This window comes from Telopea speciosissima, chromosome 2 (assembly GCF_018873765.1).
Source record: "Telopea speciosissima isolate NSW1024214 ecotype Mountain lineage chromosome 2, Tspe_v1, whole genome shotgun sequence".
Taxonomy (NCBI): domain Eukaryota; kingdom Viridiplantae; phylum Streptophyta; class Magnoliopsida; order Proteales; family Proteaceae; genus Telopea; species Telopea speciosissima.
This window is the reverse complement of record NC_057917.1, coordinates 13,218,543-13,362,721: the sequence shown is the minus strand read 5'-3', so window position 1 is coordinate 13,362,721 and position 144,179 is coordinate 13,218,543. Positions and strand designations below refer to the sequence as shown.

At 38.7% G+C, this 144,179-nt stretch overlaps 2 protein-coding genes across 2 annotated transcripts; one reads left to right on the top strand and one right to left on the bottom strand.

Annotated features, from left to right (window-relative positions):
* The first annotated feature begins 82,822 nt into the window (after positions 1-82,822).
* On the top strand, positions 82,823-84,945 carry LOC122649904 (probable xyloglucan endotransglucosylase/hydrolase protein 32). Its single transcript, XM_043843162.1, has 4 exons — positions 82,823-83,181; positions 83,287-83,387; positions 83,542-83,759; positions 84,579-84,945. The coding sequence occupies exons 1-4, from the start codon at positions 82,986-82,988 to the stop codon at positions 84,940-84,942; spliced, it is 879 nt and encodes a 292-aa protein (XP_043699097.1). The 5' UTR covers positions 82,823-82,985; the 3' UTR covers positions 84,943-84,945.
* An 11,077-nt stretch (positions 84,946-96,022) lies between these two features.
* Positions 96,023-128,820, bottom strand: LOC122650470 (E3 ubiquitin-protein ligase RFWD3). Its single transcript, XM_043843884.1, has 12 exons — positions 128,378-128,820; positions 122,390-122,468; positions 122,204-122,293; positions 122,002-122,118; positions 121,676-121,775; positions 121,102-121,157; positions 120,497-120,607; positions 120,263-120,402; positions 120,118-120,157; positions 97,688-97,750; positions 96,648-96,841; positions 96,023-96,532 (listed from the first exon to the last, which is right to left on the bottom strand). Exons 1-12 carry the CDS (start codon positions 128,818-128,820, stop codon positions 96,043-96,045), a joined length of 1,923 nt encoding a protein of 640 aa, XP_043699819.1. The 3' UTR covers positions 96,023-96,042.
* Between the last annotated feature and the right edge of the window lie 15,359 nt (positions 128,821-144,179).

Here is a 144,179-nt window from a genome sequence, read left to right as displayed (position 1 = left end):
TGGAACTTATCTCTGTTTGACAAGGTTAAATGGGTGATTTTGGAGTTGGATTATGAATTTTGTATTGGCTATTGATATCAAGTACATCTCGGTCATTGGAAGTGGTTCCTCTTCAGGTAGATTGATAGCTTGAATATATATTGTAACTTCTACATTCAGATGTCATGTTTCAGAGTTGTCCAAGATTTTGAAAAAGCTGGCTTCCTTGGAAGTTCTGATTGGGTGTATTTTGCCTTGGTGGTTATCTCATATTTGTCCAGTTATTAATGTTCTGATGAAATACTTCCTGGTGTTGCTCCAAAATACATGGATATTTTTATTACAAAAAAATGGGTGTACCTTTGTTATGTCCCCCTAGTTCGCTTCCTCTCGTCCCCCTTACTTTGTGGAGGACTTTTCTAGTTACCGGATTTAGAGGTTTCTCAGTTTTTTGAAGGTTTGCTTGTACTGGGCACTATTTTCTAGTAACATCTCAACAAGGTGTTCAATTTTCTGTAGTATTGTGATGCAAGTGTGTCCCCCTAGTTCGCCTCCTCTCCTCCCCCTTACTTTGTGGGAGGACTTTTCTAGTTACTTTAGTAGTTTCTTTGTTTTTTGAAGGTTTGCTTGTACTGGGCAGTATTACCTTGTAACATCTCAACAAGGGGTTCCATTTTTTGTAGTAATGTGATGCAAGTGCGTTTGAGATGCAAGGCTGTATGTGTTCGAGATGCAATGCCCGAATCACTATGGGTTTCTATTTGAGGAGCTTGGTGAAAGGATTTTATTCTCTCTCTAATTTTATGTTCTCTAAGCTGCCTTTATTTTCAGATTTGGTTTAATTTTATCAGTAGTGTTATATAACTGAATATAATTTGATGGGGCCCTAATTTGTCAGTTGTCACTAAGGTTTTCATGTGTTCAAGACATCATTACTTTGTGGGATATGAAACTTATTTTTTCGTATATGATTCTTGGAGTGTACATTTTGATGAGTGTAGAGATCCGGTGTATGACACTCGATTAATGGTTACGTGGTTAATGAGATTGGCTGAGGGGACACTCTTTTGTAATATTTAAATTTAAATAGGTTTATGGGTTAAGGTTATATTCGATCCTGTGACATTAAAGATGAAGATGAACTATTGGATTTGTTTCCTCTTCAGGTTGGGACTTGGATCCCTGAATGCTTATTGTTGGGTTTTGCTGCAAGGAAGAGTTCCCGTCGGACGCATAACTTTCATGCTTTAAAATTGTACTAGAGTTTGGGAAATGAGGGCCCCCTTTGAAGTTAGTCTGTTGAATCATGGCATTTCCTGTTCTGTTCCCTTTAAATCAATGGATTTTGAAACCTACATTAACAGCTGTTTGCTAATGTTACAAAGAAGGCAAGTGACCTTTCTCCCTCTACCTTTTCCCTCCTTCCTTTCCCTTAATGGTAAGGAATTTGTTTTGAGGACTAATGCTCGTGATTGTGGAATCAGATACGGATTTGATTTTTCTTTCCACTTATTTATCCATTTTTTTAAAATTTAGTGATTGTTACAATTTCTTAGTTTAATGCCTTTCCAACTTCACTGTTCATCTTGACCCATATGTGAAGCTTGTTTGTTTTAACCCCTGATTGGTTACTTCATTTTTGCAATGCAATGTCTTGCTTTATGCGCTATGAGGTCTAATTGTGTGTGTTAAGAATGTATATCGAGCATCTTGAATAGTGTATCTCGATTAGAATATTCCTTGTTCTAATCGAGATTCCTCATGTTTACTTTTCTATTTGTAATTAGGCTTTAGTCCTAGTTAGTCTATGGTTGTTCTAGTCTTAGTTTTATGTCTTATTGTAACTATGTTTCTATTTTGTGATTCCTTGTAGGATTAGGAATCCTCCCTATATATTCTGATTTAATATAAATAAAGACATTGTTGGGTGGGTGGGCGCTGCTAGTTTGATCCAACAAAATATCTCTAGGCAGTCCTCCTTCCCCTCCATCATTTCTCTCTCCCATCACTCTCTGTTTTAATTGTTCTATTTTGTTACATGGTATTCTGATTTATAATATGAATAAAGACTTTGTGGCGTTAGTTTGATCCAACATCTGTAGGCAGGCCCCGGGCCTTTCCCTCCATCTTCTCTCTCTCCCATTACTCTTCTTTCTCTGGTTTTATTTTTCTAATTTGTTACAGTTTGATTTATGATGTAGTGATTTTTTAGTGATGCAGAAAAGAAAACTTTGCGGCTGACAAAGGATTGAGCAGTGAATGGCTAATGAGTCTAGTTGAGGTTGTCTTCTAGAAGACATCAAATTAATCCTTGTTTCCACATTTTAAGTAGATTTTTGGGGTGAGTTATGATTTCTTATTGATATAATGATCTTAAAGTTAGCGTTGAATATCTAAAATTGGACTATCCTACAAGGTCATGCAGATGTAATGCTTCAGAGTTTGAAAAAGGGGGTTTCTTTCAAATTTTGAATGGATGTACTTTTACCTTGTTTCGCTACAAACTAATTGTGGGATCTTTTTCTGAATCTATATTTTTTGGAATCTAATTGGTGCAGTATTGGATTCACTGCTTCTTTAGCGACAAATGGAATTGGGAACGAGATATTAATGGCCGTTGGCTCATGCCCCAGAATAATGAGTGACCTTTCTCCTGTCAACTTCCCCCCTTTCTTCTCCCCCCGTGTACTGTTCAATTTTGATTTATGAAATTATTGTTTTGTAGATTTAATGCTCGTGATGTGGCATGTGGCTACAATTTGATGTTTCTTAACTCGTATTTAATATTATTTGAATTTTGATAGTTTTGGTTTTGATTCCGTAGTTCATTGGTTTTTAGAGCCATCTTAAGTTAGTGAGTGTGCCTTGAATAAGTGGATATATACCCCGAGAAATATGTGACTTTTTTCATGTTTCCTTTTCTTAGTTCTCCTCCTTCCCCACCCCTCAGTTTTTTTTGTTTTAAAGAATTGTCTTGTCTAGTTATTGGGTCAAATGGTTTCTCAGTTCTTACAAGAACTGCTTGTACTGGGCAGAACTGTAACAACTCACTAGGGTGTTTCATTTCTGTAGAATTGTGAAGCAAGGCGGTGTGTGTATGTTCAAGATACGATGCCTGAATCACATTTGGTTTCTGTTTGAACAGCTTGGTGAGATGGATTTTATTTTCTCTCTAATTTTATGTTCTCAAAGTAGACTTTATTTTTGATGGTTCAATTTTATTGCTGATATATTTCTAAACATAATTTGTTGGGTGGTGTCCTTATTTGTTACTGAAGGTCTGATGTGTGTGGGCCATCATTACTTCGCGGGATAGTGAGGCCTAATTGTTTGTTATATGATACTCTCAGTGTACATTCTGATGAGTGTGGAGAACTGATGCATCATTTTTTTTCGTTAGGTTGGGTCTTGGATCCTGGAATACTTATTGTTGGATTTTGCTACAACGATAGCATTGGACACATAGTTGTCGTGCTTCAATATTGTTCTGAAGTTTGGAAAAAAGGGGTCTCCTTGGAAGTTTGGTGGTAGTATTTTGCTTTGATTATTGCTACACCAATCTGTTGTAGCATTGAGGTTGCAGTTCTGCTGCCTTGGGATGGATGGATTTTAAAATAGCATTAATAGCTGTTTGCAAGACTAGTGACCTTTCTCCCTCTTCCTTTCCCCATTATTTCCCTCAATTTTAATTATTGACTTAGAAATGGTTTTGCAGACTATGCTTGAGATTGTGCCATACGACACCGGTTTGATTTTTCTTTCTCCCTTTTTAATATCCATTATTTAATTACAATAATTTTTCGATATCTTAGTTTTATGTTTGTCAATTTACTTTATTATCTGTGCTTCTACAGGGATTTGTTGGTCTCCCTAACAAAAGAAGTCAACATATACTAGTAAAAATGACAGAGCCTTCTCTTATCCTATTAGTTCTATTCCCTTCCTTCCCTAGTTTGTAAGTGTCTTGTTTTTCTAAAACAGTATTTAGAATTGATTGTACCTCTTTTTAGTGGTCTTTATAAAGGTTTTAAGTTTTTTAGTATAGAGTCTATTCTATCGACGGAAAGCATCTATCGCAGTGCAAATCATGTGAGTACCACCAGAATGAGTTCCCGCTCGTAGGCTGGATTCAAGCCATGATTCCAAATCCCCCACCCTATCCGTTCCTAGCCCTTTTGGACTTGCAGACTAGCCTTTGGACCAACAGCAGGTAAAGCATCTGTCTGTCGCTTCGCACCTTTAGTTTTCAAATGAAGGATGCTTGGTGCAGCTTTAGCCAGTTCAAGGAAGTGGAGCGAAGTGACCCACCATGCGGAGGCCCCCAAGGAAGGGGGCCGCAGCGCGTCAGGTTGTTTACCGTAGCGCCTTACGTGATAGGGCGTTTGCGCTATCCTATAAAGGTTTTAAGTATTTTAGTATACTTTTTGTTCATGCTTGGTTGCGATTCCTAGACATAGTTATGGATGTAGGTGAGTGGCACAAAATGAGGATACCTTTCTATAGTTACCTATCTGTGAATCTTGTTTGGTTTTGACTTTTTGCCCTGATTTTGGTACTTCGTTATTCGCAATGCATTATGTCATTGCTTTGTTGGAGAGGAGGCCTAATTCTTTGATTTATGGATACATCAATTCTATGTAGTGGGATGTATGCAGATACAAACGTATGACGGAGTATTGAGGAGTTCTGGATGGTAAGTGAGACTAGCCGAGGTGTTTCATTTTCTGTATAATTGTGAAGCAAGGTCATATATGTTCAAGATGTAATGTCCAAAACACACGTGGTTTCTTTTCAGATTCAGTTCAATTATGTTGGTGTTATACTGCTGAATATAATTTGTTGGTACCCTTATTTGTTGTTGAGGTTTTGATGTGTGCAGAACGTCATTACTTTATTGGATATGAGACCTAATGGTTTGGCATATGATATTCAGTTTGTAAATTCTGATTAGTGGAGAGATCTGGTGGATGACAATTGATTGATGATTATGTGGGTCAATGAGATTGGCTGAGGACGACATTCTTTTCAAATGTTTAACCGGTTTGGGGGGTTGATTAAGATTTTTGTTCAATCTTGTGATACTAAATTTGGTGTTGAACTGTTGAATTTGTTTCATCTTTTGGTGTGATCTTGGATCTCAAAATGCTTATTGTTGGGTTTTTGTAGAAGGATGAGTTTTCTTCGAACATGTAGTTGTCATGCTTCAAAATTGTTCTTGGAAAAAAGTTTTTCTCGTCGAAATTTTTTCTGGGTGCCTTTCTTTATTATTGTTACACTGGTTTGTTGAGGCATTGAATTTTCTTATCTTTTCCCTTGGAAACAGATGGATTTTTTGTTGCCTTCTAACAAAATATTAGTGGATATATACCCTGAAGAATATTAAACTTTTTTCTCCTCCGCCACCCTCTTACAATATTAAGGACTAGTCTAGTTTGGATTAATTTTTTTTTTTGGTGAATAATAAATATATTACCAAAGCCCAGGGGGACGAAAGGAAAAAAAGGGGGGGGGGGGGGGAACCCAAGACCCTACCAAGAGTGGGGTCTCCTTTATTCCCCCTCTTCTAATATCCAGTTTTGTTTTATTTTATGGTTTTACATATTTAATGTTTGTCTTTCCTCATACGTATTTGATGGTTTTAGTTTTTATTTCAAAGTTCATTAGCTTTTAGAGCTTTATTATGTCATTTTGTGCCTCATGTATGGGGATTTTCTGTTGCCTCTTGACAAAATAAGTGGATTTATACCATAATGAATATGTCCTTTTTGTTTTCCATGTTTCTTGTTTTCTCACTTCTAGTTCCTTTCGTAGTTCATAATGCTCTATTTGGTTACTAGATTGGTAATATTAAGTAGAATATCAATTAGGTTTTAAAATAATGGTTTGAACTTGGCATATCTACAACATAACTTTACACCAGTGGATTTCTTGAAATGGTTCCTAGTGTTTTTATTTTTTTTTAAATTACAAATTTATTTCTGTTGATGTAGTAATATATTTCAGGTTGGGATGGCAAATTTGTATTTTTGTATTATCATTGAAGGGAACTTTCTTAGTTTCATAAGCGATTCCACTATTGATTTCCCTCTGCACTGCCCTTGATTCATTCTCTGTAGTTTTGTCGCCATAAGAAGGGACAAAGTTCATGGGTTGAAGTTTGATTCACCAATTATGCTCGTAACTGTTGATTTGTCTGTTTGAAGTGTTCAATTATAGGGTGGTTTCAATATGATTTTGATTTGATTAATCTCTGATTATTTTTTTGTCAATTATCAGTTTTTCTTTTGATTTCATCTGGTTTACTGGTGTTTAAGTCGGTGCTAAATTGATGAATTTTCTTCTATAGGGATGGTTGTGAATCCAGCACACTGCTACGGGTGGATATGAGCTGCATTGGAAAGAGTATAGCTTCCTATATTACCATTCTTCTTCACTAGTCTTTGATTTTGGTTTGTTGGTGCCTTGGCTGGTTACTGATGTTTTTGAAGCATGCCAATGATATTTCTTCTTGAGTTATTGTCGGCCCTTACTACCTGTGCGGATGCTTTAGAATTTTGTGCAAGATGTAATTGCTTTGTTGTACAATAAAACAATGGTTTGGTCTATGATGGGGCATATATTTTTAAGTTTATACATTTTGATGCGTGGCATTCAATCGATGATTGTGCAAGGTTGGCTGAGGGCTCTTTTTGAGGAGATTTGGAACTTATCTCTGTTTGACAAGGTTAAATGAGTGGTTTTGGAGTTGGATTATGAATTTTGTATTGTCTATTGATATTAAGTACATCTCGGTCATTGGAAGTGTTTCCTCTTCAGGTAGATTAATTTTGATTTGATTAATCTCTCATTATTTTTTAGTCAATTATCAGTTTTTCTTTTGATTTTCATCTAGTTTACTGGTATTTAAGTTGGTGCTAAATTGATGAATTTACTTCTTTAGGGATGGTTGTGAATCCAGCAGACTGCTTCGGGTGGATAACAGCTGCATTGGAAAGAGTATAGCTTTCTGTATTGCCATTCTTCTTCACTAGTCTTTGATTTTGGTTTGTTGGGCTGGTTACTGATGGTTTGAAGCATGCCAATGATATTTCTTCTTGTGTTATTGTCGGCTCTTACTCCCTGTACGGATGCTTTAGAATTTTATGCAAGATGTTATTACTTTCTTGTAAAATAAAAGAATGGTTTGGTCTATGATGGGGCATACGTTTTTAAGTTGATACATTACAATGCATGGCCAATGATATTTCTTCTTGTGTTATTGTCGGCTCTTACTCCCTGTGCGGATGCTTTAGAATTTTGTGCAAGATGTTATTGCTTTGTTGTAAAATAAAAGAATGGTTTGGTCTATGATGGGGCATATGTTTTTAAGTTGATACATTACAATGCATGGCATTCAATCGATGATTGTGTGAGGTTGGTTGAGCACTCTTTTTGAGATGGAACTTATTTCTGTTTGACAAGGTTAAATGGTTGGTTTTGGAGTTGGATTATGAATTTTGTATAGTCTATTGATATTAAGTACATCTCGGTTGTTGGAAGTGGTTCCTCTTCAGGTAGATTGATATCTTGAACATATATTGCAACTTCCACATTCAGATGTCATGTTTCAGAATTGTCCAAGATTTTGAAAAAGCTGGTTTCCTTGGAAGTTCTGAGCCTTGGTAGTTATCTCATATTTCTATAGTTATTGAATGTTCTGATAAAATACTTCCTGGTGTTTCTCTAAATTACATGGATATTTACTACAAAAAAATGGGTGTACCTTTGTTATGTCCCCATAGTTCGCTTCCTATCGTCCCCCTTACTTTGTGGAGGACTTCTCTAGTTACTGGATTTAATGGTTTCTAAGTTTTTTGAGGGTTTGCTTGTACTGGGCACTATTATCTAGTAACATCTCAACAAGTTGTTCCATTTTCTGTAGTATTGTGGTGCAAGTATTGTCCCCCTAGTTCGCCTGTTCTCCTCCCCCTTACTTTGTAGAGGACTTTTCTAGTTACTGGATTTAGTGGTTTCTCAGTTTTTTGAAGGTTTGCTTGTACTGGACAACTGGACAGTATTACCCTGTAACATCTCAATAAGGGGTTCCATTTTTTGTAGCATTGAAGTTGCAGTTCTGTTGCCTTGGGAATGGATGGATTTTAAAATAGCATTAATAGCTGTTTGCAAGACTAGTGACCTTTCTCCCTCTACCTTTCCCCATTATTTCCCTCAATTTTAATTATTGATTTAGAAATGATTTTGCAGACTAATGCTTGAGATTGTGCCATACGACACCGGTTTGATTTTTCTTTCTCCCTTTTTAATATCCATTATTTTATTACAATAATTTTTCGATATCTTAGTTTTATGGTTGTCAATTTACTTTATTATCTGTGCTTCCACAGGGATTTGTTGGTCTCCCTAACTAAAGAAGTCGGCATATACTAGAAAAAATGTTAGAGCCTTCTCTTATCCCCTTAGTTCTATTCCCTTCTTTCCCTAGTTTGTAAGTGTCTTGTTTTTCTAAAACAGTATGTAGAATTGATTGTACCTCTTTTTAGTGGTCTTTAAAAAGGTTTTAAGTTGTTTAGTATACTTTTTGTTCATGGTTGGTTGCGATTCCTAGACATAGCTATGGATGTAGGTGAGTGGCACAAAATGAGGATACCTTTCTATAGTGACCGATCTGTGAATCTTGTTTGTTTTTTCCCTGATTTTGGTACTTCTTTTTCGCAATGCATTATGCCATTGCTTTGTTGGAGAGGAGGCCTAATTTTTTGATTTATGATGCATGAATTCTATGTTGTGGGATGTATGTAGATACAAACGTATGACGGAGTATTGAGGAGTGCTGGATGGTAAGCAAGGCCATATGTGTTCAAGATGTAATGTCCAAAACACACGTGGTTTCTTTTCAGATTCAGTTCAATTATGTCGGTGTTATACTTCTGAATATAATTTGTTAGTACCCTTATTTGTTGTTGAGGTTTTGATGTGTGCAGAACGTCATTACTTTATTGGATATTAGACCTAATGGTTTGGCATATGATATTCAGTTTGTAAATTCTGATTAGTGGAGAGATCTGGTGGATGACACTTGATTGATGATTGTGTGGTCAAAGTTATTGGCTGAGGACGACATTCTTTTGAAATGTTTAACCGGTTTGGGGGGTTGATTAAGATTTTTGTTCAATCTTGTGATACTAAATTTGGTGTTGAATTGTTGAATTTGTTTCATCATTTGGTTTGATCTTGGATTCCGGAATGTTTATTGTTGGGTTTTTGTAGAAGGATGAGTTTTCTTTGAACATGTAGTTGTCATGTTTCAAAATTGTTCTTGGAAAAATGTGGTTCTCCTCGAAATTTTTTTCTGGGTGTGTTTTTCTTTATTGTTGTTACACCGGTCTGTTGAGGAATTGAATTTTCGTATCTTTTTCCTTGGAGAGAGATGGATTTTCTGTTGCCGTCTAACAAAATAATAGTGGATATATACCCTGAAAAATATTAGACTTTTTTCTCCTCCGGCACCCTCTTACAATGTTGAGGACTAGTCTAGTTTGGATTAATTTGGCTTCTCAGTTTTTAGAAGAACTGCTTGTACTGGGCAGAACAAGATTACATCTTACCGGGGAGTTTAATTTTGTGTAGAATTGTGAAGCAAGGTTTCTCACTCTAATTTTACTTTATCTAAGTAGATATTATTTTTTGATTCCATTCAATTTATCGGTGTTATATACGAACGGATATGAGACCTGATAGTTTGTTATATAATTCTCTAGAGTGTACAATCTGATGATTGTGAAGATCTGGGGCATGACACTTGATTGCTGCTTATATTGTTAATGAGATTGGCTGTGGCGGATGTTCTTTTGAAATATTTAAATAGATTTGTGGCTTGGTTTTTGTTCGATCTCGTGATGAAAGTTGTGTCGAACTATTAAAGTTTTTCCTCTTCTGGTTGGTTCTTTCATCCGGGATGCTTATTATTGGGTTTTTCTATGAGGATAAGTTTTTGTCAGCAACGTAGCTGTCATGCTTCAAAATTGTTGAAGATCCCATTCTTGGACATGAGCTGTCTTGCTTCAAATTCAGGAGTTTGAGGGGATTCTCCTAAAATATATTTTTGCTTTGTTTATTGGTACACTGGTCTGTTGAAGCATTGAATTTGCTGTTTGGTTCCCTTAGGAATAGGTGGAACGGTTTTAACAGCTGTTTGCTAATATTATGAAGGACAAGTGACATAGCTACCTTCCCTCCCCCCCCCCTTAGTAGGGACAATTTCATTGTGTGCCTCATGTATGGGGATTTTCTGACAGCCTCTTAACAAAATAAGTGGATTTATACCATAAGGAATATGTCCTTTTTGATTTCCATGTTTCTTGTTTTCTCACTTCTAGGTCCTTTCGTAGTTCATAATGCTCTGTTTGGTTACTAGATTGGTAATATTAAGTAGAATATCAATTAGGTTTTAAAATAATGGTTTGAACTTGCCATGTCTACAAGATAACTTTGCACCAGCGGATATCTTGAAATGGTTCCTAGTTTTTTTTTTTTTTTTTTTGTTTTTTAAATTAAAAATTTATTTCTGTTGATGTAGTAAAATATTTCAGGTTGGGATGGCAAGTTTGTACTTTGTATTTGCATTGAAGGGAACTTTCTTAGTCTCATAAATGATTCCACTATTGATTTCCCTTTGCACTGCCCTTCATTCATTCTCTGTAGTTTTGTCGCCATAAAAAGGGACACAGTTCATGGGTTGAAGTTTGATTCACCAATTATGCTTGTAATTGTTGATTTGTCTGTTTGAAGTGTTCAATTATAGGTTGGTTTCAATATGATTTTGATTTGATTAATCTCTGATTATTTTTTTGTCAATTATCAGTTTTTCTTTTGATTTCATCTGGTTTACTGGTATTTAAGTTGGTGCTAAATCGATGAATTTTCTTCTATAGGGATGGTTGTGAATCCAGCACACTGCTACGGGTGGATATGAGCTGCATTGGAAAGAGTATAGCTTCCTATATTACCATTCCTCTTCACTAGTCTTCGATTTTGGTTTGTTGGTGCCTTGGCTGGTTACTGATGTTTTTGAAGCATGCCAATGATATTTCTTCTTGAGTTATTGTCGGCCCTTACTCCCTCTGCGGATGCTTTAGAATTTTGTGCAAGATGTAATTGCTTTGTTGTACAATAAAACAATGGTTTGGTCTATGATGGGGCATATGTTTTTAAGTTGATACATTCTGATGCATGGCATTCAATCGATGATTATGCAAGGTTGGCTAAGGGTTCTTTTTGAGGAGATTTGGAACTTATCTCTGTTTGACAAGGTTAAATGAGTGGTTTTGGAGTTGGATTATGAATTTTGTGTGGTCTATTGATTTCAAGTACATCTCGGTCATTGGAATTGGTTCCTCTTCAGGTAGATTGCTTTTGATTTGATTAATCTCTGATTATTTTAGTCAATTATTAGTTTTTCTTTTGTTTTTTCATCTGGTTTACTAGCATTTAAGTTGGTGCTAAATCGATTAATTTACTTCTTTAGGGATGGTTGTGAACCCAGCACACTGCTACGGGTGGCTATGAGCTGCATTGCCATTCTTCCTATATTGCCATTCTTCTTCACTAGTCTTTGATTTTGGTTTGTTGGGCTGGTTACTCATGTTTTGAAGCATGCCAATGATATTTCTTCTTGAGTTATTGTCGGCCCTTACTCCCTGTGTGGATGCTTTAGAATTTTGTGCAAGATGTAATTGCTTTGTTGTATAATAAACAATGTTTTTGGTTTATGATGGTTCACATGTTTTTGAAGTTGATACATTCTGATGCATGGCATTCAATCGATGATTGTGTGAGGTTGGCTGAGGGCTCTTTTTGAGGAGATTTGGAACTTAACTCTGTTTGACAAGGTTAAATGGGTGGTTTTGGAGTTGGATTATGAATTTTGTATGTTCTATTAATATTAAGTATATCTCGGTCATTGGAAGTGGTTCCTCTTCAGGTAGATAGTTATCTTGAACATATATTGTAACTTCCACATTCAGATGTCATGTTTCAGAATTGTTCAAGATTTTCTAAAAGCTGGCTTCCTTGGAAGTTCTGATTGGGTGTATTTTGCCTTGATAGTTATCTCATCTTTCTCAAGTTATTGAATGTTCTGATGAAATACTTCCTGGTGTTGCTCCAAAATACGTGGATATTTACTACAAAAAAATGGGTGTACCTTTGTTGTGTCCCCCTAGTTCTCCTCCTCCTCCTCCTCAGTTTGTGGAGGACTTTTCTAGTTACTGGATTTAGTGGTGTCTCAGTTTTTTGAAGGTTTGCTTGTACTAGGCACTATTACTTGGTAGCATCTCAACATGGGGTTCCATTTTCTGTAGTATTGTGATGCAAGTGTTTTCAAGTTGCAAGGCTGTGTGTTCGAGATGCAATGCCCAAATCACTTGGGGGTTTCTGTTTAAAGAGCTTGGTGAAAGGATTTCATTTTCTCTCTAATTTTATGTTCTCTAAGTAGCCTTTATTTTCAGATTTGGTTTAATTTAACAGTGTTCTTTAACTGAATATAATTTGATGGTGCACTAATTTGTCAGTTTTCACCAAGGTTTTCATGTGTGCAAGACATCATTACATTGTGGGATATGAGACCTAGTTTTTCATATATGGTTCTTGGAGTGTACATTTTGATATGAGTAGAGATTCCAGGTTTGACACTCGATTAATGGTTACGTGGTTAATGAGATTGGCTGAGGGGACATTCTTTTGTAATATTTAAATAGGTTTAAGGGTTAAGATTGTATTCGATCTCGTGATATTAAAGATGAACTTGAACTATTGGATTTGTTTCCTCTTCAGGTTGGGTCTTGGATCCATGAATGCTTATTGTTGGGTTTTGCTAGAGGGTGAGGGCCCCCCTTTGAAGTTTATGGTGGTGTATTCTGCTTTGTTTATTGTTGCACTAGTCTGTTGAAGCATAGAATTTCATGTTCTGTTCCGTTGAAAAGAATGAATTTTGGTATCTACATTAACAGCTGTTTGCTAATATTACAAAGAAGGCAGGTGACCTTTCTCCCTCTACCTTTTTGCTTCCTTCCTTTATCCACTTTCTCTTAATGTTGAAGAAATTGTTTTGAAGACTGATGCCCGTGGTTGTGGAATGAGACACCGATTTGATTTTTCTTTCTACTTATTTATCCATTTTTTTTAATTGTTGTGATTTTGTGATTTTTACAATTTCTTAGTTTATGCCTTTCCAACTTCTTACCTCATTCTGTGCTTCTTCTACTTGGTCTTGCCAGTGTCCCTAACAAAATAAATGGGTATGTACCTGAAAATTGAGTGTGCCTTTTTCTGATCTCCTTTGTTCTATTCCTTTCTTTCCTAGTTCATAAATGTTTTGTTTGGTTAAAAGTCTTGTTTGGCTAAAATAGTGTTGAGAATGAGTGTACCTCATTATAGTGGTCTTTAAATAGGTGTTAAGTGGTTGAATATGCTTTTCTTAAGTGTCGGTTATGGTCTTATAGGTGTACTTAAGCAGGGCAAAAAAAAAAAGGAAACCTTTCTATAATACTGTTCATCTTAACCCATATTTGAATCTTGTTTGTTTCTACTCCTCCAGAATACCAAAATCCGCCCCTCTTTCTTCCATCATCTCTCACGGCAATTGGTCCCTCCCCTCTCCCTAATTTGGGCCTCCCTCCCCCCTTCCCCCCCCCCCCCCCCCGCGGTCTTGCGGACAAGGTCTGTTGGCTTCCCTCCAACAATGGCATCTTTAGCTTTAAATCAGCCTGGAACCTAGTTAGGCACCATGCCCCTTTTATCTTTTGGCACAAGTTTGTTTGTTTCAAAGGCCACATCCCCCGTCACAACTTCCTTGCCTAGAGAACCCTGAGCGGTTGCCTCCCAACTCGAGCCTTCCTATCCCACCGAAGAATTCCTGCCCCCTCCTCTTGTATTTTTTGTTGGAATGGCTCTGAGGACATTAACCACCTTTTTTTCGCTTGCCCTTTCACTTCCACTATCTGGAAAAAAGCCCTGTCGTTCATCTGGCCTCGCAGCAGGAGGATTCTTCCATTCGACCGAGAGTGGCTTTGGATGGTCATGACTATCACAGGAGGCACCACCTGCGACACCATCGGCAAGCTTGTGTTCGGCGCTACCCTCTACCACATTTGGATGGAGAGGACCCTTAGGAGATGGACTTCCAACTCTCGTTCTTTTGACCTGATTTGGAAAGCCATCTCTTGGGAGGTTTCCTCGAAGCTCAGTCTTCTAACCCCTCAAGGCCTTTTTGGACTCCCCAAGGAACAAACATATTGTTGTTTCCTGGGGCCTAGATGGCACTCTGCTGTGCCCCCGTTAGAGGGGCGCGGAGCTCTCCCCCCCCCCCCCCCCTTTTCTTTCCCCCTTGTATACTCCCCCTCCCCCGCTTTTCCCTTTCGCCCACCTTGGGCTTTGGTAATATATTTTTTATTCTCCAAAAAAAAAAAAATCTTGTTTGTTTCGGCCCTGATTGGTTACTTCATTTTTGCAATGCAATGTCTTGCTTTTTTCGCTATGAGGCCTAATTGTTTGTGTTAAGAATGTATACCGAGCATCTAGGACTAGTGTATCTCAATTAGAATATTCCCTATTCTAATCAAGATACCTCTTATGTTCACTTTTCTATATGTAATTAGGCTTAGTCCTAGCTAGTCTAGTCCTAGTTTTGTTTTCTATTGTAACTATGTTTCTATTTTGTGATTCCTTGTAGGAATAGGAATCCTATATGTATTTTGATTAAATATAAATAAAGATATTGTTGGGGTTTCTATTTTGTGATTCCTTGTAGGAATAGGAATCCTATATGTATTTTGATTAAATATAAATAAAGATATTGTTGGGGGGGGGGGGGGGCTGCTAGTTTGACCTAACAAAACATCTCTACGCAGTCCCCCTTCCCCCCTCCATCTTCTCTCTCTCCCATCACTCTCGGTTCTCTGTTTTTATTGTTCTAATCTGTTACATGGTATTCTGATTTCTTATAAATAAAGACATTGTTGGGGTGGGTGGCGCTAGTTCGATCCAACATCTCTAGGCAGTCCCCCCCCCCCCCCCTTTTCCCTCCATCTTCTACCTCTCTCCCCCATCACTTTCCTCTCTGGTTCTATTTTTCTAATCTGTTACAGTTTGATTTATGATACAGTGATTTCTTAGTGATGCACAAAAGAAAACTTTGCACATAACACAGGATTGAGCAGTGCATGGATAATGAGTCTAGTTGAGGTGGTCTTCTAGAGGACATCAATTCATCCTTTTCCAGCAGCATGTTTTGGATGACGAGAATGGAAATGGATTCATGGTCATCAACTAACACGGGGTCTGGGATCTGTCACTGGAAGATCCACTATTGCGGAATCCGTGGGGTAGACTCTGTTTTGACTTGCTCGGGCATTATTAGGGAATCATTCAATGATGATAGTGATGTTGCTGTAACCAGGTAAACTACTGGACTAATTAACGCGCTACACTAGGTGGTTAATGCTTAGGTGGCTCACTGTCACTGCTGCTTTCACTCATTAGCCCTAGTCCCGCACAATTAAGTAGATTTTAGGTTTGAGTTATGATTTGTTATTGATATAATAATTACCTTAGAGTTGGCGTTGAACCATTGAATCTGTTTCCTCTTTAGGTTCAGTTTGGAATCTTGAACATCTACAGTTGGAGTATCCTACAAGGACATGCAGATGTAATGCTTCAGAGTTCGAAAAAGGAGGTTTCTTATTGAGTGTACCTTGAATAAGTGGATATATACCCTGAGAAATATGCGACTTTTTTCATGTTTCCTCTTCTTAGTTCTCCTCCTTCCCTATCCCTCAGTTTTTTTTTACAGAATTGTCTTGTCTAGTTATTGGGTCAGATGGCTTCTCAGTTCTTACAAGAACTGCTTGTACTGGGCAGAAATGTAACAACTCACCAGGGTGTTTCATTTCTGTAGAATTGTGAAGCAAGGCGGGTGTGTGGTCAAGATGCGATGCCTGAATCTCATGTGGTTTCTGTTTGAACAGCTTGGTGAGATGGATTTCATTTTCTCGAAGTAGACTTTATTTCTGACGGTTCAATTTTATTGGTGATATGTTTCTAAAAATAATTTGTTGGGTGGTGTCCTTATTTGTTACTAAAGGTCTGGTGTGTGCGGGACATCCTGATGAGTATAGAGAACTGGTGCGTCCATGCGTGATCCATCATTGCTGTTGAACTATTAATTTTTTTTTTGTTAGGTTGGGTCTTGGATCCTGGAATACTTATTTTTGGATTTTGCTACAACGATAGTTTTCATTGGACACGTACTTGTCATGCTTCAATATTGTTCTGAAGTTTGGAAAAAGGGGTCTCCTTGGAAGTTTGGTTGGAGTATTTTGCTTTGATTTTGCTACACTGGTCTGTTGAAGCATTTAAGTTGTTGTTCTGTACCCTTGGGAATCGATGGATTTTAAAATAGCATTAACAGCTGTTTACAAGACTAGTGACCTTTCTCCCTCTACCTTTTCCCATTATTTCCCTCAATTTTAATTATTGACTTAGAAAAGGTTTTGCAGACTAATGCTTGAGATTGTGGCATAAGACACCGGTTTGGTTTTTCTTTCTCCCTATTTATTTTATCCATTATTTTAAAATAGCATTAACAGCTGTTTGCAAGGCAAGTGACCTTTCTCCCTCTACCTTTTGCCATTATTTCCCTCAATTTTAATTATTAACTTAGAAATGGTTTTGCAGACTAATGCTTGAGATTGTGGCATAAGGCACCGATTTGATTTTTCTTTCTCCCTATTTATATCCATTATTTAATTATAATAATTGTTTCGATATCTTAGTTTAATGATTTTCAATTTACGTTATTATCTGTGCTTGTACAGGGATTTGTTGGTCTCCCTAACAAAAGAAGTCAGCATGTACTAGTAAAAATGACAGAGCCTTCTCTTATCCCCTTGATTCTATTCCCTTCCTTCCCTAGTTTGTAAGTGTCATGTTTTTCTAAAACAGTATTTAGAATTGATTGTACCTCTTTTTAGTGGTCTTTAACAAGGTTTTAAGTTGTTTAGTATACTTTTTGTTCATGGTTGGTTGCAATTCCTAGACATAGTATGGATGTTGGTGAGGGGAACAAAATGGGAAAAACCTTTCTATGGTGACACATCTGTGAATCTTGTTTGTTTTTGCCCTGATTTTTGGTACTTAGTTTTTTCGCAATGCATTATGTCATTGCTTTGATGGAGAGGAAGCCTAATTTTTATTTATTTATGATACATGATGTTCATATATAGTGATGTATATATAAACAAACGCATGACGGAGGTTTGAGGAGTGCTGCATGGTAAGTGAGACTAGCCGAGGTCTTGAGGACATCAAACTCATTTTTTTAGTAGATTTGGATTTCTTATTGATATAGGAATGTTAAAGTTGGTGTTGAACCATTGAATATGTTTCCTCTTCAGGATGAGTTTGAAATCCTGAATATCTGATGTTGGACAACTATAAAAGGACATGTGGATATAATGGTTCAGAGATTGAAAAAGGCTGGTTCCTTGATCAACTCCAAACACTTTGTGGGATCTGTTTCTGATTCTGTATGTCGTCGAAACATACTGATGCAGTGGTGCTTTAGGAATTGATTGAATTGAGAACAGCATTGGTGGTTGTTGGCTTATACTTTGTAGAATGGGTGACCTTTCTTCAATTATATATTTTTTTCTTTTTTCCTTTCTCTTTTTTCCTACCCCAGTTCTACTGTCCAATTTGATTTCATGACTTTTAGTTCTGCAGATTTAATGCTAGTGATCTGACAGGTTGCTCCGATTTGATGTTTCTTTACTCGTTTTTAACAGTATTTGAACTTTGATAGTTTTTATTTTTTATTGGGTAAATTATACGTCAGGTGCCCAATTTTTATGAAAAGGTTGTTTTGGGTACCCAATTTTTGAAAACTGATGTTTGGGTGCCTTTTAAGTTGGTCTCTGTCTAAAATGATCTAGATTTCCAAATTTATCCCTCTCAAACCCCACCCCTTCACCTCCACCTGCCAACCACTGCCGTCATCACCATCGCCTCAACCCCTGCAACCCCACCCCGCGTTGTCCTCCCCTGCACTAAACCTCCACTAAATCCTTCTTTGATCGCTTCTCAGAAGCCATCCATCCAGGACAATCTGTATTGTTGTCTTCTCGTTTCCGACCCAGTATCCAAGGCTCGCCTGAAATCGGATCTGGAGAAGGTGTCCGTGTCCATTGCCGAGATTGAGAAACTTGTCTCTGAGAAGTCCTATATCTTGCCTTCTTATGAGAATTCGTTTGTCTCTTAAAACCATTTCTGAGCTGAAAGACGTTTAGAAAATGCAAATTCTAAGTTGTTGCCCAAAAAGAAATTTGCTTTCAGGAATAAGGGTACAAAGAGAGATCAGAACAACGTGACTTCCATAACTACCTCTAACCCACTGCTGCCTCCACCAGGACCACCGCCACCGTTACCACCTGCCGCCACAATCACCACCACCTGCAACATACTCCCTCTGCTGTCCTCCGCCCCCCACCCCCAATCAAAAACTAGAAACCCATTACCGTAAGTTCAGTTCTTGTTTCAAAGTCTAACGTAATACTCAAAAGCTGTAATGGCCACCACAACCCCCCACCTTCAATTGAGAAAAATAAGAAGACATCCCCATTTAATGTAAGTTGTGTAGCTAATCTCAACCAAAAGGGGCGTAAATCAGTAACAACTCACTACTTCTGAAATTTGGCTTATTCACTAGCAAAGAACTAAAAATGAAAATAAAAAATAATAACAAATAATCAAATACCCGCAACATAAAAATGTTCCAGTACACAATTTATAGAAGAATGTGAAGTTTGAACCACCAAACAGGGCAATAGTGGATATTTCAGAGGGAGAGGAAATTACACGGGTCCGGTGGTTGCAATAATTTTGGGAGCTTGGTCAGCGGAGAAGTGGTTGAGGAGCGTGTTGGGTTTTGCACGATAAAGGTCGATGAGGGCATATTGAAATGGATCCCTGCAATGTTCTTGCTCTACCACCGTCGCTGCCACTACGGCCAACGTTCTCTAGGAGCTTCTCCTCAGACACTCTCAACGATGATTGAGGCGATGGTGATGGTGGCAGTGGTTGAGAGGTGGAGCCGTGGAGGTGAAGGGGTAGGGGGGTTTGAGAGGGATAAATTTGGAAATTTAGATCATTTTAGAGAAAGACTAACTTAAAAGGCACCCCAAACATCAATTTTAAAAAATTGGGTACCCAAAACAACCTTTACCTAAAAATTGAGCACCTGAGGTGTAATTTACCCTTTTTTATTTCCAAGTTCATTGGTTTGTCGAGCTTGTTTATGTGATTGAGTGTGCATCGTGTTTGAGGATTTTTTGTTGCTGCTTAACAAAATATGTGGACATATATTATACCTCGAGGAATTTCATGTTACCTCTCCCTAGTTCTGTATCTCCTCCCCACCTTGTCTTGTTATTGGATTAAGTGGCTTCTTGGTTTTCGGATGATCTGCTTGTACTCGACAGAACTAAAAGATAAAATCTCACCGGGGAGTTTCATTTTCTGTGGAATTGTGAAGCAAGGCCATGTTTGTTCAAGATGTAATGCCCAAATCGCATGTGGTTTCCTTTCAGATTCAGTTCAATTATATCGGTGTTATACTTCCGAATATAATTTGTTGGTACCCTTATTTGTTGTTGAGGTTTTGATGTGTGCAAAACATCATTACTATGTTGGATATGAGACCTAATGGTTTGGTATATGATATTCAGTTTGTATATTTTGATAAGTGGAGAGATCTGGTGGGTTACAATTCATTGATGATTATGTGGGTCCATGAGATTGGCTGAGGACCACATTGTTTTGAAATATTTTAACTTGGGGGTTGATAAAATCTCGCCGGGGAGTTTCATTTTCTGTAGAATTGTGAAGCAAGGCCATGTGTGTTCTAGATGTAATGCCCAAATCACATGTGAAGGTCGTGCTTGGCGTGTTGGTCAAGTGCTCACTTGCTGAACCCTTGACACCCTTGGTCAAGGGTTCAAGTCCTGGAAACAGCCTCTCTGGAAACAGGGGGTAAGTCTGTGTATATCTGACCCTCCCCAGATTGTGGTAAACGCGGGAGCCTTGTGCACTGGGTACGACCTTTTTTATACTTCTGAAAATAATTGGTTGGTACCCTTATTTGTTGTTGACGTTTTGATGTGTGCAAAGCGTCATTACTTTATTGGATATGAGACCTAATGGTATGGGATCACAGAACGAACGCGCGATGTATTTTGCTTTGATTATTGTTACACCGCTCTGTTGAAGCATTGAATCTGCTGTTCTGAACCTTTAGGAATGTGGATGGATTTCGACATACGTGCTGTTTGCTAATGCTACAAAGGATGACTTGACTTTTCTCCCGCTACTTTCCCCCCTCTATTCTTCATCCCGTCCCTTGATTTTGATTCTCGACTTTGAATTTTACTAATTATGTTATGATTTTCATGTTTAATGGGTTTCCAAATTCTTTGATATATAAGTGTTTACATAGTGATGCACAAATAAACATAACAGCGATGCATATAGAAACATAACTTTTGACACCAGATTGAAGATTACATGGCTATAGAACAGTATTAATAGCCGAGGGGGTCTTTTTGAGGACTTCAAACACATCCTTGACTTCACGTTTTTAAATATATTTTGGGTTGAACTATGATTTCTTAATGATATAGTGATCTTCAATTGGCGAACCATTGAAATTGTTTCCTCTATTAATTACAGATGTTTTTTTAGTCCTATATCTGATTCTATACTTTGTGGACTCTTTACTAGTGCAGTATTGAATATGCTGCTCCTTTAGGAATGGATGAGAATATGAGATTGTGAACAATAATAATTGTTGTTGGCGTACTCCTATGATTTAGTGATCTTTCTCCTTTATTCCCCCTCTTCTAATATCCAGTTTTGTTTTATTTTATGGTTTTGCATATTTAATGCTTGTCTTTCCTCATATGTATTTGATGGTTTTAGTTTTGATTTCAAAAGTTCATTAGCTTTTAGAGCTTTATTATGTCATTGTGTGCCTCATTTATGGGGATTTTCTGTTGCCTCTTAACAAAATAAGTGGATTTATACCATAATGAATATGTCCTTTTTGTTTTCCATGCTTCTTGTTTTCTCACTTCTAGTTCCTTTCGTAGTTCATAATGCTCTATTTGGTTACTAGATTGGTAATATTAAGTAGAATATCAATTAGGTTTTAAAATAATGGTTTGAACTTGCCATGTCTACAAGATAACTTTGCACCAGCGGATATCTTGAAATGGTTCCTAGTTTTTTTTTTTTTTTTTTGTTTTTTAAATTAAAAATTTATTTCTGTTGATGTAGTAAAATATTTCAGGTTGGGATGGCAAGTTTGTACTTTGTATTTGCATTGAAGGGAACTTTCTTAGTCTCATAAATGATTCCACTATTGATTTCCCTCTGCACTGCCCTTCATTCATTCTCTGTAGTTTTGTCGCCATAAAAAGGGACACAGTTCATGGGTTGAAGTTTGATTCACCAATTATGCTTGTAATTGTTGATTTGTCTGTTTGAAGTGTTCAATTATAGGTTGGTTTCAATATGATTTTGATTTGATTAATCTCTGATTATTTTTTTGTCAATTATCAGTTTTTCTTTTGATTTCATCTGGTTTACTGGTATTTAAGTTGGTGCTAAATCGATGAATTTTCTTCTATAGGGATGGTTGTGAATCCAGCACACTGCTACGGGTGGATATGAGCTGCATTGGAAAGAGTATAGCTTCCTATATTACCATTCCTCTTCACTAGTCTTTGATTTTGGTTTGTTGGTGCCTTGGCTGGTTACTGATGTTTTTGAAGCATGCCAATGATATTTCTTCTTGAGTTATTGTCGGCCCTTACTCCCTCTGCGGATGCTTTAGAATTTTGTGCAAGATGTAATTGCTTTGTTGTACAATAAAACAATGGTTTGGTCTATGATGGGGCATATGTTTTTAAGTTGATACATTCTGATGCATGGCATTCAGTCGATGATTGTGGAAGGTTGGTTAAGGGCTCTTTTTGAGGAGATTTGGAACTTATCTCTGTTTGACAAGGTTAAATGAATGGTTTAGGAGTTGGATTATGAATTTTGTATTGTCTATTGTTATTAAGTACATCTCGGTCATTGGAAGTGGTTCCTCTTCAGGTAGATTAATTTTGATTTGATTAATCTCTGATTATTTTTTTGTCAATTGTCAGTTTTTCTTTTGATTTTCATCTGGTTTACTGGTATTTAAGTCGGTGCTAAATTGATGAATTTACTTCTTTAGGGATGGTTGTGAATCCAGCACACTGCTTCGGGTGGATATGAGCTGCATTGGAAAGAGTATAGCTTCCTTTATTGCCATTCTTCTTCACTAGTCTTTGATTTTTGTTTTATTGGGCTGGGTACTGATGGCTTGAAGCATGCCAATGATATTTCTTCTTGTGTTATTGTCGGCTCTTACTCCCTGTGCGGATGCTTTAGAAGTTTGTGCAAGATGTTATTGCTTTCTTGTAAAAGAAAACAATGGTTTGGTCTATAGTGGGGCATACGTTTTTAAGTTGATACATTACAATGCATGGCATTCAATCGATGATTGTGTGGGGTTGGCTGGGCACTCTTTTTGACGAGATAGAACTTATTTCTGTTTGACAAGGTTAAATGGTTGATTTTGGAGTTGGATTATGAATTTTTTATAGTCTATTGATATTAAGTACATCTCGGTTGTTGGAAGTGGTTCCTCTTCAGGTAGATTGATATCTTGAACATATATTGTAACTTCCACATTCAGATGTCATGTTTCAGAATTGTCCAAGATTTTGAAAAAGCTGGCTTCCTTGGAAGTTCTGGTTGGGTGTATTTTGCCTTGGTATTTTTCTCATATTTCTTCAGTTATTGAATGTTCCGATGGAATACTTCCTGGTGTTTCTCCAAATTACATGGATATTTACTACAAAAAAATGGGTGTACCTTTGTTATGTCCCCACTAGTTCGCTTCCTCTCGTCCCCCTTACTTTGTGGAGGACTTTTCTAGTTACTGGATTTAGTGGTTTCTTAGTTTTTTGAGGGTTTGCTTGTACTGGGCACTATTATCCAGTAACATCTTAACAGCTGTTTGCTAATGTTACAAAGAAGGCAAGTGACCTTTCTCCCTCTACCTTTCCCCCCCCTTCCTTTCCCTTAATGTTGAGGAATTTGTTTTGAAGACTAATGCTCCTGGTTGTGGAATGAGATACAGATTTGATTTTTCTTTCTACTTATTTATCCATTTTTTTAAATTTTAGTGATTATATTACAATTTCTTAGTTTAATGCACTTCACTGTTCATCTTGACCCATATGTGAATCTTGTTTGTTTTGACCCCTGATTGGTTACTTCATTTTTGCGATGCAATGTCTTGCTTTTGGTGCTATGAGGTCTAATTGTGTGTGTTAAGAATGTATATCGAGCTTCTAGGAATAGTGTATCTCGATTAGAATATTCCTAGTTCTAATCGAGATTCCTCTCATGTTCACTTTTCTAGTTGTAATTAGGCTTAGTCCTAGTTAGTCTATGGTTTTTCTAGTCCTAGTTTGATTTCCTATTGTAACTATGTTTCTATTTTGTGATTCCTTGTAGGATTTGTAATCCTCTCTATATATTCTGATTTAATATAAATCAAGACATTGTTTTGGGGGGGGGGGGGCGCTGCTAGTTTGATCCAACAAAACATCTCTAGGCAGTCCTCCTTCCCCACCATAATTTCGCTCTCCCATCACTCTCTGTTCTCTGTTTTTATTGTTCTATTCTGTTACATGGTATTCTGAATTAATATGAATAAAGACTTTGTGGCGCTAGTTTGATCCAACATCTCTAGGCAGTCCCCCCTTTCCCTCCATCTTCTCTCTCTCCCATTACTCTTCTTTCTCTGGTTTTGTTTTTCTAATGGGTTACAATTAGATTTATGATATAGTGATTTCTTAGTGATGCACAAAAGAAAACTTTGCGGCTGACACAGGATTGAGCAGTGAGTGAATGGCTTATGAGTCTAGTTGAGGTTGTCTTCTAGTGGACATCAAATTCATCCTTGTTTCCACATTTTAAGTAGATTTTTGGGGGTGAGTTGTGATTTCTTATTGATATAATGATCTTAAAGTTAGCGTTGAATATCTACAGTTGGACTATCCTACAAGGTCATGCAGATGTAATGCTTCAGAGTTCGAAAAAGGTGGTTTCTTTCAAATTTTGAATGGATGTACTTTTGCCTTGCTTAGCTACAAACTAATTGTGGGATCTCTTTCTGAATCTAAATTTTTTGGACTCTAATTGGTGCAGTATTGGATTCACTGCTCCTTTAGGAACAGATGGAATTGGGAACGCGATATTAATGGCCGTTGGCTCATGCCCCATAATAATGGGTGACCTTTCTCCTATCAACTTTTCCCCCCTTTCTTCTCCCCCCTTTTACTGTTCAATTTTGATTTATGAATTTATTGTTTTGTTGATTTAATGCTGGTGATGTGGCAAGTGGCTACGATTTGATGCTTCCTAACTCGTATTTAATATTATTTGAACTTTGATAGTTTTAGTTTTGATTCCGTAGTTTATTGGTTTTCATTATTTGAACTAATGAGTCTAGTTGAGGTTGTCTTCTAGAGGACATCAAATTCATCCTTGTTTCCACATTTTAAGTAGATTTTTGGGGTGAGTTATGATTTTTTATTGATATAATGATCTTAGTGTTAGCGTTGAATATCTACAGTTGGACTATCCTACAAGGTCATGCAGATGTAATGCTTCAGAGTTCGAAAAAGGAGGTTTCTTTCAAATTTTGAATGGATGTACTTTTGCCTTGTTTAGCTACAAACTAATTGTGGGATCTCTTTCTGAATCTATATTTTTTGGACTCTATTTGGTGCAGTATTGGATTCACTGCGCCTTTAGGAACAGATGGAATTGGGAACACGATATTAATGGCCGTTGGCTCATGCCCCAGAATATTGAGTGACCTTTCTCCTGTCAACTTCCCCCCCTTTCTCTTCCCCCCTTTTACTGTTCAATTTTGATTTATGAAATTATTGTTTTGTAGATTTAATGCTCGGTGATGTGGCCTGTGGCTACAATTTGATGCGTCTTAACTCATAAATAATATTATTTGAACTTTGATAGTTTTAGTTTTGATTCAATAGTTCATTGGGTTTCAGAGCCATATTAAGTTATTGAGTGTGCCTTGAATAAGTGGATATATACCCTGAGATATACGTGACTTTTTTCATGTTTCCTTTTCTTAGTTCTCCTCCTTCCCCACCCCTCAGTTTTTTTTGTTTTAAAGAAGTGTCTTGTCTAGTTATTGGGTCAAATGGCTTCTCAGTTCTTACAAGATCTGCTTGTACTGCGCAGAACTGTAACAATTCACCAGGGCGTTTCTTTTCTGTAGAATTGTGAAATAAGGTGATGTGTGTGTTCACGATACGATGCCTGAATCACATTTGGTTTCTGTTTGAACAGCTTGGTGAGATGAATTTCATTTTCTCTCTAATTTTATGTTCTCAAAGTAGACTTTATTTCTGAAGGTTCAATTTCATTGGTGATATTCTATACATAACTTGTTGGGTGGTGTCCTTATTTGTTACTGAAGGTCTGATGTGTGTGGGCCATCATTACTTCGTGGGATATTGAGGCCTAATTGTTTGTTATATGATACTCTCAGTGTACATTATGATCTGTGTAGAGAACTGATGCATCATTTTTTTTCGTTAGGTTGGGTCTTGGATCCTGGAATACTTATTGTTGGAATTTGCTACAACGATAACATTGGACACGCAATTGTCATGCTTCCATATTGTTTTGAAGTTTGGAAAAAAGGGGTCTCCTTTAAAGTTTGGTGGTAGTATTTTGCTTTGATTATTGCAACACCAATCTGTTGTAGCATGGAAGTTGCAGTTCTGTTGCCTTGGGAATGGATGGATTTTAAAATAGCATTAATAGCTGTTTGCAAGACTAGTCACCTTTCTCCCTCTTACCCTTCCCTATTATTTCCCTCAATTTAGTTATTGACTTAGAAATGATTTTGCAGACTAATGCTTGAGATTGTGCCATACGACACCGGTTTGATTTTTCTTTCTCCCTTTTTAATATCCATTATTTAATTACAATAATTTTTCAATATCTTAGTTTTATGGTTGTCAATTTACTTTATTATCTGTGCTTCTACAGGGATTTGTTGGTCTCCCTAACAAAAGAAGTCAGCATATACTAGTAAAAATGACACAGCCTTCTCTTATCCCCTTAGTTCTATTCCCTTCCTTCCGTAATTTGTAAGTGTTGTTTTTCTAAAACAGTATTTAGAATTAGTTGTACCTCTTTTAGTGGTCTTTAAAAAGGTTTTAAGTTGTTTAGTATACTTTTTGTTCATGGTTGGTTCATAGTTGTCATGGCATCGCCATATCGTCGCTGTGAAACCCGCAATAAATTTGAACTTTTTGGGACCTGTGTGGTTTCAGGTTCTGGTTCATTGCCCAAGTTAGTCTCTAAGTGTTGGGCTGTCTCGATTAAGATATTCCGACTAATCTCATGACTCGTCTGTAAGGGCATTTCGAACATCCAACTACCTCGCCCTTCTAAAGTTAGAGAACCCCAATGGAACCCCGCACTTAAGCTACCTGTGTCGGATCTACTGGCTGGACAGCATGTAGAACCTCTCCGACAATTAGACCCATTGTAGGGTATGATTTATTTGTATTTTATAGCGCATCGTACCAACCGTTTAGAGTTAATTGGGGCAGTTTGGTAAATGATCTCTGTGAGACCCACATCCCCAGTGGGGAATCTTGTTCCAGACAATTACTCGTATTTGGATTATCCCTGATGTCGTCCGACATCATTTTATGGTTAGAATAAAGCAATAAAAACAGGATTTTGGTTATAAATAGCTTTGAAAATCAGTTTTAGAAATGATTTATATCCAAATGACCAAGCTGCCCCTTAGTGCTCAAGTACCATATATATATATATATACTCTTCTCTTACTATTCACAAATCACATATTACAAACTAAGGGAAATGAATTCTGTCTTGGAGAACAAGAAAGAACAAGAAAGAAGAAAAGAGAAGAAAAAGAAGGGGCTGTACATAGAGCTGTACTCCTATACCTGAAATTGAGTATTTGGGACTGAAATTGGGTCATTCTTGCACACACCAAGGTTGTTGTCTACTGATTTCAGGTAAGCTCTGAGAATCCCTGCTGTTTCCATCTCCTCCTCTAAATTTGATCTAATTTCAGCATAGACTATGCCTAAATAGATTTCTGCTATTAAAGCTTTTAATCCAAGCTTAAACAGTGGAAGTTCCACCTAAGTTCTTACTGTTTAGAGTTGTTTGGGTTCAGCCATACCTGAACCTTCATGGCTGTCCCTCAATTGAGCTCAATTGCTGACTCTAATGGCCATTACATCAACCGTAGATATGAAATTTAGATTTAATTGATAAAAATCCCAACAATTGAGTTGATTATTCAAATTAATTAATAAGGTTAGTTGGACCCACCTTAATCTTGACTTAAAACACCAAATTAAGGCCATGCATGCCAAGATCTGGCCATTTCAGGCAAAACCCCCAATTTTGACCATTGAGCCGGATGCTGTTGCAGGCCCAGGGGCGGTCGAGCGGCTCCCTGGAAGTCTGAATCCGGCTTCTCTTTTTGGTACCCTTATGACCATGCCCCAATGGGATTTGACCTTGGGCCATCACTGAACCTAATGGATGCTGTTTTTGCATGCTGTATAGGTCTGTTTCTTCTGTTCTCTGTCAGTTTTACTGATTTCTTGGCGGGTTAATCGGGTTAGGCTAAGCTACACTACAGGTAAGGGAACTTTGAACTTAATTTGGGCGTGTTTGTCTTCTTAATTTGTTGTTATGTTGAATGCTATATCATGCATCATTGAAACTATTCTGATGCATATAGTTTCTTAGCTTGTGTTTTGATGCATTAGAATGCATATGATTTAGGCTGCACAGTAGCATATTGCATTGCATTGATGTTATTATTATTGTGAATTGTTGATGGTGGAATTCAGTACTCTAATTCAGCTGATCATACTTGTATCATCATGAATGGATTGCACTGGGCTAGGTTGTTATTCATTACCCAGTACTACGCCTCTTACCAACAGGGGGAGAGGTGTTGGATAACCCGTGATAGGTCCGATGTGTTAGTTCCGGGATGCCATCTTCTGTCCCATGTTAGCGTGTGTACTCCGCTGTGGGAATAAACAGACAGGGTTGGTCTTTGGGGGTTTGTCGGGGTCCGATGTGTTAGTTCTGGAACTAGCGGGTCCTCACCGTAGTAGAATGGTTTCGCTCGGGTTACCGAAGGGTTAGTTCCGGGACCGAGGTTAGTATCTACCACCAGTAGTACTTAAACCTTATGAGACTTAGCATCTGTGTTAGGAACATACTAGATTAGGTCATGCATCATGAATTTACTGCGTTGTATGTATGTATTCCCTTACTGGGCTCAGTGGAGAGCTCACCCCTGTGGATATCCTTATTTTTCAGGTGATTTAGTTATTGTTAATGATGAATTTGCGGCGCTGGAGTTTGAAGTGTACTGTTAATGATGGATTTGCGACGCTGGAGTTTGAAGTGCACGATACTTCGTGCGCACGTGATGATTGCGCAATCTCCTGATCTTGGCCTGACAGTCTAGGCTACTTCCCCACTTTTTTATACTTTATAAACACTTTATATAGTTATAGTATAGTTTCTTGTATACTCTTACTTTGTGGTAGTTTTGAGAACTGTATAATTGTATCACAAGCTTTATCCTTTATATATATGAAATATCACTTAGACTTCGCTTACTAATGATGTTACCTCTATTATTTAAATTGTTTCTGCTGCCTCTGATTCCTGTATTTGTGAGATAATAATTGTAAATAGGGTACTGCACTTGCGATCCTAGGGGGATTGGTTGGATGTCAGAGACATCCAGTCTCTCCTGGCTCTTAAGCATTGGGCCGGGGTGTGACAGTCGCCATGGCGCTGGAGAAATATGCATATCGACCTACGCCATGGCGTCCTGTCTCTCTTTCTCTCTTCGATTTCTTCTTCTTTAATTTTTTGTTTCTTCTCCAACCTTAGACCCATTGCCTGTTTAATCTCCTATTTTAGCCTTGGTTTCTGAGTTTTTTCTTTCTATCGTGATATTGCAAGGTTGAAGAAGACATGTTAAGTCTTTAAAATTGCAAATAAGGACAATTTATATTATTTAAATTAAACCCCCGATATTCTCTATTACTGTTCTGTTTAGCCCATGCAGTTTTCTCTTTAACTCCATTAATTACAGTTCTGCCACTCCTTTACAACTTCAGATTAATTAAAATTCTGCCATTGCTCTTATAAATCTTGATTTATCTACTAGTTTGCCATTCAACTTTGGATTTAATTACAATTCTGCCATAGTCGACATGATTGCCATGCCAACGCCATGGCGCGCGACGTGTCGATATATTGATCAGACACCCCTCTACCGACTTGGATCGCCGTGACGCCGTGACAACTATGGGTTGGTTGCGATAAAATGAGGATACCTTTCTATATTGACCCATCTGTGAATCTTGTTTGTTTTTGCCCTGATTTTGGTACTTCGTTTTTCGTAATGCATTATGTCATTGCTTTGTTGGAGAGGAGGCCCAATTTTTTTGATTTATGATTCATGAGTTCTATGTAGTGGGATGTATAGAGATACAAACGTATGACGGAGTATTGAGGAGTGCTGGATGGTAAGTGAGACTAGCCGGGTTGTTTCATTTTTTGTTGAATTGTGAAGCAAGGCCGTATGTGTTCAAGATGTAATGTCCAAAACACACGTTGTTTCTTTTCAGATTCAGTTCAATTATATCGGTGTTATACTTCTGAATATAATTTGTTGGTACCCTTATTTGTTGTTGAGGTTTTGATGTGTGTAGAACGTCATTACTTTATTGGATATGAGACCTAATGGTTTGGCATATGATATTCAGTTTGTAAATTCTGATTGGTGGAGAGATCTGGTGGGTGACACTTGATTGATGATTGTGTGGGTCAAAGAGATTGGCTGAGGACGACATTCTTTTGAAATGTTTAACAGGTTTGGGGGGTTGATTAAGATTTTTGTTCAATCTTGTGATACTAAATTTGGTGTTGAACTGTTGAATTTGTTTCATCATTTGGTTTGATCTTGGATCCCGGAATGCTTATTGTTGGGTTTTTGTAGAAGGATGAGTTTTCTTCGAACATCTAGTTGTCATGCTTCAAAATTGTTCTTGGAAAAATGTGGTTCTCCTCGAAATTTTTTTCTGGGTGTGTTTTTCTTTATTGTTGTTACACCGGTCTGTTGAGGCATTGAATTTTTGTATCTTTTTCCTTGGAAAGAGATGGATTTTCTGTTGCCTTCTAACAAAATATTAGTGGATATATACCCTGAAGAATATAAGACTTTTTTCTCCTCCGGCACCCTCTTACAATGTTGAGGACTAGTCTAGTTTGGATTAATTTGGCTTCTCAGTTTTTAGAAGAACTGCTTGTATTGGGCAGAACAAGATTAAATCTTACCAGGGAGTTTAATTTTGTGTGTTATTGTGAAGCAAGGTTTCTCTCTCTAATTTTACTTTATCCAAGTAGATTTTATTTTCTGATTCCATTCAATTTATCGGTGTTATATAATGAATAGAAAATAATAGAACCTGTACATTGGCGATGTGGGACTAAACCACACTCGTAAAACAATAAAATAACAAGGAAAAATGTCCAGAATACCCCCACGGTATTCTGGCCCATATATCAACAGTTTTTCGCAACGCAATATGTCATTGCTTTGTTGGAGAGGAGGCCTAATTTTTTGATTTATGATACATGAATTCTATGTAGTGGGATGTATGTAGATACAAACGTATGACGGAGTATTGAGGAGTGCTGGATGGTAAGTGAGACTAGCCGGGGTGTTTCATTTTCTGTAGAATTGTGAAGCAAGGCCATGTGTTCAAGATGTAATGTCCAAAACACACATGGTTACTTTTCAGATTTGTTGGTACCCTTATTTGTTGTTGAGGTTTTGATGTGTGCAGAACGTCATTACTTTATTGGATATGAGACCTAATGCTTTGGCATATGATTTTCAGTTTGTAAGTTCTGATTAGTGGGGAGATTTGGTGGATGACACTTGATTGATGATTATGTGGGTCAATGAGATTGGCTGAGGAGGACATTCTTTTGAAATGTTTAACAGGTTTGGGGGGGTTGATTAAGATTTTTGTTCAATCGTATGATACTAAATTTGGTGTTGAACTGTTGAATTTGTTTCATCTTTAGGTTTGATCTTGGATCCCAGAATGCTTATTGTTGGGTTTTTGTAGAATGATGAGTTTTTTTCGAACATGTAGTTGTCATGCTTCAAAATTGTTCATGGAAAAAAGAGGTTCTCCTCGAAATTTTTTTCTGGGTGTGTTTTTCTTTATTATTGTTACACCGGTCTGTTGAGGCATTGAATTTTCGTATCTTTTCCCTTGGAAACAGATGGATTTTTTGTTGCTTTCTAACAAAATATTAGTGGATATATATACCCTGAAGAATATTAGACTTTTTTCTCCTCCACCACCCTCTTACAATGTTAAGGACTAGTCTAGTTTGGATTAATTTTTTTTTTTTGGGAATAATAAATATATTACCAAAGCCCAGGGGGGCAAGAGGAAAAAAAGGGGGGAGGGGAATATACAACGAGGGAGAGAGAGGGTGGGGAACCTAAGACCCGACTAAGAGCGGGAATGGGAAAGCAAGAGCGTACTATCTAAACCCCAGGATACAACAATATGCCTGTTCCTTGGGGTATCCAAAAAAGCCTTTTGAGTAACAAAAGTAAGCTTAGAGGAGACATCCCAAAATATGGCTTTCCAAATCAAGTCAAAAGAGCGAGAGTTGGAAGTCTGTCTCCTCCGGTTCCTCTCCATCCAATTGTGATAGAGGGTAGCCCCAAACACAAGGGATTCAAAGTCTTCGGCAAGGAATTAAGTATCGGAGCGTATCGTATCGTCTCGGCTGATACGTTTGGGTATCGGTCGTGGCCAAGACGAGGCAGGTTGAGGCGTGTCATTTTTTTTTTTAAAATGTAAATGTCTCTAGTGTATTGGTATGTGTCGGTCGATACATATCGATACGATACGATCGATATGTATCGATACAGACGAGACATGATTTAAGCCATTATTTTATTATTTTTGAAATAACGATACGTATCGAGACGTCTCGGTATGTATCGATATGTATCGAACAGACGTCTCGATATGTATCGGCAACTTAAAAACCACATGGGTCCAAGTCTTCTCAGAACAGAAAACTCGAGCAGGAGCAGGCTGGCGAAAAAAAAACAGTTCTAGCTTTGAGAAACCCATCAAAAAACATTTTTAAACTTGAATTTTGCCAAAGATTTGTTGAGGGCTTTGATTCCTTTGCCAAAAACGATCCTAAAGGAGGTGAAATCTCATCATTTGCTGCATCTAACAGCCCACATTCGAAATCAAAACGTGTTCTTGAAGGAAAAGGTAGGTTTTTTGAAAAAAACTTGATTCTTTTGTTTAAATCTTTGATTTTTGGTATTTTTTTTTGCTATGATTCAAAGGGAATATGTTAAACTAACTTAGTATTGCATTCTTTGTATACATTTACAAATGCTAATGTATATAATATATGTACTACATTATATATAGATCTATCTCATTCCAAGAAGATTATATATTTACCCTAAAATCTATCACAATAGTCGCTCCTATTGTTGAAGACCCTTACAGACATGACTTTGATCCACCTTGACGTTCTTCATGGCAATAGAGTGACTCTACATGTAAGAAATTTCATCTTTTAATCTTTTATAACAATTTCAATGTGCTGCACTTGTCTTTTATAACATATGCATGATATATGACACAAATTGCTTGTTTATATTGTTTTTATTGTCCAAAAGTGTATTTCCATGTGTATTTTGATTATTTTCATGCGTTTCTGCACCAGTCGATACGTATCTCCGATACGATACGATACGTCTCTTAAAATCGCCCGACCGATACGATACCCGATACTTAAATCCTTGGTTTTCAGTACCATTCTAACAGAAAATGCAGGAAGGGGGGACTGGGATTTTTCGTAGAGCGAGGAAAGCTTGGGTAGGGAGGTAGTGGGTAAGGGTTCTCCACGCAAGGAAGCTGTGGCGGGGGATGTGGCCTTTGAACCTGACTAGCTTGTGCCAAGGGATAGAGGGGGCATGGTGTCTAGCAAGGTTCTAGGCATATCTAAAGCTAAAGAGGTCGTTTGAGGAGGGGAGCCAAGTAACTTTGTCCGCTAGAGCTTGGGAAGGGGGGAGGGGGAGGGGGAGGGGGAGGGGGGGAGGGAATTCCATATCAGTGAAAGGGAGATGGGGGAAGAAGGGGGGGGGGACCAGGAACCATTTGAGATGATGGAGGAAAGAGGAGCCAACTTGGGAATGCCAGAGGAGTAAATTGTTCTCGGGCCAAAGAAGTTGTAGAGGATACTGATGGGATGCCAGGGATCAAGCCAGAGGGAGGTGGAGGACCCATCAACAATGGAAGAAGAAATGGCTCTAAGGGCTAGAGGGCAAAAGAGAAGGATCTTACACCAGACCCAGCAGGAGTCAACAGGAATGGAGACAGTCTAAATGGAATCATTCTTTAGGAGATGGGAGTAGACCCATTGGACCCAAATGGAGTCTTGATTAGAGGAAAATTTTCAGATAAGCTTCAGGATTCCTGCAGTGTTGGAGTCCCGGATCTGACGATTTCCAAGGCCTCCTTCAGATTTTGGGAGGCAAATAGCTTTCCAGCTGACAGGGTGAAGGAATTTGGAGGTTTCCTTTTCTTTCCAAAGGAAGGCATAGAAGATGGATTCCATAGCTTTGGTGGTGGCTTTAGGAAGGGCAAAAATGCCGCACCAGTAGATGTAGGAAGATTGGAGAACCGATTTGATACATTCGAGCCTACCAGCATAAGATAGGAGTCTACCTTTCTAGAGTTGGGGACACTTGCGAATGTTGTCAAGAATAGGGTTGTAATGGTGGCTGGAGAGTCTAGCAAGGATAAGGAGAAGGCCTAGGTATTTCACTGGGAGGGAGCCCAGAGAAAAGCCAATGAGGAGGAGGAGGTGGTCTCTGTTGGAGGTAGAGACACCAGAGAGGAAGAGTTTGGATTTAAGGAGGTTAATGCGGAGGCCAGAGAGACTCTCAAAGAGGTGAAGGGAGGACATGATGGTGGAGATGGAAGTGGGGGAAGCTTTGGAGAAGATCATAAGATCGTTTGCAAAAGCCAGGTGGGAGAGGTTGAGGCTCTTGCATTTGGGGATCAGGGAGATAAGGTGAAGGTCGGTTTTGGCTTGGATGCTTCTTGAAAGAACTTCCAGGCCCAAAGAGAAGAGAAAGGGGGACAGAGGGCATACTTGACTGATTCCAACTTTGGAGTGGAAGAAGCTAGCGGGGGAACCGTTGACTATAACCGAGAAGGTGGGGGAGGAGATACAAGCCAAAATCTAACGGATGAAAGCGGGAGGAAAGCCCATCTCAGAGAGCACATTGCAGATGAAGTCCCATCTTAAGGGAATCAAAAGCTTTGTGGAGGTCAATCTTCATGAGAGCGGTGGGAGAGTGGGATTTTTCAGTCAAAGCCACGCATAATTTCAGAACAAAGGATAATGTTATCTGCTATGCTTCTGCCAACTTTGGAGTGGAAGAAGCCAGCGGGGGAACCGTTGACTATAACCGAGAAGGTGGGGGAGGAGATACAAGCCAGTATCTAACGGATGAAAGCGGGAGGAAAGCCCATCTCAGAGAGCACATTGCAGATGAAGTCCCATCTTAAGGGAATCAAAAGCTTTGTGGAGGTCAATCTTCATGAGAGCGGTGGGAGAGTGAAGCCACGCACAATTTCAGAACAAAGGATAATGTTATCTACTATGCTTCTGCCAGCAATCATAGTTCAAAAACTCATTTCGTTTCATTTCGGTGTTTCGGTAGGTCATTTCGGTGGGTTTTAAGTCAAGTTAAGGCCTGAAACTTCATGGAAACCCTATTTTAGGCTATATAAACACATTTAAATGTTCAAATTGAAAAAATAGTCACCCAAAGTGGTGTTTTGGATTTGCACAATTAATTGGCAATGTATGGTCAAATCCTAATGTATAACTTAATTAATTACACATACACATTGTTTAAGACTTTAAGTACTAGAGGACATAATAAATTAATGATTAATAGGCAATTTAAACAAGTAAATTGACTTGGAAGTTGGAAACATAAAGTGAATGACTCATAAGTCATAACTTGAAGTCATAATATTAAGTACAATAAGGAAATAACAACTTAAGAAGATGATATCAATATGACAATATCCCCAATAGTCCAATACAAGTCAAGTAGTCATCTAGTGACTCAAATGTTTACAAATATTCTAATAATAATTACTCCAATGTCCAAGATTGACCCCACTCATAGTCCAGTGGAGCCGACGTGCATTGTTCTCTGATTGTAGGACAAATGAATGCCACGTCATAGTATGGGAGAAGAAACGACCGAGACTAACGAGGAGAAAAAAACCCAAAAAAATCATTGCTTGTTAAGTCTTGGTCGCAATTTCGACCGAGACTAACGAGTTTGGTATTTATAAAGCTAATTTTGAAAAATGAATCTTGATATCTCGTGAGATTTTGATTTTGTCTCGAGATATCGCGAGATGGTCGAAATTTCGACTAAGTTTTTGCATATTTTTTATTCGAGCTGCTGTTTCGTTTCGGTCAGGTCGAGATATCACGAGATTTAGTACTATACCAGCTATGAAGGCAAATTGGTTGGGGGTGACCAGGGAAGGGATGACATGCTGGATTCAAGTTTGGATTAATTGCTTCTCAGTTTTTAGAAGAACTACTTGTACTAGGCAGAACAAGATAACATCTTACCAGGGGGTTTCATTTTGTGTAGAATTGTGAAGCAAGGTATTTTTTTCTCTCTCTAATTTTACTTTACCTAAGTAGATTTTATTTTCTGATTCCGTTCAATTTATCAGTGTTATATACGGACGGTTATGAGACCGGTATATGGGTATTATTGTAACATGGGTCGACCCATGGGGGAGTTTGTGTTCTATTTATGTTCTAATTGTTTTACCCTATCCTATTGGGGTATTATTGTAATTTGTATATTCTGGAATTCTCTCCAGAATTATTATAAATAAATCGTGGAGGGCTGTGTCATATCGACAAGCCATTCCATTCAATTGTTTCTTCATGGTATCAGAGCTACTATCGATTCAATTGTTTCTTCATGGTATCAGAGCTACTATCGATACCTGAGAAATAAGTTCCTAAATTCAAATCGATCTCTGCCTTCTCCCTCCTTTTCCCATCTCTGCCTTCTTAAAGATCGATCTCTTAGATCGATTAACCTAGTCCTCTTAAAACCCTAAACCGAGACTCTCTTCTCCTATGGTCTCTTCTCTCCCATGAGGGCGGTACTTGGAGGTGATCTAATATGATCTAGTACCTGCCCTAGCCTTTACCTCCTTTTCTTTTCCAATTTTTTATGATCTCCATACAAACTGAGATCAGTTTGTTGGAAGTTTGAAGATCTGCAGACTCAGTTTTTACAGATTAAACATCTGCAGAATTATTTTTTGGACATCTGCAGGATTTTTTTTTGGACTCGATACTCAACAGTTCAACAGTTATGCCTTTTTTTTGGACTCGATATTCAACAGTTCCAGTTTGTTTTTGGTTCTCGGCACTCCAGGTCTTTTCTGGTCTTCATCTTAAATTTTTTCCCATCAGATTTCAGAACTTTAAGATCGACACCACAAGGGATTAGGTTTTCTTCAACAGCATCGAGACTATTTTTGAAGATTTCATATCTGAAATTTTTTGGAACATCATCTCTGTATTTTTTGGACTCTTAATTGTTGGTTGATAGCCATCAGTATGCCTGATTCAGAGGATTCTACTGTGGTATCCACTGCCCATCTATCACACAAGGGAATCATCACGATTATCCCTCCTTTCCTGTCAGCCCTGTGAAGCTCGATGGTACAAATTATTTTCTCTGGTCTACATCAGTATTTCTCTCCATTGATTCAAGGGGCTATAAGGGCTATATATATGGGACTACTGTTAAGCCACGTGATGCTGGTCCATTACAAGATAAATGGAGTTCCAATAACTCCCTGGTTATGTCCTTTCTCCTCAGTGCTAAGACTCCATCCATTGCCCGTGGCTATGTACTGCTTGATATAGCAGCAAAAATCTGGAAGGCTGCTAAAGATACATATTCCCAGGTAGGGAATGATGCACAGGTTTATGATATTCAAAGAAAACTCCATGCAACCAAACAGGGTGAACTTACTTTGTCCCAATACTACTCTGAACTCCGTAGTCTATGGTAAGAGCTTGATTACTATGACAACTTTCAACTTGATTGCCCTTCCGATATTACCAAATTTCAGCGAAGGGAGGATAAATTCAGTGTTTATACTTTTTTGACTAGACTTAATGTGGAGTATGATCAGCTTCGGTCTCAAGTTTTGAATCGTTCCCTTTTCCCAATTTGGAGCAAGCCTACTCTATGATTCAGCTGGAGGATACTCGTCGTTCCACTATGTTACCACCTACCCAGCCAGAGAGATCAGCTTTAACAACTTCTGGGGGTGGTTCTTCTAATACTGGTACCCGTTCCTCGTCTGAGAAGGAACCTCTTAAATGTACCCATTGTGGAAAAGAACGACATACTGTGGATTTTTGCTGGAAATTGCATGGTCGGCCATCTGATTCTTCTGATGGTTGTGGTGGTGGCCGTGGTCGTGATAAACGTGGTGGTGCACAAGCCAACATTTTTGAAGCTACTGAACCAGCCCCTAATGCCACTCTTTCTGCAGAGGAGCTTGCTGTATTTCGTCGTATGATGACCAATCTTGGGTCTCTCACATCTCCATCTACATTTGCCTCTAACTCGAATGTGGTTCCCTCTTTTGAAGCCAACCTTGTTTTCTCCCAACCAGGTATTTCTTTTGCCGGTCAGTGTGCTTCGACATTATCTCATCCTTGGATAATCGATTCCGGAGTCACTGATCACATGACTGGTACATCAAATTTATTTTTTCGTTATTCTCCTTCTTCAGGTAAAGATAAAATCAAAATTGCAGATGGCTCTCTTTTCTCCGTCTCTGGAAAGGGAGCTGTCCATTGTTCTCCTTCTTTATCTTTGTCTTGCATGTTCCTAAATTAACTTCCAATTTGCTTTCTATCAGTAGTTTAACATCTAACCTCAATTGTAAAGCTGTTTTTTATTCTTCTCATTGTGTCTTTTAGGACTTGGGGACAGGGAGAACGATTGGAGCTGGTAGAATGCGTAGTGCACTTTATTTGCTCGATGATGATCTTATCTCTAGTACTGATGCTGCCAAGTCTAGACAGGCTCTTACTGCTACTTTCGCTGATCATCATCTCTCTGAATTACATCGTTGGCATCGCCGATTGGGCCATCCACCTTTAGGAACATTAGCTAAGATTTTTCCTAGTTTATTTTAGCATTGTAATCCTCAATCTTTATTATGTGAGGCCTATGTTTTTGCAAAACAAACTCGTTCTATTTATTCTAGTTCAAATAAAAGATGTTCTAAACCTTTTTCTATAATTCATTCTGATGTTTGGGGTCCCTCACGCACCTCTTCTATTTTTGGTTTTAAGTGGTTTGTCACGTTTATTGATTGTCACACACGCACCACTTGGGTTTATTTAATGAGGCACAAAAGTGAAGTGTTTTCTTGCTTTAAGGTCTTTTATAGCATGGTTAAAACTCAATTTCAGGCCACCATTCAAACTCTTCGGAGTGACAATGGTCGTGAATATTTAGATGAGGCATTCCAATTATTTCTTGCAACTCAAGGTATTATTCATCAGATTAGTTGCGTCGACAGTCCACCTCAAAATGGAGTGGTTGAACGCAAGAATAGGCATCTTCTTGATGTTGCTCACTCCATTATGTTTGACATGCATGTTCCCTCTCATTTTTGGGGTGAGGCTCTTTTAACAGCAGCTTATCTTATCAATAGAATGCCCTCTCGGATCCTTGACTATAAATCTCCTCTTGATCTTTTAAGGGGTTCTTCTTTTGACATCATTCCTCCTAAGGTTTTTGGCTGTGTGTGTTTTGTGCGTAACCACTATGCCCATGGTAAGCTTGATCCTCGCGGTCTCCGTTTTATTTTTCTTGGTTATTCCCCTACCCAAAAAGGTTATAAATGTTATCATCCCTCCTCTCGTCGTTTTTTCGTTTCTATGGATGTTGTTTTTCATGAGGTTGTGGCTTTCTTTCCCTCTTCGGCACCTCTTCAGGGGGAGTCTACACCACCTCTAGAAGATGTGCCGATCCATATTCCTCCTTCCTTCCATGAGCCCATTGATGATTATCATGTACCTTTAGAAGATGATGCTGTCCAGGGGTAGCAGCAGCAGGTTCAACCAAAGAAAGACTTTAAGTAGCAATATTATCGAAAGAAAAAGGGGTAAATACAGCCCACCACTGCAGCATTACTGAACCAAGAGTTGTCCTTTGAACCAGGACTGAATGAGATTTCCTCTGGTAATATTTCTGATCCTCCACATTCACATTTTGCTCCTATTATTTCTGATCCATCACTTGATTTACCCATTGCCCTTAGGAAGGGAAAAAGATCTTGTACGCAACATCTAATCTCTCAGGTTGTTTCGTATGAATCTTTGTCCCCCTCATTTCATGCTTTTGTTTCCTCTTTATCTTCTGTTTCCATACCACAGACTTGGCAGGAGGCATTTGTAGATGTTAGGTGGAAAGAGGCCATGGTCGAAGAAATGCAAGCTCTTAAGAAGAATGGTACATGGGATCTGGTTACTCTTCCACCACAAAAGAAGACTGTGGGCTGCAAGTGGGTATTTGTGATTGAACAAAAAGCTGATGGCACTGTTGGCTGCTTTAAAGCAAAGCTGGTTGCTCGCAGGTTTACACAAACATATGGGATAGACTATTTGGAGACTTTTGCGCCGGTTGCAAAAATGAACACTATCAAGGTTATCCTCTCTTGTGCTGTGAACCTGGGATGGAGTCTACAACAACTTGATGTTAAAAATGCTTTCCTCCATGGTGAATTAGAGGAAGAAATATATATGGATATTCCTCCTGGATTCTCATCTGCTGCGACTCAAGGCAAGGTGTGTAAACTTAAACGGGCTTTATATGGTCTAAAACAATCACCACGTGCATGGTTTGGTCGCTTTCAGAAGGCCATGGTAACTTTTGGGTATAAACAAAGCAATGTAGATCACACCTTGTTTATCAAGAAGACTATATGTTGATGATATAGTTGTCACTGGAAATAACCCTGCTGAAATTTCCAAGTTGAAGACTTATTTGACTAAGGAATTTGAGATTAAGGATCTAGGGATACTTCGCTATTTTCTAGGGATTGAAGTAGCCCATTCTTCCCAAGGGCTATTTTTATCTCAACGCAAGTATACTCTAGATCTTCTTTCAGAAACCGGCATGCTAGGTTGTTCTCCTGTGGATTCTCCTATAGAGCATAATGCTCGTTTTCGAGACATTGATGGGGAACCAGTGGACAAGGGGAGATATCAGCGGTTAGTCGGGCGTCTCATTTATTTATCTCACACTAGGCCTGACGTTGCCTATGCGGTGAGCCTTATTAGTCAATTTATGGATGACCCTCGGTCTATAACCATCTGGAAGCAGTGTTCCAAATTTTGAGATACTTGAAGTTTGCCCCGAGTAAAGGAGTTTTATTATCTTGTCATAACCATCTCCAGATTGAGGCCTACACTGACTCAGATTGGGCTGGCTCTCATGATCCAAAATCCTCCACGGGTTACTGTATATTTGTGGGTGGAAATTGTGTTACATGGCGCAACAAGAAGCAAACTGTGGTTGCCCGTTCTAGTGCAGAGGCTGAATTTAGAGCTATGGCTCTTGGCATTTGTGAGCTGCTGTGGTTTAAAACCTTGTTACAAGATTTGAGCATTCCTATTACTTTGCCTATACGACTCTACTGCGACAGTAAATCAGCAGTCAGTATTGCCCATAATCCAGTGCAGCATGATAGGACGAAACATATTGAAATTGATCGTCATTTTTTCAAGGAGAATCTGGATAATAGGACTGTTTGTGTTCCCTATGTTCAATCTGGTGACCAGTTGGCTGATGTGTTCACCAAAGGGTTGAGTGGAAAGGTGTTTCAACCTCTAGTGTGCAAGTTGGGCATGACTGATATCTATGCACCAACTTGAGGGGGAGTGTTGGAATATGGGTATTATTGTAACATGGGTCGACCCATGGGGGAGTTTGTGTTCTATTTATGTTCTAATTGTTTTACCCTATCCTATTGGGGTATTATTTTAATTTGTATATTCTGGAATTCTCTCCAGAATTATTATAAATAAATCGTGGAGGGCTGTGTCATATCAACACGCCATTCCATTCATTCCATTCAATTGTTTCTTCAGACCTGATAGTTTGTTATATAATTCTCTCGAGTGTACAATCTGATGAGTGTGAAGATGAATGACACATGATTGATGCTTATGTGGTTAATGAGATCAACTGTGGCGGATGTTCTTTTGAAATATTTAAATAGATTTGTGGCTTGGTTTTTGTTCGATCTCGTGATGCAAGTTGGTGTTGAACTATTAAAGTTTTTCCTCTTCAGGTTGGTTCTTTCATCCCGGGATGCTTATTATTGGGTTTTTCTATGAGGATAAGTTTTTGTCAGCCACGTAGCTGGCGTGCTACAAAATTGTTGAAGATCCCATTCTTGGACACGAGCTGTCTTGCTTCAAATTCAGGAGTTTGAGGGGATTCTCCTGAAATATATTTTTGCTTTGTTTATTTGTACACTGGTCTGTTGAAGCATCGAATTTGCTGTTCGGTTCCCTTAGGAATAGGTGGAACGGTTTTAACAGCTCTTTGCTAATATTACAAAGGACAAGGGACATAGCTACCTTCCCTCCCCCCCTTAGTAGGGACAATTTCATTGTGTGCCTCATGTATCGGGATTTTCTGACAGCCTCTTAACAAAATAAGTGGATTTATACCATAAGGATTATGTCCTTTTTGATTTCCATGTTTCTTGTTTTCTCACTTCTAGATCCTTTCGTAGTTCATAATTGCTCTGTTGTATAATAAAACAATGATTTGGTCTATGATGGGCAAACGTTTTTAAGTTGATACATTTTGATGCATGGCATTCAATCGATGATTGTGTGAGGTTTGCTGAGGACTCTTTTTGAGGAGATGAGACTTATCTCTGTTTGATAAAGTTAAATGGGTGGTTTTGGATTATGAGTTTTGTATCATCTATTGATATTAAGTACATCTCAGTCATTGGAAGTGGTTCCTCTACAGGTCTGTAGATTTCTTGAACATATATTGTAACTTCCACATTCAGATGTCATGTTTCAGAATTGTTCAAGAATTAAAAAAAGCTGACTTTCTTGGAAGTTCTAATTGGGTGTATTTTGCCTTGATAGTTTTCTCATATTTCTCCAGTTATTGAATGTTCTGATGAAACACTTCCTGGTGTTGCTCCAAAATACGTGGGTATTTACTACAAAAAATGGGTGTAGCTTTGTTATGTCCTCCTAGTTCTCCTCCTCTCCTCCCCCTTACTTTGTGGAGGATTTCTCTAGTTACTGGATTTAGTGGTTTCTCAGTTTATGCAAGGCTGGATGTGTTCGAGATGCAATGCCCGAATCACGTTTGGGTTTCAGTTTAAAGAGTTTGGTGAAAGGATTTCATTCTCTCTAATTTTATGGTCTCTATGTAGCCTTTATTTTCAGATTCGGTTTAATTTTATCAGTGTTATATAACTGAATATAATTTGATGGTGCCCTTATTTGTCAGTTGTCACTGAGGTTTTCATGTGTGCAAGACTATCATTACTTTGTGGGAATATGAGACCTAATTTTTCATATATGATTCTTGAAGTGTATATTTTGATGAGTGTAGAAATCCGGTGTATTACACTCAATTAATGGTTACGTGGTTAATGAGATTGGCTGAGGGGACATTCTTTTGTAATATTTAAATAGGTTTAAGGGTTAAGATTATATTCGATCTTGTGATATTAAAGTTGAAGTTGAACTATTGGATGTGTTTCTTCTTCAGGTTGGGTCTTGGATCCCTAAATGTTTATTGTTGGATGGAAGAGTTCCTGTCGGATGCATTGCTGTCCTGCTTTAAAATTGTACTAGAGTTGGGGAAATGAGGGCCCTCTTAGAAGTTTTTGCTGGTGTATTCTGCTTTGATTATTGTTACAACAGTCTTTTGAAGCATGAAAGTTCCTATTCTGTCCGCTTGAAATGAATGGATTTTAGTACCTACATTAACAGTTGTTTGCTAATGTTACAAAGAAGGCAAGTGACCTTTCTACCTCTTACCTTTTTTTCCGCCTTCCTTTCCTTCACCCCCTTTTTCTTAATGTTGAAGAAATTGTTTTGAAGGCTAATGCTCGTGGTTGTGGATTGAGACACCGATTTGATTTTTCTTTCTACTTATTATCCATTTTTTTTATTTTAGTGATTATGTTACAATTTCTTAGTTTAATGCCTTTCCAACTTCTTATCTTATTCTGTGCTTCTTCTACTTGGTTTTGCCAGTGTCACTAACAAAATAAGTGGGTATGCACCCGAGTATTGAGTGTGCTTTTTTCTGATCTCCTTAGTTCTACTCCTTTCTTTCCTAGTTCATAAATGTCTTGTTCGGCTAAAAGTCTTGTTTGGCTAAAACAGTGTTGAGAATGAGTGTACCTACTTATAGTGGTCTTTAAAGAGGTGTTAAGTAGTTGAATATGCATTTTCTTCAGTGTCGTTTGCATCTAGGACATGGTTATGGACTCATTGGTGTACTTAAGTGGTGCAAAAAATGGGGATACCTTTTTATAATACTGTTCATCTTGACCCATCTGTGAATCTTGTTTGTTTCGACCCTGATTGGTTACTTCATTTTTGCAATGCAATGTCTTGCTTCTTTCGCTATGAGGCCTAATTGTTTGTATTAAGAATGTATATCGAGCATCTAGGATTAGTGTATTCTATCTCTATTAGAATATGGCCTATTCTAATCAAGATACCTCTTATTTTCCCTTTTCTATTTGTAATTAGAGTTAGTCCTAGTTAGTCTAGTCCTAGTTTGATTTCCTATCATAACAATGTTTCTATTTTGTGATTCCTTGTAGGATTAGGAATCCTCTATATGTATTCTGGTTTAATATAAATAAAGACATTGTTGGGGGGTGGGTGATGCTAGTTTGATCCAACAAAACATCTCTAGGAAGTCCCCCTTCCCCTCCATCTTCTCTCTCTCCCATCACTCTCGGTTCTCTGTTTTTATTGTTCTAATATGTTACATGGTATTCTGATTAATATAAACAAAGACATTGTTGGGGGGGGGGTGGGCTAGTTCGATCCAGCATTTCCTAGGCAGTCCCCCCTTTCCCTCCATCCTCTCTCTCTCTCCCCCCATCATTCTCCTTTCTCTTGTTTTATTTTTCTAATAATCTGTTACAGTTTGATTTATGATACAGTGGTTTCTTAGTGGTGCGCAAAGTGCATGGTTAACGAGTCTAGTTGTGGTGGTCTTCCAGAGGACATCAAATTCATCATTGTTTCCACATTTTAAGTACATTTTGGGGGTTGAGTTATGATTTCTATTGATATAATGATCTTAAAGTTGGCGTTGAACCATTGAATCTGTTTCCTCTTAAGCTTCAGTTTGGAATCTTAAATATCTACAGTTGGACTATCATATAATGCTTCAGAGTTCGAAAAAGGAGGTTTCTTTCAAATTTTTAATGTATTTACTTTTGCATTGTTTAGCTACAAATTAATTGTGGGATCTCTTTCTGAATCTATATTTTGTGGACTCTTATTGGTGCAGTATGGATTCTCTGCTCCTTTAGGAACAGATGGAATTGGGAATGAGATATTAATGCCCGTTGGCTCATGCCCCAAAATAATGTGTGACCTTTCTCTTCCCCTTCTTCTATTGTTCAATTTTGATTTATCAATTTATGGTTTTGTAGATTTGATGCTCGATGAACCATTGAATCTGTTTCCCCCTTAAGGTTTAGTTTGGAATCTTAAATATCTACAGTTGGACTATCATATAATGCTTCAGAGTTCGAAAAAAGGAGGTTGCTTTCAAATTTTGAATGGATGTACTTTTGCCTTGTTTAGCTACAAATTAATTGGGGTATCTCTTTCTGAATCTATATTTTATGAACTCTTATTGGTGCAGTATTGGATTCACTGCTCCTTTAGGAACAGATGGAATTGGGAACGAGATATTAATGGCCGTTGGCTCATGCCCCAAAATAATGTGTGATCTTTTTCCTCCCCTTCTTCTATTGTTCAATTTTGATTTATCAATTTATGGTTTTGTAGATTTGGTGCTCGTGATGTGGCATGTGGTTTTGATTTTATGCTTCTTTACTCGTATTTAATATTATTTGAACTTTGATAGTTTTAGTTTTGACTTTTGATTCCAAAGTTCATTGGGTTTTAGAGCCTTCTTAAGGTATTGAGTAAAGTTCATTGGTTTTTAGAGCCATCTTAAGGTATTGAGTGTGCCTTGAATAAGTTGGATATATACCCTGAGAAATATGTGACTTTTTTCATGTTTCCTCTTCTTAGTTCTCCTCCTTCCCCACCCTGTTTTTTTAAAGAATCGTCACCTAGTTATTGGGTCAAATGGCTTCTCAGTTCTTACAAGAACTATAACAACTCACCAGGGTGTTTCATTTCTGTAGAATTGTGTTGCAAGGCTGTGTGTGTTCAAGATGCGATGCCTGAATCACATGTGGTTTCTGTTTGAACAGCTTGGTGTGATGGATTTCATTTTCTCAAAGTAAACTTTATTTCTGACGGTTCAATTTTATTGGTGATATATAGAAAAATAATTTGTTGGGTGGTGTCCTTATTTGTTACTGAAGATCTGATGTGTGCGGGACATAATTACTTCGTGGGATATTGAGACCCAATTGTTTGGTATATGATACTGTGTACATTCTGATGACTGTAGACAACTGGTGCATGTGACACATCATTGCTGTTGGACTATTTAATTTCTTTTTTCGTTAGGTTGAGTCTTGGATCCTGGAATAGTTATTGTTTGATTTTGCTACAATGATAGTTTTCATTGGACATGTAGTTGTTATGCTTCAATATTGTTCTGAAGTTTGGGAAAAAGGGGTCTCCTTGGAATTTTGGTGGGAGCATTTTACTTTGATTGTTGCTACACTGGTCTGTTGAAGCATTGAAGTTGCTGTTCTGTTCCCTTGGGAACAGATGGATTTTAAAATAGCATTAACAGTTGTTTGCAAGACAAGTGAACTTTCTCCCTCAACCTTTCTCCATTCGTTCCCTCAATTTTAATTATTGACTTAGATATGGTTTTGCAGACTAATGCTTGAGATTGTGTCGTAAGACACCGGTTTGATTTTTCTTTCTCCCTATTTGTATCCATTATTTTATTATAATAATTGTTTTGATATCATAGTTTGATGGTTGTCAATTTACTTTATTATCTGTGCTTCTTCTATAGGGGTTTGTTGGTCTCCCTAACAAAAGCAGTCAGTATTTACTAGTAAAAATGATGGTGCCTTTTCTAAACCCTTTAGTTCTACTCCCTTCCTTCCCTAATTTGTAAGTGTTGTTTTTCTAAAGCAATATTTAGAATTGATTATACCTCTTTTTAGTGGTCTTTAAAAAGGTGTTAAGTTGTTAACTATACTTGTTGTTCATGGTTTTGGTTGCGAGTCCTAGACATAGCTATGGATGTAGGTGAGTGGCACAAAATGAAGATACCTTTCTATAGTGACCCATCTGTGAATCTTGTTTGTTTTTGCCCTGACCTAATTTTTTGATTTATGATACATGATGTTTATTCAGTGATGTTCATAGAAACAAATGCATGACGGAGGATTGAGGAGTGCTGCATGGTAAGTGAGACTAGCCGAGGTCTTGAGGACATCAAACTCATCCTTGTTTCCACATTTTTTTAATAGATTTTGGGGTTAAGTTATAATTTCTTATTGATAGGGATGTTAAAGTTGGCGTTGAACCATTGATTATGTTTCCTTTTCAGGATGAGTTTGAAATCCTGACTATCTAAAGTTGGACTATCATAAAAAGGACATGTGGATATAATGTTTCGGAGATAGAAAAAGGTGGTTTCTTTCAAATTTTGATTGGATGTACTTCTGCTTGATTAATTCCAAACACTTTGTGGGATCTGTTTCTGATTCTATACATTGTAGAATCATACTGATGCAGTATTGAATTTGCTGCTCCTTTAGGAATCGATTGAATTGAGAACAATATTAGTGGTTGTTGGCTTATCCTCCTAGCCCACTTCTACTGTCCTAATTTGATTTCATGACTTTTAGTTTTGCAGATTTAATGCTAGTGATGTGACAGGTGACTTCGATTTGATGTTTCTTAACCCATTTTTAACAGTATTTGAACTTTGAATAGTTTTTATTTTTTTATTTCAAAGTTCATTGGTTTGTAGAGCTTTTTTATGTCATTGAATGTGCCTCATGTTTGAGGATTTTCTGTTGCCTTTTAACAAAATATGTGGGTATATATTATATCCCTAGGAATTTCATGTTTCCTCTCCCTAGTTCTCCATCTCCTCCCCACCTTGTCTAGTTATTGGATTAAGTGGCTTCTTAGTTTTCAGAAGATCTGCTTGTACTCGACAGAACTACAAGATAAAATCTCGCAGGGAAGTTTCATTTTCTGTAGAATTGTGAAGCAAGGCCATATGTGTTCAAGATGTAATGCCCAAATCACATGTGGTTTCTTTTCAGATTCAGTTCAATTTTATCGGTGTTATACTTCTGACTATAATTTGGTGGTACCCTTATTTGTTGTTGAGGTTTTTATGTGTGCAAAATGTCATTACTTTATTGGATATGAGACCTAATGGGTTGGTATATGATATTCAGCTTGTACATTCTGATGAGTGGAGAGGTCTGGTGGATGACACTTAAGTGATGATTATGTGGGTTAATGAGATTGGCTTGGGACGATATTCTTTTGAAATATTTTTACAGGTTTTGGGGGTTGATTAAGATTTTTGTTCAATCTTGTGATACTAAATTTGGTGTTGAACTGTTGAATTTGTCTCATCTTATGATTTGATCTTTTTTCCCGGAATGCTTATTGTTGGGTTTTTGTAGAAGGATGAGTTTTCTTAACATGAAGTTATCATGCTGCAAAATTGTTCTTGGGAAAAAGGGCTTCTCCTCGAAATTTTTGCTGGGTGTGTTTTTCTTTATTATTGTTACACCGGTCTGTTGAGGCATTGAAGTTTTGTATCTTTTCCCTTGGAAACAGATGGATTTTCTGTTGCCTTCTAAGTTTCTAACAAAATATTAGTGGATATATATATACCCTGAAGAATAGTGGACTTTTTCTTTTTCATGTTTCCTCTATCTAGTTCTCCCCCACCCCTCTTACTATGTTAAGGAGTAGTCTATTTTGGATCAAGTGGCTTCTCAGTTTTAAGAAGAACTGCTTGTATTGGGCAGAACAAGATAACATCTCACCAGGGGGTTTAATTTTCTGTAGAATTGTGAAGCAAGGGATTTTTTTCCCTCTAATTTTACTTTACCTAAGTAGACTTCATTTTCTGATTCCGTTCAATTTATCGGTGTTATACATGTATTTTTTATATAAATTTTTTGTACCCTTATTTGTTACTGAGTTTTTGAGGTGTGCAAGATGTCGTTACTTTGTGGGATATGAGACCTCATGGTTTGGTATATAATTCTCTCGAGTGTAGATTCTGATGAGTGTGAAGATCTGGTGCACGACACTTGATTGATGCTTATGTGTTTAATGAGATTGCCTATGGCTTATGTTCTTTTGAAATATTTAAATTAAATAGGTTTATGGGTTGATTTTTGTTCTCTCTTGTGATGAAAGTTGGTGTTGAACTGTTGAAGTTTTTCCTCTTCAGGTTGGTTCTTTGATCCCGGGATGCTTATTATTGGGTTTTTCTATGAGCATGAGTTTTTGTTGGCCATGTAGCTGTTATGCTTCAAAATTGTTCAAGATCACATTCTCGGACACGAGCTGTCTTGCTTTAAAATTATTCAAGAGTTTGAGAGGGTTCTCCTGAAATATATTTGTGCTTTGTTTATTGGTACACTGGTGTATTGAAGCATCAAATTCTCTGTTCGGTTCCCCTAGGAATAGGTGGATTTTGGAACGGTGTTAACAGCTGTTTGCTAATATTACATAGGACGAGTGATGTTGCTACCTTCCCTCCCCCTCCCCTTTCCCTTAATAGGGACAATTTCCTAGATCTACTAGATAAGAAAAAGTATTACAAAACAAGTAGGTTGACTTTATTTTATACTTAGTGAAAGTTAACGTCTCTCAGAAGTTCTTCTCCTAGGGTCATGCCCAACTCGAAACGTCCCTCTTGCTGCGTTAGTGGACATTGATTGATTGGCGAATTCTGCGAAAGAAAGACAAGTTAGGCCAGCCAGGAACAGTCAGATTCATGCCTACTTGGGCATCGTGACCCTTTTCCCCATTTTTTGTAAAAAGGGGTATTCACCGACTAGCATTTATAGCCATCGCAACCAAATAAGGGGGTATGTACTTTACCTGTATTGGTACCCTATCACCATAAAATGGTTGGTTGGCTATTTAAAAATTGCCAATGGCCCCAGAGAAAGGCCCATTTTATAGCTGGGTTTTCCGTGCAATACAAAAGGGAGAGCTTTCTTGTAAACCTATTTGTTTTGTACTATTTTTTATCGAGTGGATCTACGTAATTTTCCCTAAATTTTATTCTTTACTTTGAAATGTTTTTGCAGACTAATGCCTGAGATTCTGGCATGTGACACCAATTTTTATTTTTTATTTTTATTATTGTTTCTCAATTTTTTTAGAACCCTGCTAGCGTTTGCTAGAGGGTTGGTGTGTTAGGTTGGCCGCTGGCATCAGAAGAAACCTTACCTAAGCCCCCTTTTACATGGATTCTAGAATCTTACAGACCCCATTTTGTTGGGATATGGCTGAGTACTTCTTCTTGTTGTTATTTGTCAAATTTTTTATTTTATTAATTATTTTTCGATTTCTTTGTTTAATGGTTTTTCAACTTCTCATGTTAGTGTGTGCTTCTTCTGCAGGGATTTTTGTGTGTCCCTAACAAAAGAAGTGGTTATATACTCAATTTATTTACTAGTTCATCAGTGTCTTAGCTAAAACAGTATTTAATTGAATATACCTGATGTTGAGGCGGCGGTCCAGGACTTTTTTACTGGTGGAGAGTTGCCTAGGAGCTTCACTTCCGCCAACCTAGTGCTCATTCCCAAAAAGGAGAATCCCGAGGTAATGTTTGATCTTTGTCCCATTAGTCTCTGCAATTTTGCCTATAAGATTATTACAAAGATCTTTGCAACTAGGCTGGCAGGTATCCTTACTTCTATCATAGCGGAAGAGCAGGGGGCGTTTGTACAGGGCAGGAACATTCATGATTCTATCTCCATTGTCCAAGAGATAGCCCAGGATATCAACAGAAAAACTAAGGGGGGAAATGTCATACTGAAGCTAGACATGGCTAAGGCCTATGACCGGTTAGAATGGGTATTCCTTTGGCAGGTGCTCACCAGGTTTGGTTTTTGTGAGGCTTGGATCAGCCTAGTTAGGAAAATGGTGGTGAATTGCTGGTTCTCAACAGTGATAGGGGGTAAGCATTTTGGCTTTTTCAAGTCTTCTAGAGGGGTGAGGCAAGGAGACCCTCTTTCACTGGCCCTTTTCATTATAGCTGAAAAGGTTTTAAGCAGGGGCATAAAGATTTTGTTTTCGGAGGGGCATGTTGATTTCTACAAGCTCTCGAGGGGCTGCCCAGGGGTTTCTCATTGCTTGTTTGCAGATGACACAATTATATTTACTAGGGCGCAGAAGGGTTCCCTTAAGCAGATTATGGGGTTCCTCAGAAGATACGAAGGATACTCGGGTTAGCTTGTAAATAGGCAGAAGAGTGGTTTTGCTTCGAGTGGTTTGGCATCCCCGGCTAGGGCCCGCCTAGTAGGGGAAATCACAGGTTTCCCAAGGAAGGCTCTCCCAATCACTTACTTGGGTTCACCGCTCCACTCGGGAAGACTAAAAATTTGCCTGTTTGATGGACTGATTGATAAAATTAGAAGCAAAGTAGCAGTCTGGCAAGGAAGGTTGCTATCCACAGGAGGTAGAATCACTCTGTTAAAGCATGTGCTATCTTCGATCCCTATACATGTTCTTGTTACTCTGTCACCACCTAAAACTGTTACTCGGCGAATTTATGGTGTTTTTGTTGATTTCCTTTGGGGAAGCTCGGAATGGGGGAAGAGAAAGCACTGGGTTGGTTGGCAGAAGGTCTGCAGGCCTCTAGGGGAAGGAGGTTTGGGGATTAGACTGTTGGAGGAGGTAGGCCTTTCTCTCAGGCTTAAAGGTCTGTGGAGAGTCCTAACGGAGCGGTCACTTTGGAGTGATTTCTTTAAGGCAAGGTTCTTAAAAAACCAGCATATAACACTATCTGAGGTGGCCGGGACGGGGTCTAGGTTATGGCGGAACACCTTGAAGCACAAAGATATTCTGTTGCACAATTCTAGATGGCTACTAGGAGCTGGGGACATTTTCTTTTGGCTAGCTAACTGGTCGGGGAATGGGCCGCTCATTGACACAGTGGATAATAAGTTAGTGGTGGATTTGGAGCTGCGAGTGAAGGATGCTATTGGGGAGGATGGGGTCTGGAGGCAGGAGGTGCTAGACAGTATAGACTCTAATGCCATTAGAGAGAACATCATGGCAGATGATTTTTTCCTATCAGACAGAGAGGATGTGTTGGCCTGGACCTTGTCAAGCAACGGTCGGTTCTCTACCAAGGCGGTTTGGCAGGAAGTGCGAGATGGGGCAACAGCGGAGCCATATGTGAAGTGGATTTAGAATCAAGCTCTACTAGTGAAAGTGGGTTTCTTCTCATGGCAGCTGTTGAATGGGAAGATTCCAACTGATGACTCATTGATGTCGTTAGGCATCCCTTTGGCATCCAAATGTGTCTGTTGTGGGCACCCTCAAAGGGAGATGACCGACCATTGCCTTGTTGCAGGAGGAACGGCGACTAGAGTGTGGCGCTATTTTTCTCAAATTTTTGACATTGCCTTACCCATTACCGAAGATGCAAGAAGTAGGGTTCTACTTTGGCAGGGTTTGGCAAGCGGCCAATGCCTTAGTGCCTATGTTACAGGGATTTTGCCATCTTTGGTCATCTGGGAGCTGTAGAAGGAAAGGAACAATAGGAGACATGGGGAGAAGAAGAGGACAGCTAGCAGCATTATAGAATGCATCAAAGCTTGGGTGAGGGAGCTTCACTATCCGCCCAAGATAGGCAATCAGGGTTCTACCAGAGATGGTCTCATTTTACAGTGTCCACCTGTCCTCAGGCGGAAGCGACTGATTCCGGTGTATTGGTGCCCCCCGTTTATCTCTTTTAAACTGAATGTAGATGGTGCTTGTCGTGGAAACCCGGGCATGGGCGGTGGGGGAGGGATTATCAGGAACCGGCAAGGGGAGGTTCTGACTGCTTTCTCTAACTTTTATGGCCCGTGCACTAATTCCATGGCGGAGTTGAGGGCATTAAGGGATGGGCTTAAGGTGTGCCAGGAGATTGGAATTTTGGATGTGGTGGTCAATTGCGACTCTGAGGCTACTGTCAAAGTGGTAAATTCGAGGAGGTGTAGTATGTGGAGAGGATGGTATCTTTTCAAGGAGATTCTAGGCTTAATGGTAGAAACCAGGGCTTGTGTTTCCGTTGCCTATCGGGAAAGCAATAGAGCAGCGGACTGGTTGGCCAGTCATTCTTGTGATACTGAGGCATCGACCAGATTTCAGCCTGGTAGCATCCCTTTGGGACCTCTACAGGCGATTCTTCGGGAAGACAGCTGGATTTCCAGTTTTAAGGAATTAATTCTCTTCTTTATTTCTTTGTAGGGAAGGGATAGTTATTTCTCGAGTGGTGAGCACTCTATTTGTGTTGGGCTGGGGTAAGGCGGTATGTCCCCCCCCTATATTCTTTATTACTTTATTTGTTTTTAATAAAAGCGTAGGGGCCAGCCCGGGTCCCAAGTAATATTCGGGATAAAAAAAAGAAAAAAAAAATTGAATATACCTGATGTAGATCTTGGCCAAAAGAAGCAGAAGAACCAGACCCAGCTGGCCCTTCAAACCAGGTCCTTTCGGGCCAGAACTGGACCAGCTCGAGCCAGCCCAGAAGGGCTCCTAGAAGCTGCCCAAAGATGCTCCACGATTTTGATAGCCTTTTCCCTTTACCAGTCAACTAAGATTGCTGCACCTTTAGTTACTAAATTTACTAGTTTCTAATTCTGTTCCTTGCATGTTGGCTGAATTAAAAAGCCTTAGTAGTTTCTAATTTTAGTTGGCTTTAGTAGTTTCCTATTTCCCATTTTCTGTTTTTGGATTAGTTTCTAATTTTACTGTAAGTTTGCCTAAGCTTTTAATAGGCCCCATATTGCAAGGAACAGATTCTGAAGAATAAAATTTCATGCCATGTTAGCCATTGATTGTGGGAGAATACCTTGTTTCAACAGTTGGGATAGCTATGGGTGAGAGATCCATGCTGAGAAAGGCATTCCCCTACCCTCTTCTACACCAACTGAGCCTCCATCTGCTGTATTTTGTGAGTACAACTGCTGCAATTGATCACTGCTGAAGTCCAGAAGTTGTTCTCCAATCAAGTTCTTGACTGCTGCTGCTGTTCATCATCAAAATAAGGTTCGAAGTACACCTCTGCAGATGTGTGTGTGTGCCCTACTTACTGCAACAATTGAACCTGCTCTTCTCTTTTACCTAAGTCCTGTTCCAGCAGAGCTTTTGAGGATTGAACCAGAACAACAGGAAGCCTTGTGGCTGGCTAGATTGTATTGCAGTTTTAACCTTCTAATTTCATTACCAACTCAGATCTCTTCTGTTGTCCATCAGAATTGAACCAAACTTGCAGCAAGTCTTCACCCCATCAATGCCTGCTCTCGATCCTCAGTGGAGCCCGAACACTTGTACTGGTTTGTGAGAAGTCCCCTGACCTTCTATTTTGGTGTCACCTTAATATCTCAGTCTCTAACCATCAGAATTGGCTGAAATTTTGAGGAAGGTTCTTCTCACTTGCATCTACATTTGACCTGAATTTGACACAATTCTACAGGCTGGCTTGGTTTGAAAACCCTAACCTTTTAACTCTGTCCTAGTTGTTATTTTGATTTTTTTTTGTGGGTTATGGGGGACTAGGTAATCTAGTCTTCATTAATACCTCTTTTTAGTAGTCTTGCTGTAGTACTATTCTTCTTGATCAATATGTAATTTTTCTTTTGTTTCTATCTTGGTTGGTTACTTTGGTTGTGCAATGCAAGATGTCATTGCTGTGTTGGATGAAAGGCCTAATTGTTTGATTTTTCATCCACATAGAAACGTAAGGCACGACACAGGATTGAGGAGTGCATGGTTGAAGAGACTAGCCAAGGGGGTTGAGTTATGGATTCTTATTTATATAATGATCTTAGAATTGGCGTTGAACCACTGAATCTGTTTTCTCTTCAGGTTGAGTTTGGAATCTTGAATATCTAAAGTTGGACTATGCTCCGAAGACATGCACATATATTTTGTGGACTTTTACTGGTGCGGTATTGAATGTACTCTTCCTCCAGGAAAGTATGAAATCGAGACCAATATTAACTGTTGTTTATTTAAGTGAATATATAACCTGAATCAAGGATTAAGTATAGGTATCGGAGGGTTTATTTTAAGAGAGATATTGTACCGTATCGTATCGTATGAGAGAGGCAAGACACACTTAAGATATTTGTATGGAAATGGTCAAGAAATACATGTATGTGCTTATGATACATATAAAATATAGATTTGAATAGTAGCACACTTTATTATGAAATATGCAAATGTATATCAGCTTGATGTATGGATTTGAGTCGTTTTTACCTATCTAGTTATGCTTAACCCCCAAAAAAAAAAAATAGTGTACGAAGAACAGAGATTTGGGCACAAAAAAAAGAGGAATTTTGCAACTTGACCACTTTTCCCCCCAAGTCTATTTTCATTCATGATTTGAACACCAAGTCTCCAAAACTTGTTGAAATGGTGTAGATTAGAGTTGTTTTTTTATGTTAGATGATTTCTTCCAACACATAGAAAAGGGTGTTTTGATAGACCTGCTCTGATACCATGTTGGAAGAATCGTAGGTTAGAAAAGAGAGAATGAGGGAAAATAATGACTTTATGTTCATTGATAGGTAAGCCCCTCTATTTATATTAGAGAGAAAAATACAAAGGGACTGAAATAGGCGATGTGGGACTAAAACCCACATAGCCGACTGTAGACATAATTACCCCTAACTAACTATCTGTATAAGAGCAGTGACTTAAACCTAATAACATAGGAATTAAACTATCCCAAAGGACCAGAATACCCCCACGGTATTCTGGATTACATATTCCAACAGAAACATAACACACAACATAAGATTGAGTGGTGCATGATTAATGAGACTAGTTGAGGGGTCTTCTTTAGGACGCATCAAACTCATCCTTGTTTCCACATTTTGTAAATAGATAGATTTTGCAGTTGAGCTATGATTTCTTATTAATATAGTGATCGTAAAGTTGGCCATTGCATCTGTGTCCTCCTCTGGTTGAGTTTGGAATATTGAATCTTTTTTTTTTTGTTCTTTTTTGTTTTTTTTGGAATATTGAATCTCAAGGTGGACTTATCCCATAAGGACATGCAGATATAATGCTTCAGAGTAAAAAGAGGGTGTTACCTTCAAGTTTTGATTTGATGTACTCTTGCCTTGACCAACTACAAACTTGTCTTTGGGATCCATTTTTTATTCCATTCTTTGTCGAATCTTACTGGTGCAATATTGAGTTTGCTGCGGAAGGAAAGAATTTAGAACAATATTAATGGCTCCTAGTGCTCCAAAGATTTTAGTGACCTTTCTCAGGTACCTTATTTTTTGGTTTCTCCTCCCACTCTTCTACAGTTAAATGTTGTTTTAATTTTTATGGTTTTGCACATTTAATGCTCGGGATGTAGCATGTTGTTTCGATTTGACGTTTCTACTTGGGATGTGGCATGTTGTTTTGATTTGATGTTTCTTTACTTGCATTTAACACTATTTGAACTTCTATAGTTTTTAGTTTTGAACTCTGCCAGTGTTTGCTGCCTGTCCCAAGCCCGGATAAAGGAGGAGGGTTGGTGCATCAGATTGGTAGCGGGCATCGTAAAAAACGTTGGCCAAACCCTTTTACATGGATTCTAGAAACTTACCGACCCCATTTAGTTGGGATAAGGTTGAGTTGTTGTATAGTTTTTAGTTTTGATTTCAAAGTTCATTGGGTTTTGGAGCTTTCTTATGTCGTTGATGTAACTGGGATTTTCTGTTGCCTTTTAATGGTATAAGTGGATTTACACCCCAAGGAATATGGGACATTTTTTCATGTTTCGTCTCCCTAATTGTCCTCACCCCCCTACTCTTAATATGTCTAGGAGTTGTGTAGTTGTTGGATTAAGTGGCTTTTCAGTTTTTATATGAACTGCTTGTATTGGGCAGAAAAAGATAATATCTCACCAGGGGATTCATTTTCTGTTGAATTGTGAAGCAAGGCTGTATGTGTTCTGTCCGAATCACGTGTGGTTTCTGTTTTCTGGTTGAAGAGCTTGGTGAAAGGGATTTTTTTTCTCTCTGATTGTATGTTACCCAATTAGATTTTTTTTTTTTCTAATTTGGTTCAATTTTATCGGTGTTATTTTTTTTCCATATAATTTGTTTTACCCTTATTTTTATTGAGGTCTTGATGTGTGCAAGATATAATTACTTTATGGGATATGAGAAATAATGGTTTGGTATACTGAGCATACATTCTGATGAGTATGGAGATCAGGTGCATGACACTTAATTGATAATTATGTGGTTAATGAGATTGGCTGAGAGGGATGTTCTTTTGAAATGTTTAGATAGGTTTAGGGGTTTAGAGTTTTGTTCAATCTTGTTCTATTAAATTTGTTTCCTCTTCAAGTTGGGTCTTTGATCGCGGAATGCTTATTGTTGGGTTTTTCTGAGGTTGAGTTATTCTTGGGGACACAGCTGTCATGCTTCAAAATTGTTCAAGTATTTGGGGGGTCTCCTTGAAATTTATAATTGCTTTGATTATTAGTATACAGGTCTGTTGAAGCATTGAATTTGTTCAGTTCCCTCAGGAATGGATGGATTTTGGAACGGCATTAACAGCTGTTTGCAAATACTGCAAAGGATGATTGACCCTTCTCCAACTACCTTTTTTCATTCATCCCGTCCTTTAATTTTGATTGTTGACTTTGTAATGGTTTTGCAGACTAATGCTGAAGATTGTGGCATTAGAAACCAATTTGATTTTTATTCTCCTTATTTATCCATTTTTTTATTTTAATAATTAAGTTTTGATTTCTTGGTTTAATGGTTTTTCATTTTCTTTCTTACATTATTGTTTGCCCTTCTTCTACAGGGATTTGTTGGTGCCCTTAACAAAAGAAGTGGGTATATACCAGAAAAAATAAATTTGCACTTTTTTTTCTTAAAAAAAAAAATTTAATCTCCCTAGTTCTACTCCCTCCTTTACTAGTCCATCAGTGTCTTTTTCACTAAAATAATATTGAGAATGAGCTCCTCTTTTTGGGTATGACCTGTGAGTCTAGGAGATGGGTATGGGTGTACTTAAGCCGGCAGTGTGGACATAATGAGGATAGCTTTCTATAGTATTATTTATCTTGTCCAATCTTTAATTTTTTTCCCAGTCTCTGCTTTTTCGGATGAGTGGCATTCTATTTTTATTTATGATACATTGTGATTCGCATAGGAACATTATACATGACACAAGATTGAGGAGTGCATGGCTAATGAGACTGGCTGAGAGGTCTTTAGGACATATCAAACTCATCCTTGTTTCTACATTTTTAAACAGATTTTTGGGTTGAGTTATGATTTCTTATTGATGTATGATCTTAAAGTTGGTGTTGAACCATTGAATTTGTTTCCTCTTCAGGTTGAGTTTGGAATTTTGAATATTTGAAGTTGGATTATGCTACAAGGACATGTGGATATAATGCTTCAGAGTTTGAAGGGTTTTTTTTTTTTTTTTGGGGGGGGGGGGGGTGGGGTGGGGGTTTGGTTTGTTCTTTCAAATTTAAGTTGAGATGCATTTTTCATTGATTCAAGTACAAACTTCTTGTGGGATCAATTTCTGATTCTATATTGTGGACTCATAATGTTCATATTTCAAAACTCGTATTTCGGAACAACATGATTGAATTTTTGACTAAAACAGTGTTTTGCTTGGTCATTTAGGGGGGTGGGGGCAAATGACAAATTTTCAACAGAAATGATTGAATTGTGATGAAACTGTGCGTTTCTGTGACCGAAAATAGCAAAATTTTGACTGATATTATGCTGTTTCTGGATTTTGCCACCTCATTCGTATTGGGCATGTTGAAACTGGTAAAATTTTGAACTATGTTAATGGTGCAGTTTGAATTTGTTATTGAATCTGTTCATCTTGACCCATATGTGAATCTTGTTTGTTTCTGTCCTGATTGATTACTTCATTTTTGTGATGCAAAATGTCATTGCTTTGTTTAATACGCTTAATTGTTTGATTTATGATACACAATGTTTGCATAGATAGCAAATAGAAACATGACGCATGACACACGGAGCAGTGCATGGTTAATGAAACTAGCCAGGGGGTTGTTCTTTAGGACATCAAACTCATTCAAGTTTCCAAAGTTTTAAATAGATTTGGGTTTTGAGTTATGAATTTTTATTGATATAGTGACCTAAAAGTTGGAGTTGAACCTTGAATATGTTTCCTCTTCAGGGTGTTGGAATCTTCAGTATCTAAAGTTGGACTATCCTACAAGGACATGTGGATAAAATGCTTGAAAGTTTGAATGAGGGGTTTTCTTTCAATTTTTGATTGGATGTACTTTTGCAGGTTTGCCTTGATTAACTACCAACTTCTTGCGGGATCTATTATGTTTCGTTACATTTTAGACTTTTATTACTGTTGTGGTATTGAATGTGCTGTCATTTAAGAAATGATGGAATTCAGAACAATATTATGCTCCGGATGATTTGATGTTTCTTAACTCGTATTTAATAGTAATTTTGATAGTTTTCAGTTTTGATTTGAAAGTTCATTGGATTTTGGAGCTTTCTTATGTCATTAGGTGCCTCATGCACGGGGATTTCTGTTGCCTCTTGACAAAATAAGTGGATGTTTACCCTTCGGAATATGTGACTCTTTTTTCCATGTTCTTCGTATACGTTGCTTCTCAGTTTTTAGGAACTGCTTGTGCCGGGCAAAACTATTAGATTACATCTCCCAGGTGTTTCATTTTCTATAGAATAGTGAAGCAAGGCTGTATGTGTTCATGATGCAATGCAAGGATAACATATGGTTTCATTCTCTAATTAGACTTTATTTTCAGATTGGCTTCAAGTTTACTGGGTTTTATTTCTGAATTTAATTTGTTGGTTCCTTTATTTGTCACTTCTTTTTTTTTGTTTTGGTACAAAAGAAAATAATGGAAACCACTTTGTTGGTGCCTTTATTTGTCACTCTTTTTGTTTGGTAGAAAAGAAAATAACGGAAATCACTAACCCTAAATGTCCTAGTCTTATTTCTCCTAGTTATCACATACATTAATAAATGGCTATGTCCAGTGTCCAGTAAAATAGTAAATACTAACCATGGCCACTAATAAGACCTCTCAGTCATGCCTCACAATTGGTCTAAATTAGGGGTGTCAATTCCAGGCCCGGCCCGGCAGAATCTACCAGGCCCCCCTAGCTAAAGCTTGTCCCGGCCTGGCCCGTTTATTAAACATGTTGGTCCTGATGTGGGGTTTTAGTCCGTCGAGCACCCGAATGGACTAATCGATTCCAGACCTGACCTAGCTTGCCTGGTTGCAACCCGACCTAGCCTAACCCTGTAACTTTAAAATTCCCCCTCCCCCCCTTCCCTCTCTGAGTCTCCCCTATGCGGTTGTGTCTGATCTTATTGTGTGTTGTTTTCTTCTCATCATATTTTGTAAAATGAAAATTGCTGGAGTAATAAGCCCATAGTCCACAAATGAAAATTGCTCGAGTATAAAATGATCTTGTTATATGTTGTTTCCTACTTCATAGTACACCCATTGTATGTTATTTTAATAATCTTATTATATTTAAAATTGACTTGATTAAGATGAAATGGGTCAAAGTGGAGAGTTTGAATGGGGCTTCTTAATTTTGGATTTTTTCTTCAGCCCTCCGTTTTTGCACCGTTTACAGCTCTATTAAGACCCGTTTAGAGGTACACATGACCACAGATCGGTTATGGCCCGATTATAGCAGCCCGAAGCCTGATCAAGCCCAACCAGGCCTGGCCCAAAAACTTAAACGGGCGGTCACGGTGCGGGCTTTTGGCACCTTGAGGTCTGGTTAGGCTCGACAGAACCCGATCGGTTGACACCCCTACTATTCATGGATCATCCTTAATAAAAAGTAGAGTAAATTACTCCCCCCTCCCCTCGATTATGCTCGAATGACAAACCCCTCTCTTGGGTATTGAGTAATAACTTTCCTCTCCCTTGCATTGACAAGATTCTATCAATCGTACCTATTCTGCTAAAAATGATTGTTAAGTGATGACATCACCCTAAATATATTCGTTTAAATCCCAAAATGGCCCTTATTTGTATGATATTCCAACGAACCAGCTTCTTCCCTTCTCTTTCTTCATACGAAACTGAAATCCAAGGCTTCTTCTCCATCTCCGATCTTCTTCAACCCAGTCGAAGTTCATATCTCCTCATCTGATTGTTTTTTATTTTTATTTCTTATACATTGCAACCCAGTCCCAAATCCCAAATCCATCGATTCTATTCTCTATTCTCCATTTTTCATTTATTTATACTCGTTCTCAGTTTCTCTTTTTCTATTTGCCTCTCTCCCTCATCTGCCGAAGGATTCTCAGCTCGAAAAACCATCGCAAGAATAGGGTTCGATTCCAATTCCAAAGAAATCTGCAGGGTCTTTCCCACTTGAAATGGAATTTCAGATTAGCGTGGGCTTTTGTCTCAATATATAATGTACGAAATGAAATCCTACTATCGAATCATTTATTTGACAATCTAACTGATTTTGTATAGTGAACAAGGAGATCAATGGAAGTAGCACTGTTACAAATTCATAACCTTATACTTGATGATTTGTAACAATTCCCTTTACAATCCAAAATTTGCTCACTAATATTAAAATCGATAGATAATCAATTCACCTATTCATAATCTTATACTCAATTTTTATCAGTTTAATTTGGTTAGATTTTGGGTTTGGAAATTGATCAGTTCAATGCGATGGGGTTTTTAACCGATACTGTCATACCATAGTCCCAAACAAATTCGATAAGAATCGGATTAGTTCGTTTCGATATGGGTTTTTTCAGTTGGTTTCAATAGCTCTCAACGGTTCGTGCTAGGTTTTGACACCCACAATGAATAGCCACTAAAGTGACTACACAAATAAGATTTTTCTGTACCTTCCTCCACTCGTACATATGAGTTGTTTACATCATCCATAACCCCATAAAAATGTACTTAGAAAGGGGGAAAAAAATTACCCACATAACATATTAAGTATGCTTATAGTATAATGGATTATGTTTTCTATCCTTGTAGAGAATAGAGAATCTCTTCTCTATTGGTGATGTGATATTGTGATTGGACTCCTCTGTCCTCAATAATTTTCATAGTTTATTGTACTGGTTCCAAATGTTAAAAAAAATGAAACATAACACATGCAGAAAAGAATGGAAATTGCAAACAACAATCACAAAATAAACACAAGGATTTACATGGTTCAGCAAGATTGTCTATGTATACGTTGAGATGAGATGTGTTTCACTATCAATGAAGAATATGGTTATAGTCGCTCATCCTCACACCTCTCTTAGGTTGCGTTATAGAGAAAGAGCTTTTGCTACATACTTGCAGCGAAACCCTATAAAGATAACTTGTGAATACCTTCATCTCCATACCTCCATAGAGGAACAAACCAACACTCGTCTGGTACGTCCCTCTCCTTCAACAAGAAGTAATATTGATCAAGTCTAAACAAGACTTGAACTTCTCTGGTGCGTCCCTCTCCTCAAGTGAATATTGTCTTTTGACACAAGCTCCCTGATCTTGTGAAACCTCACATCGATATGCTTTGTCTTTGCATGAAACACCTGATTCTTTGCAAGGTGTATAGACACTCTGACTATCAGAGTGTAGCTCTGTACCTCCTTGCTTCAACCTTAACTCACGAACCAATCTAGTCAACCAAATTCCTTCTTTGGCTGCCTCAACCACCGCCATGTACTCTGGCTCTGTAGTGGACCATGCAACTATGGACTGAAGCATTGCCCTCCACAAGATGGGTCCACCAGTTAATGTAAACACATAACTTGCAGTAGACCTCCTCTTATCTAAGTCATCGACATAAACAGAATCAACAAATCTCGTCAGCTCTTTGGAACTTCCTTTACCACAGAACATAATACCCAAATCTGTAGTTTTGCTCAGATATCTGAAGATCCACTGAATTTTATTCCAATGATCCTTCCCTACATTACTTATGTATCGGCTAACAACGTTGACTGCATGAGACAAATCCGGCCTGCTACATACCATTGCATACATGAGACTCCCAACTGTGCTAGTATAGGGAACTAGAGACATCTGATTCACCTCCTCATGTGTTGTAGGGCATTGCTTTTCAAATAACTTGAAGTGGTCAACTAATGAAGTGCTAACTAATTTAACCTTTTTCATGTTGAAATGCTCTAATACCTTTTAAACATACATCTTCTGAGTTACCCAAAGTTTACCTGCACTTCTTACTCTTAAAGATTTTCATGCCAAAGATCTTTTTTGCAGTACCAAGATCCTTCATGTCAAATTCAACATTCAATAAAGACTTTAGAGAGATAAATTCATGTTTATTCGTGGCAGGAATGAGCATGTCATCAATATAAAGCATCAAAAGAATGATAGAATTATCATCCGACACTAGTACACACAACAGTCATACTTCTTGTGTAGCCAATCTGCACCATGTAGGAGGCAAAGCGTTTGTACCACTGCCTAGCAGATTGCTTAAGACCTTAAAACAACCTCTTAAGCAGACAAACATGATTTTCTTTTCCCTGCACCTTGAAACCTTCAGGCTGCTCTATGTAAATCTGTTCCTCCAAGTCTCCATAAAGAAACGTTGTCTTTACATCTAGCTGTTCAAATTCAAAATCAAACATATCTACCAAAACAAATAGTACCCGAATAGAAGGATGCTTCATCACCGGAGAGAATATTTCATTGTAATCCATCCCCTCCTTCTGTGTGTAGCCATTGGCTAAGTCTGGCCTTAAATCCTTCACGCTCTTTTTTCGACATTGCGTCTTTTAAATGAAAGACCCATTTACACCCAATGATTTTTCTTCCCTTGGGTTTTTCAACGATCTCCCAAGTCTTGTCCTTCTATGAAGACTCTATTTCCTCCATCATAGTTGTCATCCATTTATCACTTTGGTCATCATTTATAGCATCTTGGTAGGAAGATGGATCACCTATAACTACAGTGAGGGCATAAGCAACAATGTCCTCAAACCCGTATATCACAAGTGCTTTGTGAGTAGGTTTCCCTTTACCCTTTGCCACGGTATAGGGATCATCTATTGTTTCCTGTTGTTCTGGTAAGCCACTGGATGACTATTTGTCTCATGTTGTTTCTAACTCATCTAACTCCACCTGCACAACAAATCTTTCTTTCTTTTTGTCATCTTCTTCTGACTTAACTGTGTGATATTCATCAAACATAACGTCCCTGCTGATTATAATTTTCTGTGAACTAGGATCTCATAGCTTGAATCCCTTTACACTTCTTAAACCCAAGAAAAGTACACTGCTTAGACTTCGAGTCTAACTTGGAACGTTTCTCACTCAGCACATGAACATAGGTTGGACAACCAAATATTTTCAAAATAAAATAATCTACTGGTTTTTCTGTCCATACCTTTTCGGACATTTTGCAATCAATTGCTTTTGATGGAGACCTATTGATGAGAAAACATGCCATTTTCACTATTTTTATCAAAAAATCTTGCTCAGTCATGCATTCAGCCTCAAACTTTGAGCTTTTTCCTATTCATTCTCTAAGCTACACCATTTTGTTGTGGTGTATCTGACATTGTGAAGTGATGTGTAATCCCTTCATCCTTGCATAATTCTAGAAACGGCTTGTACCTGTACTCTCCCATTGTCTGTTTTCAAGTACTTAATTTTCTTTATTGTCTTCCTTTCTACCTCAGCCTTCCATTCTTTAAATTTAGTGAACGCCTCACTTTTATGCTTCATGAAGTAGACCCGGACTTTCCTTGAGTAATCATCAACAAAGGTCACAAAATATTCTACCCCCCACCTTAAGAAAAAGAGAACATAGTATTACCAGTTACAATAAAAATAGCATTAACAGTTATAGTAAATATCAAGAAAAAAACATAGCATTAACAGTGCTTAAAAGCACACTAACATCCTTCAGGTATAGGTGAATCAAGAGTCAAGATAAATAATCATTACTAAAAGCACACTAATAACATCCTTTCCACAAAAAAAGAACTGAAATATTATATCTCAAGAAATCATCAAACTCTAATGAAATAATTAGAAGATTTCATATTAAAGGTAAAAAAGATAATGGTATTTGGTATAGAAAGATTAAAAGAAAGAAAATACGAAAAAAAGAAAAGAAAAAAGAGAGAGAATCAAGATAAGCAAAATTTGCTATAAACAGAATTAAAAACAAAAAGATGAAAATCTTACCACAATTTGAAGGCTCCAAAAGATGAAAATCTTACTACAATTTGAAGGCTCCATGTGCACAAGATTTTTTTTCGAAATTCACCTTCACAACTCTTCAATCTCTTGCTACTAAATTCGTGTAATATTTTTTTTCTCCTAATTCTTAGTTTGTACTTTGTACCCTTATAAAGTGACACTGTAGGAATCGTTGGTTTCCTGTTATGATAAGGATCCCGTTTGAATAGGGTCTCCCTATCATCTATTTTTACTTGAACTCTCTACTCCCAAGTCACGGTTCTAAACCCATTCTTCACCTTTGGGAATGTTCCCTCCAGGCTCTCCTCCTGCCGCTCTGATCTCTCTCTGATCCAAGTCAAGCTCCAGTCCGACCCTCTTAACCCGTCTCTCGCCACGGATGGGAACCGTCTCTCCGATGAGCTTTCCTCCCTCGCCCTCTCTGAGGATAGTTTCCTTCGCCAGAAATATCGTCCCAAATGGCTAGAACTTGGTGACTCGAACTCTACTTACTTCCACCGCTCCCTTAAAGTTAGGCAGAATTCGAACTCCATCACCCTCCTCCTTGCCTCTGATGGGACCTCTCTCACCTCGCCCTTCGCCATCAAAGAAGCTGCCTCCTCCTTCTTCTCCTCTCTCTTCAATCCCTCCCTCCCTCCCCCCTCCCCATAATCTCATCGATAAGGTTATCCCCCCATCCCTCTCCACTTCCCTCATTGCCATCCCTTCTGATGATGAAATTTCTTAGGCTATCCTTTCCCATAAGTCCAACAAGGCCCCGGGCCCGGATGGCTTCAGTTTGGGCTTTTTCCTCAGCTGCTGGGACTCCTTTAAAGGAGAGGTCTTCAAAGCCATCCGTAGTTTCTTTTTCCAGCCTAGTCAGCTAGCTCAGATCAACCAAACCTCCATCTGCCTCATCCCCAAAAAGGAAGAGGCTACTTCCCTGTCTGACTTCCGACCCATCTCCCTCTGCAACCTCATCTATAAATTCATTGCCAAGATCCTTGCCAATCGCATCAAGGCGGTCATCCCCTCTCTTGTTACTCCTAACCAGTCGGCCTTCATCTCTGGGCGGAGCATTGCAGACAGCATCATCCTCTGCTCTGAGATCGTCAGAGGCTTTGATTGCAAATCTCACTCCCCGGCAGCTCTCCTAAAAATCGATCTCCACAAAGCATTTGACTCCATCCGATGGGACTTTATTTGTGATGCCCTCTCTCTCATGGGCTTCCCTCCTGTCTTCATTCGTTGGATCTATGCATGCATTTCCACCTCTTCCTTCTCTGTTCTGGGTAATGGCTCTCCTGCTGGCTTTTTTCGATCCAAAGTCGGTATTCGCCAAGGTTGCCCCCTTTCCCCCTTCCTCTTCTCCCTTGCCCTGGAAGTCCTCTCCAGAAGCCTCCAAACCAAAACCGATCTCCATCTCATCTCCCCTCTCCCTAAATGCAAGCACAGCAATCTCTCCCATCTGGCCTTTGCGGATGACCTGATGATTTTCTCTAAGGCTGATCATTCCTCCATCTCGGCTATTATGGACTCGTTTCACCTTTTTTAGTCCTTCTCTGGCCTCTGTGTCAATCTCCTCAAGTCCAAAATCTTTCTCTCTGGTGTCTCAGACTCTTCTCGAGAATCCTTCCGCCTCTTAACCGGCTTCTCCATTGGCACTCTTTCGGTCATCTACCTCGGTCTTCCCTTAATATTAGCTAGACTCTCGAGTCACCATTGTACTCCTATGCTTGACAACATTCGCAAGTGTCTCCAGCTATGGAAAGGCAAGCTTCTTTCTTACGCTGGCAGACTCGAATGTATCCATTCGGTCCTCCAAGCTACCTACATCTACTGGACCGGCATCTTCCACATTCCTAATTCCACCATCAAGGCGATTGAGCGTATCTTCTGCGCTTTCCTTTGGAAGGGTAGTGACACTCCTAGATTTCTCCACCCTGTTAGCTGGAAGTCTATCTGCTTCCCCAAATCTGAGGGTGGTCTTGGCATTCGCCGCATTCGGGACTCCAACACGGCGGGTATCCTTAAGCTCCTCTGGAGAATCTGCTCTCATCAGGATTCTATCTGGGTGTCCTAGGTCTACGCTCACCTCCTCAAATCTGACTCCATCTGGACTGTCCCCATCCATGCCAATTCCTCTTGGATCTGGCGCAAGATCATCCACCTCCGCCCGTTGGCCCTCCAAGCCATCTCCTCCTCCATCGCTGATGGCATCTCCACCTCTCTTTGGCTCGATCCCTCGCATCCTTTAGGTATTCTCTATAATCTTCTTGGCCCTAGAGCCATATACTCCTCTAGACTCCCTAAGGATGCCCTAGTCTCCTCCCTCATTTCCTCTGGTTCTTGGTCTCCCAACCTCTCCCTCAACCCAACCATCAACTCTCAAATCTGGGAAACCCTTCCCCCGCTGCTGTAATACTCCCCCCCCCCCCCCGTGCGGATAAGGTCATCTGGCTCCCCTCTCCATCTGGTATTTTCTCTTCCTCTTTAGCTTGGAACTTCTTCAGAGAATCTAGCCCCTCTTATCCCCTGGCACAACCTAGTCTGGTTCAAAGGCCACATTCCCCGACATAGCCTAACTGTTTGGAGAGCCCTCAGACTTTGTTTGCCTACCCAAGCCTTCCTTATTCACCGCACCATCCTTGTGCCCCCTTCTTGCAACCTTTGTTGGATTGGCCGTGAAGACATACCTCACCTCTTCTTTGATTGCCCCTTCACCTCCACCATTTGGAAAAAGGCCCTTTCTTCCATTTGGTCGCGTAGCAGAAGGATCAGGTGCTTTGACCGGGAATGGCTTTGGCTCCTCAAAAGTTTTGTAGGGAACTCCATTTGTGACATTACATGGAAGTTAGTCTTCAGTGCCGCTATTCACCATATCTGGATGGAGAGGAATCTTAGGAGATGGACTTCCAAATCTAGATCCTTTGATGTGATTTGGAAAGCCATCTCCTTCGATGTCTCCTCCAAGCTCAGCTGTATCTGTCAGAGGCCCATTTTGAACACCCCGAGGAACATACATGTTTTGACTTTTTGGGGCCTTGATACTGCCCTGTTACGGTCCTCCTCCTCTACGTAGGTTGGAGGATCATCCCCCCTCCCCCTGTTTTTTCATTCTTTTCTCTCTCTCCCCCTTTTCTTCCACTTGTGTACATTGCTTCTTTGGTTCTTTCCCTACCCCCCCCCCCTTGGGGCTTGGTAATATATTCATTTACTGGAAAAAAAAAGGATTGTGGTGCATCTGGGAGATTAACTTGGTAAGAATTATTTTTATAGATAATGGTTGATTTTACAACCCATGTATCTAAATTGTTGAAATGCTTCCCTCTTGTTCTAATCGAGACAGACTATGTCACAATTAGGCACACACTTGCTCGTGTGTTTTATAGCTCTGAAACAAACTTTGCACTGTTTCTCAAATACACAATATTTGTAGAAATTCAATTTGCAAGTTTTTACCCCGTCCCTTCAACAGTTTCCTTTTGTGAAGCTTCATCATACCTCATATGCCCTACCCGCATATGCCACAAATAAGTGTCATCTATATCAGACTCTGCATTTGTAGTCACAGATGCTCCACCTATCATTGTAGACCCTATAAGTCTATAAAGGTTTCCTGTTATCTGCACTTTCGTGACAACCATAGCTCCCTTAATAACTTTGAGAACTCCACCTGTCGTTGTATACTTGCAGCCATTGGAGTCTATTGCCCCCATAAATACTAAGTTCTTCTTTAATTCTGAAACATATCTCACATCTGATAGAGTTTTTACTATCCCATTAAACATCTTAATTTTGATAGTACTTATCCCAATGGTCTTGCACACCACATCATTCCCTAATAGAACAGACCCACCACTATATGATTTGTATGTATCAAACCAATTCCTTAAATGCCTTATCTACGCCTTTCTTCTTCAAGTCCACCTTCCTCTTCATACAGTCTCTCTTCAGATGGTCATCCTTCTTGCAGTAGTAACAAGACAAGTTTGTTTTTCCTCCTTTTGATTTCGATCAACCTCTGTTCCTTGATCCCTTCTAATATGATCTCCCTCTTTCCTGCTCCTTGACATTCCCAAAGAGACCCTTCTAATTGGGATTTAGTATCACTGGCCCTTTACCTTATTTCATTAGACATAAGCGCAATCGTGACTTCATCCATTTCAAGGGTCTCTTTCCCGTACAAGAGAGTCATTAATAGGTTATCATATGATGCTGGAAGTGATGCTAACAACAATAGTGCTTTGTCTTCATCCTTAATCGAAACCTCCAGAGTTATAAGTTGGCTTATGATCTAATTGAACGTGTTGAGATGTTTTAACAAATTTGTACCTTCCTCCATCTGTAGAGAATACAACTACTTCTTCACGAATAACTTGTTCGTTAAGGACTTCGTCATGTGAATGCTTTCAAGTTTCGCCCATACCTCTGGTGTAGATTTGAGATCCACCGCATATTGTAGGGCATCATCTGATAGATTCATAGGGATTGCACTTACTTCCTTCTCCTCCATCTCTTCCCAGTCTTCATCACTCACTTTCTCTGGTTTCTTTGACTTCCCCAATAAAGTCTTCGCCAAACCCTATTGTTAGGGATGTAAATGGATATTCGTAAATCCGTATTTGATCCGCGTTCGTATCTATTTAGGAGAATCCGAATCCGTTCGAAACTAATCGGATACGAATATGATAATCCCCCTATCCGACCGATTATTATCCGATTCATTTAGCAGTCCGATGGTAATAAAATATCTGAAATATAACTCTGTGTTTGTCTATCCTTTTAAGTTACCTTATTGGAATTTGTTATCTTATTTTTATAAATTTATAAGTTAAGATAATGTGATTTTTTTTCTAGATTTGCTATTGGTTTATATATATTGTTTTATGCAATGTGATACATGGAATTACATATCTATTAAAAAATCAAAAGTAAAAAACGTAAGAGAATAAAAGACTAAGAAGAGTAGAAGAAAGGGTAGTTACTGAACTCTCAAGTCTCAACCATAACCCTCATCGTAAAAATGGTAAATATGTCAATGGATAGTCGAAAAATCATATTCGATCCGTATTCATATCCATTTAGGAGAACCTGTGTTTAAAAAATCACTATCCGGAAATTATCAGAATCCGTTCGAAAATCGATAGGATATTATCCAAATCCGTGCGAATATAATCGGATACGAATGTGATAATGCCACTATTCGATCGAATTCGATCCGTTTACATCCCTACCTATTGTATTAGAATATCCTTCATCCTTCGCCGCCAGGGGTGAAGTTGTTTTTCCCATTGAACTTCTCGATGTCATAATTGACACTCGATCCCTTCCCTCCCATCGTGATAGCAAACCCCAGAAAACAAAAAACCTGGAGACTCTGATACCAATGTTGAAAAAAATAAAACCTAACACGATGCAGAAAAAAATGGAAATCGGAAACAACAATCACACAATGAACACAAGGATTTACGTGGTTCGACAAGATTGCCTACGTCCACGATGAGATAAGATCTATTTCACTATCAATGGAGAATAGGGTTACAATCGTTTGTCCTCACACCTCTCTCAGATTGCATTACAGAGAAAGAACCCTCGCTACATACTTATAGTGAAACACTATCAAGAATTTTACTAAAATACCCATATAGTCCTAAAAAAATTTTCTCGGGGGCTATCGCCTCCAAACCCCCACATGGACCCCCTTAGGAATCAACCCGCAAACCAAGCAACGAAATACAAGACATTGTATCCCCAACACAAAACGCTAATCAAAGATCATGGGTAAAGAGAAATTGAGTCCTGTGGACAGATCCATAGATCTCTTTCATTCTTGGTCACTGTCTGCCACAGACAGGCCTTTGGTAATTCTAATTCTGAAGATCGAGTCAATAACCTCATTTCCAATAATAATTGGTGTTTAGACTCTCTCCCATTGTTTCTTCCTCCTATTTTTCACTTATTCTATTTCTATTGTTCCTATTACTATGGCTGAGGACAACTGGAGATGTTTAATTTCAAAGCATGGTAAATTCTTTATAAAATTAGTAGTGGATTATTTATTCAATTCTAAGCATCTCGCTAAATCAAATAGAAACTTTTTTGTGGCGTTTCTTCTATAAGCTGTTTATTCATCCTAAAGTTAAAAAAAAATTTTGGCATGTCTTACATGTAGGAATCCCAATCAAAGCTACTCTCTCGAAATGAATACCAATCGACATCCATTATGTATTATGTGGATCTAAATTTTTGTTTTTTTTTTTTTACGTGTCTTACATGTAGGAATCCTAGTCAAAGTTACTCTCTCGAAATGGATACCAGTCGGCATCTATTGTGTATTATGTGGATCTAATGTTGAATCGATCTAGCACCTTTTTCTTTCATATGACTGGTCTAAGCATATTTAGGTTGTAGGTCCTCTGGGATTGAGAACTGAAGTTCTTTCCCACCCTTCACTGGAACATCTTTGCATTGCCTTTCTTTCTAATAGACATATTGATAATCTTTCCTTGAAATGGTTATTTTTCCGTGTTTATCATCACCTGCTATTTTTTCCGGTATGCTAAGAACAAGGTACTTCATGATTAAGCAAGATCCATTTGAGGTCTTAAATAACATTCTAAGATGGTGGACTGATTTGAACATTCACCCCCACCCTTCCTCTTCCTTGTGATGTAACTAAACAAGAACTATATATTGTGTAGGTGACTAAGCAAGATCCATTATGGTTTCTATGCCCATATTACCCTATCCTATTTTGATTTGTGCAGGGTCTTCTAACTCTTTATTGAATAGATCAAGATGGTTTTACGACATTTTGTTTTGATAGCTTCTGAATTTTTGGATACAGGTCAATCCTTAGTTGCGGAGGTTCATAGCATTGCTAGAGGACTACAACATGCTTTTATTTTGGGTCATCAAGTGCAGGAGCTTTGGTGCTGCGACAAGGTCATACTCAATCTCCTTCCAAAGCCTTCTAATGCAGTTTGGCCATAGAACCTCATCCTAGATCTTCTTATAATCTCAAAGATCCTTTTGAAGCATCTTGTTCCCATAAATTGTAAACAGTCTATCTCAACGACAAAATTTGTAATGGTTGGAAACGATGTAGATCTATCCATGTTTTATTAATTTATATATTTTTTATTTTCTATTAAAAAAAAAAAAACAGAAAGAGAAAGGTGGGTCCTAGTACAATTATATATACTTTGATACCCTCAAGGTATGAAATTGCCTTGTTTGCTCGTAAATAGTTTAATTGACCGAGTTTAGTGAAAGGGAATCCTTGACCACATCTTTCAGATGAGTAGAGACACTCCAACAAAAAATTGCATTAGCGACGTTTTTTAGAGATGGAAAAAATTTTCCGTCTTATAATGATCAATAGCAACGATAATTTCCTTAGAGGGTATCGTGCATTATGAAGATATTATCGACTTCGTCCAACATGGGTATTTTAGGACCCTAGGTTGGTGGCTGGATCCTACACTACAGGTGTAAGAAAACTTTTTCCTAATTGTTTAAGGGGGAAAAGGCATGCACTGCACACCTATGCAACTTACGCCCCCTCATAGTTTCTCTCTACTTCTTCATTAATGATGTGGGCCCTCTGTCGACAAACTAACATCCATCGGCACGGAGAGGTGTTCGTATCTTATGCCATGGAGCTAGTCAATCCCAACTTTGATTCATGTTGATTCTTATAACCTGGTTTAGTGTTGGTTTGACATGTTCTTTGATCTTCATTTTTAGTTATTTTTCATTCTTATATTCAGTAAAATAGCAAAAAATTAAAAAAAAAATCAATGAAACTTATCTCTTGTAGAATGATCTACAAGTCTTTTGAATAAAAAAAAACGATGAATTTATGGAAACATCTGCTTCTTCCCAACTTAAATTTCCAAGATTCCAACTTAAAAAAAATTGGTGCAAAAGCTGCCAAGACCCTTGAGTGCAGGGAATGTTCACGTACGTGAGCATACATGAACAAGCCCAATGCCTAGAGAGTACATCCAGCCGTTGGGCTGTACCGCACACATCCTGATGGTTGATTAGACATGCACCGAGATGTGTGCGGCACAACCCAGTCCTTGGATGCCCCTTGGGCGTTGGGTTCCCTGGAGAGGAACCGGATTGCTCTCAAAGAGAGGAAAAGGAAGAGGGAATTTATTGAAGCCATAGATGCAATGGAGGGTAAAAACCACTCTACAATATGAAAAAGTTCTTCAAAAAAACAAGACAACCAAAACACTTGCATAGCGTAATCGATAGTCCATTAGGGCTAAAAGCCTAAAAAATCTGAATTTTAGCACCTGTGATTTTTCTGTCCGGTACAATTCCCTAGTGCCTCTAATAAAGAGGGGGTGGAATCCACCCACGCGGTGTGTTTGGTCAAGGAGTGGAATGATCATTTCAACCCCCTATAAGAGAAACTACATAACCGTACCAATCAACCAACCTCATGGGATAAAGGTCCAAAAAACCTTTGAAATATAATTGAGATTTTGTTACATTAATAAAGGATAAGGAGTAAGGACTAAGGACTATTGACTAAGGACTAAGGACTAAGGACTGTATTTATTAGGGACACGTAAGTTGTCGGTAGGGTAGTACTATATTTTGAAAAAGAGATCGGATAACCTTCTAGATTATAGTGTGACCAACTACCCATTAGATTCCTTTTATAAGGGAGTGGTTGGATAGCTCTGTCACTCTCTCTATGTCTCATTTGAATAGGGTTTTTCTTTCACATTCACATTTCTTATTCAGTCATTTCAAAGGTTTGGAACGTCGCAAGGCCAACGTATGGAGAGAATCCAATTCAAAGATAGCCTTAAAGCTCCACTTAAGCAACCGACAAGTCCCATTACATCTCCCCCCCCCCCCCCCCTTGCTAGTTCTCTCTCCAATTCTTTTCATCTTTCATTCTAGTTGCATTCTTTACCCTGATTTTCCTCAATTTATAGTAAATTTTAATCTATAATTATTTCTAGCATCTTTTCTCTATATCTCTCTCCTTCTAACATGAAATGACCTTGCCCTTTGCCGTTCACAATTTTAGGAATTGATATCGAAGTGGGCATATTAGCCAATTTGTATCGATATCAATGAATCAGCTTGAAGCCTAGATTTTTTATGCAAAAAATAGCTTTTTGATCTGGTATCAGACTGATATGTATTGATATTGCCGGCTAGTTGCTGATACCGTGAACTACATCTCTGATGCCACTTCTAGAGAAATCTCTCCTTATATATATGTAGGAAAAACGATGCTACATGATTGCGTGGTTCCTATGCCCAGAAATAGGAGTATGTGAAATTACTATTCTACCCCCCTATGAAATTAAAAAATCTATTCATGTTGATGCCTCTGCATGCATTCTTATTGGCCCCTACACTGGTGTAAGGACTACACGATCGGATAGCGATCTCTTGCCTTATATATATAATTTGAAAATATATTTTAAGACCATTCATTCATTTGGCTAATAATAAATAGGCTAAATGTTCTTGGTGCCAAGGCCACAGGTTGTGTCTGGACGTATGACGGGTGGGTGAAATGACCACCTCACCCCTTGAATCGGAGAAATACAGCCCCCCATGTGTTTGGATGCAGCTTTCACTGTGGCACAAAAAAAATCGACCCTAATAAATATATAAAAAATAAAATAAAATAAATTAGAGAAAATGAACTCTGCCTGAGTCTATTTCTTTCATCTCCTAATAAGATGATATATCTACCCCTCTATTATGGGAGGAGAGAGAGCCTCATAGGCTAAGCTCCGGGACAAAAAAATTACTTCCCCAAAAAATAGATACTATAGTCATGTATGGTTTTAATCAGTCACTAGATATGCTTTATTTTGTTTACCCAAAAAAGATAAGTTTTTTTCCCTTTTCTTTCCTATCTTTTCCTTTTGTGTTCTCATTGGTGCCTTGGAAATCTCAAATCTTAATATAATTCATGATTCTGTTAGCACCTAAATGGGTTTATTAAAACATCATTTGTCCCTACTCCCTACAATTTATTTATTTTTTTTATGTTTTGGGTGATGGGTTGAAGGAGATATATTCATATTTTTGTCTTTATAAGGACATTTAATAAGTGCTACAGGAGGATTCCTTACAATAATTCATAAAGGCAGGAACTTTTTATTGAGTATTTCCTTCTCTCTCTTTTTCTTTAGTTAGATCATTCAATTATATAATCATATATCGTATCTTTTCAATGGTTACATAACTTTGGAGTTTTGTGGTCATCACCCAAATCATTTTCCCTTTTGCATTACAAATTCTATGTCACATTTTGTGGAGGAGCTAGAGTTTCTAGTTCAATGGCAGGCGGCTAGACAATTGGGTCTCGTATAAATTTAAGAAAAGTCAAGAGTTCGACATTCGTATTCTGTGTAATAATATGTGTGACCCAATAAAGATCCCTTTTGGATCCCTATTTAAACCCGATATACGGCTTAGCAAAAAATAAATAAATAAATAAATAAAATTTATGACACATTCTTCTTTGCCAAGACTAAGTAAAGATTCAAGTTTGATGCCCTTTCTTTCACACCTCCATCACATAAACCACCAAGGAAAATGTCAGCATTCAGCAGCAGATAGAGTTAATAAGGACAATTTTTTATAAACTCTTGATTTGAAGTGTTGTCGCCATCTTGTCTAGCCCGTATTTCCCCTTTTTCATTAGGGTTTTGTTTGTTTCCATGTGAAAAGGTGAAAAAGGAAAAAGTTTTATGAAATTCACAAGATATTATACTGTTTGCTTTAGAAGTAATTAAAATGAATGAAACAAACAAAGTTAGAGATATTTTTTTGCATTTTTAAATTTGAAAATGAATGAAACAAACAGAGTTATAGATCTTTCTTGTATTAACTAAGACCATGGTTTGATACTGTATCAGTATCAGATTGCCCGTATTGGTTTGCCAGTATTGCATGATACCGGTGAAACGGTTCAGACAAATAATAAAATAGTAAAACAAATTTTTTTTAAGGAAATTAGAGGCAATTTGTCTGATATGACCAATCTGTATCGATATTGTATCAATTTTGCAAGTGATCGATACCTAATCTGTTATCATGCACTAAAACCATGATTAAGACTACGTACATAACGACCCTCAATCTCCAGACCCCGCAGTGGGGAACCTAAATGGACTTTGTTAAAATGTGGGCGTGGGGCCTGAGCAGCCGTGGCCATAAAAATACTGGCTAAGAAACCCCAAAACCCTACATTGACTTTTGTTAAAGTGTCTCTAAACTTAGTAGGCAACGTAAACAATATAGACGAGAGTTCTCTTTGATTTGTTGGCCAAACCGGGTCCATAACAATTCAGATCCTCTACGATGCACTGCCCATAGTAGTCATAGCAGCCCAAAAACATTGTCGTGCATAATGTCCACCTTACCCCTGCTCGGGCAAAGCACTCAGGCAGGGGTAAGGCAGACATTGCTCGAGGTGATGTGTCTAGACCGCTATGATTGCTACGGGCAGCGCACCATAGATGATCACAATCAGGTCCATAATGCATTCTCTCTGTCACGTAATGAAATCTGTACGTCAGGTGCTTCATGACCCACACATTCTTTTGTCCAAACCCGATCGATAATCTCAATACTTATCATGTTACCGTTGGCAATTTTTGAAAGAGAGAGAGAATTATTTTTTGGTGAGGGAGAGAGAGAGAGAGAGAGAAAAAGAGAGAATTGACTACATTGCTTTCCTGAGATAGAGAGATGAATTTAAAGGCTAATAGCGATGGACTTCTCACTCATGGCCTTCTAAATTGGCATTTGTGATGGATTTAGTTTTATTTTATCAGAGAGAATCTCTTCTTTGATGGTGATTTGATATTATGATTGGATTTGAAAAGAATGATGTCATCGTTAATTTTTTTTATTTTTGCCCATTATTGTTGAAGGTCGAAAACCCCATAGATGATGAGATTTTCTCTTCATCATGGGCTAAGAGAAATTAGATCTCTAATCGGGAGCAGAAGGTACACCAGCACCTTCCGCCCTCTATCTCTCTCCTCTAGATAATGAGGTCATTTCATGTCCAGAGGAGAGAGATAGATAGCGAGAGGTGCTGGCACATCCTCTGTTCTTGGACAGAAAACATTATTCCTTATGAGATACGTTTTGTGGAGGCTCTCCCATCGTGTAGGGATTAGGGAATTTCCAATGACAAGCCAATGAGTTTTCCTCCTAATTAATTTGGTAGAGTTTATATATGACTTTCTGAGAAAATTTAAGATATGCCAACAAGGATATAGAGATGGAATTTGGAATTAAGGCAGAAACAAATTTGAAGCTTCAAAGCTACATTTGGTTACAAGTAAAGGGAAGGGAAAGGAAGTAAAGTGCAATCAGTTTTAAAAAGAAAATGAAAACCTTTGTAATCAAGATTTTTTTTTTATTTGCCTTAAAACCCTTAGGAAATATGGTATTCAATATTAGCAAATGTATTTTTAATTTTCTTTCTTAAAACCAAGTAATTTGGTTGCAAAATATAATAAAATTTAAATCGTAAATATATTTCTTAACTGCTTTTATTTCCAATGTCGCATGGCTATTACCGTGAGTATGAATCATCTACACGTATACAGATGAACATACATGTGAGAGGTAACCACTTGTACGTGCAGAGGAACTAGACTCGCCTGCCATTGCTACCTTGGAGGTTAAAGCATCATTTTCATTTGGATTAATTGTATGTAAAAATCATGTTTCAGTGGTATTAACATAATTCCCTCTTTGTCATTACCCTCTATACATGTCGTTGACAATCTTTGCACAACAGCCATCAGAATCCCTCATTGTGCGCTCTCAATGGACCCTCACCACAAGCATCACCTTTTGTACCATTGTTCGTCTTCGCCCACCTGCGCCCTTTTTTCTAGTTAGTTCCTATGGTAAAAAGAAGGGACGGTTCTACTTAATGATTTTGTGGTTGGTTTCTCTTATAGCGAAGTTATTGCCAATGCCTGGAATGAGTTCAAGTTGAATATGAAGCATAAAAGAAAGGACCGAATACTTGACCAAATAAAATCATCAAATCAATTTAACAATGATTTGAGCCTTTTTTTTTTTTTTCCTTCTCAAAAGAAAAAACAAAAAAATCTATTCTTCTCATAACTCAAGTTGGATAATTCTCAAAGAGCTGAAAGAAAAATCCTTAAGCATTTCATTTATTGAGCCGTCTCTAAACCCCTTCTTTATCTCGTTTCGAATCTATTTTGATTCCTCGAAGGAGAACAATGAATTTTATTTCCATACATCCTAGAATTGCCTCCATCGAACGATCATATAGAGGGGTGCACTTTCCTTTTGAATGAGTAGATCTTCCTACCCCCATGCCACCCTTTACTCAATGCTCTTGAAGTCTAGAAAGGGGACCAAGTAGACATGGGATTTCAATGAGTTAGGTCCATAAGAACTGTGAAGTCTTAGTCTTTCAATCCAAAAAGAATTACTTAAAGACTCGGATTTTTAGGTCATTCTAGTATATTGATCATAAAATATCTTTTGTTTCCGTGTTTTTTAAGAATATGAATGTGTGACTCGTTATAATTGATCCTATTGATAATATAGAGAATGAGTATGTCATCTTAGAGAGATGATTCTACCTCGTTAGATATTAATTTGAGTATCTACAACACAACACATTTGGGTCATGATCAAGTAGAAGAACTAGGAGATGGACAAGGTGGAAAGAGGCAAGGAGTCTAAATCCAAGGTCAACCTTGTTGAGTCCTATAAAGGCAAGCAGTTTAAGAAATTCCTCCATACTAGAAGGTGATGAGTTTTAAGAAGAAAATGGGAAATTGCTTCATGTGGCAAGCATGGGCACTTCAAGAGCGAGTGTCGTCAGCTCTCTCCTCAACAAGGAAGAACAGTAATTTTGTTTTGAGGCTGATGAGGCCTTATAGTCTTAAAGGGAGTTGTTTGTGGGAAAGAGATATGTTTCAATTGGTTTATTTGTACTGAGTGTTGCAACACTCTTTTGATTTATGGCATTGGTATATTAGAACATTATAATACACCATACATTAAAAGGTATCTAAGTTAGGCCTCATAGAAGTAATGATGAACCATTAATGCACAAGTGTCCTACTTGTGGGAGGCTAAATTCATTGTGAAGCCTCATAAATCAGTTAAAAAGTAAAGTGACCTCTTAATGGAGGCGCAGTGTAGGCCAAGATTCCGATTGATCTATCTTTTATTTATTTATTTTTTTTGGGTTTATGCTTTGGCAATTTGATTTCTAGAAATATTTTTGCTCTTTTTGAGGCTTGTTTTAGGCCCTATGCTTTGTTTCTCGTAATATTTTTTTTCTCTTAATATACATGATCTTTTAGCAAAAAAATTAAAATTAAAATTAAAAGGCAAAGTGCCTTATTGGACTTAGTACATAGTGACCTCAGTGACTTTAAGTAACATGAGTCAATGGGTGATAAGAGGTACTTTGTGTTACCTTCATTAGTGACTACTCTAAGTAACCAAGGTTTATCTTCTAAGGACCAAGTATGAAACAGAAAATGCTTCCAAGTCCTACAAATTAGAGGCAGAAAATTAAACAGATAAAAAAAATAAAGAGATTAAGGACTGATAGAGGGACCAAATATGGTACTCATTCATGAAACCACAATCCTAAATCAACTCGAATCCAATGGAGTTGCTGAAAGGAAACCATCTCCACCCCACCCCACCTCACCTCAAGGAGGTGAAGAACTCCATATTATCATTATCAAAAATAAATAAAAAAAAGAGTTCCATATTTTAAAGTTTAGGTTTTACCGCTGAACTTCCAAGGGAAAGCTCTATTGCACACGGGGAAAGCTCTATTGTCAGATTCACACATCACTATTCATGTGAGGGGGTGATATGACATAAATGCCCCTACCCATATTGTCAGATTCCAAAGGGGATTTTCCTTATTCGCCCAAAACTGCACTCGACAGTGTAGGGAACCCTTATATATATCATCTTGCCAGTGTGGCTCCTGTGCCTAGACACAAAACCGTCTTGACTCCATGGAAAGTACTACCCTACCCCCATGGAAATGTGAAAATCCCACCAGGTCGATGCTTGCGCATGCGTTCCCATTGTCCAACGCGTATAATGTCCTTAATATGACACCACATAAAAGGTTAGACCTACACACCACAAACTAGCAAGCACACAAAAGTATCATCTTATCCCAAAAAAATAAAAAATCACATCTATGTTGATTCCTATACATCCACTCTCATTGGCCCCATGCTGATGCATGCACTACACAACCACACAATGATCTCTTGCCCACATATATATCCAACAAGTTGTGAAATGGAAGGCATACACGTCACTTTGCACATTTACCAAAAAAAAATACGTCACTTTGCACCAATGACATCATTACACCTGTCCATTTTCTGCCACACACAGCTCTATGATTAGGATAAAATAGATGGGAACCTGGAGAAGAAAATAAAATTCACATTTCCCAATTGGATTGTGTAAACTCATATATCATTTTCAATGTATCTGTGGGGAAGACATGATATCATTCCACGCAAACCAAAACCCAAATACTTTCTCTCAAGAACCGTACAAAAGGAGGAAACCCAACGTCCCAATTTAAGCTTTAATACACTAATCAATCAATCAAACAACAATCTACCAAACAGTTCTTATATTATTAAAATGAATGAGAAGGAGCCAACAGTAATTCTATCTGTAATGTGCATGGATGGGGTCACAGGAATCTTACCCACAACAGCAGCTTGGTCGGTCAGTTGTCTGTCTCTCTGATACAGTAAAGAGGAAGTTTAATTTGATCATGAAAGGAGGAAAACCCAGTTGATGTAAACGTAATAGAGTCATACATATATGTTGCTTTAATTGTGTATACAGTAACCCATGTAGGCCTCATGTTCAACTCTCTCTTTCAGTGCCCAACCCATGAGCCAACCCAACTCCAAGTTCCTGTAGGGTCACAGAACAAACATTAAAAACCCAACCATTTATCATCTACCCACCTTTCCATCCCGCATGTTAGAAAAAACTCTATTTGAATAAAGAAACTTCAAACTGCTTTGAACACAACCTTGCTATCTTAAAGAAGATATTTGCCCCACACGATAAATTCACCTTCAGGAATCAACAAAGCAATAAAAAATAAAACACATAACTCCTTTTAGAGATACTGAATTGCAAGAAAGAGAGATATTTCATTTGAACAGAGTACTTCTATTTTATAGAAGTGGTGGAGCACCTCTTCTGAATAGACATATCTATTCATTTTATATTTAGACCATTAGATCGATTGCCTTCCGATCTAACAGTCCAGATTAAACCAGAGATGAACATATTCACAACAGTCATATCCTATCAAACGCGACCGTAGGATCTTCTAATCCGACGGATCTGATCATTTCAAAAAATCAACGTTCCAGATCCGATGCTAAGTGCTAAGTGCTAAGTGCTAAGTGCTAAGTGCGTACGTACGCCACTAAAGCCTCTACAGCCCACTGCCCACGCCGCACGTGCGCGTGTGCGTGTGAGAACGGCTACATAGACACCATAGAATGTCTCCCTTTTCTGGTTTAATTCAAGAGATAAAGAAGGTAATATAATAAATATCATTTATAATTCTTGTAGTTTTTCGATGTGGGACTAAAGCACTTTTCCCAAAATAACAAAGTATTTATTTAATCTCTCATTTTATTACAATCTAACACCACACACTTTCTTCTGTAAGTATCTATAATATTTCTCCATCTTCTCTGATTCCTTTCCCAACCAAGCAACCTTAGGTGCTTCCCTTCCTTTCGAATCGTCAGAATTGTTATTGGAAATATATCATCCAAATCATACATGAAAATACATGTAACAAGGGATTTAGACTACTTATCTGTTTTGTATACAAATCAAGGTTGACGTCGGCAACTCAAGTACCAAATATAACGTCACAAACTTGAAATTATGTTAAGAAACTTAAGTAGCTAAGTCGTGCCAATGGACACTGTCCTTAAGACTATAAACGCCCTCTTGGTGTTATTGGTGAAGCCTGATTTCGATCCAGAATGTGCGGTTGAGATCTTCGGAGGGCCATTTCGATCTCGAAACGATCTCGGATTGCTGAAAAATGACGTACATTTCTGCCAGAGGCGGTGTGTTGTGTTGGGCTCATCGAGATCTTCGAAACGGTATATTTTGGGATATATGTTATGTTTTGGTCCGACCCTGTCCGATTTAACAATTTCTGGATCCAGGGGTATGTCTATATTTCCTCGGGTTAGGGCTTCTCTATATAATGTTCTTATCTCTGAGAGGGTTGTAAGAGAGGTTTTGTAACATTTCCAAAGAATAGTGAAATTCATTCTGTTGCTCGGCCGTGGATGTAGCTTCCATTTTGGGGGTGAACCACGTAAATCCTGTGTGTTTGTGTGTGCTTGTTCTTCTCTGTTTTTCGTATTTCTTCTACAAATCGTCATTTCTAGGCGTTGTTTTCTTAACATTTGACCCCTTCAGTAGTCGTTGCACTCGCTTACTGGGTCCCGTCGAGATAAAACCAGAAACACATAGAGATATTTTGAAACTTCATTTTATAAAATACAACAACTTATGGTAATGAGAATTTGAGTTTGTAAACCCTTAGAATTGTTTTCTTTACCCACATTTAAAACCAAACGTTTTTGCCTTTTGGTTCTTGTCTGAATGTGCAACTCTCCATCAGCCTCCTTATCAACACATTTGTCTGGTGGGTCCTCTGATTTCCATATTTATATCAACTGTACTCCCCTACTCTTTCCCATGTACAATACCTCTTGGTGCCTGCATTTAAGGCTTTAGAGCAAATTAAAGTTCCTCCTTCCTCCTTCAATCTCTTCTTTCTTCTGAAGTCATGGCTTTCTTTTCTCTCTTTCTCATCCTTCTAATGGTCCCTTTTAGCAATGCCGACTGGCCACCTTCACCTGGTTACTACCCAAGTTCCAAATTTAGGTCTATAGGCTTTTACCAAGGCTATAGAAATCTCTGGGGTGCTCAACACCAGAGTCTAGATCAGAACACATTGACAATCTGGCTTGATAGTACCTCAGGTCACTTATAAAGTTCATAATTCATGTTTTCTTAGTTGTATCTCTTGAAATTCTTGGTGGGTTTCTGATAGTTTTTTCTTCTCCTTTGCTTGAATTCTTGAACAGGAAGTGGGTTCAAGTCGATTCACCCATTTCGTTCTGGGTACTTTGGTGCTGCTATTAAGCTTCAATCTGGTTATACTGCTGGAGTTATTACATCTTTATATGTGAGAATTAAACTGTTTAATTTCCTCTCTCTCTCTCTCTCTCTCTCTCTCTCTCTCTTCCATTATTTGAATAATGTTTGATGATATAATCTTATATATATGTCTTTAATTAAACAATCCCATTTGTGGTTTTTTGTGAATTGGGAAATGGCAGCTTTCCAACAATGAAGCTTATCCAGGGTACCATGATGAAATTGACATCGAATTCCTTGGAACAACACCAGGAAAGCCTTACACATTACAGACTAATGTGTACATTAAAGGAAGTGGAGATGGGAATATTATTGGAAGAGAGATGAAATTTCATCTTTGGTTTGATCCAACAAGTGATTTTCACAACTATGGTGTACTTTGGACCCCAAAAGAGATCATGTAAGCCCTCTATTTAATTTCAGTTACTCTTTAACTCATAATGCTATTACTATTAACTTTTGCTAATTATATCCTAGTTTTTTTCTTTTTTCTTTTTTTTTTTTGGGAAGGGGGCACTAATTACAATAAGATGATTAAAACATGTATTTTTCTTTCAAAAAGAAAAACCAAATTAATTAATTAGTTATCAATTCTCATATATATGTTACGACTTTTGAATAAGTGTAATTCTTGTTAGATTCTCACTAGTTGTCACGTTCTAACTTTGATACCTCTTGTTAGGAACTTGGACCAGAAGATATCATTAAAAGCTAATCTTTAAGGAGAGAGAGTGTACAACTACCTATATGTTTGGATCTTTATCCCTTTTCCTGTCGGGTCCAGTTCGTTAGTGCCCCTAACAAGGGCGTGGGGCATAATGACCACCATACCCATGCCCAAACATTCTGCCTAAGTGGGGTCCACCCCCCCCCCTCCCCTACTAGAGGCACTGGGGAACTGGGCCGGACAAGGAACTGGAGGAGATAATTTTTTCTATAAATCTCTACATTGAGTTACTCATATTCAACGTAAAGTTACGGTTTTCGTGTATAAACCCATTATTTTCTCCTCACAAAGTAAGGTTACTCACCTCTATAATTAAAAGAAAAAAAACCTGCTTGTCTTTTGCTCTTGGAGACTTGGGAGTGCATTAATAGTAATATTGGATAACACTAAAACATAAAAGCAAGTATAATTAAATGTCTGATTAATTAAAGTGACTTGAGTTTAATGTTGTTTTGGATTTTGATTAATGAGTGTATCTATGTGGGGTTTCAGATTCTTTGTGGACGATATACCCATAAGAAGGTATCCAAAGAAAAGTGATGCCACCTTCCCATTAAGGCCAATGTGGGTATATGGATCAATATGGGATGCCTCATCGTGGGCCACAGAAGATGGAAAATACAAGGCCAATTATAACTACCAACCCTTTGTCGGCAGATACAACAATTTTAAGCTCAGTGGATGCTCAGCCTACGCACCAGCTTGGTGCCACCCAGTGTCGGCCTCACCGTATCATTCTGGTGGTCTGTCTCGTCAACAGTTCTATGCCATGCTATGGGTACGGAGGAGTTACTTGGTCTATGATTACTGCACTGACTATAAGAGAGACCGTTCCCTTACCCCCGAGTGTTTCTGATTTTTTTTTACTTTTAAATCTTTTCAAAAAACTGTTACTTTTATTCTCTTTTTAGTTTTTACTGCAAAACCATTGGAGTATATTGAGATGGGTCGTCCCCTTTGCCAAGGATTGAAGCAAGTGCAACTCTGCATCCAAGCCTCCAAGATTTCAAAGATTTTATTATTGTTTTTGTTCTCTTTTTTTTTTGATGAATTTATTTTGCGTAAGACATGTATTTTATTGGGCTTGTAAGTTATTTTATGAATTTTTTATCTAAAACGGTTCTCGACTAAAGACAAGAGTACTGAACATCCTTCATTCATATGATCGTCACATTATCTTTGTTGCCCTTTTTGGTATAGTGTGGTTGTGGGGTTTTTTTTTTTTGTTTTTTTATTGATGGAAGAAAGATGAGAAAGAGAAAGAGATATGGAAGATGCAAGTGTTGATGCAATAAGCAATAAAGAAAGGCCCATTTATTTTTACATGTCAGTTCTTCCCTCATTCACCTTTTCCATTTCTATATTCTGATTGTGTTTGTGTTTATGTTTGTGTGGTTGTGGATGTCATAGAAGTTGGTGCAATTATTGGGGTTGTAATGGCTTTATATTGGGAGATTTGTAAATGTAAATGTAAAGGGAAGGCCATTAAAGATGTAGCAGTAAAAAAAGTCATAAGTTCCATTTATGGTTTAAAAACTATTAAAATTATTAATTCCTGAAAATGAATAATGGATTCATATAGTATATAACCTTCAATGAGTGAGAGAGAGAGAAAAGTTATATAAGATTTATAAGATAATCGGAGAGGGACAGGGACACTGTCCATGTGCAGTAACACCAATGGGGGTACGGGATGGAGTATCATAAAGGAACGGCAAGGTCATTTCAAATGGGAAAAAGAGAGAAAGATAAAGAGGGTACTAGCTTATGGTACTCCAGCGGTTTGCCTAGCATTTTCCTAAAAAATATGTAATAACTTCAGAGGCGGTTACTTGTTTTGATGGTGAAAAATGTCAATGACATTCGTGTCACCTGTGAAGGGTACACTTTTTTTTTTTCTCTCTCTCTCTCTCTCTCTCTCTCTCTCATGAAATGACTCTTTGCTCTTCAATGTACGAAATTGTTACGTCACTCAATCCTTATTAGTGTGCTCCCTATCCTGCTTGCTCAAAGAACCCTATGTTAAAAGTAAAACTGAAACCAAATAGATATAAAGTTGCCAATGAATTCAATTGGTGAGGTCTATTATACTAAGTGTAGCATAGGATTGAATGGCTGTGGGCGAGTTCAATATTGTTTTTGGTAAATTGGGGGAGTTCAATATGCGAGATCTATTACTAAAGCTATCTTTGGTATCAATTATGGTTTTATCGGACACATTTTCACTTTTGTAGGTGTTTTGGTATTGTTTATAGATCATAGTTCTATTTAAAATAAATCAGAATAACACAAAAAAATATAATAGGCTCAAGAGCTAATTATGTATTATGATTAAAAATCGATTTTTTTGCCACTTATGCTCAACGTTAATGAACACATGTTCATACAACCTAAAATCGAGGAAAAAACTTCATTTGCTACTGTTATATATAAGAAAAGCACACAAACTAGTACCTACATCTTGCGAAATATTTATATTCAAAAAAAAATTTGTTACACCTTTAAGTTTAAGATTTGGGAAAGAAGATGGGTGAATGGGGCATCTCTTCACCCACCACTTAAACTTTGTATAGATAGACTTTGTTGGTTTAGGCCCCATTTCTCATAAAAACATAGGCATATCAAAACAATTTATTTTTATTCTATAATCCATATTATATTTAGTGGTTATCAAACGATTTTTATGTTTACATTGATTTTCATTAATGAATTTTTATAAATAGGTCATAAACAAAAACGTAAAATGATACCAAAGATAGTCTAAGTGTAACATAAATGTAGGACTGAATCCCGCTTCAAGGCCAAACTTGCACCTCTATTCAGTCTTATATATATCTAGTGGTTAAAACGCTCCGTTTATTTTGGCGTAAAACTTTATTTGAAAACTTTCACTTCAAAAAATTTGACAAATAAAATTTTACATGTTGAAAAGTGTTTTAATGTTTGTTTTTTTTTTTTTTTATGAAAAAAAAAACATTGAAAAATAACATATAAAATTTTACGTCGAAACAGACTGAGTCAGGAAATGAATTTCCCTTCACCCTTGTTAAAAGAAGGATTTCTTCGTCCAAGTCTCTTGTCTCTTGTCCCTTGATAGGGGTGCAAGTTTGGCTGGCTCAAGCCCGCCCTAATCAGCCACTGTTTGGTTGGCGGAAAACTATCGCCTTTAAGCCTTTTTTGAAAAAGAAAATATCTCATAAATGACGGTGATAAAGTTGGAATCGTCCACTGAAATTGACTTTGTAACCTGAGGTTTTCGTTTTTCCATCTAACCAGTTATCTGAGTCTTCTATCTAATGGTTCATGTGGGGAGATATAAAGCATATGTTTTCTAGCCAGCCTAGGTTAGAAGAAGATGAAAAGAATGATTGAAGGTTTGTTGGCAAAAGGAGATGCAATGGCAAAAGGAGATGCAAGAAAAAGCAAAGTAGTAATTTTATTTTTTTTATAGGAAAAGCAAAGATATACTAATAAAAAGAAACTAGAGTTTGTACAATATTATCCGTAAGTCTCAAAGGTTTCATATGAATAGCTAGATATATATAAGTAGCAATTAATAGTGCACAAATTAAGTAATACTGGTAACATATAGATGCAGATGAAGAAAAACCATCGAAAGTAATCACATCATCTAATAATTTTATGGGAGGAGGTCACTACCAGGCTGCGTGGCCCCTGCATCAATGTGGGGCCAATAAGAATGCATGCCGATGAATCTATTCGGCTCCTCTCCTACGAGCCCATCATCGCCCAAGGAGTGCACAGTTAGGCATCCAATGTGTTGGGTCCCCATGCACGCCCAGCCCAGCAGCCCAGCCGTTGGATGCCTCACTGGACACTCATTGAGCGCTGGACTCGCAGGGGAGGAGCCTGATCCAGAATTCAGCAGGGGTAGGATTTTTCATTTCATGTGTCTGTGCAAGTGTTATACAGTTTGGCAGCCTTCTTTATCCCTAATTTTATTTAATAAAAAGTATTCATTTACGTATGAGACTATCTAAATGTCAATAACACCTCTATATGTGTACTTAGAATTTGACATCTTCTTATAGTTACCCCTTGTTTTATTCTCAAAAGTTCTTTAATTTAGGGGTATAAAAGGGTTTTCAAAATAATTAAAAGTGACATGTCATTATGTCATTAGGAAAACTGTTATGGACATGCATATTATTTGAATACATAAGTGAAAAGACAGTATTTACCTTAATTGAGAAAAATAAAGTGTCTTATACTAAAAAAGTGAAAATTTAAAGTTACAAATTATTTGACACCTTAGGAAGAGGTGGTAATAAAAAAGAAATTAAAGGTGAATTAATCTATGGTAGTATAAATGGCCTAATTAAGCACCAACAGGATTACAACTTATTGTGTTGCAGGCTTCCTTGATACTCACATATATTGTATGCTAAATAGTAGGCTATTCATAATTGATTAATTGATTGATGAGAACATTTGATTTGATTAAGCTCCCTCTCTTCTAATAAATAGTTACTCATAAAAACAATTTTTTTTTAAAAATGATTTGATGCATGTATTATTGTCCAGTATGATTGGATGCTTCGAATCCCAACATATTCATAATAAACTCTAATGTTAACCTTAACGATGGAAAAAATTCCTCTGCAGTTCGGGCATCTTGTGGTGTTTTGCATTTTGGGTCTGAGAGCTTGACACGTGGACTATGTTTCAACCAACAATGCGAGCTCGATAGACCTTGTTTTTTCTTTCTATTTTTATTTTCTTTTTCTTTCTTCTCAAGCTCGGCACCATTGGATGCCGCATCTTTCATGTGTCGAGCCCTCAGACCATAACTATAAGACACTACTGCAAGATGCCTGAACTGTAGAGGATTTTATTCCCCTAATCAAGGACACATCTTCATAATGGACATATGGGCACTATTCTTGTCATTTCACATGTTTACTTGAAAATGTGCAGAGCTTTTAATAATGTCAACAAATCACATTCAAATTATTTTCAAAATCTTTTTTTAATCTTATATAAAATAACTTTTGAGAATAGGATAAAGGGTAATCAAAAGAAGGTTACAATTTTTCACTTCACCATTTGACAACAAGATGCATCCAAAATTGTTTGTCTAGAACTTAATGTAATTCAATTTAGTCCATTAATGGAGTTTTAGCTACTAGATGCAGACTGACTCAGATAGCTCAAAACACATTTTAGATTCGTAAGGTATTGTTCCAAACAAGGCTAATCTAGGGTACGAGTTGATCCGGCCAGGTTGAATTGTACCAGACAGGCTCAGTGTTCAAGCCATAACATTACTGATTCTGCAAAACCTTATGCTAATGTTGTTAGATATTTTTCAACGACGATGTGTGGGCTTGATTAATTATCGGATCGATCATTGATGGAAATCAAAAAATACAAGGGCTGACGTGACTTGCTACTTATTTTATTGAGATGAACAGAACCGGTCTAGCCCATTGTGGAAATGGGTTAGGGTTTGGGGAGTATTATAAATACTAATGATGAGGGGTCCCTGCAGTCACTATTCTCTTTTTTCTTTTCTCCACAAGAAAAGGAGCTCTGTGAGAGTCTAAGAGATTGTGGAAGATCCCCATCTCGGTTATTCAAGATTATTCGAGGATTCGCAACCATACTTTATCGGATCATTATTTCTCTTCTGGGTATTCTTATTTGTTCTTCATCAGCATACGTGGTGAAAGGTACACATCTCCCTCATGTTTATTTATTTGCATCACTGTGTTCTAGTTATCCATACAGAGATCTGGGATTGGGATTTTGATGAAACCCAACGTATTTCTAACAAATGTTTTCTACAGGAGAGTTATTACTAACCCATCTGACAGGTCCAACCTCAATTTTGACCTAGTTTGATCAGCTCAAACTGGTCTGACCCATTAACTCACCATGGAAGAACCAACTAGGTCATCAATAATTCACAAGTTAATATTGTTCTTATTAAATGAATGGGAAAATGTTCTCCGCACCGAGGGCACAAGCTGCACCTATACCCATGGGGGTGAGTGAAATGATAGCCTCGACCCCCACCCCCATTGGTGTTGCCCGCTAACTTTCCACACGCGGGTTGTTGTGTGTCTATCCCTCTCCCATGAATTTAAAACCAAAAAATTTTCAATATACATTTTTTTTTTGTGTTTTACTTGTTTTTTCTCCCACAAGAATGAACCCAAGACCATCCCAATGTTGCTTTTTGCAAAGCATATGAGTGAGAAAACTTTAGTTCCACATTGAAAATGAAAGAAAATATAGTAAGGTTCATAAATTATAATGGAATCTACAAGGGTATGGTTCCATGAAAATAAATGCTCAATTTGCTCATTTGTCTCTCTACGGTCGAGAATTGAGTCGAGCTGGGCCAAGCAATGGAGAGGCAAGCGCGTGCTAATATGTATGTAATTTTCTTTTTTGCTAGCAGTCGGATTTAGCAAAGGAAGTTCTATTACTGATTTCGGAATTTGATTATTGAACGTCGTTGGGCAGAGCACATTCGGTTATGATGAATTGATGTTGTCGGTGATTTACGTTGTACATTGTTCATATTTCATTAGATGTCGATAATGCTAGTTTTCCGTGTTTTTTCTCTCCGAAAGCACTTCTCTTGAACTTTTTAGGACAATGTTTGCTAAGGGTATCTCTCCTCTATAAATAGAAGACGTCTCTAACTACCACTTTAGAGACAATATTCTAAGTGTCTTATTAGTCTCTTCTCTCTCTTTTCTCTTTTGCGTATATTTAACCAACACATAGTTATTCTTCTTCTGTATGTAGTATTTGTTTTACCGATTCTCCTTTGATTAGAGTCTGAACAAAACCTTATGCTAATGTTGTTAGATATTTTTCAACGACGATGTGTGGGCTTGATTAATTATCGGGTCGATCATTGATGGGAATCAAAAAATACAAGGGCTGACGTGACTTGCTACTTATTTTATTGAGATGGACCGGACCGGTCTAGCCCATTGTGGAAATGGATTAGGGTTTGAGGAGTATTATAAATACTAATGATGAGGGGTCCCTGCAGTCACTATTCTCTTTTCTCTTTTCTCCACAAGAAAAGGAGCTCTGTGAGAGTCTAAGAGATTGTGGAAGATCCCCATCGCGGTTATTCAAGATTATTCGAGGATTCGCAACCATACTTTATCGGATCATTATTTCTCTTCGGGGTATTCTTATTTGTTCTTCATCAGCATACGTGGTGAAAGGTACACATCTCCCTCATGTTTATTTTTTGCATCACTGTGTTCTAGTTATCCATACAGAGATCTGGGATTGGGATTTTGATGAAACCCAACGTATTTCTAACAAATGTTTTCTACAGGAGAGTTATTTCTAACCCATCTGACAGGTCCAACCTCAATTTTGATCTAGTTTGATCAGCTCAAACTGGTCTGACCCATTAATTCACCATGGAAGAACCAACTAGGTCATCAATAATTCACAAGTTAATATTGTTCTTATTAAATGAATGGGAAAATGTTCTCCGCACCGAGGGCACAAGCTGCACCTATACCCATGGGGGTGAGCGAAATGATCGCCTCGACCCCCACCCCCAAACCCCACCCCTATTGATGCTGCCCGCTAACTTTCCACACGCGGGTTGTTGTGTGTCTATCCCTCTCCCATGAATTTAAAACCAAAAAATTTTCAATATACATTTTTTTTTGTGTTTTTCTTGTTTTTTCTCCCTCAAGAATGAACCCAAGACCATCCCAATGTTGCTTTTTGCAAAGCATATGAGTGAGAAAACTTTAGTTCCACATTGAAAATGAGAGAAAATATAGTAAGGTTCATAAATTATAATGGAATCTACAAGGGTATGGTTCCATGAAAATAAATGCTCAATTTGCTCATTTGTCCCTCTACGGTCGAGAATTGAATCGAGCTGGGCCAAGCAATGGAGAGGCAAGCGCGCGCTAATATGTATGTAATTTTCTTTTTTGCTAGCAGTCGGATTTAGCAAAGGAAGTTCTATTACTGATTTCGGAATTTGATTATTGAACGTCGTCGGGCAGAGCACATTCGGTTATGATGAATTGATGCTGTCGGTGATTTACGTTGTACATTGTTCATATTTCATTGGATGTCGATAATGCTAATTTTCCGTGTTTTTTCTCTCCGAAAGCACTTCTCTTGAACTTTTTAGGACAATGTTTGCTAAGGGTATCTCTCCTCTATAAATAGAAGACGTCCCTAACTAACACTTTAGAGACAATATTCTAAGTGTCTTATTAGTCTCTTCTCTCTCTTTTCTCTTTTGCGTATATTTAACCAACACATAGGTATTCTTCTTCTGTATGTAGTATTTGTTTTACCGATTCTCCTTTGATTCGAGTCTGAACAAAACTTTGTAGAACTCGAAAGAGTGCAGTGTAGAAGAGTGAACTTATGCAGGCCAATAGCTGTTTTGTCTTAGAGACTAGTTTGCATTTGTCCCGACTGCACCATTGGGTGTGTTTATAGACAATGTCAAGTGACGTGACTCAATCGTATTGGACTCCTTTGTAGCATGACAGGGAGCGTGTAGCGCACATCCAATGGCCCACAGTATTTGGGCACGTAGCCCAACACCCCACGTGTACGTTGGGTTGTATGCCCAAGCACTGCAGGCCGTCAGATGGTACACTACAAACCATGTCGCTCTACAGAAGACCCAAATCCGACTCAATGCTCATTGACAGCCAAGAATATCTCATTCAAAACATCATTAAATTTGTTGTTGGAAATCTCCTACCAAGGCATAGAACTGGTTGTTTGATTACCGTTACAAATAAGTTTTGGTTCTCTCTTACATGCGATTATATATCATTCCCTTTAAAACAAATATTAATGGGAAAAATATATTTTCTTCCCAATCAACGATTGAAATGGCATTTATTGGAAGTGACAACAGATGCTTCTAGGATTAAGCAACTAATAATGCAAATTAAGATTAGTGAACTGAGAGGGCCATGAGGCCCAAATGGATAGAAACTAGCTAACTACTTCTATGTGTCATAAGAAAAAGATGCAACGGACACAGGAATGTTTCCAAAAGCAAATAGATAGGGATGGTTCATGTCATGATCTCTCATTTTCCTCTTAGTTTTGGCATCTCATGGAAACTATATCATTTTAAGATTTGAGCACTTAAAGTTGGTTATGTTAAATTAAATTCTTGGGGCACAAGCCCGATCGCAAACCATACAGAGAAACCTAGAACACAATGTTACACGATATAATGAAACATAAAGAAGAGATTCCTGTGTACTTTGCACCGTGCACAACCTTTCATAACTCCATGAGTCTCTTCTTTATATGGGAGAAAGAGGGGAAATTTATGATAAAGGCTGTAGGGACCTAAGAAAAGTATATATAATATTGCCCTAACCCCTAAACTCAATTCCACACTGAATTGGATTGGTCTATCTCAGCGTGTGATGAATCGAACTGGTTCATGCGTAGACTCCCACTAAGTAACTAACCCGTAATTACTTAAGCCCATAATTAGAAACTTATAACAGGTTACACTGTGATTGTAAGCATATCGAATTTGCCCTCCTTTGTACAAACCGGGCTAGGCAATTATCTTTATCCTATAGGAGGGCAATAATATTGAAGGGTTTTGTTCTGCCTTACTCCAATCTCTCACTTTCTTCTCTTGTGTGTATCTAAGTAGCACATTGTTGTTCTTTTTCTTTCGATGTTCTTTGTTTTATCAATTCTCCTCTAAAAATCTTATTTCGAGTCTTAGCATAACTTTATAGAATTCGAAGGAGTGTGATAAGAGAGTGCACTACTGCTTTCAGAAGCCAAGGCCTGTTTTGTCTTGGAGACCAATTCGTATTTGTTCTACTTACACCATTGGGTGCATCTATGGTCCTTAGGATAATGTCAAATTACATGATTCGCCCACATCAAAGTTTCCTACCAAGGCATAGGACTGCTTGTTTAGCTAGCAATACAAATAAGTTCCGGTTCTCTCTTATATGTCATTATCTTTTAAAACAAATACCAATGGGAAAAATATTTTCTTCCTCCTTATGAACAATTAAAGTGGATTTTGACATGACAAAGATGTTTTTAATTAGGCTTAACCAACCAATAATGCAAAGATTAGTGAGTTGAGAAGGCCTTGAGCCCAAATGGATAGACTATGATTGTAACCATATTGAATTCTAACTCTCTCTCTCTCTCTCTCTCTCTCTCTCTCTCTCAATAACACACTATTCTTCGTCTTCTTTTAAGTGTTCTTTGTTATACTGATTCTCCTTTGAAAATTTTATTTCGAATCGGAGCACAATTTTGTAGAAGTTGAAAGAGTGCATGCACTACTACTTGTGGAAGCCAATTGCTATATTATTTTGGAGACCAATTCGCATTTGTCCTGATTGTACCATTGGGGGCATCTATGGTCTTTAAGACAATATCAAATGACATGACATGACCTACATCCATGCACTATCGCGAAGACTATCATTTGAAGAATTATTAAGTTCGTTGTTGGAAATCTCCTACCAAGGCATTGGACCACTTGTTTGGCTGGCATTACAAATAAGTTTCGTAAATATTTTGTTCCTCCCAATCAACTATTTAAGTGACATTTCGATGTGACAAAAGATGCTTTTAGGGTTAAGTAACCAATAATGCAAAGATTAGTGAGTTGAGAGGGCCTTGAGGCCCAAATAGATAGAACCTAGCTAATTTCTATGTGTCATAAGGAAAAAATTAAAATGCAAATGCAATGGACATAGGAGAATGTTTCCAAAAGCAAATAGATAGGGTTGGCTCATGTCTTGATCTCTACTTTTCCTCTTATTTTTGACATCTGATGGAGATTAGATTCATTTTAAGATGTTGAAAAGATCCTTCCAACCAAGTAATGACCAGCATAGGATGATATGAACATAATACAACTTCATTACAGTTGCCGATCACCTCAGGAGTGCCCTACATTTACTTGTGCTTAAAAATAAGGGTTTTGTTCTGTGTAACCACGGATGGTTACCCTATGATTGTAACCATATCTTCTTCTTCTTCTTCTTTGGGTAGAAAAAGACTACAGCTCCTGGACATGGTAGATAGATATTGAATATCTCTAACAATGGTAGAATGATATCTGTCTGTTAGATATGTTAACAACTAAAATTTGTTGCAGCATCGACATACTTTCCTTGTTAATCACGCAACCTTGCAACCTCTTTCTATTCTTGTCACTGATCAACAACCCAATCTCCAACAATGATGCATGAAGAACAGATCAGAACTGACCATCATTGATCCCAATTTTGACTGATTCAATATGGGCGACTCAGAACCTCTAAAAATTTTCTTCATTTTGGATCTGATGACTGATAGGATTTTGGATCTGATGATTGATTCTAGGATTCTTGGAGACCAATTCCAATCCGATCCAAATTTGAATCGGCACTAAGCGATTCCATACCCGATTCCACATTTTAAAACCCTTTTGAAGACGAAGGTACTGTCTTTTCTCATCTAGTAAACTTAATGGATGAAATCCCACCTTCAGTTGCGCATATGCTCTCCTCACTCCTCTTCTCTGCTGTAGCATTAGTAAAAAATATTGGAGATTGATATGAAAATTTCTCTTCCCCTCACCCCCCCCCCTCCTCCCCCTCTCCCCCTTTCCTCCTTTCCTCCTCAATTTTTATGGAAGCTACTCTGGAATATATTGCTCACTAAAGACACTTGTTGGTCTTAGAGCTTCCACCATATTTGGTGTTTGCCACCAATAGATGGAGCTCATGTTCTTGCATGCATAAGCAAAGGATCACAACAACAAACTCCATAAAGAACAACATTGGTAAGTGAAGCTGAAGCAATTTATGCCAGGCTTTTTGCCTATATACAGAGATGTCCTCTAGACTTTGCCTATAATATAATTTAACGGAATTATAATATTTTTTACACTATTTGCGAGTCAAAAATACAGGAAAGGCTTGTTTCAAGACAGCCTTGTCGAGAAGAGCTCCAGTTTGTCTTCACTTATATAACCAAGTAAACCTGTGCCCCAAGATGCGTACTTCACATCAATAATGGGATGCTGATGCTGCTCAAGAGTCTGAATAACCCTTAAACTAGACAAATCCCAGATCTTCATTGAACGGGTTGCTTCATCCCCATATGCTAAAAGAGGATTGCAATTCTCTAGATTTATAATTACGGACTTGGACAATCGCACACCATTTACATAGGTTAACGTAGAACCCAAGCTTTGGTAACAGCTGCTCCCTATTCGCTTAACATGGACATGGGAACCTTGTACCCCTTGTCCAAGAGCTGAAGGAGAAGGAGAAAACGATGGCTGAGTACCGATGGTATCATTGAATGTCTCAACTTTAGGACGAAATGTAGCTATAATGTCATCACTCATGGGTGAATAGGCAAGTGATATACAGACTCCTTGGTTCTCCATTCCGGGAATCAGAGATGGCCTATAATGAGTAAAATTTAACTAAATGTTAGAACAAGCCATCACTCAAAACACATTGAAACGAGAGTAGCATAAACATCATCAATGTAATGTATACCAAGTGCTCATAGACCAACCTTTGTCCAACGACGCCTGTGTTCCATACGCATGGACCAACTGAAGAAGCACTTAGGAGTGTACTGCCACCATAAAGAACGGCTGAATCATGCACAAGAGACTGTATGGTATGAACAGGATGGTAACTCAGTCCGTTAAAGGATTTAATAGGCCCTATGGTTTGTCGCATATCAAACACCTGAATCATGCCATTCTGCAGAAGAGAAGATCATTAGTTCCCTTTCTCTATGATTGACTGCCTCATTAGAGTTTATTAGAGCATAATTGAATTCTTAGAATGTGTAGTTGATGTTGATGTTGTGTTCATTTTCTTTACTTTCAAAATGATTCATGTTATGTAGCCGACCCCGTTCAGTTGGGATAAGGCTGAGTTGTTGTTGTTGTTGTTGTTGTTGTTTTGAATTGCTAGAATGAATTGTTATGGACCGGTGCATAAGATGTATATTTGTCTATTTAGTGCTATCTATTTTCCCATCCTAAGGTTTAATATTAGTAACCAAGGTTCCTGGATTTGGTTTCGACCAGGCTCGAAACCAAAATACTTTGTGAAACTGCATAATTTTGGTACGTTTCAGTGGATAATCTTGAGGCCCAAATGGCCAAATTAAATCCTGAAACTTCTAGGAAACCCTATTTTAGGCCCTATAAACATAGTGGAACCCTCAGATTGTAAAAAAAAAAAAACACTGAAAATCAAAATGGTAATTTGACTTTATATTCAGGTTTCCACAAACCTCAAAGTCAAAACCAACGAAATGGGTCAAACGAAATTCGTTCTATGCGATCCAAGAAGAGAAAGAGAGATGACCAAAGAGAATTACAAAAATTGAAACTATTTGATAAATAAGAGGGCCCTAGTGTTCACAATGCATGGGGAATGCCAACAGTTGAACACCTGACACATGGTGGTACTGTTACATGAGTTGGTCCATATGATAGAGGACTCCACACCCACCTCAATGGTAACATTTCAGCCTAATTTTGGTCCAATACAATTCCTAGTGAGAAAAACAGAAATGGAGAAGAGAGTTACAGATACCTGTAGTCCAGCATATATGTGATGTGAACAGTTGAGATCCCATGAACATGACCAAGCAGGCGCCTGAAAATATATTACGTTAATTCTTAGGGTTTCCCTGATAATGAAATAATATTTTAAAGATAGAACTGTGGTGTTTTTTTGGGGGGGTGGGCTTGGGGTTGAGAAAGCTAGAATTGATATATTATTATTATATTACTACTTTGCAATTACTCCTAATTTAGTAAAGGGAGAATGTTCTTTGTGCCGCAGCGCAGCCTGCGCCCAGGCACATGGGCAGCCTGTGCAGAGGGCAGGGTGGTCATTGCACCCACCCCCATGTGCCTGGGCGCAGGCTGCGCTGCGGCACAGAGAATAGCGCCCCTTTAGTAAAATATCCCATGATTCCATTTTAAAGATAAAATACAAAGACTTGACAAGATAGACGTGATAAAGGGACCCTAGAATCTTGCAAAACATAGAAAGAATAAAAAGCAGGCTAAGGAACAAATGAAAAAAAGAATTACAATTTCAAGAGTATCAAGTCAAAATGAGTAGCTAACTAGCAATGGAGAGAATCAGCAAATGTCCTGTGTTTGGAATCCCTTGATTCCTAGAGTCCTATAAAATTTAATGCAAATAATCACTACAAAAAATAAGGAAGTGACCCTAATATCAAAAAAAAAAAAAAAAAAAACCCAAAAAATCCAACATGATTATGGTCGGAATTACTCTGGATAACCAAAAAACCGTAAGACTCCCCCACTTCGACAAGATCAGTAACTGGACATTTATCTTTGTCTAGATTAAAGATTTTGTTTCTGCAGTTTAAATCTTTAGATAGGTTAGAGTATGAGGGCTGCAAGTTGGGTAAGCATCATCGTGCTACTTATCTATCTCGTTCTATGCCCCGTAGTCCGTCTTCATTTTCCTTGGTACATTCAGATGTGTGGGGTCCTTGTCGTGCAAGTAATAGACATGGTTTTTGGTATTGTGTCACATTTGTGGACGACCATTCCAGAATTACATGGTTGTATCTTTTAAAGGATCGGTCTGAATTTTTGCATGTATTTCAAAGTTTTTGCAATGAAATAAAGACCCAATTTAATGCTTCTATTAAAGTTTTTCGGTCTGATAATGCTTTGGAATTTGTTCAAAATGAGATCTCTTCCTTTTGTGTTGCTAATGGAATGATTCACCAAACTAATTGTTCTTATACCCCTCAACAAAATGGGGTAGCGGAACGGAAGAAAAGGCATTTACTTGAGGTCGCCCGGGCTCTCATGCTACATATGCAGGTGCCCAAAAATTTTTGGTGTGATGCAGTCCTTACTGCTTATTTTTTTATTAACTGAATGCCTTCATCGGTGTTTGCAGATAAATCTCCTTTTCTATTTTATTTCCTGACTTATCGATTTTTAGCTTGCCTCCTTGGGTTTTTGGGTGTGTCTGCTTTGTTCATAACCTTCATCTCCCTGGTGATAAGTTAGACCCTAGGTCACCAAATGCATTTTCATGGGTTACTCGCAGGCCCAAAAGGGGTATAGGTGTTATGACCCTCTAACTCGAAGGCAATTTGTTAGTATGGATGTCACATTGTCACCTTCTTTGAAGATACATCCTACTTTTCTGGTCACCCACCTTGTTAGGTGATCCGTTAGCTATGTCTGACCCTCCTCCCATTCCGGTTGTTGTTCCTATATCTACCTCTCCACTACAGGTGTATCGGCGCAAGAGGCATATTGAGCAACTCAGTACAGATAATATTGGTCCATCTACTTCGCTTTTGGTACTGTCCTCAGCCTCTAGTGGAGATCCTAGCTTACCTGCTCTCCCTGACTTACCAGCTGATCCGGACCCTGATGACTTACTAATTGCCTTTTGGAAAGGTAAACGTCAATGCACTCAGAAAATTTTAGTTGCATATCCAATTGATAAGTTTGTTTCACTGTCTCATCTTCCATCATGCCATCATAGTCTTCCTACTTCCCTGTATACTCCACTCCTCACACCCCTACTGAGGCTCTTGCTATCCATGCTTGGAAGAAAGCCATGGATGTGGAAATGGATGCCTTACTGACTCAGCATACATGGGAGTTGGTGGATTTACCTCCTTGCAAAGACCTAGATACAAGAGGCATCCATGCCTCTTGTTGGTATCCGTAGAGCTCTGATACCACTTAATGTAGTTCTAGATAGGGTAAAGCCCTACTAGAAGCCAATTAAACCAGGACCAATAACAAAGAACTAAGGGGCTGCTGGTTCTGCAGTTACAATAGGACAGAAGTGTAGTTTTAGATCAAAATCCTAGGGTTAGGCTGGGGTAATGGGAATACAGTTTATATGATTAAACTAGGCAGGTTTTAGGGAGTGTAATGAACTAGGTTTGATTAAGTTTAGATAAGAATTTAAAATCTCAGAAATTAGGGTTAGGGTTTAGGGTTTTAGAAATTAGATTGAATTTAGGGTTTCTAATGGAAGTTTAGGACTGGGGTTGAGGTCGAGTTTAGGGGACAGTAGGAGGGAAGTTCAACCAGATTTTGGGCTGGTTCTGATGGTTAGATTAGGCTGTGGGAATTTTAAGGCTTGTGGAGCTTTAATGGAGGTGAGGGGATTTAGGGTTTTGAACTAGGAATGGGGGCAGCAATCTGAATCGCGTGGAGGAGTTAATGTAATGATGTTAAGTCTGAAATTTGAGGGGATTTGAATGATAGGAATTGGCAGGACAGAATTTAGAACACTAGGGTTTATGGAATTCAATCAAAAAAAAAGGGGGAATCGATTGGGGAAGGAAAAGGAATGGAAACAGGATTTAAAATTCAAACTTACAGCATAACTCCACTTACAGCAAGCTTAAGCAATGAAGGATGGAATCACCTTCAGAGAGAGATCCTCCCAGCCGTCACGACGTAAAGAGTCGACTAGATTCCACCAATCCCTTTCCGCCTTGATAGAACCACAAGGATGCACAAACTCACAAGCAAGGTTTAAAATCTCGTCTCGTCTCGCCATTTCGGGCTGGTCAAGATTTCCAAAATATACCGAAATTTCGCTGAAATATGGTATTTTTTCTGCCATATTTCGGCACTCCATCTCAGTGGGTTTTTGGCCATATTAAGGCCTGATATTTCATGTACACCCTTGTTTAAGCTAAATAAACACATTTAAACCTTCATATTGCAAAAAAATCAACTCGAAGTGGTGCTTTGGGTTTGCACCCATGATTGACAGTATACGGTCGAACCCTGATGTATAAATAGTTAAGTACACATTGTTTAACGAAATATACCAAAATTTCACAAAATTTTGACAAAATATACCGAAATTTGAACATTTTTTATTTCGGAAGCCCATCTCGTCTCGGTAGTGTCGAAATTACCGAAATATACCAAAATTTCGGCGATATGTCACAAAATTTTGAACCATGCTCACAAGGAGCAAAGGAGACGCAACAATGGCAGCCAAGCAAACACGATTTTTTTTTCATAAACTTGTGGGGGAGCCTCCCACGATTTGAATATTTATAACATAGGCTAACAGCCAAATCCTATTACAATCTAACCTCTTCCATCATAAATCGTGGAAGGGAATGACTACTATCTAAAATTAATAACTTAAAATACTGAAAAGATCTAATTAACCCTACTAACTTAAGTTAAAAGACACTTAGCTAAATAAATTAAATTGAACCAATTGAACGCAACCAATTTGAACCGGTTCAATTGAAAAACAGAAAAGGGATGCAACCAATTTGAACCGGTTCAATTGAAAAACAGAAAAATAAACTAAGTATGGAATGAAAAAAAAAAAACTAGAATGCAATCCTAAAGCTATGGCTCCAAACTAAGCCCTAATTCAGGACTTTTTCTTCTCCTTCTTCCTACTCGGTGCTGCATCAACTCTTCCCGACTTAAAAGCATTCATCTCTAATGAATGGCTGGAGATCATGGAATAGTCATTCAAATCAGGGTCAAGTTTCTTAAGATCATACTCAGCAGTAGGTACGAGGAGGGTAATGATACAAGAGGGATTCATGTGCTGCTTCAAGAGGCTGCTACCCAGCCAGAATTCCAACCTTCCCCTCTCTCAAAAGAGCTGCTGTCTGCCTACAAATTTGGAAGAACAGAGAGTCCCTCCATTCAGGCTAGTTTGGCTCTGACTAGTCTGAATGGAGGCATTCATGTGCTGCTTCAAGAGTTGCTGCCCCTATCAGGAGGGACTCTCTGTTCTTCCAATTGTTGCAATCTAGTCTGAATGGAGCTAGTACCTGTCTTTGGAGTGTTTTTTTTTCAAACACTCCAAAGAGCAGTGCATTTATGCTGCCACTGTGACCCTATCCTGGGTTTATAGGGTCTTCATCATCATCGTGGACTTCCTCTTTCTCAGCCACATTGATGTTCTTCCTTTTGTTTGGGCAGTCTCTAGCAATATGCCCCTTGTCTTGACAATAGAAACAAGTAAAAGGGTCATTACGTCCCATAAGAGCTTTGCCCTTATCGTCAACACGTGGGGGAACAGCAGGGCGAGAGGTGCTGCCTATAGACGAACACTATCGTGAGGTGCTAGTATTGATGTAGGCCGGCTTGGAAGTAGAACCCGATTGTTTGCTTGAACCTAGTAGCTCCTCTGCTTTCAAGGCCTTCTCAAAGATCTCGAATGTCAGTAACTTCAACCACCCCAATTGCCCTGTTGATCTCACTTGTCAAACCCAAGAACCGGGAAAGCATTTGGATGCCCTCCTCTCTAATACCAATGCGAGAAGAAAGTGCATCAAATTTCCTCATGTACTCAGATACAGTCATGGTCCCTTGGGGTAGGGAGTTGAATTAATCCAGTAACTGAGACCTGAAGTGCCTTGGCAAGTACTTCTTACTCAAGTCATATTTCATGTCCTCCCAAGTGCGGGGTGCAGTACCATCAAAGTCCATCTCTCTTTCAACGGTCCTCCACCATTCATGTGCTGGTCCAACTAGTTTGGTACGGACTAGCTTCATTTTTCTCTCTTCAAATAGATCATACCAGTCAAAGTAGTCATCCAGGGCAGCAAGCCAATCATAGAATACCTGAGGGTCATGATCACCATCGAACTCTTTTCAATTCAAGCTTCACTTTCTGGTTGTCAGTATGGCGTCAATTGTGACCTTGTTCCCTAGTAAAGTAGGACCTCATATACCATTTAATGTAGTTCTAGATAGGGTAAAGCCCTACTAGAAGCCAATTAAACCAGGACCAATAACAAAGAACTAAGGGGCAGCTGGTTCTGCAGTTATAATAGGACAAAATTGTAGTTTTAGGTCAAAATCCTAGGATTAGGATGGGGTAATGGGAATATAGTTTATATGATTAAACTAGGCAGGTTTTAGGGAGTGTAATGAACTAGGTTTGAATAAGTTTAAATAAGAATTTAAAATCTCAGAAATTAGGGTAAGGGTTTAGGGGAAGGTTTGATCCAAATATGGGAGGTTTTTATTGGCTGGAAGTACTAATTCTGGAATTTAGGAATTTTTTTGGGTTTCACAGAGACAAAGCAAACTAGGGTTGGAGTGGGAGGACGGGGCTGCAAGTTGGATCAAATGAAGGAGATGTAGTATGGAGACAGTGGTTTGAATTTGAAGAAATTCTGATGGTCAAATATGGCTGGGCAGCAAGATCTAGGGTTTAATGGAATTTAAACACAAAAATAAAGGGGATCGATTGGGGGGGAATTAGAGGATTAGAAGAAGAAATTGGTGAACAAGTTGCAACAGAAATCCACTAGCAGCAGCTTGAACAGGGTTGAAGGATAGAACCACCTTCAAAGAAGAACCTCCCAGACGTCACACCGTAAAGAGTCACAGGAGATCCACCTCTGAATCAGCACCAACTGTGAATGCCCTATCCTTTGAGCAAATATTTGAGACACAAGCTCCACCTCTTCAAGAACAGCATCTTGAATATCATTGATCTCCTGTGGAATATTCTCAACCACCTCTTCATCTTCTGCTGTTTCAGATTTGTCTACTTTGACTTCTTCAACGTAGACCTCTTCACTAGAATCTTCCACATGTTGAACTTCCATCTTTGAATCTTCCAGCATTGTCTCTTCTTTTTCATCATAATTCATTGTGATCACTTCAGCTTTATCTTCAACTTCCTTGGGCAATGAAACCCAATTGAATATTTGAAAAAATCAGAATTGTTGGCCGCCGATTGTTGTTGCTACTGCTCTTTGGAGTGTTTGCCTTAGTGGTTCTATCAAGGAAGACGGGCAGGCGGATCTCCTATGACTCATTACATCGTGATGGCTGGGAGGTTCTTCTCTGAAGGTGGTTCTATCCTTCAACCTTGTTCAAGCTGCTGCCAGTGGATTTCTGCTGCAACTTCTTCACCAATTTCTTCTTCTAATCCTCTAATTCCCCCCCTAATCGATCCCTTTTATTTTTGTGTTTGAATTCCATTAAACCTAATTCCATAAAACCCTAGATCTTGCTTCCCAGCCATATTTGACCATCGGAATTTCTTCAAAGTCAAACCACAGCCTCCATACTACATCCCCTCCATTCGATCCAACTTGCACCCCCATCCTCCCACTCCAACCCTAGTTTGACTTGTCTCTGTGAAACCCAAAAAAAACCCTAAATTCCAGAATTAGTACTTCCAGCCACTCAAATTGGAAGAACAGAGAGTACCTCCTGATAGGGGCAGCAACTTACCCATAGAAGAAGACAGGTACCAACTCCACTCAGTGGTACAGAGGCTGCCTGACAGAGATGAGAACCCTAGAGATGATTAAAGGGGTTATAGAGGTGGACCCAGAGGTCACAGGGACAGATTCAGAGATGACCGAGATGACAGGGATGATAGAGACCATTATAGAGATCGTCGGGACAGACCTAGAGGTACCCGAGAGCCTTCCCAGGAACACAGAGGCTACAGAGACAGAGAAAGAGAAGACCGAGACAGAAATAGAGGTAACCAGCCCACTTTTGAGGAGTATATGAGGTCCTACTAACTGGAGAACAAGGTCACAATCGTCGCCACACTAACAACCAGAAAGTGAAGCTTGAATTGAAAGAGTTCGATGGTGATCATGACCCTCAGATATTCTATGACTGGCTTGCTGCCCTGGATGACTACTTTGACTGGTATGATCTATCTAAAGAGAGAAATATGAAGCTAGTCTGTACCAAACTAGTTGGACTAGCACGTGAAAGGTGGAGGACCACTGAAAGAGAGATGGACTTTGATGGTACTGCACCCCGCACTTGGGAGGACATGAAATATGACCTGAGTAAGAAGTACTTGCCAAGGCACTTCAGGTCTCAATTACAGGATCAATTCAACTCCCTATGCCAAGGGACCATGACTGTATCTGAGTACATGAGGAAATTTGATGCACTTTCTTCTCGCACTGGTATTAGAGAGGAGGGCATGTAGATGCTTTCCCGGTTCAGGTTGAGTTTGACAAGTGAGATCAACAGGGCAATTGGGGTGGTTGAAGTTAAAGACATTTGAGATTGCTTTGAGAAGGCCTTGAAAGCAGAGGAGCTACTAGCTTCAAGAAAACAGCTGGTTCTACTTCCAAGCCGGCCTACATCAACACTAGCACCTCACGACAGGGTCCCTCTATAGGCAGCACCTCTCGCCCTGCTGTTCCCCCACGTGTTGACGATAAGGGCAAAGCTCTTATGGGACGTAATGACCCTTGTACTTGTTTCTATTGTCAAGACAAGGGGCATATTGCTAGAGACTGCCCAAACAAAAGGAAGAACATCAATGTGGCTGAGAAAGAGGAAGTCCACGATGATGATGAAGACAAAGACTTCCATGCTTATCCTGCTGATGATGATGAAGATGCGGCTGCTTACTTTGAAGACGAGGGTAATGACCCAAGAGGTGTCCATGTGATGCTTCAAGAGGCTATTGTCCAGCTAGAATTCCAACCTTCTCCATCCATCAAAGAGTTGTTGTCCGCCTACTAGCTTGAGCCATCTGCTGAGGATGATCTTAAGAAACTCGATCCTGATTTGAATGACTATTCTATGATCTCCAACCATTCATCGGAGATGAATGCTTTTAAATCGGGGAGAATAGATGCAGCACCAAGTAGGAAGAAGAAGAAGAAGTCTTGAACTTGGGGCTTAATTAGGGAGCTATAGCTTAGGTTTACATTCTAGTAATTTCCATTCCATACTTAGTTTGGCCTAAGGCCATACTATAAATAATAGAATATCGTGGAGGCTCCCCACAGTTTATTTTGAATTAAAAAATCGTGTTTGCTTGGCTGCCATTGTTGCTGCTCCTTTGCTCCTTGTGAGTGTGTGCATCCTTGTGGATCTGTTGTGGATCTCAAGGTGGCAAGGGATTGGTGGAATCCAATTGACTCCTTACGCTGTGATGGCTAGGAGGATCTTCTTCAGCTAGAAGGTGGTTCTATCCTTCTATCACATAGCTGCTGCCTCCATTGAAGACCGGCTGCAACTGCAAGTAAGTTTGAAGCCCCATCTCCATTTTCTTCCTCCTAATCGATCCCCCTTAATTTTTATTTGAATTCCCTTAACCCTAGTTCAGTTAAAGCCCCAACCAACCATCAAAACTGATTCATATTTCAGTCACAGCCCCTTGACATCATCCCCTGCACTCGATAGTCATCTTAGCCCTATCCAGCCATCTAAACCTAAATTCCCTCTTCTCAATTAAAGCCCTATAAACCCTAAAATTACCACAGTCTATTCTAGCCATCAAAATTAGCCCAAATTCTGGTCGAACCTCCCTCTCCCTGCCAGTAATACTCAATCCTAAACGCAGCCCTTAAGTCCCACTTAAAACCCTAAATTTGACCTAAATTCTAAAACCTAAAACCCGAAACCCTAACCCTAAAATTCTGAAATTTAATTTTGTTAATTAAACATCATTTTACCTACATTAATAGCTTCCCCTAGACCTGCCCATCATTATCATATATCACATTCACTCATTCCCCTTACCTAACCCTAGTTTTGAGTCAAATCAGCCTACTTTGCCGCAATCGGCTGATCAACTTCAGAACCATTGTTCACCTGGCCTCTAGTAGGACTGCCTCCTATTTAGAGCTACATTAACTTGGTGTCAAAGCCCTACATTAAGTGGTCCTGGTAGGGCTTAATGTAGTTCTAGATAGGGTAAAGCCCTACTAGAAGCCAATTAAACCAGGACCAATAACAAAGAATTAAGGGGCTGCTGGTTCTGCAGTTACAATAGGACAGAAGTGTAGTTTTAGACCAAAATCCTAGGGTTAGGCTGGGGTAATGAGAATATAGTTTATATGATTAAACTAGGCAGGTTTTAGGGAGTGTAATTAACTAGGTTTGATTAATTTAGATAAGAATTTAAAATCTCAGAAATTAGGGTTAGGGTTTCGGGTTTTGGGTTTTAGAAATTAGATTGAATTTAGGGTTTCTAATGGGAGTTTAGGATTGGGGTTGAGGTCGAGTTTAGGGGACAGTAGGAGGGAAGTTCGACCAAATTTTGGGCTAGTTCCGATGGTTAGATTAGGCTATGGGAATTTTAGGGCTTGTGGAGCTTTAATGGAGGTGAGAGGATTTAGGGTTTTGAACTAGGAATGGGGGCAGCAATCTGAATCGAGTGGAGGAGTTAATGAAATGATGTTAAGTCTAAAATTTGAGGGGTTTGAATGATAGGAATTGGCTGGGCAGAACTTAGAACACTAGGGTTTATGGAATTCAAACAAAACAAAGGGGGAATCGATAGGGGAAGGAAAAGGAATGGAAACAGAATTTAAAATTCAAACTTACAGCAGAACTCCACTGGCAGCAAGCTTGAACAATGAAGGATGGAACCACCTTCAGAGAGAGATCCTCCCAATCGTCACGGCGTAAAGAGTCGACTGGATTCCACCGATCCCTTTCCACCTTGATAGAACCACAAAGATGCACACTCACAAGGAGCAAAATAGTAGCAACAATGGCAGCCAAGCAAATACGATTTTTTTTTTCATAAAACTTGTGGGGGAGCCTCCCACGATTTGAATATTTATAAAATAGACTAACAGCCAAATCCTCTTACAATCTAACCTCTTCCATCATAAATCGTGGAAGGGAATGACTACTATCTAAAATTAATAACTTAAAATACTGAAAAGACCTAATTAACCCTACTAACTTAAGTAAAAAGACACTTAGCTAAATAACTTAAATTGACCCAATTGAACCAATTGGATGCAACCAATTTGAACCGGTTCAATTGAAAAACAGAAAAATAAACTAAGTACGGAATGAAAAAAATACTAGAATGCAATCCTAAACCTATGGCTCCAAATTAAGCCCTAATTTAGGACTTCTTCTTCTCCTTCTTCTTCCTACTTGGCGCTGCATCAACTCTCCCTGACTTAAAAGCATTCATCTCCAATGAATGGCTGGAGATCATGGAATAGTCATTCAAATCAGGGTCAAGTTTCTTAAGATCATCCTCAGCAGATGGTTCAAACTTGTAGGCGGACAGCAGCGCTTTGGAGAGTGGGGAAGGCTGGAATTCTGGCTGGGTAGCAGCCTCTTGAAGCAGCACATAAATGCCTCTTGTATCATTACCCTCCTCTTCAAAGTAAGCAGCCACATCATCATCATCATCATCATCATCAGCAGCAGCAGGATAAGCTTCGAAGCCCTTTTCTTCATCACCATCGTGGGCTGCTTCCTTTTCAGCCACATTGATGTTCTTCCTCTTGCTTGGGCAATCCCTAGCAATATGTCCCTTCTCTTACAATGGAAACAAGTGAAAGGATCATTACGTCACATAGGAGCTTTGCCCTTATCATCAACACGTGGGGGAGCAGCAGGGCGAGAGGTGCTGCCTATAGAGGGACCCTGTCGTGAGGTGCTAGCGTTGATGTAGGCCGGCTTGGAAGTAGAACCCAGCTGTTTGCTTGAAACTAGTAGCTCCTCTGCTTTCAAGGCCTTCTCAAAGCAATCTCGAATGTCTGTAACTTCAACCAGCCTAATGGCCCTATTGATCTCACTTGTCAAACCCAACTTGAACCGTGAAAGCATCTGGATGCCCTCCTCTCTAATGCCAGTGCGAAAAGAGAGTGCATTGAATTTCTTCATGTACTCAGATACAGTCATGGTCCCTTGGCGTAGGGAATTGAATTGATCCTGTAACTAAGACCTGAAGTGCCTTGGCAAATACTTCTTACTCAGGTCGTACTTCATGTCTTCCCAAGTGCGAGGTGTTGTTCCATTAAAGTCCATCTCCCTTTCAGTGGTCCTCCACCATTCACGTGCTGGTCCAACAAGTTTAGTACGGACTAACTTCATCTTCCTCTCTTCAGACAAGTCATACCAGTCAAAATAATCATCTAGGACAGCAAGCCAGTCATAAAATACCTGAGGGTCATAGTCTCCATCGAATTCTTTCAGTTCAAGCTTCACCTTCTGATTGTCAGTGTGGCGCCTATTAGGACCTTGATCTCCAGTGAAGTAGGATCTCATATACTCCTCAAAAGTGGGTTGTCGACCTCTATTTCTGTCTCAGTCTTCTCAATCTCTGTCTCTGTGACACCTCTGTTTCGATCTCTATATTCCCGGGAAGGTTCACGGGTACCAATGGTCCTGTCCCGATGATCTCTATAATGGTCTTTGTAATCTCTGTCATCTCTGAGTCTGTCTCTGTAATCTCTGGGTTCAACTCTGTGAACTCTGTACCCATCTCTGTGATCTCTGAGTTCATCTCTGTGAACTCTATATCCATCTATGTGATCTCTGGGCTCATCTCTGTGAACTGTGTATCCATCTCTAGGATCTCTGTAATCATCTCTGGTATCCCCATCTCTGTCAGGCAGTCTCTGTACCACAGAATTGAGCTGGTACCTATCGTCAACTATAGGTAAGTTGCCGTCTCTGTCAGGGGGAACTCTCTGTTCTTTCAATTGTTGCAATCTAGCCATGATTGCATCAGTGGTAACCTTTTGGGCTTCAATTGCAGCCCTTTGTTCAGCAGCAAACTTCTGGAACATCTCGATCATTGCAGCTATGGATTCAGCCATGGGCTCTGATACCACTTAATGTAGTTCTAGATAGGGTAAAGCCCGACTAGAAGCCAATTACACCAGGATCAATAACAAAGAACTAAGAGGCCTCTGGTTCTGCAGTTACAATAGGACAGAAGTGTAGTTTTAGGTCAAAATCCTAGGGTTAGGGTGGGGTAATGGGAATATAGTTTATATGATTAAACTAGGCCGGTTTTAGGTAGTGTAATGAACTAGGTTTGATTAAGTTTAGATAAGAATTTAAAATCTCAGAAATTAGGGTTAGGGTTTCGGGTTTTGGGTTTTAGAAATTAGATTAAATTTAGGGTTTCTAATGGGAGTTTAGGACTGGGGTTGAGGTCGAGTTTAGGGGACAGTAGGAGGGAAGTTCGACCAGATTTTGGGCTGGTTCTGATGGTTAGATTAGGCTGTGGGAATTTTAGGCTTGTGGAGCTTTAATTGTTCTGAACTAGGAATGGGGGCAGCAATCTGGATCGAGTGGAGGGGTTAATGTAATGATGTTAAGTCTGAAATTTGAGGGTATTGAATGATAGGAATTGGCTGGACAGAATTTAGAACGCTAGGATTTATGGAATTCAAACAAAACAAAGGGGGAATCGACTGGGGAAGGAAAAGGAATGGAAACAGAATTTCAAAGTCAAACTTACAGCAGAACTCCATTGGCAGCAAGCTTGAGCAATGAAGGATGGAACCACCTTCAAAGAGAGATCCTCCCAGCAGTCACGGCACAAAGAGTCGACTGGATTCCACCAATCCCTTTCCACCTTGATAGAACCACAAGGATGCACACACTCACAAGGAGAAAAGGTGCATCAACAATGGCAGCCAAGCAAACACGATTTATTTTTCATAGAACTTGTGGGGGAGCCTCCCACGATTTGAATATTTATAAAATAGGCTAACAGCCAAATCCTATTACACTCTAACCTCTTCCATCATAAATCGTGGAAGGGAATGACTACTATCTAAAATTAATAACTTAAAATACTGAAAAGACCTAATTAACCCTACTAACTTAAGTTAAAAGACACTTAGTTTATTTTTCTGTTGGTTGTGGAATGAAAAAAAATAGTAGAATGCAATCCTAAACCTATGGCTCCAAACTAAGCCCTAATTCAGGACTTCTTCTCCTTCTTCTTCCTACTTGGTGCCGCATCACCTGGTCAAGTGTCGGTGGGTGTATACAATTAAGTATCATCATGATGGTTCTGTTGAACAGCTTTAACCCCGCCTGGTTGCTAAGGGATACACCCAGACCTATGGTGTTGATTATTTTGAAACCTTCTCTCCTGTGGCTAGGTTGAATTCAGTTCATCTCCTTATTTCTATGGCTATGAATTTTGATTGGCACTTATACTAGTTGGACATTAAAAATGCCTTTCTTTATGGTTAGTTACTCGAGGAGGTTTATATGGAGCAACCTCCCGGGTATGTTGCACAGGGGTAGAATGGTGGATGTGTGTGTAAGTTGCACAAGGCCATTTATGGGCTGAAACAGTCTCCTCGAGCATGGCTCGAGATGTTTAGTTCCATTGTGACTGGCTATGGCTTTTCTCAGTATTTCTCAGATCATTCAATGTTTGTTCGTCGTCAAGGAGAGAAATTGGTTGTTCTTGTTGTCTATGTAGATGACATAAATTGGTTGTTCTTGTTGTCTATGTAGATGACATCAGTGTCAGGAAATGATGAGTGGGATCAAGGAGGTGAAAGATTACTTACAGCAGCATTTTCAGACTAAAGACTTCGGCCAATTTCACTACTTTCTTGGGATTGAGGTTATTAGAAGCAAAAAGGGGATCAGCCTGTCTCAAAGAAAGCATGTGTTAGATCTCTTGACCGAAACTGGTATGCTTGCTGCAAAACCAGTAGATATTCCTATGGATCCTAATCAAAAATTTGGAACTGATGATGGTAGAGTCTCTTAAGGAAGTTCACTCCTACAGAAGCTTAGTTGGAAAGCTATTATACTTGACCATTACTAGGCCGGATATATCTTAAGATGTTGAGGTTCTCAGCCAGTTCATGCAATTCCATTGTAAGTCTCATCGGGATGCCGCTATTCGGGTTCTTCGGTATTTAAAGGGTGCTCCTGGGAAGGGGCTTATTTATCGTCCCAATAGACATGGAGCTTGTTGCTTACTCTGATGTTGATTGGGCAGGTTCGGCTAGTGATCGTCTGTCTACCACAGGGTATTGTACGTTTGTTGGAGGAAATCTGGTTACGTGGCGAAGCAAGAAACATACCATTGTTGCCAGATCCAGTGCTAAGTAGAGTATAGAGCTATGGCTCATACTACTGTTGAGTTGATGTGGGTTAGGTCTCTTCTACTTGAGATGGGGTTTCCAGTTCCAACTCCTATAAAGATGTTTTGTGACAACCAAGCAGCCATCTATATTGCTAGTAATCCGGTCTTTCATGAGAGGACCAAGCATATTGAGTTGGATTGTCACTTCATTCGTAGTGCCGTCTTGGAGAAATTGATTGAGATACCATTTGTCACTTCTTCGGATCAGCTAGTTGATGTGTTTACCAAATCTTTATTTGCTCCTAGTTTTTTGGTCTTGTTATAACAAGCTAAGCATGGGTGATATAAATGCTCCAGCTTGAGGAGGAGTGTTGAAATATAAGTCCAAGGGCAATTAGGTCTATTTACTTTGGTTTGTTTTAGTCCTTTATTATGTCAGTTTGATGTAGGGGCATTATTATCCTAAAGTTAATTTTATTTTTATTATAAATACTAAAGTGGCAGGCCTATGGGTAGAACAGAATGTTCTACCCGCAGGTCCTCTCCTCTCCTCTCTTAGAATTTGTGTGACCCCTCTCCATTCTTCTTTTCTTCTTTCTTCTTCTTCCTCTTCTTCCTCTCTTCCTCTAGTCTGGTTATTAGTTCTTGATATTCTAACAAGATGTTTTTGGGCAAAGAAATAAGGGCTTAGGGCTGATCCTTGATGTAACCCAACCGTAATTGGGAATTCCTTCCCTTGGCCTCCAAAGATCTCACACTAGTCACCACACCCCCATACATATCTTTAATTATATCTATATATTTTGACACCCCTCTCTTCGCAAGAACATTCTGGATTAAATCTCTAGGGACTCTATCATAGGCTTTCTCCATGTCAATAAAGACCATATGGAGATCCTTCTTGCTAGCTCTACATCTTTCATGAGCCTCCTCAATAGGTAGATAGCTTCTATCATGGATCTACCTGGCATAAAACCAAATTGATTGTTATGATCTCTCTTCTCAGACGGCTTCAATAACCTTCTCCCAAAGTTTCATAGTATGACTCATTAGTTTTATGCTTCTATAGTTATTGCAGCTTTGGATATCACCCTTATTTTTGTAGATCAGAACTACAATGCTTCTCCTCCAATCATTATGGCATTTTCCTTATGATCATAATCTTGTTAAATAACTTGGTTAACCAATATACCCCACTACTCCTAGGGCCTTCCACAATTCTATTGGGGTCTCATCCGAGCCTGGTGTCTTGCTTACTTTCATATTTCGTAAGGCTTCTTTAACTTCCACCACACCAACCTTTCGTACATATCTATGATGTGTGGTGTCTTGTTGACTAATGCAGTTAACCGGTTCGATCATATTTGAACAATCTCCATTTAGAAGTTCACAAATATACTTATCCCATCTCCTCACAATTTCCTCATCCCTTACCAACATCTCACCTGGTCGAAATCTCTACTCTTCTTTTCTCTCATTTTAGCTATTTTATAAATAGCTTTTTCCCCTTCCTTTGTGTTTAGATTAATATAGAGCTCCTCATTTTTCCTCGCCCTAGCCAACCCCACCATCTTCTTAGCCTCGTTTCGGTCATATTTGAACAATCTCCATTTAGAAGTTCACAAATATACTTATCCCATCTCCTCACAATGTCCTCATCCCTTACCAACACTCTTCCATCATCCCCTTTTATACATCTCACCTGATCGAAATCTCTACTCTTCTTTTCTCTCATTTTAGCTATTTTATAAATAGCTTTTTCCCCTTCCTTTTTGTTTAGATTAATATAGAGCTCCTCATTTTTCCTCGCCCTAGCCAACCATACCATCTTCTTAGCCTCGTTTCTAGCCTCATTATACCTCATTTTATCTTATGTTTATATAGTCCGTTGCCATGTCTTAAACCTCTCTTTCTTGGTTTTGATGGCTGGTTGGACCTCCTCATCCCACCACCCAAGATTCTAAAACTTGGGTTTTGACCAGGTTTCAACCAGCCAGAAACCGAGATATGGTCGAAACTGGTCAAAAACCAATGATTTTTTCCCAGCTAACTCGAGTTGGTGGTTTTGAGGCCCAGAAATGTCTGCCTAATATCATTTAAGTAAATGGTTTCATTTACTTAAGATCTTATTCATAAATAACTAAATACCCCCTATTTGAATTTTGAACCTAATAAAAATAGTTTAAAAAATCAAATTCCAAAAGGATAAAAAGTCACCCCCCCCCAGTTCAAGAACAAAAACTGGATTTTCGGCGATAAGAGAAATTTTCAACTTTCTAATGTTGGGGTTTTTCTCAAATCTATAAATTCCATAAATCTTAATATGGTAAAACATTGCTAAAAACCAAAAGTGCGGTAAAATATTCATTTGTTTTGATGTCTATAAAATTATTTTCATTCAGAGCCATTTTTGACAGCATTTGCACACACCAAATTAACTTTGACCGGAACATAACTCCTTTAATATAAATCAGATTTAAGCAATCTTGGATTTGTTAGAAAGCTTTGTTTCAAAATGATGTACTATAACGTAGCTAACCGATTAGTGAGCTTCACCGGGCAGCTCCACCGAGAGTTGCAGCCAAGTACACAGTGGGTCACCAACACCTGTGTTGCGGCAAAGCACACAGTGGGTGGGAGGCACTTTGTCTGTAGGAGAGGGGTCAAAGATGGAGTTATGGAATATTGGGTATGAGTGTCTGTAAGAGATGAAATTGTGCAATGGGTAGAATCACAGAATGTAGCTGTAGGTGGGTGGGGTGTTAGTGGCAGGTGAGAGAGGGTAGGGTTCGAGCGGCTCAGAGAAGAGAGAGATTAGTGTTAGTGGCTGAGAGAAAGAGGACTGAGAGAGGGAGGCCAATCGGTGAGGCAATCGGTGAGTGAGGTGCTAGTGGCAGGGGGTGAATAGAGGTGAGAGAGTTTAGGGTTCGCGTGGCTCGAAGACGGGAGTCTGTGACAGAGGTGAGTCTTTGATAGTGGTGCTAGTGACGGGGGTGAGAGAGGGTAGGGTTCAAGTGGCTCAGAGAAGGGGGTTTATAAGAGGAGAAATCGATTAGGTCAATGGTGACTGTGAGGTCTATGCTTGGGATACTCGTGATATTGTGGGGAGTGCGAAAGAGATCGTGAAGGGGTCGTAGTAGGGAGATTTGGAGAATCATGGTAGGGGTGAGAGAAGTTCGTCGGTCTGAGGGAAGGAGAGAATCAAGGAAGAAGAGGCGGGGGCAGAATCGTGGTAGAGGGTGGGAGTAGGTCGTCGGTTTGAGATAAAGAGAGAATCAAAGAGTAAGGTAGAGGCTTTACGAAGAGGGAGAATCGAATGGGGGAGGGGGTTCCATACTTGGTCAGGGAGGGTCGAGGGTTTCACCAGCTAACTCCACTGTAGAGGCAGACTTTGTAAAATCTTGATGGTGGAAAACCGTTGCAGTGGTGAGGCCTTAGAAGATGAGACGCCGGTGAGATTGTCGGGTTAGCCACCTGAAATGAGAGCAAGACGCTCACCGGTCTCTCTGGTCTCAACGAGAGACCCTGCGAATGAATGTTACTGTTAAAGCGAGAGAGAGCGTCGTGTATCAGGTACTGTAGCGAGAGCCTCACCAGTGATACGAACAAGGAGATCATGGGTTAAAACAAATAAGGTTAAGGGAAAATTTCATGGACACCCTTTGCATTTTGGTCGAATAGCAGAGACACCCCCAAAAACTTTCAATATATCACAGACACCCCCTTATGTTATGACTTTATTACTACCACTCCATTAGGTCTGTACAGTTAAGTGATGGTTAACTCTTTCTTAATGGAGAACGTACCCTTATCAAATGGTGAACTTCCCATAATACCCTTAAGTTTAAAACCCCAAATAAACCACCATTCATCATCGTCTTCAATGCTTCGAAGACAGAAGAAGGAAGAACCGAGTGAACAGCAGATGAAAACCTGCAATCCATGCAAAAAAGCTTGGATTTCTTTGTAAGGTGCATCGTCGAAGCATCCCATGCAAGACTGGTATGTTTTTCCCACTTCTATTTGTCCTATTCATCTCATCTACATCACAAATTCTAAGCTCTAGAGTTTTGAATAGGTACCAAATCCCAGACATTAAAGCTACAGAATCGGTGAAATCCAGACAAGTTTTTTCACCTTCTATTTGATCCATATACAGCAATCATAAGAGGTGATGGTCTTTTTAATCTCCTTCACAATAAATCTGACTAAAATAATGCCATAAACTATGGCAGCAACCTAGAAACCAAGCTTGAAACATGAATTTGAGGAAAGTTATACCGAAGAACATGAAATTCCAGTTGCAAAAGCCCCAGTTTCTGAGCCACTTAGTGAAGGTTTGGTCTATGGTTCTGGGACCAAAAACTATACAGCCCATAGGTCTATTAATATTGAAGGTAATGGAACACCAGCTGATGGGAGTTTGAACCCTGTTGGTTCATCTAGTAATGATTTAAATGCATCCACATCAGTCAGAAAGTCGAACAACTCTTTTCTAGGTCAAGACTCTACCACTGGACCATCTTATTCCTCTTTCACTCTTTCTTCAGCTGGTAATAATCCTCAAGAGTTAAATTCTCCCATTGCCGATCATTTACAGGTGGATCAAACTATTCCAGTTCAATCAAATGTACTGAGACATAGTGAGTCTGCTCCCAATATGGTTCTTAATGGCACCACAATGGGTGAAATACCTGCAAAGTCTAGATTCCTTTCTTTGTCTGAGAATTCAGGGTTGTCATACTTAGCTGATTCTGATCATTGGGTGGGTCTGGAATCCATTCAGGGTTGTCATACTTAGCTGATTCTGATCATTGGGTGGGTCTGGAATCCTTTTTCAGAAACTCGCAAGGCATTTTGGAAGGATATTCACAGAGGTAACTCACAGAAGTTTGGGTTCATCAATAACTACACTCCATAATGCTTATCCTCAGTTCGAGAATTAATTACCCAAAAAGGATTCAGGTGCCAAATCCCACTTGGTACTGATGATAATATTGTGTCAGTCTATGAGGGTGAACTCACCAGCATAATTGCCTACAGCTTGCTTTGTTGCATGATCGACACAGTTCAGCTGAAGATTTGTCTGAGACAAAAAAGGAGAAAGGAGAAGCTGGTAAAATAATTGAGAATGTGCACAGCCTAATTTCTGCGGTTTCAGTGACTTCATTTTGTGGTCTTCAACCAGTTCTTAATTTAGAGGGATTCAACAGAAGTGTTTCAGCAGAAGAATCATATAACCCTAGTTCTGATGGGTTGAATTTTGTGGATCCCTTGTCATCTTCGGAAGGGCTTCATCCAGAGATCCCTGTTGGGGTTGGGAAGCTACCTGGGAAGGGTAAATATTCAGTTGTTTGCTTGTATGCAAATCAATTCTGTTCTCTTCGAAGACGATGTTGTCCATGCGAGCTTGATTATATTGCATCCCTCAGCCGTTGTAAGAGCTGGGATGCTAAAGGTGGAAAGAGTAAATCTTTCTTTGCTAAGACGTTGGATGATAGAATTATTGTGAAGGAGATTAAAAAGACTGAATTTGATTCATTTTTTAAGTTTGCGCCGGATTACTTCAAGTACGTGAATCAATCTTTCAGTTCAGGGAGCCAGACTTGCCTCGCCAAAATTCTATAGAATCGGTGAAGCCCAGACAAGTTTTTTCAACTTCTATTTGATCCCTATTTTGCCCACATTTAATTCACTTAATTTTCTTTGTTTCAGCTCGCAGGTGATGGTCGCCTTCCTCTGAGTAGTTGCAGGTCTCCAACGGTTTGAGGGGGGAAGAAGATGTTTTGAGAGGCTTTTATTTATATAAGGGGGTTAAAAAGGACATTTCAACTTTTAGGCTAACGGTGCTTAACGTCAAGGGGAAGGTTGATATATTGAAAGTTTTTGGGGTGTCTGTGCCATTCGACCAAAATGCAAGGGGTGTCCATGAAATTTTCCCTAAAGATAAAAGAAAGAAGAATTGATGCCTATATATACAGATATACAGACCAAAAAACAATAACAGTATAAACTAAGGACTCTTAGCTAAGAAATCTAGAATCCAGATTTCCTCAACAAACTCAAAGGCTAACTACATACTAGGCTAATAATAAATACATTCCTCTCCAACTATCAACACCAACATGGAACCTGTTAAGATTATATTTGTTCTATTTAGTATAACCGCAAGGGGGTATTTAGGTATTCAGGTGTGTGATTATGGGCTTATGGGTAACATTGGTTATATTAGGGGTATATAATCTAGAGCCCATGATTGGAATATTCTGCCCAACAACCGTGAGCAGTAGTTCAACATTGAGTTACTGTTGGAGCCAAAGATTGGCCATGGTTTTCTCTCCTCCCTCTTTCCCTGCGATTCTGGACTTTCTTTCCACAGGTACTCTCTCTTATCTCTTCCTCCTTCCTTTTATTTCTTCTTTGTTCCTTCTTCCCTCCTTGTCCTTTCTATACATCATTGTCTTATTCCTCTCCCTTTTATTTTCTTCTTTCCCTTTCCTGTTTCTTCATTTATATTCTTGTTACTGCCTTCCCAACCTACTAGTGGTACTGTGTGTCTGAGAAAACAATCATCAGAGCTCCATATACCCTTCGCCATAGTTGTCAAGGCAACAAGGCGACCCAAGGCGTTGGAGAGGTGCTTAGGCAACAAGGCACCCTAGGCGTGCATTAATGACTATATGTAATATAGCAATGATAATTTTATATAATTATGTTTATAAGCCACATAGAAGCAAAATATCAATATGATATAACTATGCTAGTAATGATCTAATATGAGAACGCCCAAAACATACTATAAACAAAACATATGATATAATGTAAGCATAATCATCCAAAAACAAAGCAATAAACATAAATCAACATAAACTCGTGAAGTTTCAACAAGGCGTGTTGTCGTCTTGGACCCAAGAAAGAGCCTGGATGCCTAGCCGGTGCCTAGAGTCCTAGACTACACCTAGGCGACGCCTTGACAACTATGCTCATCATGATTTGGACTGATATCTTGGGGTTCGCTTCCATACCCTAAAGCGACTTTACCCCTTGAGTATCTTCCCTTAAGGTCCCCTTTGTTGTGAGTTGCAAACCAGCAACTATAGCTTATTATACCTTACTGCTATATCTGATTTCAGAAGTTTGATTCTCTCTCTTAGTCTCTTCAGTTGCTGTTTCAGCCTTCCGGGTGTTGCTTGGTTGCATGTGAATAGATCATTGAGTTGCAGATTTCCCCCCTAAAAACTCGAGAGGATTGGATCACTATCAGAAGAGATACCAAGTTTGAAGCAGGTCCTCCTTGCCGCTGGACAATCCATTCGAAGTTTGAAGACAACCTCAACCGTTGGTTGTTGTTTAAATAACCTTTTTTGCTCAGTTCCAAAACTACCTCTGCCTTTATGTCTAATTCAAACAATATCCTTCAATTGTTTTAGTTCCAAGTATGTCCTCATTCTTTAATTCTAATTCCTTCCCCTAATTAACTACCAAGCAGCCATATAAGATTATGCTTATTTACAGTTCTGCCACTCCCATTTTTACACCTGAAGTAAATTACGGAATTGCCATTATTATTACACACTGAGCCGTTTAGCACTTGGATGGGCCCATAGCGACCTGGAATATCCACACCAGGGATCACTTCATGTATGTATTGGTAAAACAGGGAAAAGAAATGAGATGCAGAGAAGGTGGGAGAATTGGAGAAAGCTTGCGGCAGGGAAAAAATATGTTGTCATGTATGTATTAGAATAAAGGGAAAAGGAATGAGATAAGAGAAGATGGGAGAAATCTTGCAGCAGGGAAAAAATATGTCGCCATAAGTAGTGGCATGATGAGGGAACATAATAACAGTCCCACCTACGTGATTGCTTTTAGGAAGATAATAAATAACACATATACAAACTTATGCCTTTATCAAGTTGTTGGTGTTGTCAGGTTGTAAACCGATGCATGTGTTAGTGTCCACATAACACAGAGCAAGGCATATCACCAGAAAATCATTAAGAATGCATAATTACTTATGTGTTGTATGCATCATGTAGGCCTTGGAAGAACTTCACAGTTTCCTGGTGATGCCACTTGAAAAGAAGCTCATTGCAGTAATTACTTTAAAGAGAAGGGTTGGGGGTGGGGGGGATGAGGTCCCTTAAGCTAAATATATCACAGGAAAAGGACAAAAGTTTTACCGGTAAATCATATGTGAGGACATAGTTGTTCCTTTCCATGCTGAAACAATATGAAAAGAACAAATAGATCAAATATTGCCAATGAAATGAGTACAAACAAAATTATTAAACAGTAGACCCTGTCTGATTAGAGCAGCAAATGTACCTGAGAATTGACAATTTCTTCCCCAAGGAAGCCAAAAGTGCAAGCCTGCTAGAAGAAGGGGAAACATGTATGTCTTTAACTGCTTTTGTATTATGTGGAAGGTGAAGATCTTCTCTTTCATCTGGATGAATCAAGCTAATCTGCGAGAGCACAGGTTTGAACATATTTGCATTGTAGAAGAGTTGAAGCAAATTTAAGGATGCTTATTTTATGGGTAAGCAAAAAAAATATTACCTTGGTAAGCACATGCATTCCACCCATTCCAGGAAGCCTTCGTCCAATAAGCAGAAGTGAGCTAGATGCATCCATACCAAAAATCCTTGCACCGTCTACCAGAAACTCATGCTGCAAAAAAGATTACACCGATTAGAAATAAAGATCTTTTGAAAACACAACAGTCTCAGCACATTTTTAGTTTAGGAGCAGAAGTTCAGTTGTTTTATCTGGCAATATTCCTGAACTCCCCATATGTCAGTCAAGACTCCAGGAGTGAAGAAGAAATATAGAGCTTTTCAAAACACAACATTTTCGGCACATTTTAGTTTAGGAGCAGAAATTCAGTTGTTTCATTTGGCAATATTCCAGAATTCCCCATATGTCAGTCAAGACTCCAGGAGTGAAGAAGAAATAAGGATGATAATTATGAGGATAAAAATGTGCATTTTATCCTTCAAAATCAAATACAGGGCATGCTTGACTATGTCCCCATGAGGCTATCACATTGCCAGTTAAAAATAAACACATTAGAATGAAAAGGTATTTAATAATTAAATTTTCCATTTCAAATTCTCAGTACTAAAAAAAAATCCATATTATAAGAAATAGAGTCAGTATTGAACCTTAAATTCAAAACTGCAACGGGAAGATCCTTGACTGCCAACACCAATGGTTTGTTCTGCAGAAACAAATTATGACAATTGAAAACAATTCATTAGCTCAAAATAGATTGTTTCAGTACCAAGCTCGCTATAAGGATCCAGGATCAACACCAGAAAGTTGTGTGTCATTCTTTTGAACATCTCAAACTTGCTCAAGGCTCACACAAGACATCTATGATTTCTGTTGTGGTATCTAGTACACAGAAATATTTCAAAGGCGAAATCATTGTAAGCAGTGTATTGGAAGTGTTGACTAGTTGATCCACAAGGCATTTTCATATATATGCCAACTAGACTTTGTCACTATTCAAGCAACTGCAGAGTTAGAAGAAGTCGACATCCAATATCAAGATACTGTTCCTTGAAGTTTATTAAAAAATCCTCATATTAAAGCAGAAGCTAGAACCAAAACATATTAGCTCCACTAAAGGACAATCCTCAGCAATATTCAACTATCCTACAAGCAGGAGTATAAGCAGAAAACAAGGGAAAAACCTGTTACTTTGCAATTTTCACCATTTAAAAGAAGGCTTACCAGATAATATTTGTCCTTGAGAGCCCCCGGGCACAGCAATAAATTCAGATGGCCTCCTTTGCACCTGTCCCGGAGACGCAATCACCAAGCAAGTTCCCTTCTACAAAGTCAAAGTTCAGCTCAAACTTCAATTTTAGAAGAGAATTTTCTTGACATGAGTGTTACACATTAGAGGGGCAATAAAAGGCATGAGCAATAGCACCCAATATAGAAGAAATGGCTAGAAACTGTTAAGTCTGTAACCATACAAGAGGGGGGGGGGGGGGGAGAAAGAAATATTCAGCAAGCAGCTAATCAGAAGTTTGTTCTTAGCTAGATAATCTTACAGTCTTCGTTTCCGCCAAAATGGACGCAATACTCTTCTCAGCATGTTCAAACCTACTCTCAGAAGATTCAAGTCTAGATTTAAGGGATCTAACTTCATCCTCAAGACATGCAACTTTCTGCAGACAAGCAAAGCCCCCTCGTTAAAACTGAATAGCTCATGAACTACTTCTATGAACTCATGCCTATGAATCTGGATCTGACCTTTTGTGTGTTATCATCAACAGCCACTACTCGTGATGCATAAAGCACCCTGATAGCACTCAATGTGTACTTCTTATTGCATTGAGGACACTGAAGAAAAAAAGGGAGGGAGTTGAACATGTAAAAAGTGTCCACAGAGTGCAGACCACGATAGGAACTGAGAACCAATGGTACAAAGAATGATACCTTTGCATTATTTCTTCCACATTGTATAATCCATCGCTCTACGCAAGACTTGCCATATAAATGTCCACAAGGAAGACAGCTGCAGCTCTCGAATATGAAAATCAGATACTGGAACAGGAATAATGGAAAAGTAAAACCAGGCATAAAAAATCAAAGAAGCATCACACCCTTTCCCCTCCTGATGGATGTAAGAACAATTTGGAATTGGAAGGCATGCAAAATGAAGAAGCAAGAGAGCAGAAAAATGGGAGGGTTAAGGAAAGGTAAGCTCAATATTGAGAAGCATGATAGATATAGGAGTTACAAACAACTAGATTCCATAAATCTTTTTTTTTTCCTGTTAGTTGATTAAGCAATTTTTGGAACTACAGTTCCAACTATAGCATTCACAAGACTCGCAAAAAGACAGTATAAATTCTGTTATCTTGCATAGTTAATTGTAGTTAAAACCCCACTACAGACCTATATGTGTTCATGAAAAAACAACTCATTGAATACCAATTGATGGGGGACATGACTCATTAAAAAATAGCCCGCCTACAAGATTTTCTGAAAGGATAACTTTTTTTTGGGTAGAATTTTCTGGAAGGATAACAAAATACACAAGATATACGAGTAGGGTACTGGGTTCAGAGAACACATCAATTGTGATTCAAATTTGGTGGAAATTAAGAATTCTAGAGAGAAGCATATAAGGTTCCTGACATGAGATTGATTAGCTTGATTAAGGGGTTTGGATGTCTGAGTAAAGGATAGGTATGAACACCCACCTTGACCCCATTACATTCTTCAGTTCTGGCTCTGCCAATACTACACCCTTGGTTCCAGGCTCAAGTGATGCGGCGGGTTCAAAAACCCTAATTCTGGGTCACTATATGCGTACCCAAGTGCACAATAGCAAATAGTAGAAAGGCAATGGCAGAACTGTAAATATTTCAAATATGCAAGGAGTGGCAGAACCGTAATTAACCAGAATAGGAAAGGGTGACTAAGGTAGATAAGAGAAAGAAAAGAATAATACTTGCCCTTAAGGCCCCGTTTGTTTGATGGGGACTTAGGTGGGGTGAGAGAATTGGGGTGGGATGATGCAGGGCCATCGGCGGCCACTGGCGAGCCCATCCCAGGCCAATCAAGCACCCCACAAGGTACCAGCTTAGACCCAGGCCCCCGGCCTCCTTGGCCCCCTGACTAAGCCTGCAGCCCAGGAGAACTAGACCTTGCATGGTTTGGCCAGGCCTAGCCTGCGTGGGATATTTTTGTAAGGGCTAATGTGGCCCAGTTTTTTTATTTAGTCTCTTGAGTTTTTTATTTCTTTTGAACATCTAGGTAGTTAGTTCATATTCCAAGGCAGCATAAGCGCCTTCCATTATCAGTCTTGTTTGTAGTTCCTATGTCCTGGGAACAGTTTCCTACAGCAGTTGACCAACATGAGAGCAATGGTGAATCAATAGAAACTCGGTTGACTCACTTGGAGTAGACCTTTGACACACCATTCAACATGATGCCACTATCTTTTGCACCACCGCAGCAGGACACAACTAGTCCCCATGTACCAATAGAAGAAACAACTGAAGAAGAGTCATTCGAAGGCGAGAATACTGAGACTGTGGTTGAGGAAATCAGCCAAACTTGTGAGGCCGAAGTTTAACAAGTCATCCCCGAATCTGCCCCAGTGATTGGTCTTCCTCTTGAGTTGCCTGTCAATGTTGTCCTACACCTTCCAGAGGCTGATCCTGAGAGTGACAACATAGTCCCAATGGAAGTTTGTGACACTTGTGAAAGTGAGCATGGAATAAATTGAATTTTCTTTGTAGCAAGTGCAACCAGGGAGTCTCAATTGCCCAGCAATAGGAACAGTCACTGTAATGACTGTTCCAAACCTGCCATTACAGTGATCTTAATTACAATCCTGTTCTTAACGAAGATAAGTGAGTGTTCAACTTCTAGCATCTGCAACTCCTATCTTCAGCCTACCTATATCCTCATTACAGCAGCCTGTTCCTATACTTGAATCTGAGTTTATAACCATTCTACTACCACCTTTTAAGGTCTCAAACAACCTGAACCCTCTTGGGTTGTCCTCCAGATTGATCCTGCAAGAATCCTCATTACAACCATCTTCATTACAATCCTAGTCACTTGGTGATATAGGTAGGCTGAAGATAGGAGTTGCAGACGCTAGAAGTTGAATAGTTTTACCTGCAGTTTCAAGAGGACAGGTCTGATGAGAGGTTTAAAGGTGAGGAATAAGGGAGAGGATGGAGATGCTCAATTGATAACGAAGATAAGTGTAGAACTGGAGATCCACCAGTCTACCAGCCTTGGAGTCCACCTTGGCTGCCACCAGAGAGATCCCTCTGGACGTATTTTGCTGAGTCCCACAGCCACTTGAGATCCACAAGTAAAACTCATATGAGAGCAAATTTAAAATTCTGGAGGTTAGATAGAGAACACTCCCCATGATTTGTATTTACAGAGAAGATGGCTGAATCTATTCTAATTACAATCCTAGTCATCAAGTCTAGACATAAAGAAGGGGTCGTTACCAATGACATTAAATACAAAGAGACTTGAAAACTTAAAAAGACTTAGACTAGGAATACGAAAAGTTGATCTAAAAACTAAAAGATTAATTAAACTTCCTAGGAAAATAAAAAGGCTAATTAACTACCTTGGGAATACAAAAAAGACTTTAAGAAATGTAAAGACAAAGACTAAATAAAGTTGGGTCCACGTTGGCCCTTACAAATTTTGAGAGGGAAAGGATTGAGGATGTGGGAGATAGACCAACCTTAGGTGGGCTGCCACTGTCACCCAGAACAGAACACAACAGAATAGGTATAGGTACTAATGAAACTGAAATAGAACGAACTAATGAGAAGAAGAAGAGATGGAAAAAATAGAGCCAACATGGAGGGGTAATAGGTCATAATAGAAGAAGGGAAGAAAGCTCTCGGCCAACAGTACCACACACAAACTCGGCAATTTAATTCATTCATTCAATCTCTTAAACTGAGAATCGTTAGCTACATCACATATATAGACTTAAGCAAAGAAATCTTAATCCCAACCATAATCTGAAACAAACTTTAACACTAACTCAAACTCTTAATTTTATCTAAAACCAAAACAAATAGGACTCTTCTCCTACGTTTGGTTATCCCCAATAGCAAATAAATAAACTGCAACTTAAATAATAACCCCAAAAACTAACCCCTACCAACCCTTGTTAGTCTAAAAATCCAGGTTGGGTCGGTTCCATTTTGATCTGGGTTTCCAGATACGAGCGTATCGATCCAACCAAGACAACTCTACTGCGTCACCAAGCCAGTAAATTCCTGATACCTGCCAGGCACTAAACATAGCTATAATGCTATATAAAATTTTGAATATGTTTCAACAGGTGTGAATGTGTGATAACAAGAACCTTGGAGTAGGCAATGGCAATGGCAATGGCAATGGCAATGGCAATGGGTAGCCACAAATTTCACTTGTCAAATGTTCAAGGGAGTAGACCTATATATAGAAGTTCCACCTCAATGACAGGCCTAGATTGAAAATGAATCTGACAACTGGTTGTTAATTCGAATAGGTGGGGTTTGGACATGTGATGGAAGACAAAAGGAGTATACGTCTTAATAGATTTTATAGTCAGTGACTGAGAAACTATTTAGAGGGCCGACCAAAAGTTTCGACACTCCAACCACTGAAATTTTATACTTAGTTTAGCACTTTAGCATAGCTGTCAAGGCATCGACTTGGCGTCCAGGCAGAAATCTAAGGTCAAGGCGGCAGGGCGCCTTACAGGAGTCAAGAAAGGCGACACCTTAGCACGCCTTGTGGCCAAGGAGTTTGCTTTATGTATGTGTGTTTTTTTTAACTTTATATTCTGTTTTTTTTTTATTCCATTTCCTTGTTTATCACCCGCGGGTCTACATATCTAAAATTTACCCTGCTACATAGAATCAAGGCTATAAATTGGGGGGGGAAGGGTTACGTCCATTCTACGCTGAAACAGAAATCCTCAAGCTCAAAGTCTCAAATGGAAACACTTCTCTCCAGCTACTCCGGCTCCGCGAAGCTCCTCCTGCTACTCCAGCTTTGGCGAACACTCCTGCTACTCCGGCTCCTGAAAGGTAAGTGTTTGAGTTTATTGTTGTTGTTGTTCTTCTTCTTCTTCTTCTTGTTCTTTCTCCTTGCTGTGATTTTTATCTCTTCTTATTTCTCCTTGCTGCGAGGTTTTTGTTTTCTCTTCATCTCTTTAGTATCCCCCCCCCCAACCTCTTTTCTTCTCATGATTTGGGGCCAGCAAAGAGAGATATTGATCTCTCTCAGTTCTTCATCAATCTATTTCAAACTTTGGGGCTTGAATCAGCACTTAGGAGCGATCTATATCTCATACGCTTAACCTCAATCATCATCCCTGTTGAGAGATTTCTCTCTTGAGAAAATGTGCAACCTGCAACCACCGCTGGATTCAGTTTCAGAAGCTTATAACATGAATGCCATTTGATTTCTGGGATTACTTCTTGCTAGATTCAATAGGCCTTGGTGTTGCGTCAGAGTACATAAAATTTCAGGTTAAATCGAGACCTATCGAGTGATATATCTCAATCAAAGGTGTTCTGGTTCTACTGCCCCATGGGTAAGGTCAAAGGTTGAAGAAGGCCTGATGTTTTTCTTTTTCCCTCCTTCTTTCTTCCTTCTCTGTTTAAGTGTTAATCGATTCTTTTTTTCATAAGTATTCTTCTTCTTCTTCCTCTTGTTTCCTCTTTTTTCGCCTTTAGTTTCTTCTTTTTTTTCTTTGTATTTTTTTCTCTGTTACTGCCTGCTGCTGCTTCTTCTTTTTTTCTTCTTTCCCCCCCTTTGTTACCGCCTGTGTATTCCCTGTGCAGTCTTGACACTGAGTGTTGATGATCCATACACTGGTGGTATATTTGGAGCTGCGGATGACAACATGGTGCTTTTTACAATTTACACTTGATCCATCAGACAGTATCTCTTACTTGTTGCTCGTTAAGCTAATCATAATAACTTTAATTTAGTACAGCATGTCTTGCCTAGTGCCAACTGCCAAAATTATTTCTGTTTAATATCATCTTTTTCCTTCAAAAACAAGTTCTGTTAGTTTCAGTGTACTGTCACTGGGAAAGATGGTTTCAAGTGATGTAATTTTCAGTGACATAACTACAACTGGTTAATGGTAAATAGAACAATGTAGGAAAAAGGAGAGGGGGGGGGGGGGGAAGGGAATAACAACACTTGGACGCCTTGGTTGCCTAGCCAACCACCTTGTCGCCTAAGCTCTTAGGCGCCCCTCCACCGCCTTGGGTCGCCTTGACAACTATATAGTTTAGTAATAATTCATTACAAACCACACCAATCGTAATACGACACTTTCAGCCACAGAAAATCAAGGCCAGAAATAAAAGGATATGCTTGAACCAGGAACGACTGGAACATTTTGGTACATGTTCCATGGGTAAAAGAAATTAAAGCAGTACCAGAGAATTAGATATTCTTGGAAGTGGAAGCACCTGCCTTCCCGGACACACAGGCACATGAAATAGGAGAATAAATCAAAGACCTGCCTAATGCACACTCCTTCAAGAACCAGCCTGGTGAAAACTCTATGAACACTTCCAGACACAAAACCTGAGACTATACCATGTTCTCGTTTTATTCCAAAGGCACTGTGAGCGGAATTGCCCCTTACCCTCATAAGAATGTTAATGTATCACAATAATTGTAGAAATCGAAAGGCATATTTGACAATAATCACCACACGAAAAGACTGGAACCCCGACTGAAACGGTGTCGTATAGATAATGACAACTACTGGATAGAATAGTCGTTACAAAGTTTTGGGTACACGATTTTGCTCTTCTGTCAAGCCAAATCAAATACGTTAAAGAAATTCTAAGACAGTGCATGGCAAAGAGTAATTGGAGGGGTTTTAGAAAGCAAGAGGGGGGAGGGGATTCGCACCAGAGTTTATGATCGCCTTCGGCAGACCAAGGCTCCATGCATATAGAGCAACTGGTACCATCCAAATCGCTCCAATGTAGCAGTTCCCCGTCATCAATTTCTTCCCTTTCAACTTTCCTGGCCGACGAGGAAGACGCTTCTCCTTGTTCTCTTCTTCCGTAATCATCTTCTACATCGACAACTTCAGTTGCGTTTTGGGGAACCTGAGAAGTCGAGACATTTACTTCTTCTGCGCCTAAAAGTGTTACGGATTGAACGGAATTTGAAGAATGGTTCCGTGAAACCCTTTCCATTCTTATAGGCGGAACGTAATCTTCATCTCTTTCTTCTTCTTCTTCTTCTTCTTCAGAATCTTGTGCTAATTCTACGAAATCTACTAAATCGGGTGTCGCTGCGGTTGCATCGTCTTCCATCCATTCAGAGAGAGGAAAGTTGTACGGCATTGCGATGGAAAGCGAAAGAGACTAATTTTTTTTTTTTTTTGGTAAAGAAGCGAAAGGGACTAATAAGAGGAGAGTACCATTTTTTTTCTTTTGCCGAGTGATATTATGACAGTAGCCTCCCCGTAGTCCTAAGAAGTAACACGGCAAACGCAGCACGGAAACAGTTTTTCTGTTTCTTTGTTTTCAAAACTTCTTGTCCCTTACAAGACAAACAGCGTCTCAAAACACGTAACGGGGAATCGAATCGGTCTTGCCGATTCAATCAAAGATTTTGTTCAACGAAAAGGTCCTGGACTGATGGTATTAGTCACCGCCCATCCCAATACCGATATGGATCACATTGTATCCTACGACTTAAGGGAGTCAAACGGTGCGGTTTTGATTATACGGTGCAGTTTTGATTCGGTGCACACTTTGCAAGGTAGAAATTAAAACCGCACCGGATAAGAATCATCCAAAATCATAATTGTTTTATATGCAGTACGATTTTAGCGGTTTCTATTCGATTTTCGTTATCCAATTTACATGCAGTTTGTAATACCGGTTTCACCTTTGACCCTTTAATTTTATTTTTCATATCCTTGTTATGCAAGAGAAACTATATTTTTTCATACACATCTAATTCTAGGCAAAGTTCACTTGGACATGCTAGTTGCAATGATAATTTTATGTGATTACTCAAGGCCGCAAAGTATCACAAGGGAAACCAACCTAAGGACATCACCAGTCCATACCCCACTCAATTCATTAATAAAGTTCACTAAGACATGCTCATACTAAAACCTTTCAACCCTTTGTAGACGCTGAATTTTGGCACCTTGGAAATGTGACTCAGCAATGATGATCAAAGCCCGACTGGCTTGCGTGGTGACCAAATGGTATAAAATTACCAATTTACCATTACCCCACTTTTTGTAACCAAACTGTCCCAAGTAGAGCCCAAATCCCTATAGTAGCCTTATTCAACCATTTTAAGCTCACATGTGAAATTTCACTCCAATCTAACATCTTTTGTCAAAATTACTATTTTACCCCTGGCCTAGTTCTCGGTATCGGGACTGCCCGATTTGACCCAAAACACTTTGGATGACCTTATTTGGTCATATTAAGCTTTAATGTAAAATTTTGGCCAATTCGAATAATTTTTGTGAAAATGACCGTTTTGCCCCTGACCTAGTTCTCGGTATTCAAGCCACCGATGCGACATGAAATCATATTTATAACCTTTATTTGGTCATATTGTGCTTACACGTAAAATTTCATGTAATTCCAGTATCATTTGGACTTTGATCGGTGTGAAACACCATTTATGTGTTTTCCTCGATATCCATGCCACTTTTAGGCAAAATTCGGCCATATCGGCCACACGGATGGTACGTAAGTGTTGAGACCTTCGTGACGATATGTGGCGCGTCAAAATCGGCCATTCAGTTTTGGAGACATTAGCATTTGAGTGTGGACCTTTAAAATGGAATTTTTAAAATGTTTATATAAAAATTAAACCGGGACACACTCCCACCATTTAGGCTAAACCACACAAGGCCCAGCACTCATGCCCACTTGTGCATGTGCCCAAGTCAAAGAGGCTACACCGGCCTAGGCACACGCAAGCCCCATCTGCCCACCCTCCTTTCCCCTGCCATTAAGGCCCCAAGGGTCCTTGAGACCTTTCCTCGAACAATTTTTTTTTTTTTCTATAAATAGGAGGTGTTTTGGAGAGGTTAGAGACCTAGAAAAATTCAGAAAAAAAATACCTTCATGAATTTCACGATCCCCTCTTTCCATCCATGCCATAAACCCACATATCATGCTTCTATAGACATAAAAAATTCCTCAAATACCCCTTGTTCATCACTCTTGCCATTCGGGGCAACCACACTTGGAGCAGCTTTCAATGCCTTTCGGCAATAATTCCGGCCATCCAAGGATATGTAAACTGAGCCCAGACTCTTCCACGCTTCAAGGGTAGTTTTTATATATTTTTAATTATTTCTATGTATTTCTTTTGATTTTCTTTAGCTAAAAGAGGTTGTTTTCAGTTAAAAAATCTTCAAAACTATCACAAGAGTGATTAAATTCTGAAACTTTTAGGGAAGATGTTCCCCACTGTGCTTGATGTCCATTAATTTTCCCGAGCTCTAAATCATGTTTTATGTGATAATTTTGCCCCTGTGAGTATTTTAGAATTTTATGAAATCTGAACCTGTGGGTGGGGATTTGGACAAAATCATTCTAACCATGTTAATCATGTTTTGATTAGTGGTTGTGGGCGCTAGTTTGATCCAATTCAGATCTGTGATAGGGTTTTGTATTTTTCTTTGTTTTCCCTTATTTTTAGTATTTCAAAAAATATAAAAAATAGTATCAATGCATAAAAATTCATAAAAAATTATGGGATACATATTTCATCAGGATTGATTTTATGGGATCATTAATCACTGACATGAATATTTGATCATTTTCATAGGTGTTCCCTACCCTGTTAGGGACGTAGATGTCATTTTTCTATTTGTTGTGAAAATCCAAGAAAATTAGAAAATATATATTTCTAAGCATTAAATTATGTTTTAAGTTGTTTTAGAATGTTTTCATATCCATACATGCCCACCATTAATCGTGATATGCATAAAAAGTCATTCTTGCCCTTGGGTGTACTTTGATAATTTACCAAATGCAAGTCCAATGTGCCATTCTGTAGGCTTATTTGGCATTTTTAGTAATTCTAGGATGTTTAATGACATATCAAATGCCTGAAATGACTTAGAAGTGCTTGTCCTAGCATTTTTACCATTTTGCCCTTTAGGGGTATTTTGGTCATTTTGTGACCAAATCATGTTTAGGGCTTCGAAAAGATTTTTATCACTTTATTTGCATGTGTTGACTTTCACAAGCATGTTTTAAGTATACGTTTACATTTTCGTGCATTTTTGTATTTTTGCCGTAGCATTGTATATATTTTAATGATTCGCATGCATGTTGTTAATCATGTTTTAATCATTTCAGCATTTAAATGTGATTTCTTGTTTTTGTACATATTTTTGTCCTCTAGGGGCATTTTCATAATTTTGGCCATTTCAGCTCTACATAATCACCTAACTTGGAAGTAGTATTTAGTATTAAAACATTAATTTTAACTACCCTAATTAGGTCCATAAATTTCAACAAAGTTAATCAAAACACACAAAAAAATAGTTTAATTAGGTGCATAATATGTATAACACAACAATATACAATAGAGTTTGGTCTAGGAAGACCGGTCGTCAGCCGGGCTATTGCTGGGTGCCTAACACCTTCCTAGTCCATAACTTGACACTTACCTAGAGATCTGGAGCAGACCATCCATTGAGTCATTGGAGTCAATTTAGCATCTTTCTGTGAAGGACGGGCACGTTTGTGGGTCCTAGACCTTAATCTAGGTGGCGACTCCCTACACCATCATTTTGGCCATTTCAGCTCTACATAATCACCTAACTTGGAAGTAGTATTTAGTATTAAAACATTAATTTTAACTACCCTAATTAGGTCCATAAATTTCAACAAAGTTAATCAAAACACACAAAAAAATAGTTTAATTAGGTGCATAATATGTATAACACAATAATATACAATAGAGTTTGGTCTAGGAAGACCGGCCGTCAGCCGGGCTGTTGCTGGGTGCCTAACACCTTCCTAGTCCATAACTTGACACTTACCTAGAGATCTGGAGCAGACCATCCATTGAGTCATTGGAGTCAATTTAGCATCTTTCTGTGAAGGACGGGCACGTTTGTGGGTCCTAGACCTTAATCTAGGTGGCGACTCCCTACACCATCAACAATAATCCCCACGCCGCTTCCATACACGGAGCACACTCCAAAAGAGGTAGCAGATCGATCTTCGTCCATTGTACCTACACCCTTCATGAATTTGACACTCAAAGTGAAATTCAAAAAAATCTCAGTAAGGAGTCATAATATTTTAGAGTGCTTAACCTCATTCTTAAACAAATAAGAATATTCCTAATCTCTCGGTTTTCTACCCAGATTCTATTTGGTTAATCAACGGTTTTTCAATTTTAAATTGAACCAAACCGGTAATAGAATCTATGAAATCAGAATCGCGTCATTTTTATACGGTCGATTCCGGTTCCAACAATCAATTTCGGTTCCATTTTAACACCCTTAATTTTACCTGCTTAAGATTTTATACCATTTTCCCTTCTTAGTTTTTATAGCATCTATCCAGTAACAATATCGATCTTGGTACCTTAATCCATTATCAAAATGGTCTAGAATCGGTCCCAATAACCCTAGAATCATCTCTCAAATTTGTTACAAGGCATGGGCACGTCAAACGCTATAAAAATACATTACCAGGCATGGGCACGTCAAACACTATAAAAATACATTACCTTATGTTGGAATTGAAGTGTCTCCAACAAACCTGGTTTATTTGAATTAATTTGTGTAGTTTAATTATTTATTCAACATGGTTTAATAAATGTGCAAGCTTTGGCTATGTTTGCCCTCTTGAGTGGGCAAGCCTTGGTGCAACAGTTAAGTTGTGCTATTGCAACCTATTGGTTGTGGGTTCAAACTTGGAAACAATCTCTCTTGCGAAGCAGGGGGTAAGTCTGTGTAAATTTGCCCCTCCCAAACCCTGTAGTAGCGGGAGACTCTATGCACTAGATGCTCTTTTGTGCATACTTGTAGAACCTCTAGTTGAGATCCCACTGAAGTGGAACATCCCCAAGTGCCTTGATGTAGTGGGAGGACTCTTTGACTTCCTACACGGCTACACGTCTAACTTTTCTTATTGAAGATGATCAGAAGGTGGAAGAATTTGACATAATGTCTGATTCTTCAAAGATGGGCCCTTTACATACTCTGAGACATTAAGGGATGCAAATACATATAAATGGATGGATGTTATGAGCTTTGAGATTTGATTCCATACATTCCAATCAAGTATGAACTCTAGTAGGTCCACCTGAAGGCACCAGCAGACTCATAGGGTGTAAGTGGATCTTCAAAAGGAAAAGAGGAATGGATGGGAATGTAGATAAATTCAAAGTGAGATTGGTGGATGGATGTTATGTGCTCTAAGATTTGACTCCATACATTCCAATCAGGACTGAACTCTAGTAGATCCACCAGAAGGCACCAACAGGCCCATAGAGTGTAAGTTGATCTTCAAGAGGAAAAGAGGAATGGATGGGAATATAGATAAATTCAAAGTGAGACTGGTGGCAAAAACTTATGTCCAACAGGAAGGGATGGAGTATGATGAGACATTTTCACCAGTAACGATGATTAAACCTATTCAGATTTTATTATCTACTACACACTTGACTATGAGATATAGCGGATGGATGTACAAATCACTTTCTTAAATGGACATTTAGATGATGTCATATATATGGGTTTTCTTTTCTAGGAGAAGAGACAAAATTGTGCAATCTCTTGAGATCAATCTATGGTCTCAAGCAAGCTTTCAGTATTTAGACTTATTACAATCCACTTACATTGATAAAATACTAGATAGGTTTAACATGTAGGATTCCAAGAAATGAAGCATTCCTTTTAGGCATGAAATCACCCAATCTAAACCACAATGTCCTCAAACTATTGAGGACATTGAGGCAATGAAGAGAGTTCCTTATGCTTCGACAATAGGAAGTCTTATGTATGATATGCTATGTACCAGTCCAGAAATGTGTAATCAAGGTAGGGATTGTGAGCCAATTTCAGTCCAACCTCGGACAAGAGTATTGGACAACTGTCAAGAGTATCCTCAAGTACTTGAGCAGGACCAAGAATTACTTCATGGACTATAGTTCTAACCAGTTGTTAGTCATGAGTTATACAGACTCTGATATCTAGATTGATAAAGATGACAGAAAGCCCACATCTAAAATGATTTTCTTATGGGTGGTGGCTATAGTTTGGTAAAGTGTCAAACAAAAGTCGACATGCAACTCCACTACTGGAGCTAAGTGCCTGATAGTTGGGGAAGCAGCCAAAGAAGGTGTTTGGCTTAAGAAATACTTGACTGACCAGTGAGTTATACCTGGGCTCATCGAGCACCACATGGCTTTATATTGTGATAATTGGGGAGCCATAATACAAGCAAAGGAAATTAGATCCCATCAGAAGAATAAGCATGTGGAGCGAAAATATAATCTCATTCAAGAGATTATTTAGCATGGTGATGTGGTTATTGCTAAGGTTGACTCTAAAAAAAAAATTACATGTTCCCTTTACAAAGGGTTTGTCAGTTTCTGTTTTTGAAAAACACATTGAGAACATGGGTATTAGGTTTATGGAGAGTTGGCTTTGATTTACAAGTGAGAGGTTGTTATAAGTATGTTCATCAAATTCGATTTATTTATTTAATTTAATTATTTGTTTAGCATGATTTAATAATGGGCCTTGGTAGTCCTTAGGTTTTAACATAAAATTTGTTCACGGTTAGGAACGAGACTGGACACCCCATACTTATGATCGTCACACTGTGTACACCTAGGAATGAAGATTCCAGGGTACAAGTATGAGGGAACATACAATGTGTACATTGAATAAGGATCATATGAGAATTTCACATGTGTGTTGCTATTTGTTGATTATGGAATTCTCATATGTAATGTACAGTCGGTCCCTTGACATAAGGGGTCTTTATCAATGCAGTTACGCATTGTGAGTTTTGGTGCACCAAAGGTTAATGTATTCTTGATTATATATTGGTGTATTATATTCACAATGTTTTTGCAATATTCAAAAGTGACGCCTAATGTAAAATTCTACGCCCTAATTGGAAGAATATCAAAGAGAAAGACTGTTTGTAACTGATTGGACACAATCCCAGATCCGGTAGAATTTTCGTAAATTATTTGTACAGTTTTGAAATTTTATATTATTTATTACTAATTATTTTTATAATTCTTTTTGGGAAATGTTCTTACAGCTGGACAAATCGGAATCACAAAATCTTTGAAGTATAATTTACTATAGACTAGAGTCATGACAGTAAATTCATATGGCCTATTATGTGATATTGCATTGTTGTGGAATGGTGCATAATTAACTACTCAATTTGAGAAACTATGGTTACACATATTTACCAGTCTATGTGTAGGTAAATATCGCACTGAGAACGTGGCATTGACCTGACATGTAGCAACCTGAGTGGAATCCCAATGGGATCTTACCCCTTTCCTACTGGTTTAACTCATTATCTAGCATATTTATTTTTTATAGTCTTTTGAAATATATCCATTGGATGTAGATCTTGATGAAAGATGAGTTTTGATCACATCAAGATTTGGACGATGATATGGAAGATAATCTTTTTTCTACAATTTTTTGAATTGTGACCATAAAGGTAAGATTTAGGGAAGATTTGTTTATGACTCAAATTTAGAAAGCAAAATCGATTTGATTCCTCGTCAACTCTTTTAAAGATTTGATTCTATCATCAATTCTTCAGAGTGTGCTCCTCTCTCGCTCTCCATTGTGTTTTAAGACTAGGGTTTTGAGAAAATCTTAGAGTTCTTAGAGGTGGCCATTTTGACGGAACGAAAAACTACACTGGTGAGAAAAATCAATCGCAGAAGGATTAAGGTCACGTGGAAGGTACTTTAAGGTAACCTCGTTCTCTTCTTTGTTGTTGTTAAACTTTTTTGAATGATCGACTCTACTGGTAGGATAAATCATGTTTGCTTCTGCGCCACACCTTAAACTGGAAGAAAATAAAGATATAAAGAAGAGCTAGATGGAGAAGAGAGTATTTGGTGCATATAAATAAATGGAGACCAGGCTTGTAGAGGAAGATGATATTTTTTTTAGGACCGAGTTTTCCTTCAACTATGGTGAATGAGAAATTACTTCACCTTGAGTATAATTAAATTACCAAGAGGAAGGTAGTTTCAACTTTGTCAATAGGGGGTGAGAGTGTAACGATGACCTAAGAGCCCAATCATGATGTTATTTCACCAGTGGAAAATTGTCTTCACTATTGGCCAAGGAAAACTTGTCTTTTTTCTTTTTCTTTTTTTATGAGAAGACTTGAAGTCCCTTTTTTGTGTAATTTGAATGGGGAGTGTAAAGTTTTACTTGGCATAGACATGGACATGTGGTTCAAATTCCTTAGTAGCAAAGAAACTCAAACTTTGATCTATTTTCCTTGTTCTTTTTTGTCCTTTAGATCGATAACTCAGCTATGTAGCTTAGTGCTTTTTCAATGTTTTCTATTATCTATCACTGGTTTATCAACAAGGGGAAAAGGCCAACGAGGCAAGTGCCTTTCATCAATAAGTGGCATTTTTTGCAACTTCCTATTTGAGATTTGTTGGAATTTTAAATGTTTTGAAAATAGATGATCCAAAATATTATTTTATGGAGAAGTGTTTCTTATGGGGAGCATGGCCCCTTTAGCCAATGGAGTGTGCACAAAAGCATCATGCTAGGTAGTCATTTCACATTTCATGGGGGGTGGGTCATTTTGCCCCATGTGTCTGGGTACAAATGTCATGCCCTACAAAAACCAATTTCCCTTATTTTATAAAAAGGTTTGTTAGAGGATTGTGTCTTTTTCTAATACACACCTAAATGACTAATAGGAGTGACTATTGGAAGACATGTCTTATGTGAAAGTCATGGTGTTTAGGCATGTCTTTTAGAGACAACCCTTGGTGTTGTCTTTTCCTCTCCATATATAGAGATAAAGTTAGGCTCGTTTCTCTACAATTTTAATGAGGCAATCCCAACTTCAATTTTTTTTACTGGTTTTCTCTACCATTGTTTTATGTCCAGTTGAGCACAACTCTGAAGTGTCCTAACGTGGCCTAGTAAGTAAATGCAACAACTACTAGAAAGGCCTATGGGGCTGTTTTATCTTGAAAGCTAATTCACAAAAATCCGGTTTGCACCATTGGAGACGCTACAGTCTTAAGGAGTGTGATCAGTGGCACGACTTAACCCCATCAGTTCCTTAAGTTTCTCCATGTTTTTCCAAGTTTGTGATACCGTGTGTGGTATTTGAGTTTGCATCTTCAACCTCCATTTGTCTATGATTTAGAATTATGTTATTTTTATAATTACAAAAAAAAAACGTGTTTGTCTTGGATGAATATTTCTAACAAGATTCCTTAAACCAAAGCTTGGTGAGATTCTCATTTTGGAGGAGACAGATGGGCATACATAATCTCTTCCTCCTCTCCCCTCCCTGTTTTTTTTATTTTATTGTTTGACTATACAACAACAACTCAGTTTTATCCCAACTAAATGGGGTCAGCTACATGGATCCCAGAAGAAACAAAAAATTAACAATATAAAAGTGATGAAAGGAGAACACAATAATGATACAAACTCTAGGGCATCGACCCAACTTAGATACAGACCACATATAAACTGCTCAACATTTCGCTCGTGACCTCGATAAAGGCACGTATTACAACAACAACGTCCCGACATCATAGCCCAACTAAATGGGGTCGGACAGGTGGATCTTCGCTCTCCAATCAACTCTATTTGTAGTCATATAAGGAGCAAGACCTAAGCTAGGCATGTCTTTCTTCACCACCTCTCCTATGGTTATCTTAGGACTGCCTCTAACTCTTTTAGTTCCCTCAGTCTGAATCAGGTCGCTTCTTCAAACTGGGGCATCCAAAGGTCTTCATTGAACATGGTCATGCTTGACTATATTTTATTAAAACAAGTTACTAGAAAAATCAATTAATTGAATATCCAACAATTGAATTCAAATGGATACTTAGATTTAAATAAACATCATGGCATATTGTATTTATCGAATAATTTACACATTCTATAAAATATCAAGTTATTCGTTAGAAAAATAAATAAAAAATAATTTTAATATCCACTTAAATAATTGGACTGAATAATTAAAACATATATTTTTGGGGCTTTCTACTCTTCTATCCTTGTACTCACTCTGCAATAAACATGAGAACCATCTAATTCATTTTAATTTAATATCAAAAATGGATGGAATATAAATCTTTACTTTTACCATAAAAAAAAAAGTCATTTGTTGGGGGAGGGGGGGTTGTTACAAAGTTTGATCATAAACAGATCCCCACATAGATTCATGGAAATCAATTAACAAGAAACATAAATGACATACCTGTCAATGATAGTTGCAGTCGATCCACGTAGCTTTCTCCTTCCCAAAAGCCTTCCACAACCTTTCACTTTTGCTCTTCCGTGAGTAGGAATAATAGAATAATCAAGTGACGGCTGTGGGGACCTTAGGGTTGAATATATAATATTCTCTCTGACCCTAATCATACTCCCACAATGTGTAAGGTCAGTTATACCCCTCACTTAACCTGGAGTGAAATAAAACACCTTATGGGCTCAATAAAGCAAACCCACATTAATTAAGCCCAATAAACATAAATGACATACCTGTCAATGACGGCTGCAGTCGATCCAAGTAGCTTTCTTCTTCCCAAAAGCCTTCCACAGCCTTTCACTTTTGCTCTCCCGTGAGTAGGAATAATAGAATAATCAAGTGACGGCTGTGGGGACCTTAGGGTTGAATATATAATATTCTCCCTGACCCTAATCATACTCCCACAATGTGTAAGGTCAGTTATACCCCTCACTTAACCTGGAGTGAAATAAAACACCTTATGGGCCCAATAAAGCAAACCCACATTAATTAAGCCCAATAAACCCAACAATCTCCCACTTGGGCAAAATTAATACAGGTGTCTTTATTGGAATTGGCCAAAATCCCACTTTCACTCAAAATTACTTTGGTCCTATCAATGCCCACTTGTGTCGAACGACAGCAGAAGATATGCCTCAACATACGGCATACAACTTTCTGTCATCACGGCCACAAATGATCCATTAACTCGAACCGCCTTGGGTATATGTAACAACAAGGAAATCAAGAGCATAACAAGTGATCAGCAAGTAAATGCTCGTTTCCTCATAGGTCCTCTACCTTGAAAATCATCACAGGTAGTACACTTTGATATTAACTCATACTTGGGCTAAACCGCCATGAACTGGAGTTAACACCATACTTTGGCTTACCGCCCATGGCTTATCCGCCAATGTCAAAGCTTTGGCTAAATACCGCCTATAGCTAATTGCCATTTTGAAAACTTTGGCTAAATACCGTCTATGACTAACCTCCATTTTGTAAGACATGTCATATAAGAATAAGTAATCAACCATAACTAGTAGATGTATTAAGATGGCAAAAGAATACAAAAATCACTGGTTAAATAAAAGAGCTCAAATAATAACCAGGGAAAACAGACTCCCACTAAACAAGCATAAGAAAAACCAGACTCTTACTAAACAAGCATATCAAAAGACTCTGCTAGTCCCATACGAGTAATATGACCCCTAAACACTCCCACTGAAAGAGCCTTGGTGAGAGGATCAGCCACCATATTCTCAGTAGGAATGTGTGCAACATCAACTTCTCCCTCAACCACTTTCTCCCTGACTAGAAGATACTTTATTTCTATGTGCTTTGAGCTGTTGGACTTCTTGTTATTCTTTGAGAAAATGTCTGCAGAGTTGTTGTCACACAAGAGCTGCAAAGGTTTGGAGATGGTGTCAACAACCCTCAGTTCTACAATAAAATTTCTCAGCCACACTGCCTACTTAGTTGCCTCAAACAATGCTACAAACTCTGCCTGCATGGTGGATGAAGCAATAATAGTCTATTTGACACTTTTCCATGAAATTGCACCTCCACCCATCAAGAAGACATATCCAGAGGTTGACTTCATGTCATCAGTACAACCATTGAAATCTGAATCTGAGTAGCCGACCACCTCAAGTCTCTCATCTCTTCTGTAGACAAGCTTGAAATCTCTGGTCCTCAATAAGTACCGTATCACCTTCTTAGCAGCAGTCCAATGAGCCAAACCAGTATCAGACTGGAACCTACCAAGCACGCTAACTGCAAAGGCGATGTCAGGTCGAGTACACACCTGTGCATACATCAAGCTTCCAACGGCTGAAGCATAAGTCTTATCCTTCATAGAATCTCTCTCAAGGTTATTCTTCGGGCACTGCTGCTTGTTCAACTTATCCCCTTTGCTGATGGGTGCATCATTCCCTGAACATTGTGACATGTTGAATCTCTTCAAAATTCTATCAATGTAATCCCTTTGTGACAAACCAAGAAAACCTCGCTTTCTATCCTGACTCATCTCGATGCCAAGTACATAGGTGCTCTCACCCATGTCCTTCATCTCAAAGTTACTAGACAGAAACAGCTTGGTTTCCTGAAGTAAACCCAGATCACTGCTGGCAAGTAGGATGTCATCAACATAAGGTACCAAGAAAATGAACTTGCCCTTGGTAGCCTTCATGTAAATACAATTGTCAATTGCATTCTCAACAAAACTGAAAGAGGTCACTATCTGATCGAACTTCAAGTACCACTGTCTCGAAGCCTGTTTCAGTCCATACAGTGATTTCTTCAGTTTGCAAACTTGATGCTCCTTCCCTTTCGCTTCGAAGCCTTCGGGTTGACGCATATAAACCTACTTAGCCAGATCCCCATTCAGAAAAGCCGTCTTCACATCCATTTGATGTAGCTCAAGGTCAAAGTGTGCTACTATGGCCATTATGATTCTGAATGAGTCTTTTGAAGATACATGGGAAAAGGTCTCCTTGAAGTCAATCCCCTCTCTCTGGGTGAAGCCCTTTGCCACAAGTCTGGCCTTGTAGCGCTCTATGTTTCCCTGAGAATCAGTCTTGGTCTTAAAGACCTATTTTGATGCAATGGCTTTGTAGCCCTGTGGAATCTCCACCAATTCCCAAACACCATTATTGTGCATAGATTTTAACTCTTCCATCATAGCTTCCACCCATTTATCACACTCCCTGCTATTCATTGCCTGCAGAAAAGTAATAGGATCCTCCTCTTTACTGATATCGAACTCATACTCATTCAGATATGAGACATAATCTGAGTGAATGGTAGACTTACGAGTCCTGGTGGATCTCCTCAAAGGCTCAGGGTCCGCAACAGTAACCGTGTCGGCTAGTATTGGATCATCAATCTCAGGGAGTGGCACATCCACTACTGCAGTGGCAGGGACGACAGGATCTGTAGGCACATCCACATCAACATCCATGTGAGAATCATCGTCTTCAATCAATAACGGCCTGCTCGACTCCGGTGCCACACTGGATGTTCTAATCTGTCATCTATGAAAGTAATAAAGTAACGTTGGCCTCCAGGTGCTAGAGTGGGAAAATGCCCGCATATATCTGTATGGATGAGATCTAGGGCCTCACTGTGACGAAATGCATCCTTCTTGGAAGAAGAAGTCATCTTCCCCTTTATACAGTCAACACATATTTCCATGTTCTAGAAACCCATCTCATCTAGTACCTTTTCCTTGATTAACCTATCCATTATCTTTCTAGAGATATGGCCCAACCTTCTGTGCCAGAGTACAGGAGATTTCTCATCCACAAGTTGGCGTTTAGTGCCAACGTTCATAACCCAAGAGGAGATACAATTCAGTCTATACAAACCATCAGAACAATAGCCAGAACCAACAACCACAGAATTCGAAAGTAGAGTGAAACCAACTTTATTGAAAACAACAGAATATCCATCTGAAACTAGTTTGGAAACAGAAATCAAATTCTTCCTCATGGAGGGAATAAAAATTACATCCTTCAAATCAATAAATTGGTTTGTACTGTCTGAATTTAAACATAATCTAACAGTCCCTATGGCTTTCACTTCCACTTTCGCTCCATTCTGGACGAACACCGTCACCTCACTCTGGCTTGGTACCCTCCTGCTTGTGAACCCCTGCAAGGAATGAGTGACATGAATAAAGGATCCAGAATCTAACCACCAAGAATCTACCGGTGCATCTATGAGGGAAGATTCATAACAGAGTAAGGATGTATCCTTACCAGTGTTCTTTTTCTTTTCAAAATAGGCCTTCCTCTTGAAGCAGTCCTTCTTCATGTACCCCTTCTTTTTGCACAAAAAACACTCAACACTGTTTAAATCTTTCTGCCCTGTGTTGTCTCTGTTGGCCTGTTGCCCTTTATAACCCTGTCCAGTCCGATGGGGTGCAAGTCTGCCTCTCTTGGAGAATCTCCTGTGATTCCTGTGAGGTCCCCCAGATGAAAACTCCTTGCCCTGTGTCAGATTGGCACTTTCAATCTTGTCCCTTTTCATTTTAGCCTCTTCCTGCCCAACTATGGTGATCAGCTCATCCATACCCCATTTATCCTTCAAGGCATTGTAGGTGCCATGAAGGTGCTTGTACTGCTCTGGGAGCGAATTGAGTGCAATGGTGACAAGGAAGTCATCATCAAAGTTTATTTCCAGCTCCCTAATCATGTTTCCTAAAGCAACAAGTCCTAAAAGATGTTCCCTGGTACTGCCATTTCCATCAAATTTGACAGTGGTCAGCTTGCTCATCAAGTCGCCCGATTGAGCTCTCTTGGATGATTTAAATTTGACCCTAATAGCCTCCAAGTACTCAGTAGCATTTGCTTTCATAGTGATGCTATCTTTCATTGTTTCTAGGATAGCATGCTTTATAACTTTTAGGCACTTCCTATTTGCAGTTTCCCACTTCTCAAGTTCTGTCTTCTCAGCCTAAGTACTGGCTGGGGTGAGATCTGCAGGCTTAGGCTCTCTCAGACAAAGATCTAGGTCCCTAAGGCAAAGATAGACATCCAAATCTTCATTCCAACTCCTATAATTTTCACCAGAAAGCTTGGGAATGTCCAATAAACCTTGACCTAGAGACATCTGCCATAGGGATATCATACAATCACTTATCTATCATAGAAGAATAGAATATAAAATATCGGCTATTTAAATACCACTAACTCATGCTGGTTATATTAATTAATGTACCAGCACATAACCGAGAGTGTCAACCGAATCTACATTTTCTAACCTTTGGATTTTGAAATGTACTGGTCCACTTGATACTTTGCATTACCGCGAGACAGCACCAACCTATGAAAGAACTGTCACCTTTGGGTAAACAATTATTCCTAGGCTAGTCTCTCCCTATATGTGTGTGTCTATTATTTTGGTCTTGGATGATGCTACCTTTGGGTGAGCGTCATCATTCTTTGCTACTGTTAGAAAAACCTTAAGTTATCGGTCATTCTAATAAAATCAGATTTTACCACTTTGGTGGATTCCACCTGACCTTATTAGAGTACCCAACAACTCATGATGCAACGATGGGATCTTGTTTATCAATTAAGACAATTCAATATATAAACTTTAAGACACACATCAATTCTATAAAATTACAGTTGTTTATGCATCGCATCATGACATAACATTGCATATGTTCATTTATGATCGACAGAGAATCAGGAATGCAG

Excerpts from the sequence above, each read along its gene's own strand:
- LOC122649904 (XM_043843162.1), top strand. The coding sequence starts at position 82,986 with ATGGCTTTCTTTTCTCTCTTTCTCATCCTTCTAATGGTCCCTTTTAGC. Across the intron at positions 83,182-83,286 it reads CTGGCTTGATAGTACCTCAG|GAAGTGGGTTCAAGTCGATT; the intron begins GTCACTTATAAA and ends ATTCTTGAACAG. Across the intron at positions 83,760-84,578 it reads TGGACCCCAAAAGAGATCAT|ATTCTTTGTGGACGATATAC; the intron begins GTAAGCCCTCTA and ends GTGGGGTTTCAG.
- LOC122650470 (XM_043843884.1), bottom strand. The coding sequence starts at position 128,820 with ATGCCGTACAACTTTCCTCTCTCTGAATGGATGGAAGACGATGCAACC. Across the intron at positions 120,403-120,496 it reads GAATGCATGTGCTTACCAAG|ATTAGCTTGATTCATCCAGA; the intron begins GTAATATTTTTT and ends GTGCTCTCGCAG. Across the intron at positions 120,158-120,262 it reads AAGAAATTGTCAATTCTCAG|CATGGAAAGGAACAACTATG; the intron begins GTACATTTGCTG and ends ATATTGTTTCAG.